Source organism: Vigna umbellata, chromosome 1 (assembly GCF_029865625.1).
Source record: "Vigna umbellata cultivar VRB3 chromosome 1, Vumbellata_1.0, whole genome shotgun sequence".
NCBI classification, from domain to species: Eukaryota; Viridiplantae; Streptophyta; class Magnoliopsida; order Fabales; family Fabaceae; genus Vigna; species Vigna umbellata.
The window spans coordinates 58998245-59142423 of NC_142165.1; the positions used below are offsets into that span (position 1 = coordinate 58998245).

At 33.4% G+C, this 144179-nt stretch overlaps 8 protein-coding genes, 3 non-coding genes and 3 pseudogenes across 15 annotated transcripts; 10 read left to right on the forward strand and 4 right to left on the reverse strand.

Moving 5' to 3' along the window:
* The first annotated feature begins 5115 nt into the window (after nucleotides 1-5115).
* LOC124826568 (DNA replication licensing factor MCM3 homolog 2-like) lies at nucleotides 5116-10385 on the forward strand. Its single transcript, XM_088103925.1, has 17 exons — nucleotides 5116-5279; nucleotides 5358-5467; nucleotides 5606-5814; nucleotides 6494-6624; nucleotides 6700-6938; nucleotides 7016-7252; nucleotides 7331-7485; nucleotides 7569-7777; nucleotides 7893-8058; nucleotides 8138-8340; nucleotides 8567-8626; nucleotides 8716-8805; nucleotides 9000-9175; nucleotides 9425-9502; nucleotides 9595-9736; nucleotides 9815-9915; nucleotides 10053-10385. Exons 1-16 carry the CDS (start codon nucleotides 5214-5216, stop codon nucleotides 9872-9874), a joined length of 2331 nt encoding a protein of 776 aa, XP_087960051.1. The 5' UTR covers nucleotides 5116-5213; the 3' UTR covers nucleotides 9875-9915; nucleotides 10053-10385.
* A 1580-nt stretch (nucleotides 10386-11965) lies between these two features.
* On the reverse strand, nucleotides 11966-13946 carry LOC124826567 (uncharacterized). Its single transcript, XM_047299407.2, has 3 exons — nucleotides 13787-13946; nucleotides 13127-13417; nucleotides 11966-12411 (listed from the first exon to the last, which is right to left on the reverse strand). The coding sequence occupies exons 2-3, from the start codon at nucleotides 13377-13379 to the stop codon at nucleotides 12377-12379; spliced, it is 288 nt and encodes a 95-aa protein (XP_047155363.1). The 5' UTR covers nucleotides 13380-13417; nucleotides 13787-13946; the 3' UTR covers nucleotides 11966-12376.
* Nucleotides 13947-21197: 7251 nt separating this feature from the next.
* LOC148205893 (WAT1-related protein At4g08290-like) lies at nucleotides 21198-23671 on the forward strand (annotated as a pseudogene).
* A 97-nt stretch (nucleotides 23672-23768) lies between these two features.
* Nucleotides 23769-26508, forward strand: LOC148205894 (WAT1-related protein At1g25270-like; annotated as a pseudogene).
* A 765-nt stretch (nucleotides 26509-27273) lies between these two features.
* LOC148205895 (uncharacterized protein At2g34460, chloroplastic-like) lies at nucleotides 27274-29552 on the forward strand. Its single transcript, XM_088103926.1, has 5 exons — nucleotides 27274-27434; nucleotides 27563-27763; nucleotides 28023-28142; nucleotides 28848-29120; nucleotides 29224-29552. Exons 1-5 carry the CDS (start codon nucleotides 27318-27320, stop codon nucleotides 29386-29388), a joined length of 876 nt encoding a protein of 291 aa, XP_087960052.1. The 5' UTR covers nucleotides 27274-27317; the 3' UTR covers nucleotides 29389-29552.
* A 2605-nt stretch (nucleotides 29553-32157) lies between these two features.
* On the forward strand, nucleotides 32158-32230 carry TRNAR-ACG (transfer RNA arginine (anticodon ACG)). The gene has a single exon. It is a non-coding gene; the product is annotated as a tRNA-Arg (tRNA).
* A 9721-nt stretch (nucleotides 32231-41951) lies between these two features.
* On the reverse strand, nucleotides 41952-44024 carry LOC148205897 (uncharacterized). Its single transcript, XM_088105619.1, has 8 exons — nucleotides 43947-44024; nucleotides 43212-43864; nucleotides 43057-43138; nucleotides 42695-42817; nucleotides 42488-42616; nucleotides 42293-42396; nucleotides 42111-42201; nucleotides 41952-42038 (listed from the first exon to the last, which is right to left on the reverse strand). Exons 1-8 carry the CDS (start codon nucleotides 44007-44009, stop codon nucleotides 41952-41954), a joined length of 1332 nt encoding a protein of 443 aa, XP_087961745.1. The 5' UTR covers nucleotides 44010-44024.
* Nucleotides 44025-57403: 13379 nt separating this feature from the next.
* On the forward strand, nucleotides 57404-59638 carry LOC148205898 (urease accessory protein G-like). The gene is made up of 6 exons (XM_088103927.1): nucleotides 57404-57763; nucleotides 57837-57897; nucleotides 57994-58195; nucleotides 58478-58599; nucleotides 58719-58823; nucleotides 59401-59638. The coding sequence occupies exons 1-6, from the start codon at nucleotides 57495-57497 to the stop codon at nucleotides 59482-59484; spliced, it is 843 nt and encodes a 280-aa protein (XP_087960053.1). The 5' UTR covers nucleotides 57404-57494; the 3' UTR covers nucleotides 59485-59638.
* Nucleotides 59639-77508: 17870 nt separating this feature from the next.
* Nucleotides 77509-79804, forward strand: LOC148205899 (cytochrome b561 domain-containing protein At4g18260-like). The gene is made up of 4 exons (XM_088112393.1): nucleotides 77509-77762; nucleotides 77917-78081; nucleotides 78876-79024; nucleotides 79137-79804. Exons 1-4 carry the CDS (start codon nucleotides 77637-77639, stop codon nucleotides 79483-79485), a joined length of 789 nt encoding a protein of 262 aa, XP_087968519.1. The 5' UTR covers nucleotides 77509-77636; the 3' UTR covers nucleotides 79486-79804.
* Nucleotides 79805-80125: 321 nt separating this feature from the next.
* Nucleotides 80126-80198, forward strand: TRNAF-GAA (transfer RNA phenylalanine (anticodon GAA)). Its single transcript has one exon. It is a non-coding gene; the product is annotated as a tRNA-Phe (tRNA).
* Nucleotides 80199-91655: 11457 nt separating this feature from the next.
* TRNAL-CAA (transfer RNA leucine (anticodon CAA)) lies at nucleotides 91656-91739 on the reverse strand. The gene has a single exon. It is a non-coding gene; the product is annotated as a tRNA-Leu (tRNA).
* Nucleotides 91740-91843: 104 nt separating this feature from the next.
* Nucleotides 91844-96913, forward strand: LOC124831021 (DNA-directed RNA polymerase II subunit RPB7). 2 transcript variants are annotated; one of them, XM_088103928.1, is made up of 7 exons: nucleotides 91844-92004; nucleotides 92084-92284; nucleotides 92523-92688; nucleotides 92784-92834; nucleotides 95510-95575; nucleotides 95702-95770; nucleotides 96634-96913. In XM_088103928.1, the coding sequence occupies exons 2-7, from the start codon at nucleotides 92169-92171 to the stop codon at nucleotides 96694-96696; spliced, it is 531 nt and encodes a 176-aa protein (XP_087960054.1). In that variant the 5' UTR covers nucleotides 91844-92004; nucleotides 92084-92168; the 3' UTR covers nucleotides 96697-96913. The 2 variants fall into 2 exon arrangements, with proteins under 2 accessions (XP_087960054.1, XP_087960055.1); XM_088103929.1 differs by having other exon boundaries at nucleotides 91853-92004; nucleotides 92119-92284.
* Nucleotides 96914-97918: 1005 nt separating this feature from the next.
* On the reverse strand, nucleotides 97919-101585 carry LOC124831022 (alkaline ceramidase TOD1-like; annotated as a pseudogene). The gene is made up of 4 exons (XR_015785844.1): nucleotides 101336-101585; nucleotides 101006-101215; nucleotides 99064-99624; nucleotides 97919-98444 (listed from the first exon to the last, which is right to left on the reverse strand). The product of XR_015785844.1 is annotated as an alkaline ceramidase TOD1-like (transcript).
* Nucleotides 101586-114385: 12800 nt separating this feature from the next.
* Nucleotides 114386-118744, forward strand: LOC148205901 (uncharacterized). 3 transcript variants are annotated; one of them, XM_088112421.1, is made up of 5 exons: nucleotides 114386-115176; nucleotides 115359-115508; nucleotides 117367-117465; nucleotides 118233-118316; nucleotides 118469-118744. In XM_088112421.1, exons 1-5 carry the CDS (start codon nucleotides 114589-114591, stop codon nucleotides 118562-118564), a joined length of 1017 nt encoding a protein of 338 aa, XP_087968547.1. In that variant the 5' UTR covers nucleotides 114386-114588; the 3' UTR covers nucleotides 118565-118744. The 3 variants fall into 3 exon arrangements, with proteins under 3 accessions (XP_087968547.1, XP_087968550.1, XP_087968545.1); XM_088112419.1 differs by having other exon boundaries at nucleotides 114406-115176; nucleotides 117367-117480; XM_088112424.1 differs by lacking the exon at nucleotides 118233-118316 and having other exon boundaries at nucleotides 117367-117480.
* The last annotated feature ends 25435 nt before the right edge of the window (nucleotides 118745-144179 follow it).

Consider the following 144179-nt stretch of genomic DNA (forward strand, 5'->3'; position numbering starts at 1 on the left):
GAAATATGATCTTAGAAACATCGAGGGGAATGAGACTTAAGCCACTAGTAAACAAACAAGTGATGGTAATCCAACCTTTGTGATTGGAGATCCCATGAATAAGGTTCATATGGGTAAAAACAAGTCACTTGTTAATTTTGATAAAATTAATTTGATTTTAAATCAAATATGTCCATTCCTATGGTGTGTGTGAAAGTGCTAGAGACTGCATTATTGATAGGTTAAACTTTGTAATTAAACAAAGTTTTTAATGATCTTCATATCCCTTATGGGTGGTGTATGATTTGCAGCATACACTTGATGAAATCACCTATATGAGTGTGGGCCGTTTGCATGAGATCTTGGCATGATCTCTAGAGCACTCATGAATATCGAATACGCAACATGACCTAGTAAGTGCATCACAACGATAACAACAAAGATTGTGGGGGTGTATTGTGATTGATAAACCTCTAACACACTCAAGTGTCTTTGGTTCATATAGCTTCCTATACCAACTACAATGTGTATTAAGTTTCTCGATTTAGGACTGGTTCATATAACTTGCTATACTAGCTCTGATGCATTACATCTTATGAAACCCATGATATTTCTTCTCTATCTCTTTCGTTTTGTTTCTTTTTCAATATGTGGGGGATTGTTATAAACTTATATGTTTATTATATTGCAAAATAAATGTTTGACCAAGTTTTTCTTCTGTTTCACTTTTCCGCTAGCAACACTAATGTTGCAGAACTTTGCTTCCACAAGTTTCGAGATTTCTACGCACTACAGCTCAACCACTCGCAAGGCTTAGGATATTTTTGTGTGCTTTGGACCTTGGGCCTTTTTCCCTTGGTTTTCTTCTCTATAAATAGAGCCATTAATTTCATTCTAGATACACAAAAAAAAAACCAACGAGTTCTCTTTCTCTCACATCGTTGAGCTTCCCCTCTCCCTTGCATAGATTTTTCCATAGCTTCTTTTCTAGTTTCTCTTTCTTCTCTTATCCTTGGTTTCACTCTTTCTCTTTTTAGAGATCCTTACTAGTTCTGAGATCCTCAAAAATTCTGAGAAGTTCTTGTTGTATCCGAGGGGGCTTGCGCAATACACCGCGGATAAGTCCTTAAGGACAATGATCTACACATCTCGAGAAATCCTTTGTTCGTGATCTTTATTCTTTTATTGTTAGGTTCTATAACAGGTTCGAGTACAAGCTATCATAAGAAAGTTTGAATGTTTGAAGATGGATGAAAAAGAGGGGGTTACCAAGTTCATAACTCGGGTGCAAAAGGTGGCTAAAAAGCTCAGAATGAACGGAGAAGAAGTGACACTTAACCAAGTTGCATAAAAGATCTCAAGATCTTTGATAAATGATTTTGAAAGTATTAGGGTCATTCTTGAAGAAACAAAGGATCTGATAATTATCACGATGGATGAATTGGTTGGGTCTCTAAAGGTCCACACACTGAGGAAGAAGAAGAAGAAACCCGATGATCAAACACTACATGTAGATTGCAATGTGAATGAAACACAGAATGCTCAGGATCGAGGTTCTAGAGGTAGAAACCGTTGAGGTAGAAGTCGAGGAGGTCGTGGTTGGGGTGTTGTTGAAGCTGGCACAAATCAGACTAGACAACAAAGTTGGCATGGCCGTGGTCGAGGAAGAGATTGTAGAGGTCAGTCTAAAGCAAGTGTGGAGTGCTTCAAATGTGGCAAACTTGGTCACTGTGCAAATGAATGCAAAATAGGAAGATGAGGAAGATATGGGAATTTTATTACTACAATTGTGGAAAGGTCGGTCACATAGAAAAATTTTGCCAAGTTGAAAGGAAAGGTGAAAAAAACCTTCTAATAGAGGAAGATGAGGAAGATATGCGAATTTATTACTTTCGAAAAGCCTATACATAGTTTTGACTAAGCTCTCAAAGGGGGTACATGAGCAAATTGAGTTGTTTGAGGAGATCGGGATGTTAGGTGAGAAGACTGGGCTATTAGGTGAAGAGACTAGGGTGGTTTATGCAGACACTAAAATGTGTGACATCGAGACCGAGTTTTCTAGAGCTCAGTAGATGAATTTAGTGTTGTTTTGAGCTGAGTTGAACAAAATCAAGGTGTGTGGAGGCAAGCTAAAGAAAACCAACTTGTCTAGAGCTTAACATGTGCATATCGTGGTGTCTGGAACCGAGCTGGCAAAAACCAAGTTGTTTGAAACCGAGTAGATGATGGTTGTGTGAAGAGAAGTTAAGCTGTCGTACATTAATTTGTTAGGGAACGATAAGACGAGTCCCAGGTGGATTGAATTCGAGCAGGTGGGGGTTAAGTTATTTGGTGTTGAGTTGACAAAGAGCCCATGAAGGAGAAGTAGAGCCTGCAGACAAAGGTGGAAAGCTCGACCAAAATATTACCGAGCTCTAAACACTTTAGGCCAAGTTCCGGTAAGTCTATACGAGGATAAGTCGAGCTATTCAAGAAACCTGTGATACAAAGTCCAAATTCAATGCAGAGAATTCTGACAAGATGCTTGAAGAGCTCAACAACACGTGCTAACAACTCGGCAACGCAAGAAAGTAACTTGAAAATGCAGGTGGACATCTCGGTAGAGAAGGAGAACAAATTCGATGTTTGCAGGAACAACTCATTAATGATAAAGAAGAACTTAGAAGAGGAGATGGTGAACTCGAATGTAGTATCGTGCTTGAAATCAAAGGGTGTGGGTAATTTACCAACTTAGTATGATACTTGGACACTGGAGCTAACAATCATATGTGTGGAATTGAGGAATTCTTCTATGAACTCACTAACATTGAGGTCAGATTCGTGTCATTTAGAGATAACTCTAGAGTTTTGTAAGAGGGCGTGGAACAATCTGAAACATACAGAAAGGTGAGTGAGTTGGAGAAATTAGGAATGTTTACTATGTTCCCTAACTAAAGAGCAATATTTTAAAAATGTTAGTTAGTTGAAAAAGGTAACTCAATTTTAATGAAGAATAATCGAATGTATAAATTGGAGTTGAAGATTTTGTAGGAGAGGTGCTTGAAGCTAGACATGAAAGATGAAACAATGATATGATCATGTCACATTTCCGATTTGGACATCTTAATTTTGGAAGTCTAACCGAGATGTCAAGGAGAGAACTAGTACTTGGACTACCCAATATAGAATTTGAGAAGAAATTTTTTGCAATGACAATAATAGAAGTAATAGTTATTGTTAACAACCATAGTGGTGGTGTTAATGTGACAATTGTTATTACAAATATTACCAGGATAATGGAAAAGTTGCATATGAAAAAGATGATAATAAGAACAAAGTGGTTGTGACAATAATAATGATAATAAAAGAGAATGAACTAAAACAATAAGATAAATTGTGAACATGACAACAATGGTGGTAAGAATGAAAGGAAAATTGATTATTTTATTTTTTTGTTGCTTTTTAATCTTATTCTTATAAACATTTTTGTATACAAGGTAAGAGTGAATATTTGTTGAAAAACATCCGTGTAAAATGTTAGGGAAATTGTAAGAGAATAAATGTGGACGAGCTTTTGAAAACAACAAAAGAGTACCCATCTAAATTAGAAGTCTCTTTACTACAACTTGAATATATTTTAAGGACTCAACGTAATTTCATGTTGAGAAAAGTTCATAAAAAAACTTGGTATTTTTTTCCTTTTATATTTTCTTGCTTTTTGTCTATTCATATGATCATTTGTCCATTAACAACTTGTCTAAACAAACCTTAAAGTTTGAAAAATTAAAAAATTATATAGAAATAAATAGGATTATAGTTTTGGAAAAAGCAGTACTTAAAGAGTGAAAAAGAGATAGTTCAGAGTAAAAAGAAAATAGATAAAAAAAATATGAAATTAAGAACAGGACAAATTAATAATCTAACACCTTTTGATGAATTTTGTTTGCACTGAATAAGAATGATACCAATGTACTAAATATGGCATTTCGTGGTGCTAAGTTGGAATTCGATCTCACAGAGCCCAATTATACTTAATTATGTTTCAAAATTTTACTCAAAAATTAGTCGAAATTCAAATTTTCCGGAATCAAATTTCGGGGTGCTGTTTTTTTTTAAAGAAAAAATTAATTTTACTAAAATAATTTTCATAATAAAATTTTGAATAAATTTATTTTAATTAATACTTGACCCGAATTTTAAATAAAAATACTTGACCCGAATTAATTCCAAAACACTGAATTTATGCTTGTTTTTTAGTAAAATTTAGAAAAGATAAAATAGCAGAAATTTTAATTAAACTAAAAATTAAAAAAAAAAAAAATTCTTATCACCAATTCTAGCTTAAGCAGGTGAACGTGCTTCTTTGTGTTCTGTGCATAAATTCCTCCTATCATTTCTCAAACTAACTAAACACTATTTTTATTATAACCACAATTCAAGATTTTACCTCTACTGCTTTCGTGCAATTGTTGGCTGCACCCTCAGAATTACTAACTACATCACAGTAATAAGAGAAAAAGTCTTGAACGTCCTTCACAACCATCACCATCATTTTCGTCGTCACTACTTTGATCATAGTCACTGACAAAAGAAAAGAAAGAAAAAAAATGCAGAAAAAAATCATTCTAGAAAATTCTTTTCGGAATATATTTTATATATTTCAAAAAACTCAATTCAAATCTTTCGGAACATATTTTATGTAGAGGTATTTCCGAAAAGTATTATATGCACTTCAGAAAATTTATTCTAGAAATCTTATTTCGGAAAATTAATTTTAAAATACATTTGATGTATTCTGAAAATTCAATTTCGAAAACCATATTTCAGAATTTCTTTTATAAAGTTCTGCCCCAAAAAAAAATCTTATTCTGGAAAATGTTATTTCGGAAATTTCAAAAAAGTTATTCTAAAATGTTTCCTGAATTTGAGTTTCAAAAGTTACTTTTACATACGGTAAAATGATTATTTTGAAAACTTGAGGAGGTGCCCGAAGAAATTGATGAGATATAAGAAGTAAAGGCCTCGCTTTCACTTTTGTTCCGATGTGTAGATAGATATTGGGCCTTGGAAGTAAGAAAAGCCCAAGAGCAGCGCCAAGTTATTGTTCCCGCCACAACGCCAGCACGAAGCTCCATGTTCCCGCCAAAAACAGAGCCCTCGCGCCAAAGGAAAAAGAAGCACCACCATCGTTTTCTCTCACTTTTCTGACTCCACCATTCTCTGACACTCTCTCGCTACTACCACAGCCTTCGAAAATGGACTTGAGCGAAGAAGTTAGGGCAGCGCATAAGCGAGAATTCGCCGATTTCTTGGATCAAGATGTATCTCCTGTGCATTTTCTCTTCTTATTTTTGTCTGTTACTCTGTCCTCGTTCTAACGATTTGTGTTGGATCATCAGGTGGGAAAGGGAATTTACATGGACGAAATCAAAGCCCTAATCAACCACAAGCGACACCGCCTCATCATCAACATCTCCGATCTCCACAACTTCCACGACTTGGGTAACAGGTTAGCACTTCTCGGCACTCATTTTTGAATTTTACTTTTATACTTACATTTCTTTTGAAATTGATTCTGCGTGTGAAGTTATTGCTTGCAGTTGGTGTTCTATTTTGTTTTTTTAAATAGAAATTGGAACCTTTGCAGGATAATCAGGACTCCAAGTGAGTACATTCAACCGCTCTGCGATGCGGTGACGGACGCTACTCGTGCTATTGATCCTAAGTATTTGAAGGAAGGGGAACAAGTGCTTGTGGGATTTGAAGGTCCCTTTGTTTCTCGCCGAGTCACGCCAAGGGATCTTCTTTCTGAATTCATAGGTTCTATGGTCTGTGTTGAGGGCATTGTCACCAAATGTAAAACTACCTTTGCTTCCTTTTATATTTTTTTGTCCCTTTTCATTTTTTGTCATAACTTGAATGATTGAGTCCAGCTGGTTTCCCATGAAATTAGGGCGTTAAATGACCAAACTTCGATTCCTAAATTGACTCTGAAACCCTATAAATGAAATCAAACTCGCCGTTGTCTTGATTCTTTAGTCCAATTGGTCCCTTATATGTTGTACTGGGTTTAATTAGTGGCTTTGGGAATAGTATTCTATTTTTGGTTATTTTGAGGATCAAAGGATTATCTTTTTTCATTGTCATTTGTTAGTATGGCCTGGGTATATTTTTGGCCCTTGTAACTCTTTTTAGTTTGACAAGTCTTCCACTTCATATTTTTATCTTACCTACGAAGCTGTTATTTTATTTGCAAGTTATTATCGTCTTTGCTATCAAGTTGCTTAGTATGTCTTGAACGGCATGTTATTATTTATTATGTTATGTGATAATGATGGAAATGTAATATCCTTTGCTGGTAAAAGTGTATAGTTTATTTCTCTTACAAGCAGCCGTTTGGTTTTATCTTTAGGTTGTTCATTTTCCGCGTTGATACTTTCTTTCTGTTTGATACGGAATACATTTATGAACAAGTTTGTGAACAAATACTCTGGTTTAAGCGTGCAGGCATCTCACCCTTTTTTTTAATATATAGGTTCTCTTGTGAGGCCGAAGGTTGTTAAAAGTGTTCATTTCTGCCCCACCACGGGAAACTTCACTTCTCGCGAATATCGTGATATTACCTCTAATTTGGGTTTACCCACAGGATCTGTTTACCCTACAAGGGTAATGTCAAGCTCGTTGATCTCCAACATTTTTTGTCTTCTCGTGATGATGAAATTTATTGACAAATTATTGTAGGATGAAAATGGCAACTTACTTGTGACTGAGTATGGATTGTGCAAATACAAAGATCATCAAACTTTGTCCATTCAAGAAGTTCCTGAGAATTCTGCTCCTGGTCAACTCCCAAGAACAGTGGATGTCATTGTAGAAGATGACCTTGTTGATTCTTGCAAGCCTGGAGATCGAGTGGCAATTGTGGGAGTATATAAGGCTCTTGCAGGGAAAAGTAAAGGCAGTGTGAATGGAGTATTCAGGTAGCTCTAGTATATACTGACAGTTCCTTTGCACTCCTGTGCTTTAATAAACAGAAAATTGATTGATGTTCGTGCAGGACTGTGCTCATAGCCAACAATGTTTCTCTTCTCAACAAAGAGGCTAATGCACCAATCTACAGCCCCGAAGATCTCAAAAACATTAAAAAGATAGCTGAAAGAGATGATGCATTTGACCTTCTAAGTAATTCGCTTGCACCTTCTATATATGGGCATTCTTGGATAAAAAAAGCAGTGATTTTGTTGATGCTTAGTGGAGTTGAGAAGAACTTAAAGAATGGCACTCACTTGCGAGGGTTCGTGTTTTTTGCTTGATCTCCCTTCTCTTTTAACTAAATATAAAATTATAACGCCGGTCTGTCTTGCTTCTTTAGTGACATTAACATGATGATGGTTGGTGACCCCTCCGTTGCCAAGTCTCAACTCTTGAGAGCAATTATGAACATTGCTCCCTTGGCCATATCAACTACAGGCAGGGGTTCTTCTGGGGTTGGTTTGACAGCCGCTGTTACTTCAGATCAAGAAACAGGTAAAAAGATCATTGTCATGGGCTCTATGCATAGTACTATTATTATACTTGTCATCTAAGGATGATTCTTACTTCTTTCTCAGGGGAAAGAAGGCTAGAAGCTGGGGCAATGGTTCTTGCCGACAGAGGTGTTGTCTGCATTGATGAATTTGACAAGATGAATGATGAAGATCGTGTTGCTATACATGAAGTTATGGAGCAGCAGACTGTGACTATTGCTAAAGCTGGTATCCATGCATCACTAAATGCCCGATGCAGTGTGGTTGCCGCTGCAAATCCCATATATGGAACTGTAAGTGGTGTTATGCGGTAATTGGCTGTGCAGTTTAAACTATCCAATTTCCTGATACTGTATTGAACCTTCAATTTCTTTTCTAACTTGTGACTTTTTATGTGCAATTATACAGTATGATCGTTCATTGACTCCAACTAAAAATATTGGACTTCCAGACTCCTTGCTTTCTCGATTTGATCTACTGTTTATTGTGTTAGATCAAATGGATCCTGACATTGATCGTCGAATTTCTGAGCATGTACTTCGTATGCATAGATTTCGTTCTGCTGTTGATGGAGGTAAATAAGCAGTTTTCCAATGCTTTGAGACGTTCTTATACTAGTTAGTTGTTTTATTGAAAGTAGATTAACAATATAGGCGAGGCAACACTTAATGGGAGCTCAGGATATGGAAGAGAAGATGAAGCTGATACGGACTCGTCGATCTTTGTCAAATATAACAGAATGTTACATGGGAAGAAAACTGAAAGAGGTCGCAAACGTGATACTCTTACAATTAAGTTTCTTAAGAAATATATCCACTACGCTAAGCATAGGATTCAACCTGAACTGACTGATGAGGTTACGTTCCTTTCTTATTTTCCTTTCTTATTAATATATCAATTTCATCTTTCTTGATGTATGATGAATTCTCTTAGAAGTTTATATTTATCCATGAATTCTCTTTACAATTGCCATACTTGAATGGTTCTGATTATTTTTTATGGTTGCTATGCTTCTGTTCGCGTCCATTATTGTATAGACATATGACTAGCTTTAATTTAACATCAATTGACATCGTCCACAGGCGTCTGAGAACATTGTCACAGCCTATGCTGAGCTCAGAAATGCAAGCTCAAATGCAAAGGTTAGCATTGAGAGTTGAAATAGGTGCTCTGCATTCGAGCCATTATACAACATAGTTTCTTTTATTGATATAATACTGACTTTATGCAGACAGGAGGAACACTTCCCATAACTGCCAGAACCTTAGAAACCGTCATACGTCTCTCAACAGCTCATGCCAAACTAAAATTGAGCAGAAAGGTACTAGACTGACATCTACTTTTTCAGTGTTCTCTTCTCCGTCAAACAAGCACTTGGCATTCTCCTTAGCTGCGCACTTTTCTCTTTCTCCTATTGCTATTTTACTTATATATTCTACCTGGTGGTACTTCAGCCTATATTTTCACTGTTTTGTTCTCTATACTTTGTGATTGAACCGGCACTTCTCTTTTCAGGTTTCAAAGTCTGATGTTGAAGCTGCTTTAAAGGTTTTAAATTTTGCAATATATCACAAAGAACTTACAGAAATGGAGGAGCGAGAGCAAGAGAGGGAGAAAGAGCAAGACAGGAAGCGCAAGGCTGATCATAATGAAAATGATGGTCCTGATCGTGGTTCTAAAGATAGAAGAGGGTGAGCAATAATTTAAACAAGTTGGAAAAAATGAATATATTGCAAGCAACTTTTCATTCTAATTGCTACTATAATTAGATGCACGAAAATTCATTTATTACCGCAGAAGCGTTTTTCTTTGTAACCCTCGTAATTTAGCATCCTTGCACATTTGTAAGCATTAAGACTTCTACGTTGCCATGCGAATGCTGAGGGGGTCTATATTTGTCCATTATGAACTAATAACACTAGTAATTTCTTTTTGGCTAGATCAACATTAGGAACAGATGCCATTGAAGTAGATGATACCCCAGCAGCTGAAGCTAATGTTGGACTCACCCCTGCAAGGTCAGTCAACTTCCGATTCCTGCCTTTTAATTGTTTTCTTATGTTTGTGCTCCTACTGTTTCTGACGTAAAATATCTTATATTGACATGCAGAATTGAAGCATTTAATTCTCTATTTGGTCAGCATATGCGAGCCAACCGCCTGGATCTCATAGCTATTGCAGACTTAGAGAATGTTATCAACAGAGGGGCAGATTCACCTTACACCGCTGCAGATATACTATTCCTATTAGAGGTATGATCTTCTGATGAATTTCTGCTGCCACCTTCCCAACTCGAACTTCGTTACTATTTTTGTTTTCTGAAATTTCAGAGGTTGCAAGATGACAATAGAGTGATGATAGTTGATGGAATGGTGCATATGATATCATAAAATCTAAGATTGTGGCACAATCTCAACGAAGATTCAAAAAGGTATTCGATTTTACAAACTAATACATTATCATGAGTTGTCATTACTAAATATGAGCGCATTGGTTTAATTTGACTTGGGTGTTTACACAATTTGCAATTGTAAAACAAATTTTTCATTAACTATGGATGAATATCAGGGCGCAGAATTTGCCGCTCGGGCAGGATGGATTTCACAACGGAGGGAGGCTTGAGAAGGATTTGGAAATTCCAGAGTTCATACCTTGCTATCTGGGAGTTCTTCGCTAACACATCGACAAGGAAATAGCTTATGCGATTGCAACTGCATGTTATTCTTCACAGAACATTTAAATTAAGATAAACTTTGTTTTATCCCCCTATTGAAAAAATTTTGCGTTTTGTTCATATAATTTGATAGTGGCCTTATCTTTATGTATTGCTACTCTGCTAACTGCAAAGTATTCGTGTAAAACAAGAATTTAGAAATGACTGGTTTCCATAGTTTTAAGTTCCTTCACTAGTGATACTTATTATTATTGGCACCAAATAGGACGTGGCTGGCAAAGTTTAATGTTCAGTAAAATTAACAGAAAATGAAAAAGAAAAGCTTGGAGCTTGTGACGCCAGTTGAATTCAATTATAAACTAGTGATTTTGAACATCAAAATGGCCACCCTTTCAAACCTTTGTGCTCTATAAATTGGGGGAGGATCCAAACATTATTTTATGCAGCACCTAATTAAACAAGCAAAACCTCTGGTGCGATCAAAGTCAAAGCAGTAGTAGCATTACGTATACGAGGTGATGTATAAGTAACAATCATTTTAGCGCACCTAATAATATTAATGTATAAATGTTGCATCACATGCTGAGTGTTTCTATGATCCAAAACACCTTTGAGATCACCTATTTCCGATATATGGTTGGAAGATAGTGTAGTAATTGAAGAGGATATTGGCCTCAGGACAATTACAATTATCTTGGTTACCTGGCTATACATAATTTAGCAATTATTTGGCTATGCCCAGATGAACACATGTCCCTAAATTCGTAACGAATACACGAACAATATGATTGTCAACAATCATGGCTGCAGAATGAATCATTCTCTGCTACGATCGGAAGAAATGCTGTTCATTAAGCATTTTTCAAGAGGTTCATGATCCACAATAAGTTGGGCTCATAAATCTTTATTTCATAACTAATTTTTAGCAAATTTTGATAGTTTTTTCTTTTTTTAAGTATTGGCAGTAAGCAGCCCAATGAATGATATAGTATTTTGAAACCCGAATTTCATTTTTCATTTTTGGTGCACCAAATTTCAAAATAGTGACCAATTTTAAATCAGAATTTTGAAATCTGATGAACTAAATAAAAATAAATAAAACTTGAAATCCAACAACTAACTGGATTTTAAATCCGATAAGCAATTCTGAAAACTGAATTTGAAAATCTGATAGGATAAAAATAAAACACAATTCATCAACTAACCAAATTCTAAAATCTGATTAACAAGATCTGGATACAAAACTAAATTTTAAAATGCATGAAAAATTTTAAAAATCAGATTTTAAAATCTAATAGGTTAAAAATAAAACATGAAATCCAACTAAGCGAATTCTGAAATCCAATTAACAAGATCCAGAAAAGGAATCAGATTTTAAAATCTGGTGAGCAATTTAAAAACCAAATTTCAAATCCAATGAACTAAAAATAAAACACGAAATCTATAGCATGACCTACATGCTGAAAAACTCCATACAATTTAAACTACTTTAAGATGAAAATCATGCATGTATTTCAAACGAAGATCTGCCCTTCTTCTACTACTCTCATCTCAAACAAGCTTGCTTGGGTAGAAATGGTCAAGGCACAAACTCTGGTGAAAAAGACAACTCCGTTTGGTGAAGAAGAAAGAAGTTACTTGAGGGCCCAGTGAAAGGAATAAATTTCGTTAGAGGGTGGCAAGTGTACTAAATAAAGCTATGCGGAGTGGGTAACAGTGAATATCTTTACCTAATTATTTAATATATAATATATAATGTATAAAGTTAAAATGGGGATGACATTAAAATTTTGGGATGCAAGAAATATGAACAACACAAACACTTACGTTATCCTTATAGGACTATTAACATGGCTCCTTCTTCCTTTCCTTTAAAAAATTGAAATTTCATTGCATCAATTGCAATATTTCGTCGCGTCAGGGTTGGCACTTAATACACTGATTGACTGAATCATTGTCGAGTGCGTGGTTAGGAACCACCGAAATGCTAATCTTAAAGAAAGTAATAAATTTGGTTGCCATACTTATTAGAAATGGAAGAGAAATATTTCCTAGTATTACCATCACACCTCATTCGCCTCAATCCTGCTGCTAACCATGGATCATCTTAATCCCTGAAACTGATAATTCTGGGAAGTGAGGGTTGCTGAAGAGAACATGTAAGGAGGAAACCATAGAGGCAGCGATGTCTGTAACATTATGTCCTAAGACCAATAGTTTATTTATCAAATTCCCATATAACCCCGCCATCTTCTGCAATACCAAAACAAAACCATTACAACAAAGTCTAATTCAAAAGTTTAACAAATATGAGTAATGCACCAATGTTCATACAAATACTTTGTCATTGACAACGATTGTTATCCTCTGACAGTATATATATATACATGACATAGTCAGAAACTCAAACCAAGCTTGCTGAAGATCCATTGAACTTCACAAAATACATAATTGTGTACATTGATAGCTTGGCAATCGAAAACTGTTTATACAACTTCTTTAGATAAATTCTTCTACAAACACTTATAGGAGAAAAAAAGTATAAAGAATTGAACTTTTCCAGTAAGTTTAAATTAACTTATAGACTTTAAATTTTTTAAAAGTACATTAATCTAGCTTCTCAAAAACTTGAGGGATAAGCTCAATTCATTTTATGTTCTGATTTTCTTCATTACTACTTTTATATCTAAATATGGTCAGTCTAAAAAAAAGGTAAGAGCACAGCCCTGTCTAACAGCAGTGGTGTTTCTAGGTGCTACATGCCATTCCATGGGTTCCAAAAAATCGATGATTGGGGACAAAAATTTAAGACGAAACTAGCTCCCATGAAAATAGTTCTCACTGAACAATGCCCTTTAGGAGAATCAGAAATGGTTTCCAAAAAAGAAAGGCTTTCAATTTGGCAATTCAAAGGACTAAAATAACACATTGGTTGATGAAAGGAAAGAGAGGGATGAGGTGAAAATACCTTTAACTTTCTTTTCAATCCAGGCCTCACCAACCATTCCAGCAGCCACACCAGCACCAATGCATGCACTGCAAAATAAAATGGCTTTGGGAAGTGGCCATCGAGGAAGGAAATAGAACTCAGGAATTTGCCTTAGTCTGTTGGGTAATCGTTTCTTCAAGGATGGTTGAACACTCGGATTTTTCTGCATTTCACCGCCAACAGCTTTCCAATCCACCCCTTTAAATGGATCTTTTGCATCTTTATTTTCCATAACGCCTCAATTCCAAAACTTTAAATCCAAAAATTATGCTGGTGATGAACAAAAAAAAACCTAGAATTAACAACATAATAAACCCAAGCAAAAATAAAATAAAATCCATCGGTTTTTGAAACAGAATAAAAGATGAAGAAATAATTACGAGTAGAGAATCAAAGGAGATAGAGTGAAATAGCAAAACTCTTGCAAGAAACAACAATGTTCCTGTGTAGTTTCATAATGCTATTGCCAACCACATAGTCACGCCATTAAAAGCTTTTCTCCAAGAATTTTGAAAATTATAAATTTAGCCAAACTGTCTTAGTATTTTATCGATTTCCTTTCTGAGGATTTAGATGCAGGTAATCAAAATCTTGAGTCAACTTGTAAACTCCTAGAATAGTTTGTAAAGCAGAACGCACCTGGGTAAAAAAATCCTGAGTTGTGCAGAACAGCCTTTGCTATCTCACTGTTCTCTCCCCTCTCTTTTTCTCTTCTTTTCTGTCTATTCACAAATTGGTTGTGCTGGTTAGATTTAGGGTTTTGGAGGGTTTTTTCTCCTCTTCTCCTATGTGGATAATTGGGTTTTCAGTGAAGTACAACAGCAATTTTTTTTTATGTAAAATATACTAAATAAATAAATAAAATATACTGAAAAATAATGATAAAAAATTCTAGGTTTAATATCTATTTTGATCCTCAATTGCTAGGGTATGTTCAAAGTTGTCATCCTTTTTTTTAAAGTTCATTAATATCTTACTTTTTCGTAAAAACAGTTTAAGTGGATCCTTTTTCCTTATTGCGTTAAAAAACTAATGACAAAGTTGTACTGCTGGCCAAAATTAGATGACATGTCCAATTAATCCAATTAGTTGGCAAGTTCAGCCAATAAGAGAGTGTCACGTGGTCGTCCTCTTTCCACTCAAAAGTTTTATCACACTTCTTCATCTTCATCATTAACCAATCATACTGTAATTCAGTTGCCAAGAAACAAAAAAATCAAAGTGAGGGAGAAAAACCTTCAGAGGGTGAAGACCAGCTTTGAGTTCATGAGATTGTTGTTCTTCGGTTTCTTTGCTGCTCGAATCAAGTGTCGACGTTAACTGAGAAGAAGAATCTAATGTTTGATGAACGTTTTCGGGATTATTGGCGCTGTTGTTCTCTGATTCCTTCTTCTCCACTGTGAAATCCATAATCGCGCGCTAAACCCTAATCCCCTTTTCCCCTCTTCCCAAACCCTAATCCCTAATTGCACATTGCTTCAGACGTACTTTTATTTATGTTTATATTCAATTTTGTTTTACTGGGATAAAAAACCTCACTATCTTCCAATCTTGGTGTTTCACCGTTGCCGTAAACCAAGATCGTCGTCGCCCCGTACGCCTCCGCTCTCTCCGCTACTACGCCGCGCCCCATCTCCCCGCCCTTCCCGCACTCAAAACAAACAAACAGTTTAGAAATACAGTGCAGGGAGGGGCGACAAATCCCTCCGGGGGCCCCGGTGGGTTGAAGTCAATGTCTTCTAATGGGTTGACGTTGTCGAAGAAGAAGGTGTCGATGTCATAGGAGGGTTTGCATTTGGCGTAGAGGATGGAGGGGTGGTGTTAGGGTTTGGCGAAGAGGAGGGAGAAGCGGCGAAGGGAGGAGAGAGAAGCGGAAAGAGGGAAAAACCGAGAATGCCACGTAATAATAAACTATACAGCTAATTCAGGTTTCGCCAGATAAGAAACTCTACCTTTAATCTTTCTAACGCCGTAAGCAAAAATGACTAACGTCCACCGTTTTTGCGAAAAGTAGGATGTTAGTGAACTTTTGAAAAAAAAGGAAGACAACTTTAAACAAACCCTACAAATCGAAGAACCAAATCAAAATTCTACTGTTGCTTTCAGTTTATTCATTTATATCATTATTTGTAGAAACAAATGTGCATAATCTATGGACAGTCTTTTTTTATAATAACAAAAATTAATAAATTAAAATTATAAAATAATATAAATAATTTTTACAATAAAAATAAATTTTAACTTTATTCACGTTTTAAGTAATATTTTTATTATAAATAGTTAACTTGGTTTAAAATGATGAGTAAGTTTTAAATAATGGGTCAAATAAAAAAAATCAATTAATTGATAAAATTAATAAATTAATTACTTTAATTTAAAACCAAGAATTCTAAACGGTAAAATTAGAAAAGAAAGAAAAGTAAAAAAGAGCATTCTGTTTATTTAATGGTAATATCACACACTGTATATACATATATATATATATATATATATATATATATATATATATATATATATATATATATATATATATATATTATTTAAACTTTTTAAAATTAAAAATTTTTAAAACTGAAATGATTATTTAAATAAAATATATCTATAGTAAAATTGTAAAAATTGTAAAAATTGTTTATATTTACTTTCATAATAATATTAAGGTTTAAATACTCGGATGGTCCTCTTATTTGTATGAGAATCTCAAGTGGATCCCCTTATTTCCAACTGTCTCAATTGGGTCCATATATTTGCAAAATATCTCAATTGGGTCCAAATATTTGTAAAATTGAGTCAATTTTGCCTTGACCGTTAAATTGTCACAAATGGCGTTAGTTGATGTTTACGTGTTGTATAATTAATACGCTGATGTCAAAATATTTTGTTACGTGGATTTTTTTTTATTTAAGAAATTATGACATGGCGATCGTTCTCTTCTTCTCCTTCGTTTTGGTCTTCTATCTTGCGCAAAGATTCTTCTCCTTCCTTTTGCTTTTTCTCTTGTGGGCGTTCCTTACCTTAAGAAAAATCACGATGCTGAGGACACTGCACCTTGCTCCTTGAGTTCTCTCCCTCGGTGTCCACGCCATTGGGAACAAGATCTTTGCCTCCAATCATGGCAGACGGAACCGCCAAACAGGAAAACAAAAGACAAAGACAAGGCAAAGACCCAAACAGAATGAGAGAGAAGACAAAAAAGCAAAACCAACACTGTGTTCGGGAAACAAACAGGGATAGTTCCGAAAAAACAACCGAGAATCAGGGGTACTTTATTTTTTTTTCTGAATCTCGGTTTTGATTCCTCAATCAAAACGAGACAGATAACTCAGCTCTACAACGCGTGAAGTTTCGGTTTTCAAATGATTAGGAATTTCAAAGACTTCTTTAAACTTTCTGAGCAACTTGATTTTTTTGTATATAGATCAGAAAAATTGTGCATACAGACCAGAATGAGAAAAGGTCAGCTTTAATTGCAGAAGCTAATTTACATTTTTAGAGCTTTGAGAAGGATGAAAATGGAATTGCAAGCTACCATGGCGGTGCTGGTTTTGACCATCTCTTTACTGTTTTGCTAATACCACTTGACCATGGCGATTCGGCTTTGCAGCGCGGCAATGGTAGCATCTTCGCGGCGGCTTTCCGAAGTTAGGGTTTTGCAAAAGAGATGAGGCAGTGGCGATTTGGGATTCGAAGGATTTTCTAAATTGGGTCTTTGTATTTTTTCTAAGTGCATGCCATTTTCCTCCCTTTTTTTCTGATTGCATAATTTTTTTATTTTTTTTAATTTATTAAATTTCGTGTCATCACTGACAACATATTTTTTTTAATAAAATATCCACGTTAGTATATCTACCTCAATACATTTTAACGCCGTTTGTCACAATTTAACGGTTAGGGCAAAATTGACTCAATTTTACAAATATTTGAACCCAATTGAGATATTTTACAAATATATGGACCCAATTGAGACAGTTGGAAATAAGAGGACCCACTTGAGATTCTCATACAAATAAGAGGACCATCCGAGGGTTTAAACCTTAATATTATTATGAAAGTAAATATAATGCAAAATTTATATGAAGGATGTGATAAATATTCGAAACTTTTCTTCTTGGTGAAGTTGTATCACATCAAATGTCTATGCAGCATAAGTGACAAAGCTATGTCCATGATACTAGAATTTCTAGCAGATGCATTTCAACATGCTAAAATTCCAAATTCATTATATGAAGCCAACAAAGTCATTAACAAGCTTGCTCTTCATTACACCAAAATTGATGCTTGCCCGAATGATTGTATGTTGTATGTTGGAGAAGATAAAGATAAAGATTCTTGTAAGAAATGTAAGACATCAAGATGGAAGCCAAAAAAGAGAAATACAATTGTGATGATGTTGTTGTTAATAAGCAAAAGAAGATTCCTGCAAAGGTGTTAAGGTATTTTCCTTTGAAGCCCCGATTATAGAGGATGTTTTTATCATCTAAAATAGCTGAGCATATGAGATGGCATGCATCAGAAAGTACGGATGAAGGCATGTTAAGACATCCAAGAGATTCTGAAGCATGGAAGAAATTTGACCTCATGCACCCTCAATTTGCCTTAGACCCTCGAAATGTGAGACTTGGTTTAGCTACTGATGGGTTCAATCCATATGGCAACTTGAGCACCAATCACAGTATTTGGCCAGTTGTTCTCATACCATGCAACCTTCCTCCTTGGATGTGTATGAAACAAAGTTCATTCATTCTCTCCATGATCATTCTTAGAAAACGAGCACCGGGCAACGATATTGATGTTTACTTACAACCATTAATAGAAGAGTTGAAGGAGTTGTGGAACACTGGCATCAAAACTTTTGATTCATATGGGAATGAAGTATTTGATATGCGTGCAACCATATTGTGGACTATTAGTGACTTTCCAGGACTTGGAACCTTATCTGGGTGGAACACACATACAGGATTGGCATGTCAGAGATGTAATGTTGACACTACTCCTAAGAAGCTTGTCAAAGGTGGGAAATTTTGTTTTATAAGTCATCGTCGATGGTTAGATGGAAGAGATAGGTTTAGATTGGCTCATATGAGGTTTGATGGAACTATTGAAAATAGAAGTCAACCAATGGCAATCTCAGGTCACGATATCTTACAATAACTTGGTAATGTTCATATGTTGAATTTAGGAAAGAACCTATAGTTGAAGAAAGGTCAAAAAGACAACGCACAATTGATCGTCCTAAGGTAGAGACTCTACAATGACAAAAGAAAAGTATATTTTTTTACCTTCCTTATTGGGTAGATAACTTATTGCACCACAATCTAGATGTTATGCACATTGAAAAAAAATGCCTCTCATACATGGGGTCATATAATTAACCATCCACCAGCTCCTGAAGTCTAATCCTCTCCATCTCTATCTATCCCTCAAAAAAGTAAGTTCCCTTTTCTGAATGTCTAATACTTGTTTTATTCATGTTGTTATCATTTTTTTACATTCATTTATTTGTAGGAACATACAAACTAAAGCTACCTTCGACAAGCCAAAGCCCATGCACTTTTGCACCTATTGAGTCCCAAATGCATTTGTTTTTCAATCAACATGCACTCTTGCACCTATTGAGTCCCCAAATGCATTTTTGTCTAAGTCAGCATGCACTCCCACACCTATTCAGTCCTCAAGTGCATTTGTTCAGTCATCAGTTCAAGTTAATGTACATGTTCTGTTTCCAGTCCTTTATTTTGTTTAATGAAGTGGTTTGTTTTGAGTTCTTCCTTCCAAGCAAGATTGTTGCTCTCTTATCGCAGTTTTATATTGTTTTGTGCTACCTATAAATTTATGTATGTTTTCGCAAAAATCTTACTGTTTAAAATTGTTTAAAGTTGATTTTACTTTTTCCTTAGCTGTCATATATTCTAAAATTTTAGTTTTAGAATTCTTCTGATATTAATCATTCATTTCTTATGGATTTTGTTTTCTCATTTGTAGTTAAATGCTGAAAAAAGCTCCTTCCAGAGAATGTGCTATGATGTTAAATACTTGATGGATGGACTTGGAGTGCTATTTTCTTTTGTTAATGTTAAAGATTTTGACACACTTTATATGTTATGTTCTAGTATTCCAGTTGTTCATATAGTTGTTGTGCATTCATATTGGTTGTTGATACATACATGCATACATATATCTGCCATGGGTAATGTGCTTAACTCTGTTAAACTGATTGGTTGTTCTATATTGCTATCAAGTGCAGTGAAATGGAGATGCTCTTCATTCACCATCTCAAGTTGGAGGAAATTCTCATTTACAAGATGAACATGAACAAGATGAAAATCAGGATACTTTGTTGGAAGTTGAACAAGAAAGGCCACCAACACACAAGGAAGCATGGTTTGTTGATGTCATTGGTAAGACACAAGTTCAACATATTAATGCTTGCATTATGTTACTTATATCTGCTAAAGTTGTTTGACAAAAGAGTATTTGACACAAATTTTATTTCTTCACATATGATCAAAGTAAGATTACTACCAAACACTTAAAAACAAATGATGTTTGGAATTTGCCTCAAAATGAAAGGATTATTGTACGTTGGAATGATGAGTATCAACCAAATGGAGACGCTGGCGCATTATTGAATAGATTCTTGGGGAGTATTGCTAGAAACTTACAAAGAACATGTAATTCAAAATACCATTCAAGTAAGTAATGTAAATTCATAATACCATTACAAAGGAGCATTCACAATTGATTTATTATGTAATTGTTGTTAATTTTGATTAAAATCTGTTTTGAAGACAAAGTTTGCAATCAATTCTGATATTCAAATCAACTACATCTTGAAAGCACTTAATCATAAATGAAGAGATTCTCGACAAGAATTATGGCAAGAAAGAGATGATGGCACACGTACTAGAGATGAATTGATTGCCATGGCTCCAGAAGGAATAGATAAAGATCATTGGGCTTCTTTTGTTGACTATCGACTTGATGAAAGAACAAAGGTAAAACCTAAATTTCTTTTTCTTAAAATTCTATTATAATTTAATAACTTTTTATATGACAATGTTAGGAGATTGTCCAAAAAATTAAGCATAATAGGACAAAGCAAACTCTTGCTCACACAGGGGGGTCGAATAAGAAAGAACAGACCAAAGTTGACATGGAGGGTGCTTGTGATGACATTTCTTTGTGGATTATTTGGGTATGGTGGATGCAAACTATTCAGCCTTCACCTCGTTGTCCTTATTATTAAATTTATTTGTACAATAACTTGATTTTAAATAGATATAAATGAACAGTGAGAGGGGATTTATAACAAAATCGTTTTCTCACCGCGATAGTGTTCGTATCACCAACATGTGCGAATGTTGTTTTCAATATGGTTCTTGTTGTCACTTTCATCCTCTTCTTTCTATGCGGGTACGTCGTCACCATTCACCAGTTTTCACACGCATGTACTATTTTGCATTTTGTGGAAAGAGAGTTCAAAATATATAATTGATTTATGATTTTTTTTAACTATGAAAAGTTCAATTTGCAAACCGCAGTAGGGAAAGCTGAGGTGATACGAACAATGATTGCAGTAAGCGGGTCAATGATGTTGTCATTCATCAATGGGATGAAAATAAAAATTTTGAAGAATATGCACAATAATCTTATGCATAAAAAGGATAACAATCATATAAGAGCATATGATGGAAAAAAGTGGATATGTGCTTTAAGTAGTATTGGATGTTGCTTCAGTTTTTCAGTATGGCTCATCATTCAGGTATATATAAAAAAGATTTAAAAAATAATTCTAATGTATTATTTGAAAGAGTAGGGTAACATATGTATACATACAAGGGTCTTATAATTCATCATCTACTAAAGCAATGACAACTGCATAAATTATAATAATGCCTAAATTATTGCCAACATATTATTTGATTACCTAATATTTACTAATAGAACATTTGACATACCTTAACATGAAGAACCTCCAGACACATATCTCTATCTTATTCATTTTATTTTATTCCTTCATCAAACAAACCAACACATTACAGCCAATACAATGAACCGTATAATGAAAGTGGTGCAAGACTTAAAGCCTCCTTTATTAATGATGCTTGTGCAGATTGCATATGCTTGAAATATTGTGATTGTTAGCCTCACCATAACTGAAGGAATAATCATTAGAGTATTCAGTGCCTACCGTCTAATTTTCGGAGCTGCTATCACTTTTATTCATGCTCTTATTTTCGAGAAGTGAATTAACACACCATAACTTATTTTATTTTTCCTAATCTTGACATTATAGTTTATGCATCTTTGACCCATGCTAGTACTTTTACACAATGGAGAAAATCAAATACCAGTTTCTTTTTTCTTCGCTTTTGTTGATCATATGGAAAAGAACAGACCAAAGTTGACATGGAGGATGCTCGTGATGACATTTCTTTAAGAATTATTTGGGTATGGTTGACGCAAACTATTCAACCTTCACCTCTTTGTCCTTATTATTAAATCAATTTGTACAATAACTTGATTTCAAATAATCTTTGTTGATGATATAAATGAACAGAGGGTGCGAGTTTATTCCAAAATCATTTTTTCACCGCGATAACGTTGTATCAGCAACATATGTTAACGTTATTTTCAACATGGTTACTATGGTCACTTTCATCCTCTCCTTCTTGCGTCGGTACGTAGGCACCATAAATCAGTTTTCATACTCATGTACTATTTTGCTTTCTGTGGGAAGAGAGTTCAGAAATATATCACTGATTTCTGATTTTTTTTAGGTACAAAAAATTCAATTTGCAAGCCGTAGCAAGGAAAACTAAGGTGATGGGAACAATAAATTTAATTAGCGAGTCAATGATGTTGTCATTCTTCAATGGGATAAAAATAATTTTTTTGAAGAATATGCACATTAATTTTATGTATAAAATGGGCAACAATCAGATAAGTGCATCTCACGGAAAAGAGTGGATAAGTGTTTTAAGTGGTATTGGATGTTGGTTTTAGTTTTTCAGTATGGCTCATCATTTAGGTATATATGAAAAAGATTTAAAGAATAATCCCGATGTATTATTTCAAAGGGTAGGGTATCATATATATTACATACAAGGGTCCTATAATTGATCATCTATTAAAGAAATGACAACTATACAAATATGCACAAATTATAATAATTCCTAAATTATTGCCAAATCAATATTTGATTATCTAATATTTACTAATAGAATATTTGACATATCGTAACATATAGAACCTCCACACACATATCCCTATCTTTTCCGTTTTCTTTGTTTCCTTCATCAAAAAAACCAACACATAAAAGCCAATACAATGAACTGTATAATGAAAGTGGTGAAGAACTTGAAGCCTCCCTAATTGATCATGCAGGTGCAAATTGCATATGTTAGAACTACTGTGATTCCTAGCCTCGCCATAACTAATGGAATCAGAATTAAATTATTCGGTGCCTACCGTCTCATTTTCGGAGTTGTTATCACTTTTATTCATGCTCTCATTTTCGAGAGGTGAATTAACACATCATAACTTATTTTATTTCCTAATCTTGACATCATAATTTATGCATCTTTGACCCATGCTAGTACTTTTACACAATGGAGAAAATTAAATACTGGTTTCTTTTTTCTTCGATTCTGTTGATCAAATAAAAAAGAACAGACCAAAGTTGACATGAAGCGTGCTTGTGATGACATTTCTTTAAGGATTCATGATGACATTTCTTTAAGGATTATGTGGGTATGGTTGATGCAAATTATTCATCCTTCACCTCTTTCTCCTTATTATTAAATTAATTTGTACAATAACTTGATTTCAAATAATGTTTGTTAATGATATTAATGAACAATGGGTGGGAGTTTATTCCAATTTTTTTTCACCGCGATAGCGTTGGTATATATGCTAATGTTGTTTTCAACATGGTTCTTGTGGTCAATTTCATCCTCCCCTTCTTGTGCGGGTACGTAGTCACTTCTCACCAGTTTTCACACGCATGTACTATTTTGCGTTTTGTGGAAAGAGAGTTCAGAAATATATCACTAACTTCTGATTTTTTTTGTACCTATGAAAAGTTAAATTTGTAAGCCTCAACAGGGAAAGCTAAGATGATGGGAACGAAAATTACAATTAGCGGGTCAATGATGTTGTCATTCTTCAAAGGGATAAAATAAAAATTTGGAAGAATATGCACATTAATCTTATGTACAAAAGGAAAACAATCAGATAAGAGCATGTGATGGAAAATAATGGATAGATGTTTTAAGTGGTATTGGATGTTGCTTCAATTTTTCAGTACAACTCATCATTCAGGTATATATATAAAGGGTTTAAAGAATAATTCTAATGGATTATTTCAAAGAGTAGGGTAGCCTATATATGCATACTAGGGTCCTATAATTTCTCATCTATTAAAGGAATGACAACTGCACAAATCTGAACAAATTATAATAATTCCTAAATTATTGTCATTACAATATTTGATTACCTAATATTTACTAATAGGATATTTGACATATCTTAAGATATAGAACCTCCACACACATATCCCTATTTTTTCCGTTTTCTTTGTTTCCTTCATCAAACAAACCAACACATAAACACCAATACAATGAACTATATAGTGAAAGTGGTGCAAGACTTGAAGCCTCCCTAATTGATGATGCGGGTGCAGATTGCATATGTTGGAAATATTGTGATTGTTAGCCTCGCCATAACTGATGGAATCAACATTAGAGTATTCAGTGCCTACTATCTTATTTTCAAAGCTACTATCACTCTTATTTTTGCTCTTATTTTCGAGATGTGAATTTAACATACCATAACTTATTTTATTTTATAATCTTGATATCATAGTTTATGCATCTTTGGCCCATGATAGTACTTTTACACAATGGAGAAAATCAAATACTGGTTTAATTTTTTCTTCTAATTTGTTGATCAAATAAGAAAGCACAGATCAAAGTTGACTTGGAGGGTGCTTGTCATGACATTTCTTTTCGGATTATTTGGGTATGGTTGATGCAACCTATTCGGCCTTCACCTATTTGTCCTTATTATTAAATTAATTTATACAACAACTTGATTTCAAATAATGTTTGTTAATGATATTAATGAACAATGGGTGGGAGTTTATTCCAATTTTTTTTACCGTGATAGCTTTGGTATATATGCTAACGTTGTTTTCAACATAGTTCCTGTGGTCACTTTCATCCTCTCCTTCTTGTGCGGGTACATAGTCACCACTCACCAGTTTTCACACTCATGTACTATTTTGCGTTTTGTGGAAAGATTCTTCAGAAATATATCACTAATTTCTGATTTTTTTTGTACCTATGAAAAGTTAAATTTGCAAACCTCAGCAGGGAAAGCTAAGATGATGGGAACAAAAATTACAGTTAGCGGGTCAATGATGTTGTCATTCTTCAAAGGGATAAAATAAAAATTTGGAAGAATATGCACATTAATCTTATGCATAAAAGGACAACAATCAGATAAGAGCATGTGATGGAAAATAATGGATAGATGTTTTAAGTGGTATTGGATGTTGCTTTAGTTTTTCAATACAGCTCATCATTCAGGTATATATATAAAAGGTTTAAAGAATAATTCTAATGGATTATTTGAAAGAGTAGGGTAGCCTATATACGCATACAAGGGTCCTATAATTCCTCATCTATTAAAGGAATGACAACTGCACAAATCTGAACAAATTATAATAATTCCTATATTATTGTCATTACAATATTTGATTACCTAATAATTACTAATAGAATATTTGACATATATTATCACCCGCACTCAAATTGGTTCATGGATTCACACATTCCCAATTTGAATAAAGACTCATTAATTAATCTGATTGACACCCTTTAGTGAGAACACCAGCCAACTGCAATTCTGATGTTACAAAAGGAAAGGAAATTATTCCAGCTCCAATGTTCTCTTTAATAAATTGTCTATCAATCTCTACATGCTTTGTTTTATCATGTTACATAGGATTTTGAGCATAAGGTTAGTCATTTTCTTGACCACAACGGTGGCCCCCATATATCCTAATGAAAGGTAGCTATTCCAAAATATAAGCTTGTTCATCTGGACCAAAGGCCTAAGAATTGAGTTAGTTGTTTGACTAGGTTAATTTGAGCGGTTAAGTTCATAAGACAATATAAATGTTATTAGTTTACTTTCAACATTGATTAATTAATGCATTTTAGGAGGTAGTAGTCAGTTTTGAAACATCCCAAGAGTCTAAAGATACTGCCCCATCCAAGAAATTATGGGTATTATCGTTGTCAATGAGTATATATAGGGATTTATTCTTAAAGTAATCAGTTACCCTCATAGTTTTGAAGGTTGCTATATCAATTAATGCATTAACTGATATTTGAGGGTTCAAAGAAGGACTACCACCTTCCTATGTGTTATCAAGCTAATCGATATTTTCCTCCTCATTGTCACTCACCTCCAGAACGTGAATCTCCAATTTCTTATGTGCTAATGCATGTGCAAGGCTGTAGGGTTCATCACAAAAATACCAAAGGCCCTTAGATCTCCTCTCGGTCATAAAAGTAGGAGTGAATTTCTTATTAGGTTGTCTCTAGTTTGTGTGTAGGGTAGTTTGTGAGTCATTTAGCTTGGTCATAAGTTTAGGTGTAGGTAAAATGCCTTTTGTACCAGTATATGGATTCGGGGATTTAAGAGAAAATTTGGTAGTAATGTTTGAACTAGAAGTTGACTCATAATTTAGCTAAATGGAATGCCTTCCTTAATCCAGGGGTTGAAACATTTTTATTGTTATTTGAATATCCTTTTTAAGCCTCCTAAGAAACAACTTAACAAATGTATATCACTGAGGTTCAACCGAGAAGTTATTGCATCAAACTGATCATGATATTCCACCAAAGAACCTTTTTCCCTCCATTTCTTAAGGTCCAACATCGGATCATCATCGATTTCACTAAAGTGATCGATCAATATACTTGTAAATTCAATCCAATTAGGAAGATTACCTCTTGGAAGAGTCTTAACAAAAGAGGTATGTCACTGCAGTGTCTTCCCTTCAAAATGGATTATCGTCAATTTCACCTGAAAATCCTCAGGAGTGCCATTAATAGCAAAGTACGTTTCACATTGATAGATCCATTATTGGATTCCATCACCGCCAAAGCGCGGGAAATTGATTCTTGTCAAACGTGTGGCATAAGAATAATTGGAATTCGAGTTGTGTTCACTTCTAGAATTAGGTTTGTGCCCTGAAATATCATTCTCTGATTCAGAGTTCTTGTTTAAGGTCTCCAAGATGCGCTGATCCACCAATGCGACTGTTGCTTGACGAATTGAAGTTGTAATCTCCATTAAATGCTCGTCGAGTTTCAAAATGATTTTGTTTTCTAAGCGTTCCTCCTGTTCATGCAATGTTGCTTGAAGACGAGTTGCTTCTGCCGTAACTATCGATGGAAGGTCCAAGCTGATACCACTAATAAAGGAAGTTCTAGGATTAGAGAATTATTTGAAGAACTTCAAACCTTAGGGATTCAAGGATGAATCCAAAATGATGCCATAGAGTTGAGAGAAACAAAAGATTGTTATTCAACCAGAAGAATCATACCCCCTTCCTGTGTATTTATTATTTGAAATAACTAATAATCATAAAAATGCAACAACCTTCTAACAAAATTGCAACAGAATATGGAAATTAAGCTATTGGTTGCCACGTGGCTTCCTTATTGACTTCTTATATCAAAAATCACCTCTAAAAACTACAACTTTGCCACCAAAAATTGTGTTAGATTTCTTTTGTCCTCGTTATGTCACTCAAATTTTGTGTAATGCTTCAAAATAATATTTATATGTTAGGTTAAATACTTTTAAGAGGACCTTGATTGAGATTTACTTGTATGCCTATTATTATTATTATTATTTATTATTATTTATTATTATTATTTTTATTATTATTATTTTTATTATTATTATTATTATTATTATTATTATTATTATTATTATTATTATTATTATTATTATTGTTAAAACTTTAGTAATAACGTGGAACAAAAGCTAAGGTATGTATCCCACGGTTGGAGCACGTGGCGAGATTATAGCGTCTCGTTTGGCAGTGTGGAAATTAGAAGAAATCTGTGTTTTTTACAGTGTCAGAATCATGCCAATGGCTTCGACTCTCACAATTGTAAGAAATCCCATTTTCCTTACTCACCATTACCAATTCAACAAGCAGTTAACAACACCTTCTTCCTTACGCCTCCTCAGTTTCGCAAAGGTAGCAACACATCACATTTCACAACATATTGTATTGTTTTTTTCAGCATCATGTGCATGTCGCAAGCGTAGCGTGTGTTGTTGTATCAGGACACCCTTTTGCTTACTTCTTGTTGGATTGCGTGTTAGATGGAAGGAAGTGAGATTAGTGAGGAAGTGGGGGAGGATTCGAGAGCGAAGAGGAAAATTTTTGTTGCTGGAGCCACTGGTAGCACTGGGAAAAGAATCGTTGAGCAGTTATTGGCAAAGGGTTTTTCTGTTAAGGCTGGGGTTAGGGATTTGGACAAGGCCAAGTCCACCCTTTCCTCTGCCAACCCATCTCTTCAAATTGTAAGCTTTTCCTCTATCTTATTGCTACATTAAGCCAATCTAGTCCCACTTTTTTGGTGTAGAGAAATGCTAGGAACACTCTATTCTAGTCACACGTTTTAATTGGTTGAAATTTATTGGAAATAAAAAAATTTGATGGATCTCACAATTTATTTAACTACCAACTTTCTTGATTTTGTAGTTTTCAATAAATTTTGACCAATAAGAAAGATTTTACCATTTCCTTTTAAGTGTATGTGAGTATGTGTATGTGATGCAGATAAAAGCTGATGTCACAGAGGGGTCTGATAAGCTAGCTGAAGCCATTGGTGATGATTCAGAAGCAGTGGTATGTGCCACGGGCTTTCGGCCGGGCTGGGATTTGCTTGCTCCGTGGAAGGTTTGTCAAATTTTTTTTGATGTATTGTAGTATACTAGAATGTTTACATGTACAATTATAACCTTTTTGTTTAGTTAGTACGACTCACTTTTTCATATCAGTCCTTAGTTTGGTTAGAAGAAATATAGGTTGCAGTAATTCAGGTTGACTGTTGTGCTCAACATATTCAGTGATCCAGAATCTACCATGGTAGAAGTCATTTAAATGCTTTTGAAATTAGGACAGTTTGTGTATGTTTTTGTAGAGTGTGTCATCTTTTACTTAAAACTTTAAGCAGTTAATTCCCCTGCCTTTTGGATATGAAACTTTGGAAGTAATCTAACCTGGATCTTTGTTTCTTCCATGTCTTTATTCTGCCCTTTGGTTCATGTTGTAACTCTTGTTTAGTAACTGACCTCATTAAGGATGTTAGTAGGAATGGATGATGTTGATGGAGAGCTATTAGAATCTTTTTCATCTGCTTAAATTTTCAAACTTCTGTGTCGCCATGTGCTTTCATTTGTGGAATTTTTAAGACTTTCACCTGGGAAGGGATAGCATGGTTATATCCCTAATTTGAAATGTTATTCGTTTTCCAAAGAAGACATCGGAAACTAATTACATTATGAAGAAAATCACTAATAATGCAAAACATTATTGCAGGGTGAGTGGATTATTCAGTCTCTTGGTATCATTCAGTGTCATAATAAATTTTTATTCGTGCAGGTTGACAATTTTGGTACTGTAAACCTTGTTGAAGCATGCAGGAAACGTAATGTCAAGAGATTCATTCTTATCAGTTCCATCTTAGTTAATGGAGCATCTATGGGACAGCTACTCAATCCGGCTTACATCTTTCTTAATGTTTTTGGACTCACCTTAGTAGCAAAACTACAGGCAGAGAATTATATCAGGAAATCTGGCATAAACTACACAATTATAAGACCGGGCGGGTTGAGAAATGATCCTCCAACTGGAAATGTTGTTATGGAGCCAGAGGTTGCTGCTACATTTCTGACTTTCTGTTACATTTCCTCAATAGAATCTTAAGTTCATATTTTCTGGAGCGATTGCTGAATTATTTAAAATCCTTGTGTACCAGGACACCCTTTATGAAGGTTCCATATCCAGAGATCAAGTTGCGGAAGTAGCTGTGGAGGCATTGGCTTATCCTGAGGCATCTTATAAAGTCGTGGAAATTGTGTCTCGCCCAGATGCTGCTAAGCGTTCATACCATGACCTTTTTGGTTCCATAAGGCAGCGATGATTCCCGAGTTTATGATTTGCTTGCAGATTAACGAATTTGTTTCTCTGTTATTTTACTTTGTGGTGGTCAATGTGTATCTTAACTGTGTTCCATTTGTGTTACTTCATTCAATTGGTATGCTAGAGTAATATTGTAAATATTTCAGTGCATCTTTTATTTGTTCATCTCCCACTCTCCCCCATTAAAGGTGAGTTGATAATGCACCGTGAGCACAATAGAACATAATACTTAATTTAATTAATACAAGTTTGGAGCATGCACTTAATAAGCTCTTACAAAACACGAGTCACAGTTACTAATAAGCTTAACTGAAAGCTTATTGAAATAAGTTCGTTCGAAAGAGCTTATTTTGATAAGTTTTCATAAAGTTTAATAAAATCAGAGATTATAAGTCAAATATTCATGAGTCCTTACATTTCGGATGAAGCCTCCGTTACAAACATTCAAGTTAGCAGAAAATACTCTCCGGAAAATCCAAGTACAGGAAACATTACATAGATGGTTGATAACTGTTGCGAAAACAACAATTTCTCTGAGCATTAGATTACATTACATTGATGAATTCCAGAAACAAACATCAACTCACAGAAAATAAAGAATTAAATGATGTAATTGTATATTCTCTCAGCTCAGCAAATGAACATCATATTACTCTTCTCAGGTGAACCTGGCAACCACAAAAGCAAAGGCTACGAAAACAGCTTGCGCACAAAGATGCACTCCTGCACTTTCCATCGGTGCGGGTGGAATTGCAGCAACATCTTCTACCACATTCTCAGCCACACAACAGTGACCAAAAACTAACATAGCAATAATGCAGAAAGGAAGAACTATAGCAGTTCTGCAGCTCTCCATTTTTGTACCATCCATCACTTGATGAATAACTACTAGTTGGGCAGTGGTTGTAAATAGTTGTGAATGATGAAAATAGTGGAACAGCACAAGTCATTTTATAGTTAGGATTTGAGACAAGTGAGGAATTTTGATGTGTAATATGTAGCTGAAACAGTAAACACAATGATCTGAGAGTGTGTGGGTTAATGATAATGTTCTGTCTCCCTCACCTTAAACAATTAGGGTGCTAGCACTGTATAACGGTGCTGAGTTAGAAGTATGTAATCAGCTTTTGAAGCGTAAACATTAAGCATGCAAAGAATTATAATTAAACCTGAGGATTATCAATGGCTAAACGAAAAGAAAGATAAAAAGTATGATAAAGCAGAGCTACTACTACACATAGCTTTAGTGACAGTGTCCGTGTTGTGAGGGCCACTTTAGCTGGCATAGCATAACGTTGTTAAATTGTTAACTGATCAAAATGTGGCAGAGCTTCTTGTCTTTCTCAATCAATACCTAAGCATAAATGCTTTTTATATCTCAAAATTGTTTATTTCGATTCATATATTAAAATACAAATTGTATCTAAGCCTTAAAATTTTTTTCACAGCATTATTTGTTTGGATTGGGGGTGAGGACAGGAAGGGAAATAAAAGGGGGAAAATAGAGAAGATAAGATTGTTTAGATGGAAAAAAATGAAAAAGTTATGGTAAATTTGATTCATGTGATGAGAAAAAAAATTAATTAAAACATATCCTTGATTTAATTTTAATGAAAATAGGTATTAATTAAGATCTAACGTTGATTAAACAAATTATTTAATTTATAAAGTTGAAAATAATATTTAAATCTCTTTTGTTGATAATATTTTATAAAAATACATAAATTTGAAGAAAAAAAATTAATATAATTTATATTTATATTTAATTTTAATTTATTTTTTAATATTTATTTTATATGGAAACAGAGTTACTACTACCAATTTAAGTAGAATAATTAAAAATTTTAGAGTCAGTTTAAATCAGCAATGAAACACAATACTTTTCTACTGTATTAACTTATGTATGGTGTTGTGACATACTATTAATTTGCAATTTGCATATAGAATGTAATTAATTTCTAATGATAAACATAAGTTACAATATTTAGATATTTGGATTTGTGTGATGAACAATTTAATTTCAACTTTAATGAATTTTTAAAATTCTCATAATTAAAATTTAATTACATTAAATAATAAAGTGGTGCATGTCATAAATGTAGACTGCATAATTAGTTATGCATTTTATATTGGTAACATATATAAGGTCAAAAGCGTAAAGTGCATCAAGAAGCTATATTGCTTCTCTTTTCTTCACACATTAGAGAGGGCACCCTTGCATACATTTTTTTTGGGTTAGTTTTAGTTGACTTTTTACTAATAATTTAATATGAAATTATCAAATTTAGTACAAATTTAAAAAAATTACAACTTAAAAGTAAATAAGGCAAATGTGATATGATTCGAATAAAAAAATGATACGACTTTAATATTAAAAAATTATATCAATGTAACAATTTTAATTTAATTATGATAAATTATATCACATTGATGTGACTTTTATAATGACTGTTGTAATTTTTTAGGGGAAAAAACCAATTTAAGTTACCATAAACTAATACTAAAAATAAAAAACAAAATTGACTAAATATTAAAAATATAACTTGGAATAATTTAGTTAAAGAACCTATTAAAAAGATTCAAAACACTCCATTTACTAATAAACCTACAAAAAAACTCCTACTAATTAGTTCCTCAAACTTTAATACTTTTGAAAGTCCGATGTCAAACTTAAACATTTCGATTCCAAATTATTTCAGGGCAATTTCTTCTATTGAAAAGTTATCAATTACGTTTAAATAACATAATTTATGGCCATGTAAACAACAATGACTCCGTGGCCCAATGGATAAGGCGCTGGTCTACGGAACCAGAGATTCTGGGTTCGATCCCCAGCGGAGTCGTTTCTTTACAAGACATTTTGATAATTCATATTTTGCATTTTAATAAAAGCTTTTACATTGTGTTAAATAAACCATTAAGCTGTATATATATTTTTAAACATCAAAGTCAGGATGGCCGAGTGGTCTAAGGCGACCCACATGACAAAGTTTGTGAAAATTATAATACCTTAGAGTCCCCCTAAAGATGATTTTTAAACAAAAATATTATTGTAAAATGGAAGCGACTAAAATTAAAGACACAGTTGGGAGATTATGACCAATAAAATAAAAAATTGGTGAAAAGGTTAGAGATGTTGAAGGACTATAAATGATTTGTTTTATTCTTTAGGGTCGCGATATTCTAACAACGATTTTTTAAGACTTTTTTTACAACGTCACGTGTCGCATGTTTATAGGTTTAATTTAAAATTAATTTGTTTTAAAAACCGTGGAAATGGAAGTACGTACGTTTTGTTTTAAGTGAGAATCCCAAAATACCCATGTCTGTTTCATTGGAAATGAAGGTCTCGTGTCCCTGCCTCTTCATTTTGTTTTCTCTGTGATGGTTCTCTGTGCGTCGTGTTGTCTCCCTCCATTTTCGTAAAGGCGGTGTTTTTCGTAGATGTTATCGTGCGCAATGGCAAGGTCCGGTGAGCATTGTCCGACGACGAAGGTAAGTGGTTTGTCGTTCCATTTCGTTCCATGGTTTTTTGGTTTGGGTTTAGGTTTGGGGTTCGTATCGTTTTGTTTTGGTTATTGGGTTTAGTAGTTTTGCTTATTTTATTTTGGTTGATGCAGTTGACCGTTCGTCACTCTTTTTCGACAAAGTATATATGTACGTTGAACGAACGCTTGACAGACGAGCATCGGTCATTGATTGCGAAGACTCCATTTGCGTGGTTTTTAGATGTGAATGTAAATGTTAAACTAGGTAGAAATATATTGAGTGAGTTATTGGGTAAGTGGGACGACTCGAGTAGTGGTTTTTTAGTTGGAAATAAAGTTTTGAATATAAATGAAAATGATTTTTATTTAGGGTTGGGATTGAGTACAGATGGTGAAAATATTAACTTAAAGGAGGAAATGGGAAATATTCAATGTGTGAAATACATAGGTAAAGGAACAAAGGATTTGAATTCGATATACAAAATTCTAATGCGAAAACACAAGAAAAAGATCCCTTGTTATCATTTTTGTAGCCTTTACCTATTGGTAGGGATATGTGAGATTTTATTTCCAAAACTTAGCGGAAAAGTGTTTCCTGTAATGTTTAATATTGTTGACAACTTAAGTGGTTTGGGTAGTTATTGTTGGGGTAGTCTAGTTTATCGTTTTTTGTTACGTAGTTTGTGCAAAGCTTCAGAAGGCTTGAAGAAAGGCAAAGGTACAACAAACGTTTACGTGGATGGTTGTGTTTACATGTTGCAGGTAATTATTACTTGTTGATGTAAAATGTAAATTGTTTGTTTATTGTTTTGTGATTTTAGTTTTTTACTAGAAGTTAAGATGATTTATTTTTCTTAGGTATGGTTTTTTGAGCTTTTTGTTCCACCTGAAGGTCCAATTGATAAATTTCCACGAATATTGCATTGGATGAATAGAAGTGTTGGAGACAAGTTCGTAAAACGGTGTATGGAGATAGGTTTGGTATGTGGTTTGTTATCCGAAGTTTTGTTATGTTTTGATATATTGACAAAACTTATGTAGTCTGAAATATGTGGTTAAATTTCAGGTTGTTGATGATGTTTATGTTGGTGCTTCAACAAAGGATAAGAAGGAATACAGACCAACACCAACAAGAAAGGATGCCCAACCAAGACCAAATAAGATTCAAAAAAGAAATCGAAGAGAAACTTTTATGCGTGCCTTAGAGGACCAAGAATTTCTAATTGAAGAACTTAAAAGGAGGGTTGTAGGTTTGGAGGCACAATTGGCTGAAGAGAAGACAAGACGACAAAATAAAGATAACGGTGGAGAAAGTGTGCCTCGTAACCATCCATGAACACTGGTTTTGTATCCCCTACTGACATTGACACAAATCAACAACCTTTGAAGACGTATGTTAGGGTTGGATCACGAAGGCGTTACAAGGGAAGAGCACTTAAGACTCCATACACCGGAACCGTAGTGCTTAGAATAAAAAATGAGTGATATGTGTATTGAGTTGATTAATGGAAAGTAAATGATCATTGTAAATAGATTAAGAAAACAAAGTGTAATGTATCGGATTTAGTTGAATAATATAAAATTTGAGTTTTCGGTTTGGTCACATATTTTATTTTTTCAATAGCATTGTTATTATGATTTGTGGGTTTGTGGATTTGAGTATCTGCTGAAGTTTTGTGTTCGATATGTTGCAGCTGTGTTTGTAAGATGTTGGTGTTTGAGTGGTCTTACAGGGTAGTAGGTGATGTGATGTCACCCCAAGCAGTGGGGAAGAACCCATTCTGAGTGGGGGAACAAAGTTGGGCAAGGTCTAAGTTAGTCGTGTGAAAAAACTATGCGGTAATCGTTTACAGTTTCCCGGTAAAGGATTATGCGTTGTAATTCCAGGTTTTGTACAAAAACTTCACCTGAAGTAGTCAGTCAGGGTAACATGGGTGACCATTGTCAAAAACAGTATGTTTCAGTCACATCTGCACGTGTGTTTGGAAGATGTTGGTGTTTGACTGTTTGTAGATGGTGCTTGGTTATGTGATGTGACCCCAAGTAGTGGGGAAGAACCCATTTTGAGTTGGGGGACCAAGTTGTGGAAGGGCTAAATCAGACTGCTCCAAAAACCCTGCTGTAATCGTTTACACAGTCCTGATAAACGATTACGGGAGAGAAAATCATGTTTTGTACAGAAACTTCACTTCACGTAGTCAGTCAGGGTAACATGGGTGACCATTGTCAAAACCAATATGTTTCAATCACATTTCCACTTGTCTTTGGAAGATGTTGGTTTTTGACTGTTGCTAGATGGTGCTTGGTGATGTGATGTGACCCCAAGTAGTGGGGAATGACCCATTTTAAGTGGGGGGACCAAGTTCTGCAAGGGATGAATCAGACTAGTTAAAAAACCCTGTGGTAATCGTTTACAGTGTCTTCGTAAACGATTACCCGAGCGAAATCCATATTTTGTACAAAAACTTCACCTGAAGTAGTCAGTGAGGGTAACATGGGTGACCATTGTAAAAAATAATATGTTTCAGTCACATTTCCACTTGTCTTTGGAAGATGTTGGTGTTTGACTGTTGGTAGATGGTGCTTGGTGATGTGATGTGACCCCAAGGAGTGGGGAATGACCCATTTTGATTGGGGGGAACAAGTTGTGGAAGGGCTGACTCAAACTGGTCAAAAAACCCTGTGGTAATCGTTTACAGTGTCTTCGTAAACTATTACGCGAGAGAAAATCATGTTTTGTACAGAAACTTCACCTGAAGTAGTCAGTCAGGGTAACACGGGTGACTATTGTCAAAACCAGTATGTTTCAGTCACATTTGCACTTGTCTTTGGAAGATGTTGGTGTTTGACTGGTTGTAGATGGTGCTTGGTGATTTGATGTGACCCCAAGTAGTGGGGAATGACCCATTTTGAGTGGGGGGACCAAGTTGTGGAAGGGCTGACTCAAACTGGTCAAAAAACCCTGTGGTAATCGCTTACAGTGTTTTCGTAAACGATTACCCAAGAGAAATCCATATTTTGTACAAAAACTTCACCTGAAGTAGTCAGTCAGGGTAACATGGGTGACCATTGTAAAAAACAGTATGTTTCAGTCACATCTGCACTTGTATTTGGAAGATGTTGGTGTTTGACTGTTTGTAGATGGTGCTTGGTTATGTGATGTGACCCCAAGTAGTGGGGAATGACCATTTTGAGTGGGGGGACCAAGTTGTGCAAGGGATGAATCAGGCTGGTCAAAAAACCCTGTGGTAATCGTTTATAATGTCTTCGTAAACGATTACCTGAGAGAAATCCATATTTTGAACAAAAACTTCACCTAAAGTAGTCAGTCAGGGTAACATGGGTGACCATTGTCAAAAACAGTATGTCTCAGTCACATTTGCACTTGTGTTTGGAATATGTTGGTGTTTGACTGTTGGTAGATGGTGCTTGGTGATGTGATGTGACCCCAAGTAGTGGGGAATGACCCATTTTGAGTGGGGGGACCAAGTTGTGGAAGGGCTTACTCAAACTGGTCAAAAAACCTGTGGTAATCGTTTACAGTGTCTTCGTAAACGATTACCCGAGAGAAATCCATATTTTGTACAAAAGCTTCACCTGAATTAGTTAGTCAGGGTAACATGGGTGACCATTGTCAAAAACAGTATGTTTCAGTCACATCTGCACTTGTGTTTGGAAGATGTTGGTGTTTGACTGTTTGTAGATGGTGCTTGGTTATGTGATGTGACCCGAAGTAGTGGGGAAGAACCCATTTTGATTTGGGGGACCAAGTTGTGGGAGGGCTGAATCAGACTGCTCCAAAAACCCTGCTGTAATTGTTTACACAGTCTTGGTAAACGATTACGCGAGAGAAAATAAGGTTTTGTACAGAAAGTTCAACTGAAGTAGTCAGTCAGGGTAACACGGGTGACCATTGTCAAAACCAGTATGTTTGACTCACATTTGCACTTGTCTTTGGAAGATGTTGGTGTTTGACTATTGGTAGATGGTGCTTGGTGATGTGATGTGACCCCAAGTAGTGGGGAATGACCCATTTTGAGTGGGGGGACCAAGTTGTGCAAGGGATGAATGAGACTGGTCAAAAAGCCCTGCTGTAATCGTTTACCCAGTCCTGGTAAATGATTACGCGAGAGAAAATCATGTTTTGTACAGAAACTTCAACTGAAGTAGTCAGTCAGGGTAACATGGGTGACCATTGTCAAAACCAATATGTTTGACTCACATTTGCACTTGTCTTTGGACGTATGGACAAAACAATTTAATTTTAGCCACAGATCCAGTGCTATGGGGTTCATGTTGGTATTACAGTTGTGGTAGAGGGTGGGAATTGATAGCAAAGCATGCCAACAATTAACTTCAAAACATTTGTATAACAAAATCAAATTCATCATAACACAACATTAATAGAAATTAAGGTACACACCATACACAACAATAATACATTGTAGGTTTGAAATGTTACAGTTATCCATTACATACTTATAATGGTCTTAATATAAAATTACAGTTATCCAAAACCCACTACTGGTTGTCTGGTTGTTTGGACGTTGATGGTTGGTCAGATGGAGGTACAAATTTCCGGAGGATGTCATCCACATTGAGTTTCTTCTCTGCCCACATAGGGAGTCGAACGACAGGTTTTGGGGTCTCCTTAACGAGGTCAATTGTTGGAGGACAAACATGAGCTAGAAAAACCTTGACTATAGAGCGATGCGTAATATTGAGGTAGTAGTTTTGCCGAAATGTAGTGAAGGGGTGGACCTAAATGTACAAACCAAATTAGTGAGAAGAAGAACATTGAAAGACCAAGAAAATAATTATGCTAGTTAAGTACAAAATGGATGGGTTACAAGATTGAGTAGCATAACGGAACCAACTCCGATATTGTCTGCAATTTGAGGATCTTCAAGAACTTTCTTGTGCAAGGAAGCCTTCATCATGGCAGTTGGGTCCTTCAAACATATAATAAGTTATTAATCTACCATAACATGTACTGTTGTTGAATAAAGGAAATAATACCTTAACAGTCAACTGCATATCTCCCAACCCATTTGGCTTGCACTCTTTCAATATGCAAGCAACAAATGGAAGGACCTCTGCTGATTTTGCCTCTTGGAGGGAGTTGACGTTTTCGAATTTTCCATCCGTTACGAGACCTCCAATGACAAAAAATATATGAAAAGAGATTACAACTCGTGAACGTAATAATGTTGTTTGAACCGTGTATGAGATTGAGTGTACCGTGGTGTTCAATAAACATTTGTGCCCATTTCCAAGCATTGGAGTTGAAATCTCGTTCATAAGTTTCGTCGGCAACATCACGAGCAAATTCTTGTGTCCATTTGTGCCCATTGGAGTTGAAATCTCGTTCAATAAACATTTGTGCCTATTTGTGCCCATTTCCAAGCATTTGTGCCATATCCACATTTGATAATCATCTTCATGGAACACTTTCAAGTGCCTACTGACACTGATCCCATTTCAGAAGTGAAGTTCAAGCAAAAAATGGGTAGTGAAGTTGTAGCATCACTTGGTTATGTGCAAAATGATGATGGAGAATGGGTTCCCAAAGGCAACGCCCCCCACCCCCCTTACAAGAAGGTCAAGATCAACAAGGAGAAGATGATGAACAAGGCAGTTCATCTACAACACTAAATAATGTCATGAACCGCATAGAACAACTTCAGACCTTCGTTGGTACAAGATTTGATGCCTTTGAAACTCGATTTGATGACCTTGAAACTTGATTTGGAAACATGGACATGGTCATCACTACAAGGTTTGATACGTTGCAATCGCGCGTTGGGAACATTGAAGAACAACTGCAACACTTGCAAAGTGGTTCTGAAAAAAATCCTCAGACTTAGAATTGCTTGTTTAGGCTTTATTTTCTGCACTATAAAAAAACTATGTATCACAGTTCCTATTTTCATAATTTGAAGTCTTTAATTTAATGAAGTTCTTTACTGTCAAACTACTTCCTCAATTTTCGTCATTTAATATGTAATGTTTAATTTATGATACACTTAATAGAATTGCAGTTGTAAGTAAAACACAAACACCACTTACCAAATAGTACCTCCCCATCCACTTAGAGGTGGACTTCTGCCTGAAATGAACTGGTTTTGACAATGGTCACCCATGTTACCCTGACTAACTACTTTAGTTGAAGTTTCTGTACAAAACATGATTTTCCCTCGCGTAATCGTTTACCAGGACTGTGTAAACGATTACAGCAGGGTTTTTGTAGCAGTCTGATTCAGGCCTTGCAGAACTTGGTCCCCCCACTCAAAATGGGTCATTCCCAACTCCTTGGGGTCACATGACATCACCAAGCACAAGCTACCAACAGTCAAACACCAACATGTTCCAAAGACAAGTGCAAATGTGAGTCAAACATACTGGTTTTGACAATGGTCACCCGTGTTACTCTGACTGACTAGTTCAGTTGAAGTTTCTGTACAAAACCTTATTTTCTCTCGCGTAATCGTTTACCAGGACTGTGTTAACGATTACAGCAGGGTTTTTGGACCAGTCTGATTCATCCCTTGCACAACTTGGTCGCCCCACTCAAAATGGGTCACTCTCCACTACTTGGGGTCACATCACATCACCAATCACCATCTACCAACAGTCAAAAACCAACATGTTCCAAAGACAAGTGCAAATGTGAGTCAAACATACTGGTTTTGACAATGGTCACCCGTGTTACCCTGAATGACTACTTCAGTTGGAGTTTCTGTACAAAACCTTATTTTCTCTCGCGTAATCGTTTACCAGAACTGTGTAATCGATTACAACAGGGGTTTTTGACCAGTCTCATTCATCCCTTGCACAACTTGGTCCCCCCACTCAAAATGGGTCATTCCCCACTCCTTGGGGTCACATGACATCACCAAGCACAAGCTACCAACAGTCAAACACCAACATGTTCCAAAGACAAGTGCAAATGTGAGTCAAACATACTGGTTTTGACAATGGTCACTTGTGTTACCCTGACTGACTAGTTCAGTTGAAGTTTATGTACAAAACCTTATTTTCTCCCGCGCAATCGTTTACCAGGACTGTGTAAACGATTACAGTAAGGTTTTTGGATTAGTCTGATTCATCCCTTGCACAACTTGGTCCCCCCACTCAAAATGGGTCACTCCCCACTACTTGGGGTCACATCACATCACCAAGCACCATCTACCAACAGTCAAAGACCAACACGTTCCAAAGACAAGTGCAAATGTGAGTCAAACATATTGGTTTTGACAATGGTCATCCATGTTACCCTAACTGACTACTTCAGTTGGAGTTTCTGTACAAAACCTTATTTTCTCTCGTGTAATTGTTTACCAGAACTGTGTAAACGATTACAACAGGGGTTTTTGACCAGTCTCATTCATCCCTTGCACAACTTGGTCCCCCCACTCAAAATGGGTCATTCCCCACTCCTTGGGGTCACATGACATCACCAAGCACAAGCTACCAACAGTCAAACACCAACATGTTCCAAAGACAAGTGTAAATGTGAGTCAAACATACTGGTTTTGACAATGGTCACCCGTATTACTCTGAATTACTAGTTCAGTTGAAGTTTTTGTACAAAACCTTATTTTCTCTCACGTAATCGTTTACCAGGACTGTGTAAACGATTACAGCAGGGTTTTTGGACCAATCTGATTCATCCCTTGCACAACTTGGTCCCCTCACTCAAAATGGGTCACTCCCCACTACTTGGGGTCACATCACATCACCAAGCACCGTCTACCAACAGTCAAACACCAACATCTTCCAAACACAAGTGCAAATGTGACTGAAACATACTGTTTTTGACAATGGTCACCCATGTTACCTTGACTGACTACTTCAGGTGAAGTTTTTGTACAAAATATGGATTTCTCTCGGGTAATCGTTTACGAAGACACTGTAAACGATTACCACAGCGTTTTTTGACCAATTTGAGTCAACCCTTCTACAACTTGGTCCCCCCACTCAAAATAGGTCACTCCCCACTCTTTGGTGTCACATCACATCACCAAGCACCATCTACAAACAGTCAAAGACTAACAACTTCCAAACACAAGTGCACGTCTGAGTCAAACATAATGTTTTGACAATGGTCACTTATGTTGCCCTGACTGACTACTTCAGTTGGGGTTTCTGTACAAAGTCTAGATTTCTCTCTCGTAATCGTTTACCAAGACATTGTAAACGATTACGACAGGGTGTTTTGAGCAGACTCACTCAGCCCTTCCACAACTTGGTACCTCTACTCACATTAGCTCATTCCCCACTCCTTGGGGTCACATCACATCACCAACCACCATCTACCAACAGTCAATGACTAACATCTTCCAAATACAAGTCCACATGTGACTCCAGCAAACTGTTTTTGACAATGGTCACCCATGTTACCCTGATTGACTAATGCAGTTGAAGTTTCTGTACAATGCATGGAATATTCTCGCGTAATCGTTTACCAGGACTATGTAAACGATTACGAATGTGTGTTTTTCAGCAGACTAGCTCAGGCCTTGCCCAAGTTGTTTCCCCCACTGAAAATGGGTTCTTCCCCACTACTTGGGGTCACCTCACATCACCTACTACCCTCTAAGACCATTAAAACACCAACATCTTCCAAACACAAGTGCAACTCTGAGTCAAACTAACAGTTTTTTCCAATGGTCACCAAAGTCACCCTGGTTCACTATTTCAATTAAATTTCTATACAAAACACACATTATTGTCGCATAATCGTTTACTAACCCACTGTAAATGATTACCATTTAGTTTTTTCACCAGCCCAACTCAGAACTTGTTCAACTCCCTCGCAGTAATGACCCTTAATTTCACTTATGAAACCCTCCCTTACTTTAGAAATACTTGTTATAATGGTGCGTTATTTTTTCAATAAAAGATTTATTCATTATAACAAACACAACGTCAAAACAATTAAATTGAAAATCCAACCAATAATCTTATTACAAAAACAATGTCTACATTGTCAACTAACATTATGTACATATATAAACATGCTGTGTTACAAGACAAATTTGTTCATGTGTAAGCAATCCTAAAGAATGCCATATCACTCTAGGGCGTCCATTCGTCTTATGTTCTCGTTGTCCAGGATCCATTCACATACATATTTCTTTCTAATCCCAAGCAGCTCCTCCTGAAACCAACATTTTCCCCGTTAGAAACCAACACATAAAATAATTTTAACAAACACACAATTGCTACTTACAGTTGTATATTGAGGCATGCTTTTTTCGTTGTATTTGTCGTCTCCATCCCAAATTTCCATTGCTTTCAACATTATGACTCCACAATCATGTCTGAAATAATATACCCACCACATAAAATTACTTTTCACCATATATTCATCACAACACAATATAATACAGCAGTACAATTCAAAAAACTTACAAGTTTGGTTGGGATGGCATATTTGCTTGTTTAACAGTCAAAGGACCAATACTACCTTCCGGTCTATTCATCAAGAGGCAAAAAAAACGTGCCATATTTTCAGCCTACCAGTTAACAAATACAAAAAAATGTTAAACAATACAGGGTTATTTGACAATCACAGGGTCATCAACAATGAAATATGTGGAATCTTACAACAGCTGTGTCTATCCTTTTCCTGTCTCTGATCCCCTTACCCAATGAGTCAATCACAAATATCTCTAATGAACTCAATTTCATTGAATAACACCACCAATGATCATCGTGGACAAATGGCATAAACAACTACAAACAATAAAAACAATATCAATAACACATTTCCGACCAAAACTGGACAAATATTGCACATTAAAGGTTACTCACAAAGTCAGCTGTGGCAATGTCTCCAAGTCCAAACTGATCGCAACGCAGATAACTGTTATAGTTATGAAGCGTCCAAACATGACGATTCTGTGGACGTTTCCTATAATCTGTAAGAATATGGTGCTGTGGACAATTTCAAAATCATCAATCAAAAATCATTTATCAATGAAATATATGATACAATATCAAATTTTATTTATCGAGTATAATGGACTAAAATGAATCCTCTTAACAACACTGCACAACCTTTTCTCAAAGTACATAAACATCGTACAAGCAAATAACACCACCTACACAATAAAAAATTTTCACATTACTAACATAAACTACAACATGAAACACAGAAATGTCACAATACTAACCATGTTATCGACGTATTTTATCGGGGCCAAAGTGTAAAATGAAGTCGTGCTCAAGGTTTGCCCAATTATCTCGCATACAACCCTAAACATATAAATATTAGTCCATCACAAACAATAGAGATTCGCCAACCACAACTACAATTCAAAGCAAATACCTGTATACAGTGATCTCTCTGACGCTGACTGCTCTGTACAATTGGTCTACATCAATAGTGGTGCTTGGATCCCCAACAAAACTGCGCAATGGGGGGATAACCAATGGTACGGCCTCCCATTCTTCTTCATCACCATCATCATGGATTTCAATACAAACAATGTTATCATGACTTCTTGAAACTATCTCATTTTCATATGCGGTTTTATCCTCCCCTCTTACTTCCGTATATGCACCTAGGGGGTCATCAACTGCATTACCATCACCTTGTTGTTCAAATCCACAATCATGACCAACTTCAGGCTCTTCGTCACCTCCAACTTCAGGTGCTTCATCAACTCCACCAGCAACTTCTTCATCAGTACCACATGCATCTTCTTCAGTAAAGATTGGAGTTTGACAAATTTCAAATAACTCCCTAGTAAGAACTTCAATCTTGGCATTCAATGCTCTAAGATCTTCATTGTTTTTCCTCAATCTCTCCTCGGCACCTACTTCCCATGTGCCGTCATCAGAGCTTTCGTCATCATCTTTCTCAACCTTGGATCCTTCAGCCAAGGATCCTTCACTCATCCCTCCGTCATCCATGTGGAAAGCTACACAGATTTTCGGGCGATGACGATCTTCCTTTCTTACATACCACTCCAGATTTAACTGCACCATTATCACACAACAAATTTTGACAAATAAGACAATCAATTTTTACATCAAAAATAACAAATATCAAAACACTTACATCTCCGGTCTTAAATATATGTTCAATTTTTTCGGTCCTTGATTTATACGGGAACCATCGCATTATGCGCGTGAAAAAGCTGTGTGAAGCATGACCATGCAAAGAAAGTCTTTCAACCGCCCAAGCCTACAATATCATAATATTATTTCATCAAACCTAATTGGCAATGTTCTACAGTACATCAAAATAATAAACTATAAATCATGTTACCTGCAACAGTGCCACATTGCCACTAAGAGTGAGTGACTGCGCGGTACCTCCTCTCATAATTTTCTTCTTACATTTATTTAAATTCTGTACAATATTTTTATGTACACCGGTGCACCAATCGTATAGACACAAACTGTCTAAGTCATCTGACACTGCAAAAGGCATGTTACAAACATGCCTTGATTTCCTAGGAAAATAAAAAACAACCAAACAAACTAATATATATAACCTACATACTACATCAACATCAATGTTATTATCATGCACAATGACATTAAACATGTCCGTCAACTCCTTTAAAGTGATAGTTTTTTATTTGAACATTTCACCAACCAATCCAACAACTACTTCATCAAACGGAATCTCTAAACCACCTATTTCTAAACCTATGCTCATGAACACATCAATAACTGAAAAGGGCACCAACTGTTGACTTACTCTAAAACTATTATCATGCCCGACCCACCTGCAAACCATAACCTTCAATAATTTCAAATTCACCTCCACAGAGCTATGAATATTCAAACACCACATAAATGGAGTCATCCTAATGCGCTCCACATGACACTTTCCTAGTAAACGATTCATTTCAATAATGATCGATGAGTCCATCGAGATAAGAAGCCGCCACTACACAAAAATGATCATAACTTTATTAATAACTACAATTTTTATAATAGTAAATTATCTATAAAAAGAAAATTATAATTTATCTTACACTTCGTTTTTGCCCTTCCATTGCACCTATACTAACAAAATAACAATCCACACTGGTTAAATAATTACGGTTACTGAAACACCAAAAAGACAATGTAAAAGATAGAGTTAGGGTTCGACCTTTATGACTTACAACAAAAACACCACCACACCAACAACGAAAGAAAACAATGCTCCACAGCCTCGTCGAAGAGACGGAAGTCCACAACAATGTGACCACACCGAAAATGGCACCGACCTTCCAACCACAGAAAAGATAGAAGACAACAACAACTACCACATGAAAGAAGTGAAAAACCAAATCCCACAACACGCAAAAACGCAACTAGTTTTTGAAAGAGAACATACAGGATAGAACGAGAGAGAAGATGGAAGGGATGATAGAACTCCAGAGGTTACAACAAAAATAAGAAAACGAAAACCGCGAAACCAATTTCGTAAAGTTTTAAACTTTTCTTCCAATTTTGCCCTCAGCTTGATAACTTCTCCCCATTTTCTTTTATTTTATTTTGGCCAATGCAAAGACGCCACCTGGCGTTGTCAAATTGTTGGCAAAAATTGGTTGTCAACATAACATTTTCCTATTCTTTAACAAAGGAGATTCGAAGAATGAAACTTTTAGAAGATAAGAAACTAAACATATAACAGTAATATTAAATGGCAGGACATCAATTTGTTATTTTGAAAATTACAAGTACAATTTGGAAAAAAATTAAATAACAAAAACATATTTAACCAAAATTAAAATACACGATCGTGATAACATGCTAATTATTTTTGTATCTATAGTATCTCTACTTTAAATCTTTTATAAGATTTTATATGATATTTTATTTTACTTTAGCTTAATTATAATATTCTATTACATTATCGTAAACAGAATATTTTTATTAATTTTGTATAAATGTTTGAGGTTTTTTAGTCAAATTGTATCTTAAATTTATCAAAATTTGTTTAGAATTTATAAAAAAATCTCTCTTTTTCTTTTCTTTCATGTATGCTTAAAGTTATAGTAGAAATTGAAAGCAAATTTGTGCCTTAATTCATAAAAGTTGTTGGAAGAAGTTTCAAGAGATATTTTTTTAAATGTTAGACTGATGACTATTATAAAATTATAAATTGTAACGTATACACCGATAAGTACATGTCACCTGGTCAGTCAAATACATATAAAGTTAACTTTTGCAATCTTCGTGTAATATTAACTGAATAGTCAATAACGATCTTGCAACCGTTTGGTCCATAATACATTAAAGATCTCGTAATTCGATTAATAAAGTAGAAAACATGCTTAGAACACTTTAGGCCGTGATTGGATCAACTTAATCAAATTCCATTTCGAAATATATAAATACAGAGATAAGGTAAAGAGGTAGATGGTTACATTTATTCGACATTTAAAACTTAACTGTGATAACCTATCGGTAATTGAAAACTAACTTGAACCTCGAAGTGTCTTTAGCAAATACTTATTGCTTAGACTTGGATTTTGCAAAGAAAGATCGAAAAAAAAAAGTGAAATAAAGTAAATAGAAGTAACTGGTTTAAAATGTCAAAAGTGTAAATCTAGATCTTACTATAAATCAAAAATAATAGTTGATTTTAGACTAATCAGACGAAGGCCATATCCGTCTTCAGTGTTAATTATGTCATATGCTTCATGCATTTGTAGTTGTAGCATTGATGTAGATTATTTTCTTATTTATACTATATATTTTCTTTAGTCCTTTGTTCCATTTCCCTGAAGTTAAAATCACTTTTAAACTGCGATAAAGAAAATGAAAATTTGTCCGCATGAAAATAAAAATCACATTGTCGAAGCCCAAGATTCATCCTAAAAGCTAACAAATTGCTAAGTTCTGATACTTACTTTGAGGACTGCCAATATCATGCAATTGCTATGTTCCACACGTCAGGTCGCAAACTTGTAACAGTGTATTGACATATTAAATTCCAAGTCATTTCAAAAGCTCATTCATTACATCCCCACCTAAACAAACACAAGAAATCAAGTTATTCAAAGTTTGTTCTCAAGTAATAGACTGACAGAGATTGGTTCTGAAATATGTAACATGTTTTTATCATGCTTACCCTTTTCTTTTACATCATTACTTGTTTTAACTTAGATACATGAAAAATATATTCTAATCTAATATTATTTAGCTATGAATTTATAAAATATTTTATGTTTCAAATGTTATACAGATATAATGTTTGAAAATGTGTATAAATACAAGATATATTTTTATTTCTGAAAAATTACTATTAGTGACCGAATTTGTAATTATATATCAGTTACTAAAACGTTTAAAATTCAATCACTGTTAGTCACAAAATCAATCACATAATTTGTTACTAAATTAGTCATTGAATCGGTCACAAAATCAATCGTAAAATCGATTAATTAATGATTGACTTTTGTCAATTTTCAATCACTATTTTTTTATTTTTGTGTAATTTAAACTTTTCAACAACATATCAAATGAAATACTATTAATAGCTCTAGAGTTTAGTTTCTTCTCTTAATGTTTTATTTCTTCATTTTGTTACACCATTATAATTTAGAGAATCAGATGAGGTGCTTGTCCATATTAAATGTATGTACCATAGTATCTTCATCTTGATTTGATCTTACATTATTGACTTGTTTTCCATATTGTAGCTTACTTTAATGTTAAAAACTTTAAAGTCATCCAAAGTATATCATTGGAACTAAAGATACATATATTGGTGGAGGACAATTTGAGAGCATCACATTGGACCCTAACAAGGTTCATGGCTAGAAGAATTGAAGAAGAAATCTCAAAGAAGATTCCTCTACTTTATAGTGTATGCTGTTAGGAACTTTCTTCTTTCTTCTCAGTATTGTACAAATTGTATATATGTATATTTAGTTTGTATTTTTGTTGAATTATGTGAAAAGTCGTATGGGTTTGGGAATCAATTGGGCTTTGTTTGGACGTTCAAGACCATGGAAAAATTGAGGCAAATACAACCAAGTCATGAAAAAGAAGACTTGAAGTACAAAAGTTTCACATCACTTGAGAGAAACCAACAATAAGTTTAATTAAAGCATTGGTTTATTACTTTGGGACATCCACTTTAAGCTTATGTACCACATTTTTTTTTTTTGTATAATTAGGTGCAAGGAGTCAAGACATCTATAAATAAGACCTCTTGCCTCTTGTAAGACTTATCTTTTGATGGATGATAATTTGAATTGCTTATATGCTTTTCTTCTTCTTAAGTACATAAATGAGAGTAATATTCCCCTTATTCTTCTCCAAGCAACCTTATTTATTTGAGAAGCAAGTTTCAAGTTTCTTTTAAGAAAGTTGAAAAAGTATTAAGAATTGTCATTGTCTTTTGCTACGTGAGAGAATGTGTTTTTCATGGTCAAAATCACAACAAACAAAAATAAATGCAAATTCTTACATTTTTGACAATTTTTCGGTGTGTTATTTCTTTTTACTAAAGAAAAACTTTGACTCATTCTTTATGAATGGTTGAGCAATAATTTTTCTTTTGTGATTTACTTGATTCTTCTTACTTTTAACTTACCTAGTCAAGTTCGCTTTCTCTCCTTCTTTCATTAGTTATATTTCCTCTTATTGAAGACACATAATTAATAATTCATAATTAACCATTTATCTACAGGAGAATTTAAAATGGAACATAAAGACAAGGCAAAATATACATAATATAGTGCACCGAGAAAGAGTCAAACATTGTAATCTCCAACGCTTTCAATTGAATCACGATATCTCTTATGTGCATGATATGATCACATACTACTATAATCCCAATGAACTTTATGGATGAAAATTACATTACAAGTGTTAGTAAGAGATTTATTAGAGGTGACAAATTGCTCCTTTATGGTCTTTAATAAATCCTTGACATTATCAGTTTGTCAATAGAATCTCAGATTTTAACAAAAATGTTGGTCTTTAAGAACATTACAGAGTGACAGTTTGACCTTTTTCATTTTCATACTACTTTTGGAGTGTTGGTCTTAGTAATAATTGATGATTTCTCTTTTACTATAGTCAGTGACCACACAACCCACATGAAGAAGAATTCACTTCTGATAGTTGTCACCACTTGAAAATATCACCCATGTTATATTGTCTATTATACTATAAGAAAATAAGATACTCAAAAGTTTACTTTATTATATATGTCTATTTGGTTGACAAGGTCCAAAAAGTTAATTTTTTAATGCACAAAATTATTTTACTCTCTTATCCATTTATTTCATTTTAAAATAATTTACCCTAAAATTAAAAATATATTTCTATACTATTTTTTAATTCTTAATTTTATACGTTTATAATTAATTGATCATTTAATAAATTATTAAAGAATAACTTATACTCAAATTATTAAATCTTTTATATGTCATTTTTTTCATTCTTAATTTTATCCTTTTATTAAAGAATAAATTATATTTAAAGTATTAATTATTGTTTTATACTATCTTTTTTTATTTTTCATTTATTCTTTTATGATTTTTAAGTACTTGGTCGTTTGATAAAATTAAATTTAGAAAAATATATTTTACTTTTATATCTTAATATAATATTATTTTTAAAAAATAAAATATATTTATTAATAATGAAAATGGTTAAATATATTTGTGATCCCTTAACCTTAAGTGAAAATTGGAGTTAGTCTCTCTTTGAAACATTGCACTAATTTAGTCCGTAATCTTTAGAACATCATAAATTTATTCATTTTAACCAAATTTTAGTAAGTTTATTTAAAGTTTCAAATGCGTTTCTCAACTAAAATTGAAAAAAATATGTGTTCAATAATATAACAACTCAAATGTTATAATAAAAGGATATTAATGTCAAATATACTTAACATAACTTGGTTAAAATGACTAAATCCACACATTTTTAAAGTTAAGGGATTAAATTGGGTCAAAGTTTTAAACATGGACTAATTCCAATATTCACATAAAGTTATAGGACAAAAACATATTTAACTCTAATAAAAATTGTTTACAATGTCATATAAAAAAATTGTTATGTGATAATTTTATCTCACACAAAAATTTATATTTAAAATATTATTTTTTTATGCTATTTTTTTTTTCATTTTTAATTCTATCCTTTTTTTTATTTCTAATTACTTAGTTATTTTATTAAAATAAAAGTTAGAAAAATATATTTTACTTTTTTAAATAATATCATTTAAAATCTAATATATATTTATTTATAAGACAAAATGATTATAATATCATATAAAAAAATGTCATGCAATAATTTTGTCTTACAACATATTACATTCGTGATTTTTATATTAAATTATAATATATTGGTTTAAACCTCCGGATCGTCCTCATATTTGTTGGGGAATCTCAAATGAGTCCTCGTATTTGTAATAGTCTCAATTAGGTCCAAATATTTGTAAAATTGAGCCAATTTTGTCCTGTCCGTTAAGTTTTCACAAACAGCGTTAAAAGGAGCTGACGTGTTTATGCTGACGTGCATTACTTGATTATGTGGAATTTTTATTTAAATTCAAGGATTATGATATGACAAAGTTGAATTGGTTTATGTTAAAATAATAGATTAGGGGATTGAAAATGGTAAGGGAAAGAGTGAATTGAAAAGGGAATTAGGGATTTAGAATTGAAAGACCATTAACCACCGTGCCTTCTTCATCCAGTCAGGCCATGGGCCTCGCCGCGGGTCACCGGTTGCGGTTGGAACTTCGCTTGTGATGATTCTTCTGCTGGATTTATTTTGTACATTAGTTTTTAAGTAAAAATTGAAGATATATATGATTTGAGATAACCAATCGGGAGAACGTAGCTAAAATGAATGACGACAACCACCAAAACCCCAAACTACAACTACTTCGACTTCCTCAAACTCTTGGACTCACAGACTCTATTGTTTTGTTGATGTACTTTCTGTATTGAAGTCCAAAAGGAAGAAGATAGTGACGGTGGTGACACTGAGGACGAAAATCAACCCTTGGAATTTGATTCTGCCAAGAGCTCTTTTATTCTAGCTCTCAAAGGTACCAAACCTACTAGAATTTCAACTTTCCAATTCAAGCATTTTGGTTTATTTTATTCTGTTATTTTTACTTTTTTATTTTTTGCTTAAAGAGTGTCAGGATCGAAGATCAAGATCTGAGGCGTTATTGAAGAAGCACGATCGGCGAAGGCCTGCTTCGTTAGATCTGAACAATGCCGTTTGAAATGGCAATGTTTCTTCGCCTCGTTTGGGATTAGGGGCCATGAAGAAGAGCATTGTTTGTTCTCGAAGGTTTGGTTCTTGCTCTGCCAATTTTTCGAGTCTTGGAACGCCTAATTATCTTCACGCAGGTGCTGCTATGCAAAAGGGTCGGTGTTCGGAGTGAGTTCCTTTGCATACGAGTGCTGCCTGCAAGTAGGTTGGTTCTGCTCTATTTCCTTTCAATAACGGGCGGACTTTGCCATCCAAATGGGATGACGCGGTGACCAACGATGAGCTTGGCAACGATCGGTGGCGTTGGTGGCGCCCTGGCTCGCGGCGGCCGGGCTCGCTTAAGAGGCAATTGAAGGAGGAATGCGAGAGCTTCTTTCTCACGCACAAAGAGAATAAGGAGAAGGAAGGACCCGGCGCCATGGCCGGCGATGCCTCCAACGGTGAACGACGGCAACAACCGATTGGGTGGAGGCTGAGGCGGACGCGCATGAGCGGAGGAGATGAGGCTTCTGGGGTTCCTCTGGTTCTCTTTGGATTCAAGTAGAGCATGCAGAGACCAATTGGTCTGGTGGGAGAGGAGAAAAACCCTAATGGGTTTGGGATTGATAGAATGCAGTTGATTGTCTTGTCTTCTCTAGGATTCCAATTCCTCTTCTCGTAGTGACCAAATCCCTCATTATCTTTCTCTAATCTTATTTCAATAAAAATGTCTAAACAAATATCTAAATAAACAATTACATTTGGTTGTCACGTCAAACACTCTTTATTTAAATAACAAATTCCACGTAATATATAATACTTACACATCAACATAATATCTGTGTACCATGTCAGCACCAATTAACGTCGTTTGTGACAACTTAATGGATAGGGCAAAATTGACTCAATTTTTCAAATATTATGACCCAATTGAGACAGTTGCAAATACGAGGACCCACTTGAGATTCCCATACAAATATCAGGACCATCCGAGGGTTTAAACCTAATATATTTATTACACTTATTAATTATACGAGTCTTGTAATACACATTACACAAGTTTAAATATACATTTATTAGATGAGTCTAGTAATATATGTTATACGAGTATATCCATATACTGATTATACAAGTTTATCAACATATATTAAATGAGTTTGTCGATACAATACACACTATACAAGTCTTTCCATACACTGATTAGAAGAATATAGCAAAACAATTATACGAGTCTAACAATACATATTCGATGAGAATGTCCACATAGTTATTAGACGAATATAACAAAAAAATATTAGACAAGTCATTTAATATGTTAATTAGATAAATATAACAAAAATTACAGACAAGTCTATGAATGCATTGATTAGATGAGTAAAGAAAAAAATTAGACAAGTATGTCAATGTATTGATTAGATGAGTCTTGTAATATACATTAAATGAGTCATTCATATATTGATTAGACAACTTTAACAATATACATTAGGCAAGTTTATTTATACACATATTAGAAGAGTCTATTAATACACATTAGATTATTGTGCTCATTCACTGATTAGTTGAATTTTGCAATACTCATCAGACAAGTCTATTCAAACAATAATTAGATAAGTATAGTGAAATAATTAGACGGATCTAAAAATATAGATGAGTTTGTCCACTCATTGATTATACAAGTATAATAAAAAACATTACATGAGTTTAATAATACATATTAGACGAGAATGTTCATACATTAATTAAATGAGTATAACAAAAAGTATTAGAAAAATTAGTCCATATGTTGATTAGACGAGTATAACAAAAGTTATTATATGAGTCTAGGAATTAATTGATTAGATTAGTATAGCAAAAAACTTTCAATGAATCTTTTGATGCATTGATTAGACTAGTTTATTAGTACATATTACATGAGTCATTCATATATTGATTAGATGAGTCTAACAATGCACATTAGAAAAGACTATCCATACATAAATTAGACGAGTCTATTAATACACATTAGATTATTGTGTCCATTAATTGATTAAATGACTCATTCCATACACAGATTAAATGAATTTAACAAAAAACATTAGACAAATCTGTCTATAAACTTGTTAGATAAGTCTAACAATATACATTAGACAAGTTTATTCATACACAAATTAAATGAGTCTATTAACATTTGAGAAGTTTGCCCAGTCATTGATTAAACGAGTCTTGTAATACATATTAGACGAGCCTAAACATACATTGATTATACGAATCTAGAGATATATATTTGACGAGTCTATCAATGGATGAATTAAATGACTCTAACATTACATATTAGATCAATATGTCCATGCATTGATTTGCATGTTTAACGAGTCTACCCTACATATTTTTCATAGTTTTTCTTTTGTATTTTTAGAAAGCCTACTCTATATTTTTGCACATACTCTATCCTTTGTATTTTTTAAAAAATCTACTATTTAAATTTTTTCATACATATTGACTTTCTAAACCTATAAATTATTTTCCACATTAATTCTATTTAGAATTGAACCATAAATTTAAAACCATTATTATTTATTTTCTCAATCCCTAAATATCTTTTAATATAATATATATTTTACTAACATAAAATCAATATAAAAAGTATCACAAAAGTTTAAATTATATGCTTATATCATAATTTGATACTTTGTCAATGCAAAGTACATTAGCATTAGGGGTAGTGTATCTGTTATTTTTAGGCGCATTGTAGGAAGAGCATAGGAGAGAGAAAAAAGTGCAGACTTCTTTGTCACATTATCAAACATTAAATTATGTTTCTATCAATTTAACAGATTCTATTTTTTTGGTGCAAGTGGTGACGAAATTGAGCCTTTTTTAAAAGGAGCATGAAACTGATACTAACCACTGAATTTGGGTACCAAATAAGCAATTAAACCTAAAAATAATGAGGAATTTTTCTTCTAATTTAAAAATAATGAAAAAATTTCCTTCCCATTTTAAAAATAATGAAGAATTTTCCTTCTAATTATAAAAATAATGAAAACTTTGCTTTTAATTTTAAAAATAAGGCTTAATAGTTTATTTTGTCCCCAATTATGGTGAATTGTGTCAATTAGGTCCCTCCTTTTAAAAAAGTGTCAATTGCATCCATACTTGATAAAATTTGCCTCAATCAAGTTCCTTCCGTTAAATACTCACAAACGGTGTTAAATTTTGTTTTTCTCTCTTCTGCTTTTATGTGCAAAGCAGCTTGTCAGTGCTTTTTCCTCTAGGTAAAGTGATACAAAATATAATATATTATATATAGGTTGGTGAATTATTCCATTACTTCACCCTTTAGAAAGTATCAATTCATTTCCGTAAAAAAATTATTTTTTCTTTATCATTTAACATCTGAATATTTAAAAATAAAATTAATCATCAAATGATTGCTTTGTACACAAGGTCTTTAGTGCTTTTATTTTTCATTTATTATCAATTTTTATCTATTTCACTCTATTATATTACTTATTTTATTGTATATTTTTATTTTTATCTCTCTTGTGTCGGAAAGAAAGTGTTTAATTGATGTTTTTAATCTGAGAAATTTGGAATGAATTTGATTTTGATCTCTATTTAAAAAATATTTTAGTTTCTTTAACGCTAATATTTTTAATCAGAGAAGAATGATCAGAGAGAAGGTAATTGCAGAGAGAGAAACCATATCACAAGTTACTCATTCCAGAATGAAATCACGTAATTTTATATTCTCCCTCCTCTCACATGCAACGGTCCTCTACCATTCGGTGCAAAATTCCCCTTCCTTCCTTTTGGCTTGACACTCTGTCGTTCGGTCCTTCCTCTCGGCATGACACTCTGTCGTTCGGTGCAACATCAGAGACACTCGGCCACTATGTGCAACCGATTCACCCACTTCATTACTGTCATGCCTTGCGCGTGTTATAGTGTACATATGCTTTGGGAGCCTTTGTCATTTCCCGGATAAACAACTTTAAGAGATTGCATGCGGGATTGAAGCGTCGGGCCATGGGTTCATATGGGTGGTGCCGGAGAAGAAAGGGAAGGAGGAGAGTGAGGAAGAGAAGGAGAAGTGGATGCCCGAGGGGTTTGAAGAGAGGAATGCAGAGAAAGGGATGGTTATCAGGGGGTGGGCTCCATAGTTGGTTATCCTGAACCACCATGCCATTGGAGCATTCTTGAGCCATTGCAGGTGGAATTCCACCGTGGATACTAAGTTGTGGCGTCCCCATGATTACTTGGTCGGTGCACGGAGAACAATTCTGCAACGAGAAGCTGATAAGCGAGGTGCGGGGAATTGGGTTGGAGGTGGGCACAACAAAGTGGAACTGCATAGGGCTTGGTGAGAGACAAATGTTGGTGTGTAGAGACAATAGAGTGGAACTTATGTATCACTTTATCTAGAGCTGCAGAGGAAAAAGTAGTGACAAACTGCTTTGCAAAAAAAAGCAGAAGAGAGAGAAAAAAATTTAACACCGTTTCTGAGTATTTAACCGTAGAGACTTGATTGAAACAAATTTTACCAAGTAGAGATGCAATTGAAACTTTTTTGAAAGGATGAGCCTAATTGACACAACTCACCGTAACTGGGGACAAAATAAGCTATTAAGCCTAAAAATAATGAAGAAGTTTTCATTTACAAATAGTGAAGATTTTTCCTTCCAAAATTTAAAATTAGGAATGAATCGAACAACATTAATAAAATTTGAGACTAAATTGAACAAAATTAATAAAAATTGGGACGAAATTGAATATATGACACTCATACGTAATATTGATATTGACTTAACATATGATACTTACATTACCACGTCACATAATATTGACTTCATACACACAATTTTTTTAAATTAATTTTTTCTTTAATAATTTAGATGATGTTTAAAAAAATTAAAAAAAAAAACTAAATTGAACCAAATTTATCAAAAATTAGAACTACACTAAATAAAACCGACCAAAATAAAATAAAAAAATTAAAACTAGCATTAAAAGTTTGTATTAACAAAGTTTAGCATCAACTTGAAGTATTTTATCAAACAAAAGTACATTGGAGATAGTTTTTATGATATTTATATGTATGGTTTAAGTTTGATTTCCATGACAAACAAAACTGTGGCATTGGGTGTGTTAATATGAATTAAAGAAGAAAAGAAAAACAAAGTTTAGATTTGTATTCTTCTTCATTCAAGCTATGTCAGTGTTCACGTTTGAGCATTGGACTTTGAGCTTTGAAACCGACCACGAGCAATCACCGATCACTTTCCATCAATAGTACAAAAAATAACAATTAAATTTCCACTCTATAATAATTAATTATTTTTTTCATCTGATTTTGTGATTGTGAATTTCCATAACCAATCTAATAATATATAAGATAAGACTAAAGAAATATAATGTATTTATATAAGATTGTATGGTTAATATTATTTGCGTGTAGTTAAATTATACAATTATAGTAAGATAAGGCAGAGTCAATCTACCTACCTAATTGACATGTTAATTTAATATCAATTAAGTATAGTTAAATTATAAAATTGTAAGAATATAAAGTTTCACAATACATATTTTAAATCTGCTTTGCGTTTTTAATTAATATTTTTTTTATATGACATGATATTATCTATCTCCAAATATCTGTCAGATAGAAAATAAAAATCTATTAAATAATAAAAAAATTCAATATATAAACAAATAAGTTAAATGTGAAAAAAAATGTATTTTATTCTTTCACCTTAGGAAGTAATGTTTTACAACAGTTAACTATGCAAATTAATGAGAACTAATTGTTAAAATTTTTATAGGATAAACCATACTTTTTATTAAATTTTTATTTTGGTCCAATAAATTTTTCACCTTTTCTATTTTTCTAGTTTGAAATGCATTATTTTAATGTTTGTTTTAAAATTATAAAATATAAATATGATATAGAAAGAGTGAAATATTGTCATATTTTAATTTTTCAAATTTAGAAAAATACAATTTCAATTTCTAAACACTAATTTCAAAGATTAAAAAAGAATTCTCTAAAAGCTATTTTAGTTCTTTAAATTTAGTTGTTCTTTTGAAGTGTAAGTTGTATATTCATTTAAGAAAATTGAAACTAATATTGCTGGTGGTAAGATAACAGTCGCAAATCCAATTAATCTTTTTAAATCTTATCAAACAAATCACTGGAATTACTTCATAGATACGGTGACATGGTAAAAGAATATTAAATTCAAAATTTAAAAACCGGTTTTTAAAAATAATTTTGATCTAAAATCTAATATTAGAAATCTTAAAATTTAAAGGAAAATTGCAGCCATAAAAAACACAAGAAAAAAAAATCTATATTTGACTAGACCTTAGTGTTTGGATTGGAGGCGGTTTGTGCTTTGGTTTTCTTTCTATTTCCAGAGTCCATCACAGTGACAGTTAGCATCAGACACATTCAATGGCTTCTCACGGCGAACATCACCACCACCACCATCATGATCATGGTCATGATCACGATCACGAACATGATCATGACGGTCAAAAGGGAGACGGGGAGTCATGGGTAGGCAAGGATGGTAGGGTGTACCACAGCCATGATGGTCTGGCGCCGCATTCTCACGAACCCATCTACTCTCCTGGCTTCTTCAGCAGAAGAGCCCCTCCTCTTAACAGGAATTTCAACGAAAGAGCCTTCACTGTCGGAATTGGTGGACCTGTCGGCACTGGGTGGGTTTCTCTTTCTCTGTCTATGCAGAACCCTTCAAAAGTTAAACCCTTTTTCATTTTCATGGCAATGCAGGAAAACAGCTCTCATGTTGGCCCTTTGTGAATTCCTTCGGGATAACTACAGTCTCGCTGCTGTGAGTTTTTCCACCTTCTCTCTGTCTTCCAATTTTACTCTTAATTTGACTAAAGCAAAACCTAAAAAATGTGCTTTGCTTTCTTGTTTGTTTCAGGTGACTAATGATATATTCACCAAAGAGGATGGTGAGTTCTTGGTGAAGCACAAAGCTCTTCCAGAAGAAAGGATACGCGCTGTGGAAACTGGGGGCTGCCCACATGCTGCCATTCGGGAAGACATTAGTATTAATCTTGGACCTCTGGAGGAGCTTTCTAACCTCTTCAAAGCAGATATACTTCTTTGTGAATCTGGGGGAGGTATTTTTCTTTATCTAATTTTTAATCAATTACTACAATTTAATTAAGTTTACTCACATGTTATTAAGTTTATTCACTCTTATAAATACATGATCTTTGGTTGCTATATTTAGAATCTAGTTAACATGTTTTGGATGATTTTTACATTAAACCAGATGTTGAACAAGCTAAACGATTGTTTGTATGAATTAGTTATGTGTGTTCTTAGATATGTGATTGATTTTTAAATTTAGTTAGATCCCAAGAGATTTGGATATTCACTTGAGTTTCGTTCTTCCGCAGATAACCTGGCTGCCAATTTCAGCAGGGAATTGGCTGACTACATAATTTACATAATAGATGTATCTGGTGGTGACAAAATTCCTAGGAAAGGTGGTCCTGGAATCACACAAGCCGATCTCCTTGTAGGTGCTATTTGCAAAGATCTTGCACTTTTCTTGTCACAGATCCATCAATACTTGTATACAATCCTTGTTGCAAGATTTTAGAATATGATTGTGGAACTGGTTGGACTTTATTCCAGGTGATAAACAAGACTGACCTTGCTCCGGCAATTGGGGCTGATTTAGCAGTCATGCAGCGGGATGCTTTGCGGATGAGAGACGGAGGACCATTTGTCTTTGCACAGGTTAGTTAAGAACATCATTTATTGAAACAATGGTGTTATAAATCTTAATTGTGGTGTAATACACTTAAACCCCATGGTATATCCAAGTTTCAGCTTTTCACTTAGGCCTGCTGTGTCCAGTTTTTGCATGCTTTGTGACAATAAATATACAGCAGTGAACATTCTATTGGCAATTCTGTGCTTTCTCTTACATGTTCTTTTTAAGGTTAGAATGTTTACAAGACTTACCTTTTTGACTTTGGTTTTTTATTGCATTTTTCCCTTGCTTAAACAAACTGAGACCTGTTGTCTTACACCAATAATTAGTTCTCCACATCATGCACGTGTTCTAATGCAAATTTGTATACAGGTCCCAATTATCATTCACTTCCTTTTAGCATTGAAGTAATAGCAAAACTGGTTGTGAGCTGCACCTTAATCAACCCTCACTAGACTCTTTTTTTCAGCTTTCCAATTTCTAGCATCCTAATCAAACTGTTTTTTATCAACTGCATCTTTATCATGATCTTGAACTACAAACAATCCTTTAATTTTTCACCTCTTTTCTTCTCAACTTGATTTACAAATGTACGTGCAGGTGAAGCATAAGGTTGGAGTAGAAGAAATTGTGAATCATGTCTTACAGGCGTGGGAAGCAACGACAGGGAATAAACTTCATTAACGTGTCTTTCTAAAATTGTTTTCTTTTTGTCGCATATTCTGATAGCATGTTGAGAAACAACTTCCCGAACATTCTTGTTCCTGCATGTTACCATAATAACTTCATCGACATGTTACTGCTTGGACCTATTAATCTTTGTTACTGTCTTGTGAAATGGATTGTTGTTGTTTAAGAGTTACACAAATGTCAAACAATATGGAAGTTGAACATCAAGATAAGATATATGTACAAACTTATTATGAAAAAGAAATATACCCACATAGGTTGTGGCCATAAACCAAGAAATGAACAAGAAGATATATTCAACAATTTGAAGGAAGACCACGATAATATACTAAAACAATATCAATGTGTAGGATAAGTTGTCGAAAATAATTTTTGATTTATTAATCATATTGTGCATTTCTTTGTAATATCTTGCAATTTAAATTTACCAAAATTTATTCAATAATTTTTAACATTTAAAAAATTTGTTACCGAAACTTAAAAACTAGTCACAATTTTAAAATTAAAAATAGGAGAATCACCTGATCGTAGATACAACTTCATCCAACTAAAAAACCGATCAATCTAAATTTGAAAAGGTAGCTGAAAATGGAGAGAACTTTGAAGGAGTTGGCTAATCCAGATATTGGATGCAAACCTTTGTACGTAGCAGGAAGGCGCAATCAGTTATGAACTAACATCAGGCCTAATACATTTGTTACCTAAATTTTATGGACTGGCTGGAAAAGATCCTCACAAACTTTGTTACCTAAATTTTATGGACTGGCTGGAAAAGATCCTCACAAACACCTGATGGAATTGTGGTGTGTTCAATCATGAAGCCAGCTGAAGTGCCTGAAGAACTGATCAAGATGAAGGCCTTCCCATTTTCTCTCTCTGACATTGCAAAGGATTGGCTTACCTTCAACTTACGCCAAATTACCATTTGGAATGAGATGAAAAGGAGGTTTCTGGATAAAATTTTCCTGCTTCAAGAACTGTCTCAATCAGGAATGACATTAGTGGTATAAGACAGCTTCAAAGAGAAAGTTTGTATGATTACTAGGAGAGGTTCAATAAGTTGTGTTCCACATGCTCTATCTATCATATTAGTTAATAGCTACTGATACAATATTTTTATGAGGGTCTGCTGCCAATAGAGAGGAGTATGATAGATGCAGCTAGTGGAGGCACACTCATGGATAAAACCCCTGCTGCCAGGTATTTGATATCCAAAATGGCTGAAAACTCACAGCAATTCGATTCTAGAAATACAAGCAAAAATGTGCATGACGTAAAGACCAGTTCTACAACAGAATTTGATGGCCAAAGGCTGGAAAATAAAATAACCGAACTAACTTTGTTGGTCAGACAGTTAGCTATAAAAGAGCAAGTATGCTCAGTGCAGAAGACATGTTGAATATGTAGTTTAAATGACCATTACCCTGACGCTTGCCCTCAGCCAACTGTGGAAAGTGTAGCCGGAATTTCTAGTTTCTGTCCAGGTCTCCACTTTCCAGTTTCTGCCCGAAAAACAAATCAGCTTAGCCACTCCATTTTAGCTTTAGCCCATATCACTTTTGACTACTTGAACTGACTTTGCAAAATTCATTAAAAATTGTGCTAACTTCTATTAGTGTATATTTGTTTGTAGAGTCTTTACATTGCATGTATTAGTAGTAGATTCTGCTTTGCCGAAAGTTGGTGGTGAAAAAACTTGAAATGATCATTACTTTTGCTATGGATCTTGGTGAATTGCAAAGTTGTTAGAAATTGTGTTTTCATTCCGCTGGCCAACTTCCAAAGGAGGCTGGGGTTCCAAATTTTCAAAATTCCACCATTTATTATCTCTTTGCTATTTTCTTAGTATTCTTTTTCCATTTTTCTAGATTTTAGAGATGTATTTCACTTACCTGTAGTATTCAGAACATTCTAAGACTTTTTGTGGTATTGTCTAGTAGTTAGTAGAGATTTTCCGTGATTTTAAATTTTAGATTCTTTTTATACGTAGAACATTCCAGGCATTGCATATAGCTAGTCATTTCTCATAGTTCATTGTTTCACTATTTTTCTGTTTTCTCTGCTGTCTCAATCTTTCTTCGTTCACTGCTGCAGTTTTCAGTATGACGCTGTTCTCAGCCAAATGTTACTCCTCATGGTGCTATGGAAATTAAAGATGAAGTTTCCAGAACAAAGCCTCCGAGTAAACTGCATTTTTTGGATTAAGATGAAATAACACTCATGGAATTTGTGATTGGAAGAGAACAAGAGTAGAAATTTCAAAGTTAATGAACATTAATTGAAGATTTTTCAAGAAAGGCAACCTGCAGTAGATGAAGAAATAAACCTGGAGTTGACAGAACCTGTGATACAGAAATGATTTGCAGAACAATTTTCAAGTTTTAGCTTTTAGGGTTTTGTTTTGAAGAATGGATCTGCGGCGTCAAAATTAGGGTTAATGATAAAACTTTTGATTTCATACATACGTCCATGGATCGGGCCAGGTAACTATTGCAGTAGAATTACTAACAAAATCATGAATAATATTTTTTAAGGTACAGAGTTTCACTGTCTTTTAGCTTGTGTTTGCATGAACGGATAACACTGTTTATGCGAAAATGCGGGCGATGATTTACTAACCTTGTGTTGTTTGTTTGAGAAGAAAAGGATGGATCAGCGACGATGGATTTGCAGGATTTAGTCGATTTTGGTTACTCGCAACATCGAAGAGATTTGCGAAGATTGTTATGGAAAAGTCATGTGTGCCCTCCACTTATTAGTTAAATTCCATCCGTGTATTTCTATTAACCATGTATAAGTGATTCGTAACACAGTGCACTAACCCAGAACCGATTCCAAACAGTGTATTAAAAAAAGAAATGTATGGTGGTCAGGCTTTTACTTTTAATACTGTTCATACACGAGAGTGTATGGCTTGTGGCGTGGTTACAAAAATATTCATGTGCTTTCCTCAGTTGATGTTACCTTGCTTCATAAAGCCATTGAACAACAAAGATTCCTGCACATAGACAGAGTGAAAGTGCGGTATGGCTATGAAAGCACCATTGACCAGAACACGAACTTCATATGCGGTTGCTAGTGGGTAGGTGGTTCTATTTATTGAGGGATGACAAGCACAATAAATTGGTTGCTAGTGTTGAAAGCTATCTGCAAAGGGAGAGTGGTTGCTAGTGTTGAAAGCTATCTGCGAAGGGAGAGTGCTTGGTTGTTTTCCTGAGACGAGGAAGACAAAGTGGTGAGGTTAGTAGAACCTATTATGATGTATGTGCTACCAGTGTTGATTTTCATTTGCAGGTTTGTAGACTGGGAGGAAGAATGATAAAACTTTTGATTTCATACATGCATCCATGGATCGGGCCAGGTAACTATTGCAATAGAATTACTAACAAAATCACGAATAATATTTTTTAAGGTACATAGTTTCGTTGTCTTTTAAGGATTTATCCACGATGTGTTACGTAAGTTCTTCAAGATATAATGAAAACTTCTCAAAAAATTTATATCCAAGATATAAAAGTTAAAAATAAGAAAGAAGAGAACAAATAAATTAAGAAGAGCTAAAAATTGGAAGGTGTTTTGTGCTTCTTTTTGGAATGAAGGAGGAGCTCTATTTACAGTTAGGAAGAATGCAAAATGACCGTTGCTAACAAAAATTGGATGTTGCATTGCACTTATGAACTTTAATGAGAAAAAAAAATGGTTAGCCACCATTCAAAACCAACGTATCTTTTGTAATAAATATTATTTTACAACGATCTCCCACATATTGCAAAAGAAAGAAAATAGAAAACTTGGAAAATGATTGTATATAAAGCAATAGTACAAATCTTTATTATAATGGTTAAATAAAGATTAAAAGGAAGATAAGAAACTTTTATTGTGGGTTTCATAGGTTGTAATGCATCAGAGCTGGTATAGCAAGCTATATAAACTAGTCTTAGATTAAGAAACTTAACACACAATGTAGTTAGTATAACAAGCTATATGAACCAAAGATACTTGACGTGTGTTTGAGGTTATTAGGTCATGTGCGTGCCCAGTATTCATGAGTGCTCTAGAGATCATATCAAGACCCCATGCAAGGGCCCCACTCGACACTCATATAGGTGATTTCATCAAGTGCCTGTAAATCATACACCACCCACAAAGGATATGAAAGTTATTAAAAACTTTGTTTAAGCTAAAATTCTTTCATACATAAAATTTTAATGACAAAGTTTAACCTCTCACTCTAGCACTTTCACACACACACACACACTATAGGAATGGACAAAATTGATTAAAATCAATTTAGTGCTATCAGAACTAATGAGTGACTTGTTTTTACCCATATGAACCTTATTCATAGGATCTCCAATCACAAAGATTGGGTTACCATCACTTGTTTGTTTGCAAATGGCTTAAGTCTCATTCCCCTTGATGTTTCTAATATCATTTGTCTTCTTAAGGGTTTTGTCAGAGGGTGTGCTAGATTTCATTCTGACTTAACATAGTCAATCGAAATAGTTCCATTCTTTAGCAACTGCTTCACCAAATTGTGTCTCAATTGTATATGTCTATTTTTTCCATTGTAATTCTTGATTTTAGTTATAGTCATTCCAATTGGCAATCATAGTGTATTGACACCGATGAGGTTGGTTTCATTCCTAGTGGAATGTTTGCTAAGAATTTTTTCAACCACTCAGTCTCATTATACTAGCGATCTCAAGAGCGACAAACTTAGATTAAATTGTTCATCTAGAAATAATTGTTTGTCTGGCTGATCTCCATGTAGTTATACCTCCTAAGTGTGATACATAACCACTAGTGAATTTTGTCTCATCTGAATCAGAGATCCAGTTAGTATCACTATACCCTTCTAGTGTAGCGGGAAATCCATTATATTCAATGACATAATCCATTTTGTAAGTGCATCCCAATGTTCCTAATTTGGACACTAAGTGTATCTACTCAGTCTACCTACTGCGTATGCAATATTAGGTCTAGAAAAATTCATCAAATGTAGTAAGCTCCCAATTATCTAGGCATACCGAGGCTAAAAAATAGACTATCCTTTATTTTTCATTAATTTAAAATTAACATCATAAGGGGTATTCACTAGTTTATAGTCATAAAACTCAAACTTCTTAAGCAGTTTCTCAATGTATTATTCTTGGGATAGTAATATACTATCTCCCTTCCTTATGATTCTAATATCTAAAATCACATTGGCTTCACTCATGTCTTTCATTTCAAAATTTGATCTTAGAAATAATTCATTTCTAACGACAATCTCATTGCATGTACCAAAAATTAACATGTCATCCACATACAAACATATAATGACACAATCACCATTTTTAGATTTTGAGTACACACATTTATCAACATCATTAAGTGAAAATCCATCGCATAGCAATACATTATCAAGTTTTTCACGCCATTGTTTTAGTGCTTGTTTCAACCCATACAAAAATTTAAAAGTTTGCATACTTATTCTCTTGACCAGGTACAACACACCCTTCAGGTTGAGGCATATAAATTTCTTCCTCCAAATCACCATTCAGAAATGTTGTTTTAACATCTATCTGGTGTATCACTAGTTTATGGATAATTGTTACAGCTAACAACATTCGAATGGAGGAAATCTTAGTCACAGGGACAAAGGTATCAAAGTAATCTATGTTGGGTTTTTGAGTAAAACCTTTTGCTACTAATCTTGCCTTATACTTCTCTATGGATCCATCAGGGTGATATTTTTTGTTAAATATCCACTTATAACCAATGAGTTTTTCTCCTTTACGAAAGTCTACTAAAGTCCAAGTATTATTTTTCTTGATTCAAATTCAATCCTAATGGCCTTTTCTCTCTATTTCGCATCAGGAGCACTAGTAGCCTCTACAAAGGTAGTTAAATCATTATCAATGAGATAGGTATAAAAGTCATCTCCAAAGGAAGTTTCTTTTCTTTGTCTTTTACTTCTTCTCAAATCATCATTCAAGGTATCATTATTATTATCAATAGGATTAGATGTCTCACTAACTTTTAAGGGAAAAATATGTTAAAAAAACTCAACATTTTTTGTCTCCATTATAGTGTTTTGCTCAATCATATCACTTTTAAGAACTAGAAATCTATAGGCAACACTATGTTCTGCATAGCCTAAGAACATGTAATAAGAGGTTTTAGAGCCTATTTTCCTTTTCCTTCAGGTAACATCATCTTAGATAGGCACATCCACACTCTTAGATATTTAAGGTTAGGTTGATAACCTCTGCGCAACTCATAAGGAGTTTTACCAGTTTTCTTATGAGGTCTGTTTTGTAAAAAATATGCAATAAGTAAGGCTTCTCACCAAAGGTTATCAGGTGCACCAGAATTAATAAGCATAACATTTATCATTTTCTTAAGAGTTATATTGTTTCTCTTAACTACTCCATTTGGGGCTCTGGTGAATATGGTGTGGTCACTTCATGGATAATATGTTCTTTTAACACAAAATTCATTAAATAATACATATTCACCACCTCTATCTAATCTAATTTTAATTTTCTTATTTAATTGATTTTTTACTTCTATTTTATATGTTAAAAACACATCAAAGGTTTTATCTTTATGTTGTATTAAGTACAATGTATAGAATAATCATCTGTTACAAAATAATTTTTACCTTTTTTAGACATGATTTGTTTCAAATTAACTAGATTAATATGAATTAATTCTAACAATTTAGTCTTCTACGGGAAGAACCCGACCTCTTCGAAACCAAACAAAAAATTATTCCTCGCATTTCCGATAAGCCATTTTGAAACCACACAGAAAGTGATTCTACACATCTTCTCCAACAAGCCTTCGTTCATGAGTTGTTGGAAATGCAGAGAAAGTAGGATTTTCTTCTGAAGAATGGAAGTGTGGCGAAAAAATTATGATTAATAAGAAAATATTTGATTTTATATTTAAATCATGGACAAGGTCGGGTTGTCGCGGTTTTTTTATTTAAACTTTTTATTCTATTATTTGAACCTACTTTAAGTCGAATATTTTTATCCAATATAAGATAAATATGTATAAACTAACTTATCCATTACCTTTTCTTTTAAAATAAAAACAAATTCCAACTTCATATTTAAATTTAAAAACTAAAAATATGTTTAATTCTTTAATAAACATATAAAATATCCATATGTATACACAAATTTAAAACTAGTACAATAATATAAATTAACAAGTGGTTAAGTAGGATAACCAACATTGTATTAGGAGCATATTTTATATATATATATATATATATATATATATATATATATATATATATATATATATATATATATATATATATAAAAGCTGTCAAAATGGATAATTCAATTCCATCCCGTCTCGCTCACCAGGGTTGGTCACTTAGTGAACCAACCCAACTCGATTCACTTATTAGCATGTTGAAAATATTCGAACCTAGTCTGACCCACCACAGGTTGGTGGGTTAATCGGGTTGGCTCACTAGTTCACTTTATTATAAGTTTTTTTTAAATGAAAAAATTATAATTTTTTTTAATTCAAATATAAATAAGTTTCACTCTAAAATGATATTAAACTCCAAAGACAATTCAAAATAAATAAAAAAAAATAGGGTTAAATATGTTTTTAGTCCCTAAACTATTGGCCGTTTCTCGTTTTCGTCCCTCTTTCAAAGTAAGGTACAATTCGGTCCTCATTCTTTTTGAAACGTTCGTTTTAGTCCTCGGAATTTTGGTTTTAGTCCTCATTTGTTGCTAAATGAGGACCAAATAAAACGAACGTTTCAAAAAGAATGAGGACCGAATTGTACCTTACTTTGAAAGAGGGACGAAAACCAGAAACGACCAATATTTTAGGGACTAAAAACATATTTAACCCAAAAAAATATCATACAATCCCAGCGTAATCCAAAAACAAGCACAAAAGGCGAACAAATAAGTTTTTAATATTGATAATTTTTGTATCACTTGCCCATTTGTAATATTAGATTCTTGAATAGATAAATGTATAATATTTTTCTCTTAAAACATTCTTTTTATCACCATCTATAACATAATAAAAAAATGTTAACTAATAATATTGAAACAAAAAAAATAAATAATTAAATTAAATTAGGTGGATTGATGAGTCATCCCAGTTCACTACAGGTTCAACATGGGTGAGTTGGGTTCTAAGTGAGCCGAATTCTAAGTGAATCAGGTTGAAAATTAACCTGCATAAAAAAATTACATTTTTTCAAATCCAACTTGACTCAAACCTTGGTGGGCCAACCCAATTTGACAACATTCTCTCTCTCTCTCTCTCTATATATATATATATATATATATATATATATATATATATATATATATATATATAATTGAATATCAAACAATTATGTAAATAATTTAAATTTTAACTATTATATAATTTTTATCCTAGCTGTCAAAAATATTTTTAATGAAAAATAATAATAAAACAACATATATAAAAAATAATTTTTGCAATATCCATGACATCGAAATTGTCCTCTTGCATAATTTGGTTCTTGACGTACTGAAATAACAGAAAAGTTGGAGTAAGTTGAGTGTACATGAACAATATTTTATAAAAGAAAAATAATAAATTTACTATTTTAAGGTGTATTTGTTTCTGGACGAAGATGGTATATGGAGAGAAATGCACTAAAGTGTTAAAATCGAGCATTAAAAGAATTGTTAAAACAAGGAAAATAATAAAATTTTAATGATTTAAACTTTTCTTCATAATGTTATGATAATTTGGCCGGAAGTAATATTCTAAAAAATTAAGTATAATTATTTTAATTTTAAATTAATTTTGTTATTTATTTTTAAATTAAAATTTAATATATAATAATTAAGTATTTATAAATATATTTTGTTGTTATAATAAAATAAATAATAAATTAATAAATTTAAAAATGTATTTATTTAAATTAATAATTTGTTTTGATATATTTTTATTATCGAATATGATTTTTATTTATTAAAGTTTAAAAATAATTTTATATTTTAATTTTAATTTTCAATTTTGAAAATTTATTTTTTATATTAAATTATTTTAAGGATTGTAAAATATAATAAAATATGTATTTCAAATTTATAATATAATAAATAATTAAAATAATTAATATTATAATCATTAATAAATGATTTGAGTTTTAATATCTTATAAAATGAACTAGTTTTATATTTAATAATTAATATTTAAAATATAATTAATTATTTAATTTATTACATATTGTTAAATTAATCTGTAATATATTTAATATTAAAAATATATTTTATTTACTAAAATAGTTTTTATTTATCGTGTCAATTAAATTTTTGACAAATTTTCTCTTCATTTTAACATTTCTTTTTCTTTAATATAAACAACATCACCTTTTTTTTGTTTGTGCTCAAATTCATCTTTTTTAACTCGGGTTTGATGGTTGTGGAATCTCTCCACAGACCATGAATGGATTTAGGTGTGGCTGTTGGTGAGTTTAAATGAGAAGAGCATATCCTTCATATACGAATCAGTTTCACTTGTCATGAACGTCTATGTTCAATTGGCATTGTCGGACCAGGTCAGAATCATTCAATTTGATTTTTCTCTAAGGCCGTATTTCAGTTCAAAGGAAGTGTTTGGAATTCCTATATAAGTTCAATTTAAAATTATAAACGTGGATAAATCTTATTTAATAAGCTAATTTTATAAGGTTAAATTAAATTTAATGTTTATTTTTTAAGATGATATAATATTGTTATAGTTTATTCTAACGAGATTTGAGATTTGTTAGGTATATTGATCTATTCGCTATTGGATCGGACCATTTATTAGTATGTAGTCTCACATACAAGATGTATATACCTCATTTTAGGAGATGTATTATATGTCTCACATCGATTAGAGATAATATCAATTTAAAATATATAAATGGACGAAAATATCACCTTAGAAGTCGATTTTGTGATATTGAACTCCCTTACTATATGGAGAATAGACACATGAGAGTCATTTGAAGAGAAAAAAAATCAAGTGAGAGAGAAAAGAAGAGAGAAAGTTTTTCCTATGTATAACACAAAGTTTGCACCGGTGTTCATCGGGGATCATGTTGATTTTTGGACAGTGAGTTGCAGACATATGGTTCTTCATTGTGACCATTCAGATAGTTAATTGGAAATCTAGTTTAAGAGAAAACAGGTTCACATCAGCAACTCTGTTTTGGAGAATTTTCATCTTTTTTGTTCTCATTTGTAAGCATTCATGTTTTTTTAGTTTGACTGATTGAAAACATTATTTGGTGTTTTTATTGGACTCTTTTGTATTTTATTATTGATCATAGTTTATTTTTCTTTAATATGGACGACTTGTGGTTTTTACTCTTATTGAAGAAGTTTTTACGTTAAAAATTATTGTTATCTCTTTAAGTTATGTATTTGCTCTACTTGTTTTTGGTGTTCATCACAAATTCTTTGAATATGACTCTTTGTTGAATTATTATTGTTTTTGCCCCTTTTTCCATCATTTCTTAGTAAGAGACTACTGTAAATACTATAAAACAATATTACATTTGATATATGTTACAAATTTATCAATGTTACAAATTTGTAGTTGTGGAATCAAAGACGAATGATGCATTCATTAGGACAACACGGCAAATGGTGCATCTAAGCATCTTTTAAAAAAAGTGTCATAATGAGAAATAATAAAAGAAAATTGAAGCACCTCATACATTATTTTCAATCGTTCATTAACCCAACTCAAATTGCTTCCATTGTGTTTGGTTTGGCTAAGGTGAATATGTCTATCTTAATTAAAAGTTTAATAAAATACTTTGATGATTAAGTTATTTATAAATTAATTATAATATTTATAAATCTTTATCTGGATGGACATGGGCTTAAGTCTAATAATCCGTTTATTTTATTAAAATAAGAGTTTGATTATATCTTAATAATAGTAATTGATACGCTGTTAGTTTTGATAAACTCATAGATAAGTTGGTTAAGTCACCTTTTATATATATATATATATATATATATATATATATATATATATATATATATATATATATATATATATATATATATATATATATATATATATATATATATATATTTAAATGCATACATTAAAATGTATTCAGTTATAATCTGTACAGTTGTTTAACGATGATCTGATTGTAAAAAAGTACTCGACCGTATAGCGTACAGTTATGAAATCCAAATTCCTTCCAACCGAGTAAAATATATATTAATTATTTGAAGTTGAGCATGATTTTTTGTTTTTGGAAGAAGTTATGAATTTTAAGAGAAAAAAATATTTTTCCCTAAAAGTTAAAGTTAGTTTAAATATAGGAGAAAAAAAATAAAATTTAGAAAACTTAAATATTTTTTTTACAATTTAGTTTGTCATTAATCTATTTAAATACTATAATTTTTTTTCTTATTCTTTTGAAAATTCATATAAAGAAATTCGTCTAAATATAATATGTACTGAAATATTTTTTGTGAAAAAAATGCATTATTTCCACTTCCTTTTAGTCCCAATCTTCCATACTTTATACGTTATTAAAGGAAAAGAAAGTGTAGGGAATTTTTATGAATTATAATTAACGTTCATGGTGATATTGACTTTATGCCAAATCTTGAAAACTATGGCACTGTAATGATTGCAATTATTATTCAACATTTGTCCTACTCGAATTATTGATTGAATATATGGTCTGCCACAAACAATACGACTTAGTTTTAAAATAGACCAAAAAAGTTAACTTTATTCATAATTTTGGGTCTTTCTGTATATATCACCCTTATTAAAATATAATTAATTGATGCATACATAACAATAAAACTTTGACATTAACTGCATTTTGATGACTATGATTAATTTAATCGACAACATTCAATCATTTTATATCTTTCTTTCTCGACGAGGTTTTTAGATTACATAGTAACAAAATCCCTTTTTATCTCTTTCATACAAATATTTATTCATTGGTTTAATCACTTCACACTTCTTTTTTCCTTAAAATATTAAATAAGTCATCTACTTTTTTTTTCTCAATTAGGTTTTAGTTTTTGCAAATTGGTAGCATTAAAGTCTTATTGTAGAGTAATGCCATTAGATTGACATATACGTAGCATAGTACTCTTTTAATGACGGGACATGTAAATTAGAAAATTTGTAATTAAACCCAGCTCATTTCTTTCAATTAAAAAGTTGAGAAAACAAAAAACTAAGTGCATCTTTCGAGTTAGGTTTCCTTGACAACTTAGGAGTTTAAAGAAATTAGAAATAACCCATCAACATACCCCAAACCTTCTTCTTAAGTACAAACCTATTACTTTATAATCTCCCTATTCAAAACATCTAAAATGAACTAAAAATCATACAAAACACACTCTATTAACTACCACATAGTTCTACACCATATTTCTACTATCTCAAAGCTCAAACAAGTTTAACATGATCATACAACATACTCAAAAACTCAGTTCCTCTCATTCGACCCTTACTTCAAAATATCGCCTATCAAAACCCCCTCTTAAGCTCCAAAATCAACCTACAACTCAGCCTACTCTTCATTTCTAAATACAACATCAATTTTATACCATATATACATCATAACAACAACATCCACAAGCTCATTCAATTCTCAAACCAGAATCATCAATGTCATTATACATAAATTAACTAAGCACACTCATCAAAACATGATTAACACTAAACGATCATTTTAACTATAAGAAACTCAACATACATTAACTTTTAAATACTATTATCACAATTTCAAGCTTCATAATTTAGATTAAAAATGGTAACTAGCTTCCTTTCCTGATTAGGAAAACTTCCAAGGCTTTAAACAACGTACTACCCCTACCTTAACTCTAGAAACTCTAAAAACTCCTACAAACCACAACATTGTGATCAAAGTAAGTCTTTAGGACCATTGATCTACAAGGAGCTAGAAAGAGAGATTAGATGACACATGCGAGAAATTCCAATTGCATGTGTCTTAAACTAAGAATTAAAGAAAAAGAAGTAGAAACTTACTTTCTCTATAAGGAAAATTGATCGATAGAGGATGAAGAACTCACTGTTGTGATCTCCTAGACACTTCTTGATTGTCGAATAGATATCTCAGGAGTAAAAAATCTTAGAGAGAATGGAGAGGGAACTCAGAGAACGAGTTTTAGAGAAATGGTGAGTGTTTTAGATAATAAACATTTATGAAATTATATTTATATTATTGAATTATTTTACATTAAAATACTATGTCTCATTATTTTAAAACACATATCTATTCTAATATTCTATTTTCTAGGTTCTTACAAATAACTCAAAGATGACCCAAGTATAATAATAACACCATAATTATAGTTTCGATGCCTTGAACTCCAAAATTCACAGTAATTGCAAAAATGGTTAAATCCCCACATGAAGTAAAATAAACTAATATTATTCAATATTATTTTTCACAAGCCCAAAATTAAGAAAACATGTTTATAATGCCTATTGCCAAAACAAAACCAATATAGATATGGACTAGTCTATGTTCGAACACATCACACATAAGTTCTAAACAATTACACCAAACCAGACCCACCATCACAATTATCTTTACTACAATCATGCACAACAAATCATACATATATATATATATATATATATATATATATATATATATATGCCACACAAACATTTAATATAATAATAAAATAATTAAAACACATTTTATGCACACACCAAGAATTAAACCCATGAACACCAACCTATAACAAGGTATTCTAATCATCTATGATATACTTCACTTCAATAATACTTATCTTCTATTATTTTAATTCATGGTACTCATGCCCATCACCTTTCTAGATAACTATTTTTTCTGGGTCCTACAGTGATTTCCTTTCTTTTGCCTTATGTTGACTAACGTTATGGATGTGCAATAGTGAGATCTATTGTAGAAAATTGAGTACTAAAGTGTGTCACCAAGGTGTTGAAGAAATTAATAGATAAAGGAGGAAGTCGAGTGAACTAGTTCAAGGTCGTTCCTTTAAGGGAGGTAGGAAAAAGTGTACACATAACAAAATCACTGTACAAACTAACTTGTGTGACATAAATTTCAATGCGTTCATTTGAGAGTAAATCGCAATCATTTATGGTCAGGGACTTCCAATTACTTGATAGAGTTTTCATTATCTCTTAAATGAAAGGATGCTTATGGCTCCTTCTAGGGGTTGTGAAAGTGTTTATGGTGCCATCTGTTTGCTGATTCGTGGCATAACCACTTTTCTCCGCCATTTTAGGTGTTGGTCGAGGACAAGATACTTTGTTTGTTGTTGGGGTGGTGACGTGTTTGCTTTTTTCATGTTTCACCTCTTCCACCTTTCTCTTCATTCTTGCATTCTCTTCTGTCAACGCATCCATCTCTTCGGCACTCCTCTTCTTGAACTCTGGAAACTCCTTCTTCATCTCTAATAATAGGGCCATTTTTTCTTCACAGAGCGTATCTCGATCCCATGATGGGCGTTAAATGTTCTTATCAAACCGAAATCACACTGCAAAGACTCCACAAAAGGTTATTTACACTATTAGGCTTCTATTCGAGATACCCCTTTTCAGCTTCTAGGTATTATGAGATGTTCATAGATACAAATATAATTCTCATTCAAAAAGGAGTGTGCATGTAAAAAACACTCTGAAACCTAAATCAAGTAAATATATCAAGTAATAACAAAAGTTATAATAATAAATCAGGTAAATATATCAAGTAATAACAAAAGTTATAATAAATATATAATTAATTATCTCAATAACAATGATATTTATATTGACTTTACGTACTTTTGTCTAGTTAGGTCTAGACTGCCGAGATGATTACCTTCCGTAATTTATTTAAAATTTTGCTAATTCATTTTATTTGTTAATTTTTTGTTAATTATGGTTAGTCCTTTTTTGTCCTAATCTCTACTAATGGTTCATCGTTGGTACCGGTCGAGATACTCTTACCAACATATATTACTTTGTCGAGTCCGTGATCCCGATCACATATATAATACAGTAACACCAAAATAGACCTGATTGCCCTGTATTATTTCTGGGAAAAAGAATATGGTTTAATGATTACTTATTTATATTGGTGATGAGCGTTTTGTATTGAAACTGAGTGATGTTAAATGATAATTAGACTTTGTTAAATAGGTGTTGGTGTCATGTCATTCTACTGCGTTAGCACGATTCCAGCAATTTGAGATTTAATGCGAACTAGGAAGAAAAGACTAATTATTAGAATAGACATTGACTAAGAAAACGTAATTTAAAATTATAAAAAAAGGACAAAACATATTATTTAGATATAAAATTTTACAACATTATGAGATTAATTTAATTATTTAAAATAATTAATTTTAAATTTCATTTAAAAATGTTAAAAGTTTTAAATTATTTATATTTTTTTCTTTTAAATCCATATCTCTTATATTGATATGACTGCTCAAAAGAAGTCCAGATTTATAGACTTAACCAAAGTTAAGGGCATGATCAATTATATTATTATTTTTTATTAATGTTAATAATATATATTTTTTAAATTAAAGTCGTTCAAAATCAGTACAATTTTTTTGTAGATATAATCAAGCTCAAGACGTCATCAATTTAATATTATTTTTTATTAATGTTTATAAATATTTTTTTAAAATTAAAGTTGATCGTAGGTATTTTTTAATTATTTTATTATTAAACTTTCTTTTTTAATATAAGTTAATTATCAATTCATAAAATTTTTTATTCAATATCAATATTTTTATTTCCTGATCTCAAACATCTTTTGTTAACATTAACAATTATTACTTTTAGATGGTGTCACTTAGGATTTAACATTTAGGAAGTTATGTTGAAGTCTGTAGTGATTTTTTAATCAATGTATGTAAAGTTGAAATATAAACTTTTGTATTTGATAATAATTAAAATTAAAATGTCATAAATTTGAATTATATTATTCAAATAAAATATTAGAAAAGTATATAATTCTGAAATGAAAATAATTTAAATTTAATATAGTTAAATTTCTAAAACAAACGACAAAATTGTCTATTGAAACAGAAGGTAAAAGTGAAATAATTTATAATTGAACTAATTTTTTGTGCAAATTAATGACTTTTGAAACAAACCATTTCTTGCACATGTAAACATTGAACACATTCATCGACGCATCATAAAATATTTACTACTATTGTTATTTATATAATAAAAATATCTAACTTTTAAGCTATGAACACTTTTCAGAAGACAAATATAAGTAAAATGAAAAAAAAAAAAAAACATGGTGGGTGTCGTAAATGTTTTTAACTTTTTCTTAATTCTTCTCTAAACATTCATAGAAAATACTCAAAATCCCCCATCGATAGACACCATCCAGTTCTGTAAATTGTATTCCTTTTACCCTATTTTTGTAATTTACGTTTTGCATCTCATTATACAAAAAGCGGACAAATTCAAAGGAAGTTATTTTAATACTTTTACACTAAAAGATAATGCGCAAAGAAATGAAAATGTGGACAAGTCTTTGTATGCATTATGGCATTATGAGTTCATTACAATGGAAGAAGAATATTTCTATACTCTAAAGCTACTGAGATTATAACCAATTGTTTTGTTGTATCATACTCTCCCATATTTGAAATTGACTCTCTTGTACATCGTCCTTTTCCTTTAACAAAATTATTCTTTTTGACACTTATTTCTTGAATTATCTGTGATGTTTTTCTTTGTGACATTATCTCTCCATTAAAATCATTGGTATACTTAGTTGTTGACAAATGAGGTACTATTTAACAAAATTAGCAATGTCTATGCATACCATGAAATTGAGCAGCAATTTTAAATGTTTTAAATGAGATTATCACGTTAGACTATATACCTATATATCATAATAAAAAAACCAAAGACATTTTTTCAACATCTCCTGAAAAACTTCAATCATTAAGAATTGGAATGTGATTGGAGCATTCTTCAAACCAAATGTCATTAGAAGTCATTCATAGTTTTCATTATGGGTACCGAATGATGTTTTATGTCCATCTTCATTTTTTTAATAAGATCTGATGACAATTGGACTTCAGATCAATCTCTTCCCACACCCATGCTTGACATTCTTCTTAACCGAATTATTATATATGACGCTTTATTTCTTGAATTGCTTTGTATTGTTTTTCTTTGTGACAACTTTTATATATATATATATATATATATATATATATATATATATATTCTTAGTTCTAAATTGGACTTTGATAATTTACCTCTTGGTGGCCAAAGTTTGGAAACGAGAAATAAAATATATGTAAAATCACTACAATTTAGTATCCTCAACAATGTTACGAAACTAAGGATAAATAATAAACACATAGTCAACACTATGACACAATATTACAAAACGTTTTAGATGGACTAAGAGCATTATATTGTATTCAGAAAGAAGTTGGATTCTTGCCATTAATAAAGGGTGGTATTTTGAAAATATCGTTTCCATAAACAACCATCTTATAACAATACAATTCGTAATGAAATTTAAAAAATTATATTATTATAATAAAATTATAAATAATTATGCATATAATAAGGATTTTCAAAATAATGGAAGAAAGCAATAATTGAAAGCAAGAATACAATGGGTATGGAGTGGTGATGCCGGTTTATGTTGTCCACTTTATGTTACCTTTACAAAATGTTGGTGTCAGTTTCTCAAGTCAAGTGCATTCCTGTATGTTTTTGACCTCTTCGTTTCACAATTCAACTCGTCCATGACAATGTAAGCAAATCTCAACCAACCCCACCTTCAAATGAACAAACTTTAACCTTTTTTAGATTTTACTCACTTCTTAATACTTCCAACGTTTACACTCAACTAACCCTTGTTGGATTTAGGTCAATTAAAGCACCATTGCACTTTAATTAGTATATTCATATTACATACTTTTGTAAAGCTTCTTATACAAAAAGTAGAGGTATGAAGTCCTTCACCACACTTTAAAAGCTCCCTTAGCCATCCCAAAAAACAATCATATCCTAAACCATCATCAAAACTCAAAGAGAGAGAGAGAGAGAGCTCTTAAGGGTAGCCATTTGTAGGCTCAGTTTTTCCCTCTTGTTGGGTTGTGAGAATGCATACCCTTTGGAAACCATTGGCTTCATTTTATGTTTCTGCTCTTCTATTCAGTGACTGCATGGCCTATGAGGAGGGCAATCACTCTAGTAGTCACAATAACACAAATAACAAAGTTTACAAGGTAGTACCTCTTTCTTTGTAGTTTCATTTATAACTTTTCATCATCTTCATCTGCTTCTTCTTCACCAAACCAATGCCCCTTGATTACATACATGATTATCACAAACTAGTAAACTTCATTTGTTTGGCTAACACCCCACCTTTTACTATATCAGATGAATCAACAGAAGACATCTGATATTGCAGTACATGGACTGCTACTGTGGGCTTCAACTGGTTTTTTAATGCCACTGGGAATACTTCTCATCAGAGGGTCCATTAAGGCAGAACCCGGATCTAGAAGGAGTAAAGTCCTCTTCTATCTCCATGTTGGTTTTCAGGTCATTTCTCTTCTATTTCTTCTCGTAAAAGCTATTCATACTTTAGCATGCACGTCACATACATGTAGGGAAAGTATAGTACCATCAGTGGAGCTAATTGATCTTCACCCTTCTACCATTTTTATATCAAAATTGGTTTTACTCATGCCAAATCTTGACCATAAGATTGATTTGATGTTACTTCTCTAACCTCTCACGTTATTATGCTGAAGTGTTGATTATGCTGTAGAAAGTTCAAAAAATAGGAGTAGTGGCAATATAGTAAGTAGACTTAGAGTATGAGATGTTTCTTGAAAGTTACATCATGCCATCATTAAGTTTTTGATCTTTGTTTTACAACATAATCATAACTTGCTTTAACTTTAGTAGTGGGGTGTACAGAGCTTTTTTCGATGATCTATTTTCCTTTCGACCACACCTTCATATTGCTTTTTTTATTTCTTTTAGTTAACCACTATGTCATGATTATCATTTGAATTGAGCTAATTAGGAGTTGTTATACATGTAAAGTCGCAGAGAATTTTCTGTTCTTTTATACCTATGTGCCTTTCTACCTTAGTGCACAAAGTGCTTTTTCTTATTCTCTCTTTCCCTTTCAGACCACAGGCTTTATATTACTTTGGCTCCTTTAAGTTAACAAGTTTGATCATCAACAAACTTAACTATTCAAGAATTAACATACATTAATATTATCTGTGGGCTTCTGTTCTAATTTTGATGCATTGTATATACAAACATACAGTTTTTTTTCCTTGAATTCTTCATTGTTCACAGTCTAACATTTCATCGAACAGATGCTTTCAGTACTTCTTGCCACAGTTGGAGCTGCAATGTCCCTGAAAAAGTTTGAAAATTCATTTGATAACAACCATCAGAAGTTAGGCCTGGCACTTTATGGTGCTATATTGGTGCAAGGCTTGATTGGATTTTTCAGACCACACAGGTTCATTCATCAAAATTTTCACTTGGTTTTACAAACCTGCTAAGCTCATTATTCCAAACAGCAAACTTTGCCTAGTATAGTAATGTTATATAATTTGTAACTGAGTTTGCAGGGGAAAAAAAGAGAGGAGTTATTGGTACTTACTACATTGGATACTGGGAACAATAGTTTCTCTTGCGGGGGTCATCAACATTTACACTGGTTTGAAAGCCTACCATAAGAGAACCTTAAAAAGCACCACACTTTGGACTATCCTTTTCACTGTGGAAGTCACTATCATTGGATTGGTTTACCTCTTCCAAGACAAAGTGGAATATATGAAAAAGCAAGGAGTGATTATAGGAAGTGAGTCGTCAATTCTGTCATCTATCCAAGACATTCCTCAAAGCCAAACTCAAAAGGAGTTGTTACCGGTTGCATGTGGAAGAAAGAGAAATGCACTTGAGAATTTGTTTGACTAATGACACTTCTTTCTCTCTCTTTAGATTACATTTTTTAGAGGGTATTGGTTTGTTTTCACTTTGGTTTTTGGTGCCTGCACTTTATGCAAGTGGGAGCTGATTTTATGAAGATAGAGTGCATTCATCAAAAGGTGAAGTTTGATTGGTGTATGTTATCTCTTTTCTTGTATTTTTTCTATGCACATACTTTCACATGTATTACGAATATTATAAGTGTGCGTGTGGACACTGACCACAGAATGTATAGACAGTTGTGGAAGCAGTCTTTGAATATTTGAATATGATTTTGGAATACATGATTAGAAGCAAATCTTTATGACATATTTTTCTTTTCTTTAGATTTTGCAACATAAATAAGGGTCACAGAATCACAGTATTTCAAACGAAAGCCTTTGTTCCTTCGCTTATTCACCAGTTAGCAATCATGAATACTTTCAACTCAAGCACTCTATAGAATTATAACTATGCTTAAATTGATGACATAACTCATAGAGGCTATCTTCTTTTATTAAATTATTAGGCAAGTTTCTCATAAACATTCTTCATATAGAAAAAATAAATAAGATTAATTTAAAAGTAAAATAATAAATACATATATATGTATATACATAAAATAAAGTTTAGGTTATATAATTAACGAGCGGGGATAGCTCAGTTGGGAGAGCGTCAGACTGAAGATCTGAAGGTCGCGTGTTCGATCCACGCTCACCGCATTACCTTTTAATCCTTTCTCACTTAATTCAACAATTTAAATATTTTATATAATATTTCAATTACATTCTGTTATTTACACAAAAGTTAGAACCAGTATAAATGTTTTAAACGTACCAAAATGTTTACATTTACAATACGTAAATATTAAACTCTTATCTTTCTTTCTTTTTTCTAATAATAGCATTTTATTAATTTTTTAATCCTCTGCGGATTAATTTATAAAAGCAGAATAAAAGGAAATTTTAGAATTTCAAATAATGATTATTAATGCTATACTAATATATTATCGATTATTTCATTTTATTGCTTTGGTTTACCCCCTCCATAAACTCGTATTTTAAAATTATCGTTTATAATATACCTCCTAAGGGAGTTCAACCAGCTTCAATAGGTTTCATTATAAGTAGTATATTATAGAACAAATAGTTAATTTAATATGATAAAAATACAATTTCTTTTTAATATAAAAATTTTCATTTTGTTTCAATTTTCTGTGAAGTAATATATATATATATATATATATAAAATAATAATAACAATAGTAATTTGATTATTTTTTATTAGAATTAAAAAAATAAATACACATAGCACATGTTTTTTCACTAATTTTAATATGCAATTATATAAAATTTTAAAATTTTAAGTTAAACCCATTTAGTTATCTCTATTTATGTAGGTTTTTTATCCTATTTTTTTAAAATTTTCAATTAAGTTCAAAATAGTGCTAATTTAAGTTTTTGTTGAGGTAGGAGATTGACGCGTCAATTTTTATAAACGTGGCATGCTGAGAGGAATGTGCTTGTGCCGCCGTCAGCACCATGGGCAACCCTAGGCCACCGTCAGACACCCTGCCGCCTTGCCGCAACCACACCATCACCCAACACCAGCATAGCTGCCGCAAGACCACCTTGCGTCGCCTTCACGCAATATCAATTTACAACATTCCAACAACCATCTTCACCTTCTCTAGTAGAACCCTCGAACGCGAATCTCAACGTTGTCCCGAGTTCGATTTCTCCACCAGTTTGCGAACATCTTCATCAACCTCCCTCACCGTCATTCAAACACCATCCAACACTGCAAGCCGTCGCGATTGTCGCCATCCAAAGCTTCCTTTTTGCTCCGCAACAGCGCCGTTTAAACTACCACCGCAAGGGCAAGACGTCAACCATGGAAGCATCTTCATTCTCGGGTTCATCATCAAACGTAGAGAGCCAGAAATCGCAAAGAAGCAGAAACTTCTCCATTGCAGAAGCTTCGAATCGCGAATTGCATCAGCCACAGTTCTCCCTCCTCCTGCGCGAGCCATCACCGTCTTCCTCAACTTGCAAAGGAAAACCCAATCACAGAAAAACCCTAATGAAGATTGGGCGAAATCAGACCACCAGCCACAATCATCTTCATTGTGCTGCACCTCATAACCATCAAGCGAAAATCCAAATCGCAAGATCTCCTTTCTCCATCACTATCCACCTTCGTGCATCGCAAGGAAGAAGAACAACATCACCTAGTCTCGCGCAAGGTTCACAAGACTCTCACAAGCACATTCCTCTCAGAGTTTTTAGTCACCAAATTACACGTATTCAACTCTCAATTGAGAATTTTGTTAAATTATTTAGACTAAAATATGTTATTATTTGTTAGTAGTTTAAATACTTTATGTAACCAAACAAAATAAAATTTAATATAAAATTTAGGTTAAACCTGCAAAGGAAAACCCAATCACAGAAAAACCCTAATGAAGATTGGGCAAAATCAGACCACCAGCCACAATCATCTTCATTGTGCTGCACCTCATAACCATCAAGCGAAAATCCAAATCGCAAGATCTCCTTTCTCCATCACTATCCACCTTCGTGCACCGCAAGGAAGAAGAACAACATCACCTAGTCTCGCGCAAGGTTCACAAGACTCTCACAAGCACATTCCTCTCAGAGTTTTTAGTCACCAAATTACACGTATTCAACTCTCAATTGAGAATTTTATTAAATTATTTAGACTAAAATATGCTATTATTTGTTAGTAGTTGAAATCCTTTATGTAACCAAACAAAATAAAATTTAATATAAAATTTAGGTTAAACCTGCAAAGGAAAACCCAATCACAGAAAAACCCTAATGAAGATTGGGCGAAATCAGACCACCAGCCACAATCATCTTCATTGTGCTGCACCTCATAACCATCAAGCGAAAATCCAAATCGCAAGATCTCCTTTCTCCATCACTATCCACCTTCGTGCACCGCAAGGAAGAAGAACAACATCACCTAGTCTCGCGCAAGGTTCACAAGACTCTCACAAGCACATTCCTCTCAGAGTTTTTAGTCACCAAATTACACGTATTCAACTCTCAATTGAGAATTTTATTAAATTATTTAGACTAAAATATGTTATTATTTGTTAGTAGTTTAAATACTTTATGTAACCAAACAAAATAAAATTTAATATAAAATTTAGGTTAAACCTGCAAAGGAAAACCCAATCACAGAAAAACCCTAATGAAGATTGGGCGAAATCAGACCACCAGCCACAATCATCTTCATTGTGCTGCACCTCATAACCATCAAGCGAAAATCCAAATCGCAAGATCTCCTTTCTCCATCACTATCCACCTTCGTGCATCGCAAGGAAGAAGAACAACATCACCTAGTCTCGCGCAAGGTTCACAAGACTCTCACAAGCACATTCCTCTCAGAGTTTTTAGTCACCAAATTACACGTATTCAACTCTCAATTGAGAATTTTGTTAAATTATTTAGACTAAAATATGTTATTATTTGTTAGTAGTTTAAATACTTTATGTAACCAAACAAAATAAAATTTAATATAAAATTTAGGTTAAACCTGCAAAGGAAAACCCAATCACAGAAAAACCCTAATGAAGATTGGGCAAAATCAGACCACCAGCCACAATCATCTTCATTGTGCTGCACCTCATAACCATCAAGCGAAAATCCAAATCGCAAGATCTCCTTTCTCCATCACTATCCACCTTCGTGCACCGCAAGGAAGAAGAACAACATCACCTAGTCTCGCGCAAGGTTCACAAGACTCTCACAAGCACATTCCTCTCAGAGTTTTTAGTCACCAAATTACACGTATTCAACTCTCAATTGAGAATTTTATTAAATTATTTAGACTAAAATATGCTATTATTTGTTAGTAGTTGAAATCCTTTATGTAACCAAACAAAATAAAATTTAATATAAAATTTAGGTTAAACCTGCAAAGGAAAACCCAATCACAGAAAAACCCTAATGAAGATTGGGCGAAATCAGACCACCAGCCACAATCATCTTCATTGTGCTGCACCTCATAACCATCAAGCGAAAATCCAAATCGCAAGATCTCCTTTCTCCATCACTATCCACCTTCGTGCACCGCAAGGAAGAAGAACAACATCACCTAGTCTCGCGCAAGGTTCACAAGACTCTCACAAGCACATTCCTCTCAGAGTTTTTAGTCACCAAATTACACGTATTCAACTCTCAATTGAGAATTTTATTAAATTATTTAGACTAAAATATGTTATTATTTGTTAGTAGTTTAAATACTTTATGTAACCAAACAAAATAAAATTTAATATAAAATTTAGGTTAAACCTGCAAAGGAAAACCCAATCACAGAAAAACCCTAATGAAGATTGGGCGAAATCAGACCACCAGCCACAATCATCTTCATTGTGCTGCACCTCATAACCATCAAGCGAAAATCCAAATCGCAAGATCTCCTTTCTCCATCACTATCCACCTTCGTGCATCGCAAGGAAGAAGAACAACATCACCTAGTCTCGCGCAAGGTTCACAAGACTCTCACAAGCACATTCCTCTCAGAGTTTTTAGTCACCAAATTACACGTATTCAACTCTCAATTGAGAATTTTATTAAATTATTTAGACTAAAATATGTTATTATTTGTTAGTAGTTTAAATACTTTATGTAACCAAACAAAATAAAATTTAATATAAAATTTAGGTTAAACCTGCAAAGGAAAACCCAATCACAGAAAAACCCTAATGAAGATTGGGCGAAATCAGACCACCAGCCACAATCATCTTCATTGTGCTGCACCTCATAACCATCAAGCGAAAATCCAAATCGCAAGATCTCCTTTCTTCATCACTATCCACCTTCGTGCACCGCAAGGAAGAAGAACAACATCACCTAGTCTCGCGCAAGGTTCACAAGACTCTCACAAGCACATTCCTCTCAGAGTTTTTAGTCACCAAATTACACGTATTCAACTCTCAATTGAGAATTTTATTAAATTATTTAGACTAAAATATGTTATTATTTGTTAGTAGTTGAAATCCTTTATGTAACCAAACAAAATAAAATTTAATATAAAATTTAGGTTAAACCTGCAAAGGAAAACCCAATCACAGAAAAACCCTAAGTGAAGATTGGGCGAAATCAGACCACCTAGCCACAATCATCTTCATTGTGCTGCACCTCATAACCATCAAGCGAAAATCCAAATCGCAAGATCTCCTTTCTCCATCACTATCCACCTTCGTGCACCGCAAGGAAGAAGAACAACATCACCTAGTCTCGCGCAAGGTTCACAAGACTCTCACAAGCACATTCCTCTCAGAGTTTTTAGTCACCAAATTACACGTATTCAACTCTCAATTGAGAATTTTATTAAATTATTTAGACTAAAATATGTTATTATTTGTTAGTAGTTGAAATACTTTATGTAACCAAACAAAATAAAATTTAATATAAAATTTAGGTTAAACCTGCAAAGGAAAACCCAATCACAGAAAAACCCTAATGAAGATTGGGCGAAATCAGACCACCAGCCACAATCATCTTCATTGTGCTGCACCTCATAACCATCAAGCGAAAATCCAAATCGCAAGATCTCCTTTCTCCATCACTATCCACCTTCGTGCACCGCAAGGAAGAAGAACAACATCACCTAGTCTCGCGCAAGGTTCACAAGACTCTCACAAGCACATTCCTCTCAGAGTTTTTAGTCACCAAATTACACGTATTCAACTCTCAATTGAGAATTTTATTAAATTATTTAGACTAAAATATGTTATTATTTGTTAGTAGTTTAAATACTTTATGTAACCAAACAAAATAAAATTTAATATAAAATTTAGGTTAAACCTGCAAAGGAAAACCCAATCACAGAAAAACCCTAATGAAGATTGGGCGAAATCAGACCACCAGCCACAATCATCTTCATTGTGCTGCACCTCATAACCATCAAGCGAAAATCCAAATCGCAAGATCTCCTTTCTCCATCACTATCCACCTTCGTGCATCGCAAGGAAGAAGAACAACATCACCTAGTCTCGCGCAAGGTTCACAAGACTCTCACAAGCACATTCCTCTCAGAGTTTTTAGTCACCAAATTACACGTATTCAACTCTCAATTGAGAATTTTATTAAATTATTTAGACTAAAATATGTTATTATTTGTTAGTAGTTTAAATACTTTATGTAACCAAACAAAATAAAATTTAATATAAAATTTAGGTTAAACCTGCAAAGGAAAACCCAATCACAGAAAAACCCTAATGAAGATTGGGCGAAATCAGACCACCAGCCACAATCATCTTCATTGTGCTGCACCTCATAACCATCAAGCGAAAATCCAAATCGCAAGATCTCCTTTCTCCATCACTATCCACCTTCGTGCACCGCAAGGAAGAAGAACAACATCACCTAGTCTCGCGCAAGGTTCACAAGACTCTCACAAGCACATTCCTCTCAGAGTTTTTAGTCACCAAATTACACGTATTCAACTCTCAATTGAGAATTTTATTAAATTATTTAGACTAAAATATGTTATTATTTGTTAGTAGTTGAAATACTTTATGTAACCAAACAAAATAAAATTTAATATAAAATTTAGGTTAAACCTGCAAAGGAAAACCCAATCACAGAAAAACCCTAATGAAGATTGGGCGAAATCAGACCACCAGCCACAATCATCTTCATTGTGCTGCACCTCATAACCATCAAGCGAAAATCCAAATCGCAAGATCTCCTTTCTCCATCACTATCCACCTTCGTGCACCGCAAGGAAGAAGAACAACATCACCTAGTCTCGCGCAAGGTTCACAAGACTCTCACAAGCACATTCCTCTCAGAGTTTTTAGTCACCAAATTACACGTATTCAACTCTCAATTGAGAATTTTATTAAATTATTTAGACTAAAATATGTTATTATTTGTTAGTAGTTTAAATACTTTATGTAACCAAACAAAATAAAATTTAATATAAAATTTAGGTTAAACCTGCAAAGGAAAACCCAATCACAGAAAAACCCTAATGAAGATTGGGCGAAATCAGACCACCAGCCACAATCATCTTCATTGTGCTGCACCTCATAACCATCAAGCGAAAATCCAAATCGCAAGATCTCCTTTCTCCATCACTATCCACCTTCGTGCACCGCAAGGAAGAAGAACAACATCACCTAGTCTCGCGCAAGGTTCACAAGACTCTCACAAGCACATTCCTCTCAGAGTTTTTAGTCACCAAATTACACGTATTCAACTCTCAATTGAGAATTTTATTAAATTATTTAGACTAAAATATGTTATTATTTGTTAGTAGTTGAAATACTTTATGTAACCAAACAAAATAAAATTTAATATAAAATTTAGGTTAAACCTGCAAAGGAAAACCCAATCACAGAAAAACCCTAATGAAGATTGGGCGAAATCAGACCACCAGCCACAATCATCTTCATTGTGCTGCACCTCATAACCATCAAGCGAAAATCCAAATCGCAAGATCTCCTTTCTCCATCACTATCCACCTTCGTGCACCGCAAGGAAGAAGAACAACATCACCTAGTCTCGCGCAAGGTTCACAAGACTCTCACAAGCACATTCCTCTCAGAGTTTTTAGTCACCAAATTACACGTATTCAACTCTCAATTGAGAATTTTATTAAATTATTTAGACTAAAATATGTTATTATTTGTTAGTAGTTGAAATACTTTATGTAACCAAACAAAATAAAATTTAATATAAAATTTAGGTTAAACCTGCAAAGGAAAACCCAATCACAGAAAAACCCTAATGAAGATTGGGCGAAATCAGACCACCAGCCACAATCATCTTCATTGTGCTGCACCTCATAACCATCAAGCGAAAATCCAAATCGCAAGATCTCCTTTCTCCATCACTATCCACCTTCGTGCACCGCAAGGAAGAAGAACAACATCACCTAGTCTCGCGCAAGGTTCACAAGACTCTCACAAGCACATTCCTCTCAGAGTTTTTAGTCACCAAATTACACGTATTCAACTCTCAATTGAGAATTTTATTAAATTATTTAGACTAAAATATGTTATTATTTGTTAGTAGTTTAAATACTTTATGTAACCAAACAAAATAAAATTTAATATAAAATTTAGGTTAAACCTGCAAAGGAAAACCCAATCACAGAAAAACCCTAATGAAGATTGGGCGAAATCAGACCACCAGCCACAATCATCTTCATTGTGCTGCACCTCATAACCATCAAGCGAAAATCCAAATCGCAAGATCTCCTTTCTCCATCACTATCCACCTTCGTGCACCGCAAGGAAGAAGAACAACATCACCTAGTCTCGCGCAAGGTTCACAAGACTCTCACAAGCACATTCCTCTCAGAGTTTTTAGTCACCAAATTACACGTATTCAACTCTCAATTGAGAATTTTATTAAATTATTTAGACTAAAATATGTTATTATTTGTTAGTAGTTGAAATACTTTATGTAACCAAACAAAATAAAATTTAATATAAAATTTAGGTTAAACCTGCAAAGGAAAACCCAATCACAGAAAAACCCTAATGAAGATTGGGCGAAATCAGACCACCAGCCACAATCATCTTCATTGTGCTGCACCTCATAACCATCAAGCGAAAATCCAAATCGCAAGATCTCCTTTCTCCATCACTATCCACCTTCGTGCACCGCAAGGAAGAAGAACAACATCACCTAGTCTCGCGCAAGGTTCACAAGACTCTCACAAGCACATTCCTCTCAGAGTTTTTAGTCACCAAATTACACGTATTCAACTCTCAATTGAGAATTTTATTAAATTATTTAGACTAAAATATGTTATTATTTGTTAGTAGTTGAAATACTTTATGTAACCAAACAAAATAAAATTTAATATAAAATTTAGGTTAAACCTGCAAAGGAAAACCCAATCACAGAAAAACCCTAATGAAGATTGGGCGAAATCAGACCACCAGCCACAATCATCTTCATTGTGCTGCACCTCATAACCATCAAGCGAAAATCCAAATCGCAAGATCTCCTTTCTCCATCACTATCCACCTTCGTGCACCGCAAGGAAGAAGAACAACATCACCTAGTCTCGCGCAAGGTTCACAAGACTCTCACAAGCACATTCCTCTCAGAGTTTTTAGTCACCAAATTACACGTATTCAACTCTCAATTGAGAATTTTATTAAATTATTTAGACTAAAATATGTTATTATTTGTTAGTAGTTTAAATACTTTATGTAACCAAACAAAATAAAATTTAATATAAAATTTAGGTTAAACCTGCAAAGGAAAACCCAATCACAGAAAAACCCTAATGAAGATTGGGCGAAATCAGACCACCAGCCACAATCATCTTCATTGTGCTGCACCTCATAACCATCAAGCGAAAATCCAAATCGCAAGATCTCCTTTCTCCATCACTATCCACCTTCGTGCACCGCAAGGAAGAAGAACAACATCACCTAGTCTCGCGCAAGGTTCACAAGACTCTCACAAGCACATTCCTCTCAGAGTTTTTAGTCACCAAATTACACGTATTCAACTCTCAATTGAGAATTTTACTTAAATTATTTAGACTAAAATATGTTATTATTTGTTAGTAGTTGAAATCCTTTATGTAACCAAACAAAATAAAATTTAATATAAAATTTAGGTTAAACCTGCAAAGGAAAACCCAATCACAGAAAAACCCTAATGAAGATTGGGCGAAATCAGACCACCAGCCACAATCATCTTCATTGTGCTGCACCTCATAACCATCAAGCGAAAATCCAAATCGCAAGATCTCCTTTCTCCATCACTATCCACCTTCGTGCACCGCAAGGAAGAAGAACAACATCACCTAGTCTCGCGCAAGGTTCACAAGACTCTCACAAGCACATTCCTCTCAGAGTTTTTAGTCACCAAATTACACGTATTCAACTCTCAATTGAGAATTTTATTAAATTATTTAGACTAAAATATGTTATTATTTGTTAGTAGTTTAAATACTTTATGTAACCAAACAAAATAAAATTTAATATAAAATTTAGGTTAAACCTGCAAAGGAAAACCCAATCACAGAAAAACCCTAATGAAGATTGGGCGAAATCAGACCACCAGCCACAATCATCTTCATTGTGCTGCACCTCATAACCATCAAGCGAAAATCCAAATCGCAAGATCTCCTTTCTCCATCACTATCCACCTTCGTGCATCGCAAGGAAGAAGAACAACATCACCTAGTCTCGCGCAAGGTTCACAAGACTCTCACAAGCACATTCCTCTCAGAGTTTTTAGTCACCAAATTACACGTATTCAACTCTCAATTGAGAATTTTGTTAAATTATTTAGACTAAAATATGTTATTATTTGTTAGTAGTTTAAATACTTTATGTAACCAAACAAAATAAAATTTAATATAAAATTTAGGTTAAACCTGCAAAGGAAAACCCAATCACAGAAAAACCCTAATGAAGATTGGGCAAAATCAGACCACCAGCCACAATCATCTTCATTGTGCTGCACCTCATAACCATCAAGCGAAAATCCAAATCGCAAGATCTCCTTTCTCCATCACTATCCACCTTCGTGCACCGCAAGGAAGAAGAACAACATCACCTAGTCTCGCGCAAGGTTCACAAGACTCTCACAAGCACATTCCTCTCAGAGTTTTTAGTCACCAAATTACACGTATTCAACTCTCAATTGAGAATTTTATTAAATTATTTAGACTAAAATATGTTATTATTTGTTAGTAGTTGAAATCCTTTATGTAACCAAACAAAATAAAATTTAATATAAAATTTAGGTTAAACCTGCAAAGGAAAACCCAATCACAGAAAAACCCTAATGAAGATTGGGCGAAATCAGACCACCAGCCACAATCATCTTCATTGTGCTGCACCTCATAACCATCAAGCGAAAATCCAAATCGCAAGATCTCCTTTCTCCATCACTATCCACCTTCGTGCATCGCAAGGAAGAAGAACAACATCACCTAGTCTCGCGCAAGGTTCACAAGACTCTCACAAGCACATTCCTCTCAGAGTTTTTAGTCACCAAATTACACGTATTCAACTCTCAATTGAGAATTTTATTAAATTATTTAGACTAAAATATGTTATTATTTGTTAGTAGTTGAAATACTTTATGTAACCAAACAAAATAAAATTTAATATAAAATTTAGGTTAAACCTTCAAAGGAAAACCCAATCACAGAAAAACCCTAATGAAGATTGGGCGAAATCATACCACCAGCCACAATCATCTTCATTGTGCTGCACCTCATAACCATCAAGCGAAAATCCAAATCGCAAGATCTCGTTTCTCCATCACTATCCACCTTCGTGCACCGCAAGGAAGAAGAACAACATCACCTAGTCTCGCGCAAGGTTCACAAGACTCTCACAAGCACATTCCTCTCAGAGTTTTTAGTCACCAAATTACACGTATTCAACTCTCAATTGAGAATTTTATTAAATTATTTAGACTAAAATATGTTATTATTTGTTAGTAGTTTAAATACTTTATGTATCCAAACAAAATAAAATTTAATATAAAATTTAGGTTAAACCTGCAAAGGAAAACCCAATCACAGAAAAACCCTAATGAAGATTGGGCGAAATCAGACCACCAGCCACAATCATATTCATTGTGATGCACCTCATAACCATCAAGCGAAAATCCAAATCGCAAGATCTCCTTTCTCCATCACTATCCACCTTCGTGCATCGCAAGGAAGAAGAACAACATCACCTAGTCTCGCGCAAGGTTCACAAGACTCTCACAAGCACATTCCTCTCAGAGTTTTTAGTCACCAAATTACACGTATTCAACTCTCAATTGAGAATTTTATTAAATTATTTAGACTAAAATATGTTATTATTTGTTAGTAGTTTAAATACTTTATGTAACCAAACAAAATAAAATTTAATATAAAATTTAGGTTAAACCTGCAAAGGAAAACCCAATCACAGAAAAACCCTAATGAAGATTGGGCGAAAATCCAAATCGCAAGATCTCCTTTCTCCATCACTATCCACCTTCGTGCACCGCAAGGAAGAAGAACAACATCACCTAGTCTCGCGCAAGGTTCACAAGACTCTCACAAGCACATTCCTCTCAGAGTTTTTAGTCACCAAATTACACTTCAACTCTCAATTGAGAATTTTAAAAAAAAAAATTATTTTTCAACAAAAAAATGATCAAAATTTTTTTTATTTTATTTGTCAGAAGTGGGATTTGAACCCACGCCCTCTTTCGAAGACCAGAACTTGAGTCTGGCGCCTTAGACCACTCGGCCATCCTGACTTTGTTGTACAAATAACGTGTAGTTAATTCTTGTCACTTTTTAATTTTAATTATGGTCTGTTACATCATCAAACTCTTCAATTGAAAACCCTAATATTAGGAATCACAATCACACTGATTACCTAGTTGAGATACGTTCTATGTTTGTTTTTTCGTTTATCACTGAGGCTAATATATGACGTTGTTTCTCTCTAAATTTCAGCATATCCTACTTCACTTTGACCATTGAAGTTCGCATACTCAGTGTTATTGCTCTTCTACTTCTGTATGCTCCTGCTTCTCGCATTTAGTATAACAATCGAAGTTAAGAACTTTGTTAATTTGGTATTTTGTTTTTTTTATAGTTGGAGTCTATTCTTGTTCTGCTTTTTGTGGCCAGAAGTAACTGTCAAGGTTGGGTAAGAAGGGAGGAAAAGGAGAAACGCGAAAATGTTCTTCCACATAGTGCTGGAGCGAAATATGCAGCTCCATCCACGCTACTTTGGTCGTAACCTTCGTGATAACCTTGTTTCCAAGCTAATGAAAGATGTGGAAGGCACTTGCAGGTGTTTTGTTCTTCATTGATATTTTTTCTTCATCGTGATTAAATGAAAAAGGAAAAAGGAAAAGTATGTATTTTTAATTATTGGATGATAATTGGGAATGTTAGTTGTAACTGTATTTTGTGATTAAATTTCATGCCAAGTATGTAATTCAGATAGTGGAACAACAAAGCATTTCTCTCTAACTGACTGTTTTGGACCTTGGATGGATTTAACATTTGGATTTTCAACTATTCTGCAGTGGTCGACATGGATTTGTGGTGGCAGTTACAGGGATAGAAAACATAGGGAAAGGGCTAATTCGTGATGGAACAGGGTTTGTGACATTTCCAGTTAAGTACCAATGTGTTGTCTTCAGACCATTTAAGGGGGAGATCTTGGAAGCTGTCGTCACCATGGTGAACAAGGTTTGGACAGTTCCTTTCTCTTTAGAGTAATTACGCTGTGTAACTCGAATTTGTGGAGATTGTGGTTTATGGCGGTTGAGTTCTGTTTTGTGCAGATGGGATTTTTTGCTGAAGCTGGACCTGTACAAATCTTTGTTTCTAACCACGTATGTATTTGTGCTTTATAATGTGATATTATATATAGATCTTCATGTCAAACACTAAAATTGTGTGTCCTTTATTATTCCTGTCTTTGGAATTTGTCTTTTATAATGTGTTATATCTAAAAGATTCTTGCTATTGTTCTTCATGCTAAACACTAAAAATTATATGTCCGTTATTATTGTTGTCATTGGAATGCCATGGAAGTTTTAGAATTTGAATGCTAAAATTATGTTTTTCATTTATTGATATTTCAAAATATTGCAAATGAGGTTTTTGGATATCCACCCCCTCCAAAGTACTTTGTAACCCCAAAATTATCCAATAGTGACTTCTAATTGGGAGAATGATGGGTACCCAGACTTTATTATTTCCTCAAAGAACTCCAAGACAGGGTCTTGGATGATCTTGCAAAGAGTCTAGACAGTTTGATCTGCCCAGAAAGTAGAATACGCACACACAACACCAGGTCTTTTGAGAAGACCTGTCTCTCCCTTCCCTTTGTCTAAAACAACACTGAAAAACTGAAGAAAACAACCTTGTCCAGACTATATATAATAGTCTATTTACAACAGCTTAACCCCCAAACAGTTATAACTGTCTATCCCCTTATTTCTTCTTACATTGACCTTCCCCCTAAACCTATCAATACCCCCTCCATGAAGTTTCACCTTGTCCTCAAGTTGAAAAGCAGGAAATTCTGTATTGATGGTTGTAGCATCTTCCCAACTGTTTTCAATGGATGGGGAGTGTTGCCATTTAAGTAAAACTTCCAAATCTCCATTGGAGAAGTGCAAACGTCTAGCAGCTCCTCTGGATAGACCTCTAACATCAAATCTTCTGTAAGCATAGGTGGAAGAGGTTGAACTGGAGTGGTTGGTTGGACAGCGCGCTTGAGGAGGGAGACAGGAAAGACTGGATGAATTCTGCTGTGAGTAGGGAGATCCAGTTTATAAGCTACAACCCCTAAGCATTCCTTGACTGTATAAAGACCGTAAAGTCTGGGCCTGGGCTTCTCATTAGGTCTGTGAGCCAACAATTTCAGACGATTGGTTGCAACTTAAGGTACAACCCAATCACCTATTTGGAATTCCACCTCCCTCCGATGTTTATTTGCCTGCACCTTATTCTGTTCCTGCACCTTATTTGCCTGCACCTTATTTGATTCACACTACCTTGGATGGGATAGTAGTACCTTTTAGCAGCAGAGGAGGGTCACAGCCATAGAGGGCCTTAAAAGGGGACATCTTTGTAGAAGCACTGTAGTTAGTATTAAACCAGAATTCTGCCCAAGACAACCACACTGGCCACTTCCTAGGATGTGTACTGGTCATGCAACGAAAATAAGTCTCTAGGCAGCGATTAACCACCTTTGTTTGGCCATTGATTGGGGATGATAGGCAGTGCTGAACTTGAGTTTTGTGGAGGCCTGTTTAAACAACTCTTTCCAAAAATTGCTTAAGAAAATATTGTCTCTATCAGAGACACTCCACTGTCAGCCCCTTAATCATCTCCTCCAATCTTCGGAACCTTCTCTGATTTTCATGTTTCTGTTCTTTCACTATTCGCTCCAACCTATCCAATCTTGCCTCCATTCTCATATTTACCATGCCTCACAACCACCACAACACCAGGAAAGAGGCTATGAATACCAATGATAGGTACCCATACTTTATTATTTCCTCAAAGAACTCCAAGACAGGTTCTTGGATGATCTTGCAAAGGGACCAGATAGTTTGGTCTGCCCAGAAAGTAGAACATCCGCACACAACACCAGGTCTTTTGAGAGGGACCTGTCTCTTCCTCCCTTTGTCTAAAACAACACTGAAAAACTGAAGAAAACAACCCTGTCCTGACTATATATAATAGTCTGTTTACAACAGCTTAACCCCCATACAGTTATAACTGTCTATCCCCTTATTTCTTCTTACTTAATCTTCCCCCTAAACCTATCAGAGAATGCCTGAATTATTTTGGGCTAGGACAGGATGACTATAGATAACTTCATTTCTAATCTATATTTTATTTAATATGTATTCTCTAGCTATTTCCTAATTCCTCTTTATGTAAAGGTGCAGAAGTGCAGGAGTGAAAAATAAAAGTGATATAACCATCTGATGTTTCTTTTATATATGAATGGTATCTCTTAGAAATTGGGCTTTAGGACATAACGCAACCCCACAAAATTGGTTTGTAAAGTGAGAACTGCCCAATCCTTATAGTATGCATATTTAGGTCATGTCCCTAGGTTGTGTTACTAAGCGCATCCCCTCACACCCAACACATTGGAAGTGCTGGAGGCTGTTCAGCAGGCTACCTAAAGAGGGTGCAATTAAGGAGGGTCAGGAGGACTGATTATAATTCAGGCGATTTTGCCAACTTTAAGTTGTAATCAAAGCTTAAATTCCCCTACATATTTTTTGCCTTCCTTCTTTTACATTCTGTTTGCTTATACTAACTAACATCAGTTTATAATGGGATCGCTGGTGGCATCTATAATTTTAAATCATAATGGGTATGCTTTAGTTTTACCATACATCTCAACCCATTAAAACTTTCCCTGTTTTTCATCAAATTAAAATAAATTACGGCATTACTTTGAAACTGAAAAGTTACAAAATGTAATTGTAGTTTTTTATACATAGATCTGTTTTTTGAGACCGTTTTTTCCCCTTTTTAGTTGATTCCGGATGATATGGAGTTCCAGTCTGGAGACATGCCAAATTACACTACTTCAGATGGATCTGTATGTATCATTTATTGCTTCCCCAATGGAAAAGAAGAGAGCAAATTATTTATATTCTGTTTGTTGTCATGCCTTATTTGATGATTATGGGTTATGTATTTATTTTAGTAAATTGGTCTTTTGCAGGTTAAGATTCAAAAAGATAGTGAAGTTAGACTAAAGATAATTGGGACTCGAGTGGATGCTACTGAAATTGTATGTACATATATTATGCATTATACTTTATTTTGTTGATTGCTGTTAATTTAAGCTCCATCAGTTTTATACTAAATTCTGTTTTGAGAAATTTAAAATAATAGAAAGATTTTTAGCTCTGTAAAGGATATAGCTTTTGTTTTTCCCACATAATTTTTCACAATCACAAATGCCTTTGAGAAGAGCCTTTCAGTTTTTGCTAATTTTAATGCATAGTTCATCTCATGACCACTATCTTTGCATTAGTCTGTCAATATCATGAAACTGGTGATTTTTTACGTCTCTGGAATGCTAATTTATGCTCTGGTTGCTGGTAAACTTAACCCTTGTCCAAAGTAATCAAACGAGGAATTTTATTACTAAGCAATGTTTCTAGCTACCAGGATGGTCTTATAAATTTACGCCCATATTTGTGGTATGCAAATAAGCATTGGCACTCCACGCTGCAAAGTAAACTCTTGAATGTCGGGAGAAAATTATGAGTAGAGATATTTTCCAGTTACTGAATGCAATCAGAATGATATTATTTTAACCACCTTGATGTCACTTGTTGCCTGTATTGTTCCCGCCATGTTTATTTGTACGCCTTGTGTGAAAGAACTCATGATGCTGATAGCCTTGTAAAACTAATATCATTTTAGAAAGCGTATGATACTAGGTTGAACGCTGTTAAGTTTTATTACTCCTGCACGTGTTGGTCTATGTTTTCCTTCCCTTCAATTGTAGTGCTATAGATATGAACTTTGCAACTGTTCAGACACAAATCAGTTTTTTCTTCGCATATTGAATATTGATGTGGTTTTAAATTTGAATGTGTTTTTTTTCAACTCACTTATCTGATATAATGCGTCTTCTTTTGGCAGTTCTGCATAGGTACCATAAAAGATGATTTCTTGGGTGTGATCAACGACCCTGCAACAGTTTAAATACCCCTTTCTGTACTCTTTTATCGTATATAGTTTACATGACTTGGGTTTTCCCACCTTGAATCCTCCAACAATATTGTGTTGTATTAGTCGACTGTTAAAAGTACCAAGTCGCTAAATTTTGGTTCCAGAATTAATATTCAACTCCACAAGTAATTTTAGGTGTGTGTAATAGCTTCAAATATAGAGGAAATTGCATTTTTATTTTTATTTCAAATTTTGCTCGATTTTTGTTTCTGTGATTTACAGAAAACTTTGTTAATTATTTTAGCATTGTATTGACGCTTTTTCATATATCGTACCAAACATTAATTTTTTGAATAATACTCTTACTTATATCCTTACAAAAACATTGTTGTAAGTTAATAAAATAGAATTATCATAGGGAATTCGATTTTTTTTTCTCTAAAATATAGAGAATTTTATTTTAATTTACGTTAAATTTTAATTAATGGTTTGAGTTTCTGTTGATTGCGGTTGAGTATTTATAGGGGATCAAATGACTTAATTTTAGTTTCTATTTGATCCAAAATCCTTATGATGTTATTTATTGAAATTTATTGACTACTTATGTATGAATTTTAATATTAAGAGAAATTAAACTATCTTGTATATTTTAAACAGATAAGATGACAAACTATTTTAAAAAATAAATCATAAGTAGAACTAAGCTTGAAAGCTTCAATAATAACTGAAATTATCATATAGAACCAAAATGTGGATCTTAGTGATTATTTTGTTATTTTATGCCATTGAGGAAGATAATTTCAGGTTTCAAATAACAATTTTGAAGCTTCCTGCTGATCTTCTACACAGAGTAATTTAAATCACATTTAAAAACAGTTAAAGTTCAAACCACTTGAGTTCAGTTTTATATTAGATCTTATGATATCATCAGCAATGACTCGATTAGACCTTTTTCATCCACATTGTTCATATGAGAACGTATAAACTTACTAGGAATAGGATCAAAATTGTCCCCAACTCATTAATTTTTCTCGATAAATCCGTATTCCAAAAAAAAGTTCCCGATTAATTATATTGTTGCTAAGTGCTAGAATCTTTTTCTTCCCTTCCTTCTTAGCTAGTTTTGGATTTTTTAAAAATATCACCACTGTTCTTAAGTTTCACAAATTTTCAAACAATAACATCATTAAGTAAAAGGCATTAATCAAATGGATTTATTTCCGGAAGCAGAAGGAGCACAATGGTCCTCGTTAAACTGTAACAAATTATCAGTTTTTCTTTCTTAATTGAAGAATTTTTCTTTTCCTTTCTTTTTTGTCGACAACATTGTGTTAGAAAACAAATCAAATTATGAAGTTCTATTTTTTCTTTGATTTGTTGCTTGAACCTCCTTTATCAAATAATTATTCATTATTTGCTTTTGGGACATTATTGGTGAGACCCCCACATGGTGGCAAGATACTGCTGGCACTTACTGCTACAGCTTCCATTTTGATGCAACAAATGTGGTTGTGCCCTTATAGTTTTTGTTGTCATAGATGATTTTTTGGCAAAGGACACATCACTTGGCTTGAGATTGTGCCTGTACTCCACAGTCACTTGTTCAAGAACTTCAACCTGAAACATGTTCAGCTTCAACTTGGGGTTCATGTGATCTCTAACAAATGCAAAAGCTAATTGATCTCTTGGGTTGAAAGCCTCCAACTCATTGAATATAAGACATGAGAATAGATTACTTCTTAGTCCATGCTTCCTCAGGATCAGTGCACTGTCTGGTACATCTGCCAATTATATTCATTCCTTAATAATTATTTTTATGAAGGTTCCAAACATAAATGAAAAAGTACATTCTTTTCTAAAGTTCATGACACTGTGGGTCATACAATTAGCTTAATTCTCCTAACAAATAGTTTAATGAGTAAATAAGTGCATTTTTACGTGTTGATATAAATTTTATCTTACGATTTTATAAAATTGGGATAGATTTAAAGTTCAATTTGTAAAATAATATCAAAATTATCCGAAATTTATTATAGTAAAATTCATTGTTTGTGTTAAGATCATTACAAGATCAATTAATGTCTAATCCTGTAGTCTATAAAATTATGGTTTGATAAGAGAAATGTATTAAAAATCCATAATAACTAAAAATAGAATGAATTTAATATATATATATATATATATATATATATATATATATATATATATATATATAAATTTTCATGTATAAGTCAATTTTATACAGTTGAGTTATACTTAAAATGTATTTCTTAATATATATGAAATTATCAATTTTTTTTATAAGTTTGGAGATTTATAATGTTTTTTTACATGTTGAACATGTCAATAATAGTTGTTAAACAAAAGAATAAAGATATTTAAAAATAAGATGCAATCAACCTGAGGAATATGGCATTTTGGTGGGACTCCATGGCTGCAATCTATTTTCACAGTAGGTCTCCATCTGCATCTTCAAGGCATTCAGATCCCACCATTTCTTCCATCTGGCAGTGGCCATTGCTTCTTCCATGGTATGAACAAAATGTGGGTGTTTTGATATAGCCATGTCTGCATTCTCAGATATAACGAGTGAATGAATGAGCAGCAATGGATCAACCATCAGTTGCAGTTTTGCATCTATCCAAACACTGAATTGGGAATTTGGAAAAAGCCTATGAACTAAATATTTTGGTATAACACCATTCATCGCTGGGTTATAATACAAATCCTCTTTCGTAACCTTCACAATTCTCCACACACCTATCTTGTATCCACTGGAATATGTTGAGATTAAGCCATGATATTGAAGCCCTTTCAGGGTAACATCATCTATGAACATGAAGAAGCAGACATTTTCTAGTGTTTGGGACCCAAGACCCCTAGGTTGTCGGATCTTGTCGTGGTCATTGAATATTGCTGAAACTACAACTACACTTTCACACTTTTCCATGGCTATTTTATCTGCATCCAGAGAAAGAAAAAAAGGATACAACATGAATTATGATACACCTTTTGAGAAGATTCACATAAACACAATACTAATAACATATAAATACCTAACATAATAATTTAACGAAAACATTTTTAAGTTTGACATAATCATATTCATATAATTGATAATGTTTATTTATATAATTGATAATGTTTATTTATATAATTGGAATTGATACATTTATTTATCATATACATCCTTAAACTTAGTTAAAAACATAGTTCTCATGAAATTATTTACTAGACCATCTCTTTTAGTTAAACTTAAATCAAAATTTTTTTCTCTTTCTTCTCCCCAAGTGTCACATTAATATGTTCTGGTGGATAATTCTTTCATATTTGTTATCTTTATTATGAATTCATCTTATCATACTCATTTATATAAATAATTCTTACTTTCTTTTTTCAAGTTTAAATATTTCTTTTAAACTTCAATATTCACCACCTAAAAATATGTTTAATTGGATAGTAATAAAAGTTTAAATACTTTATAACAACAAATTACTCTCTGTTATTTCCTTCGTTTTAATTATCATGCATTTTTTTATTATTAATTTTCTCGTTACTTTATAATTTTGGTCATATATACTTATATTGTAAACATATGTTTAGCCATCTTCTCTAATTTATACTTTCAAGTCATTCGTATATATTTGGCTTCCCTTATATATTGTTAAAATTCGAATGCGCGCATTTTTGTTTCATTTCTAAGAGAACAAAGTCCTTCATTTCAAATGCTTTTTTATCCATTATATTTTCAAATTCAAAGCTCACTTTGTTTTTCGGTTTATTGGTCAGAAATTAATCTTTGTTTAATACTAGTTTCTTATTTTTTGTTCATTAAAAAAATATTTCATAAAAATAATATTTATTATATCTTTAATAAACTAATTCAAGATATTATTAAAAAGGACACAAGACTATGTACACCTAGTCTTAAAAGATTTTTTTTTTCTTTTACTTTTGTTAGAATTTCTCATTTAATCATTATTGTATCATACATATTCCATATAACTTCAGCATAAGTTGCATAAATACTTTATTTTTTCTTCAATCTATCTCATAACATTTTTCTTAATACTTTACTAATGCTTAAGAGCCTTCACCATTTTTCATTCATTTTTTTCCAGTAAAAACAAATAAATTAAATGAGGATAATGAAATTGTCTTGATCCATATCCAAAATAAAATTTACATAAAGAAAAGTTAAAAGTAAATATTTTGAACTTAAGATTTCCTCCTACTAAAGAACATAAATCCAAACCAAGTCTTAATATTTGCCAGCTCAATTGCATACACTTATCTTTCACTCAACTCATGCATACATGAAAAGGGAGGGAGAGGAACTGACCAGAATCACTTATTGGAAATTTCTTCAAGAATCCACAAGGCACTTCACTGCTATCGTTTTGGTGATCAAAAAAAGAAAACCTTAAATGGCTACTCAGATTCCCACCGAAACTATCACCACCACCCTGCATCTGCATGTACCTCACATTTCTTGTGGAACATTCAGCGTTCCTGCTCAAATTCTGAATCTCCTTCAATACATCCCAGTAATCTGAACACAGAAACCAACACCCTTTAGCAAAAAGATGCTATCTTCATCCTAAAACAAAAAAATAGTCGCCAAAATTTTGTAGGGTCATTACAAGCCTTGGCATTGGTCCATATATAGTACCTGAAAAATTGAGAGGAGAAGAGCAGGTAGAACGTGAGGTTGAAATGGCATACTTGTGCTGTCCATAGGAAGAAGGGTAGGAGAAGAGAGAAGAAGATTTAATCAGATGAAAAGGTTCTGATCTGAAAAGGCATTTGGATTGAGAGGAAATGACGTAAAGAGCAAGGAAAAGATAGGTGAAGAAGAGATAGAACAAAGAGAAACAAAGGAAGAGATGTTTGGTAGTTGTTAATGTTATTAGGTTTTCCATGGATTGCTTTGAGTTTTTGCTTTGATTTATGGAACTTGATCAAGGAGTGATGTGATGATAAGATATTCATTGTTCCATTAACTTAAGACCCACACACATTCATTCATGGGCTATGGGACCTTCTTTGTAAGGTAGTTGTACTTCATCACCAACTTTTATCACCCAAGAATGTTCTCAATTGCAATAATGATGTAAATTAGTAAAAGCACATATGCACTTTATTAATTTAATTGAAATGTAATTTATATGTTTGACTTAAAAGTGCTTAATTTTGTTTTCTTTTTCTAGTTTATAAAAACCATGTTTTAGATAATAGAGTTGAAAAAAAAAGTGCAACTAAAAGGAAGGAAATAAAAATTATTTAGAGATGTTGTACTTTTTATTCTTTAAATTATAAAAAGGTTTAAAATTACTTTTGATCACACAGTCTTGTCAATTTGTAATTTTGGTGCCTATAATTTTTTTTTTTAAAAATAGTAAAAGTTTTCAAAATTAAGCAATTTTAGTGTAGTGTAATATATAATCTAATTACAAAAAATACTAACACATTTTTCATGATCACGATATTAAAACTTATCAATAAGCATTATTGCTAATATTTTATTTGAATAACTAGTATTGTTATAATTTATAGATATGTTAACATTTTTGTTGTTAGAAATTTAGAAAAAATGTGGACTTAAGTTCACTTGATCTTCTAGGTTCGCAAAATTAATTTTTTTTTGGTGCAGCATAATATATGATTTAATGCTACCATAACATACTTTTGTAATAACAATATTAAAGCTTGTCATTAAAATTTGACATAAATATTTTATGTAAATAAGTAATTAAAATTGTCATCAAATTGAAAAATATTAATAATGGACTTAAATTGCTTAATTTAATAAAAACTAATAATTAAATTTTAGACACAGAAGAAAAATCATGTATTTATAAAATTACAAAAACCAAAAAGTGGATTTAAGCAAAAAAAAGAAAAGAAGAAGAGTATTATAGTATAACAAAATTACTTACTGTAAAAAAAGAAGTCATATGTAAAATTAACTTTTTTTTTTATAGCAACCAAAATTATACATTCACCATACTATACAAGAAGATAAAACCTTTTAAAAACTAAAAGAAGTGACATAGCTTAAAGTTTTAAATGTAGAATTAAAAATTAGTTTACTTACCAGTTTGAACAGGTTTTTAGAACTGCTATCTGATTGCTGAAAGGAACTAGCTTTTACTGAGAATCAAGTTTGCTGATTTCAATTCCATGATTGTTCATTCGCTAGCCCTCAATCATACGTAGCCAAGCCAGTTATGCGGATTATGGTCGGGTGAGTGTTCCTTGGTGCTTTTGAATAACTTTATATCTGTCAATATCAACCAGATTCCATTCATAACAAACCCATATACACTCTTATAGTCTAATCAAACACTCCATTTTTATCATTTCTATACACAATTTTATCATAATTTAAAGGACCTTCCAATCATCAAATATTGGTTAATAATTAACTTTAAAGTAATGTGACTTGAACTAAACTAAACTGTATTTATGTTGTCACTCAGTTTATTGTGTTTGGTCGAGAAAATTTGATAGAGTAATTAATTTATTCAGAGAATTTGATTTTTTTTTTGGAATAAAATGATTTGTTTGGATGAGAAAATTAGAAAAAATTGAAATTGAGAAATTTTAGAAAATTATTTTAAATAATTAAAATAGAATTTGAAATTGACTAAAAAAAAGAAAATTGAAATTCCATAAATTATGAAATTTTTTATTGGTCAAAATGAAAAAAGTTCAATAAAGTTGATTCATATTGACCTTTCATTTAGGCTAATTTAGCTTGTGTTGAGTTGGCTTGAGCTGAAGGTCATATTAAGTCAGCTCAAACTTGTTACTAATGAGGAGCATTGATATCTTGAAGATAATGATTTTGATGATGTTACAAAGTGAAGAATAAGAAGACTTCTCTTGTATGAGAGTTTAAAAGCATTTATGCATAAGAGAAGACATCAAGATCGAACGATAGACTTCATGACCGAGCGGTAAAGTTATGATCAAGACCAAGCAGTGGAAGGCATGACCGTGAATGAACGGTCGTATCAAATTAAGGTTGAACGGTCACTAAGCAGTTGAAGGCCGAACGACATATAATAGATAAAGGTCGAACACTTTTCATGGCTGAATACAGCTAGAAGACCGAATGGTCGATAAAGACCGAATATTGTTCATTGCCGAACACAGTTAGAAGACCGAACGATACCTATATGTCAACAACTGAACGGTCACTATCAGTCAAAGACCGAACGATATGTAGTAGTTGAAGGCTTGGCAGTGTATAGCAGTTAAAGACCGAACACACTTCAGGACCGAACGAAGTTGAACATTGGTGAAACTGAGTAATACCGAACGATCACTAACACTGGCCAAACACAAGTTGAAGACCGAATGACAGAAGGCAATCAGGGCTCAAACCGAGGTAGAAGGAGGTGAAGAACTGGAACCGATCAGTTGAATAATAAATATTCTAAATTATTTCAAGTCTCGCAGATAATCGATTATCACTTATAATAATCGATTATCACTGGCAGTTGTAATGCATTTCTTCAGTTTCGGACTAGTAAGCTATATATACCTTTGTTAAACACTTTAGAAAGGTATCTAAGTCATTTGAGAATATAGTGTGATCTGAGGAAGTTCTCAAGTGTTAGTTCATTGCTCTTGTCAAGTCTTGTGAATAGGTGATAACAGTTGAAAAACTGTTATTTTTATGCTTAAAATTGATACCAAAAGCAACCTTTAAGACTTAGAAACTAGCTTAGAATCATGCTTCTGCTTATATTTTTGGAAATAAGAGAGTTGGACAGATTTATGCTTGATTTCCTTGTTTTATGCAGGTTTTAGGATGATTTTGATGAAAGAAGTGAAGTAGGACAGAGATGGAATCAGAAAAGAACTCAAAAAGTACAAAAGAAGAGAAGCCGCGAGTATCGCTCAACGCCAATTACCGCTAAGCGACACTTCTGAAGACTCGTTGGCACCGCTGAGGGGTAAAAATGCAGCTGAGGGGAAGAATTGATGACGCGCTGGTGCCGCTGAGCACCATTATTTTGGGCCTGGGCCTACTTTTCTGTAATTTTTAGAACTCTATATAAGGTTTTAGGTGACATAGGGTTAGTAATTTTGGTAGAGAACGAAGCAAACACACACCTCTTCACCCCTTGGAGGAAGATTTTGAATGCTAAGGCTACCTACTCAACTTTCTAGGGTTTTATCCTTCACTCTTTCATTATTTTTCATCTAGTTTCACCATGAATATGGTGAACTAAACTTGTATTGTTGTTGGGGAATCAATGTAATCTTTTGAAGCTCTCATATATGGAATTTGTGTTTAAACATCTTATTTGAGATACATGCTTTCTTTCATTAATAGTTAGGGTTTTTCCTCTTTACTTAAAGCATTCATTGTTTAACTCATTCAATGTCATGATTATTGGTTTTGTCGATATGGACAAATACGGGGATATCTAGATCCGGGGAAACTCTCCCAACAGTAGTATAAACCTAGACATAGGAGTATGATGGTTGGTTGCCTTTAAGCTTCTGTTCATTATAATGCATGATTAAATGCTAAGGAGACAAGACATTGGAAACTAGTGATTATGATTAGCCTTTCTTCACCGAGACATCGGGTTTAAGGTAATTTAGAGAGTTGCATTAACATTGATGAAAAAAATGATGAATTCCTAAATATATGAGAGTGGATAAGATGAAATTGATAAACCCCAACAACATACTCATCCATATAATTCGTTCCAAGTGTTTTGTTCTTCTTTTCCATTGATCAAATTCATGCATACATGTTTACTTTTTGTATTTTGCATTAGAAACCCCAAAGTAATTGTTTTACAAGTCTTAAATAATCAAACAATCATATAACTAACTAGGCCGTGAGTCCTTTGGTCTTACCAAGTTTATTACTTGATACGATTCGGTCACACTTGTCGAGGTTTAACAAGTTTTTGGCATCGTTTTCGGTGTTAAAAATATTATCACTGGCAGTTGTAATGCATCTCTTCAATTTCGGACCAGTAGGCTATATATACCTTTGCCAAATACTTTAGAAAGGTATCTAAGTCATTTGAGTATACAGTGTGATCTGAGGAAGTTCTCAAGTGTTAGTTCATTGCTCTTGTCAAGTCTTGTGAATAGGAGAAGCTCGCGCTTTGTGTGTCAAAGGTCGGAGCGGTTCTCTTCAAGTTGACAGAACTGTTTTCTTCTGGTTCGTTGGTCGAAGGAAGATATTTGCTGCATTGTTCCTGTTCGTCTATCGAAGGAAAGTGTTCGGTGCTTGCTTCTAGTTCATTTGTCGAAAGAAGTTTCCTTCTGGTTCGTTCGTCGAAGGAAGGTTTTATCATTCTTATTTCATTCACTATATTGTAATCTGTAAAATTGTTTTTAGTGAAAAAGTTAATCACTATTCATAGTGATTAACGACTGGACGTAGAATCTTTTGATTCGAACCAGGATAAAAATCATTTTGTGTGATTTTTTCGACTCCCTACACTCTTTACATTTTCTGCACTTCAATTGTTTGATAAAACGTTTAAGAGAAAATTAAAGGAACCATTTTTAAAATTGATCGAACAAGCTCTTTCCTTTTAACAATCTGTATCGTACTCTATTTTTGATATTTCTGCTGCGCAAACATCGGTACCAGTTGTTCCAACAATTGGTATGAGAGCTTGATTTGATATTATTTCAATTTTTTCGAAAATGACCGGTCATCAAAATCAAGTATATGTTGAGGGTGCTTCCATCAACATACCACCTCTTTTTACTAGTGATAACTATGCCTTCTAGAAAGTCAGAATGGAAATTATTATGGGGTCTGTTGACAGAGGCATCTGGGAAGCTGTACTAAATGGTCCTTATATTCCTAAAAATTCAGTTGATAGTGTGGAAGTAGAAAAACCATATTTTTTGTGGACTGTGGATGAAAACAAAATGGTACAATATGATGTTAAGGCCAAAAATATAATCTTATCTACACTAACCCTTGAGGAATTCTTTAAGGTTTCTATTTATAAAAGTGCTCAGAAAATATGGGAATTTTTAGAAGTCACTCATGATGAAGTGTCAAATGTGGCTAAGTTGACCTGTTCAAATTCAAGCTCTACATCAAACTCCTCAAGCTCAAGCAATTCTAATGAGCACAAAAATTTGTGCTTGATGGCCAACGATGAATCATCTAGAAGCAAATTCTTGAAGAAAAAGAAGGACAATCAAGGCTCCCCATCAAGCTTTAAATGTTATTGATGTGGTGAAAGAGGCCATGTGAAAGTTGATTGTCCAAACATCAAGAAAAGTGAAGAAAGAGAGAAAAAGAAAACTCACAAAGAGAAGAAGGCTTACATTGCTTGGAATGATAATGACTCATTTAGCTCAAGTGTTTCAGATGAAGAAGCAAACTTGTGTTTGACGGTTATTACTGATGACACTTGTTAACACTTCGGCAAGTGTACCGAATCGTATCAAGTAATAATAATTGGTAAGACCAAGTACCGTTTCCCTAGAGACTCACGACCTAAACATTCATATGGTTTCTTGATTAATTAGGACTTGTAACCGAAGTCATTGTGTTTATAGTAAGGAAAATAAATATGAATGCAAGTGTTGATCAATTGGATTGAAAGATGAAAAAATGATTGATATAAAATATGGAATGATTATGTTGTTGGGGTTTCCAACTTATCCTATCCACTCTCATGTATTAACGAATTCATCTTCTTCATTAATGTTAATGCCTCTTTCTAATTTACCTTAAACCTGATGTCTTGGTGAAGAAAGCCTACTCCTAATTACTAGTTCATAATGTCTTGTATCCCTAGCAATTAATCATGCATTACATTCGCACAGAAGCTTAAAGGCAACCAACACTCCTATCCCTATGTCTAGGTAATATTGCTTTTGAAAGAATTTCCCCAATTCTAGATTTTCTCGTATGTGTCCATAGCGACAAAATGAATAATCATGCAATTGAATGAGTTAAACAAAGTATGCATAAAGTAAAGAGGAAAAACCTAACAATTAATGAAGTAAAGCATTTTATAATAAGAATCAATTCAATACATAAAAGTTTCAAAAGATTACATTGTTTCCCCAACAACAATGGAGGTTTAGTTCACCATAGACATGGTAAACTAGATGAAAATAATGGAATATAAAACCCTAAAAGTTGAAGATGGGAGCTTCCGCATCCAAAATCCGCCTCCAAGGGGTGAAAGGAGTGTATTTTTGCCTCTTTTTGTCCAAAGATATGAACCCTAGAACATCCAAAACCTTAAATAGTTCATTACAAATACAAAAAATAAGCCTAAGCCCACGTCGTCAGCGCCCCAAAAGGGCACTTAGAGGTAGTTGCGACACTCTTTTGAGCCTCAATGATGGCTCCCAAGCGTGAAACAGTGCTTTCAAAACCAAACTAGCGCTCAGCGGTGGAGCCCAAGTGTGAAACAGTGCTTTCAGAACTAAGTTGGCGCTCAGCGGTGGCGCCCAGGCGTGAAACAGTGGTTGCACTTCCAGACTGGCGCTAGCGCTGGCGCCTAGGCATGAAACAATGGTTCTTCTATCTGCCATTTTTCCAACCTTTCATGACTCCAGCTCCTTGCTACTTCAACTTCTTCATCCAATTCATTTTAATTTCTGTCAGAATAAGGAAAAATAAGTATAAAACCCATTCAACTCTCTTATTATCATAACTTAATCAAAAACATGATTTCAAGCTAGTTTCTAAGTCATAAAAAGGGTGTTTTTAATATCAAAATTAAGTATAAAAATAACAGTTTTTCAATCGTTATCAACACTGCAAGCCAAGTAAGTTCCTCTAGCTTTGAAACTAGTGAGTTTGATTTGCAAAAAGCTTTTCTTGAATTGCTAAATGAATCTGAAAAATTGGATGCTGCTCATAAAAATTTGAAAAATGAGTTTAAGGAATTAAAAATTAAATATGAAAAGCATTAGATGAAGAAGTCATACTAAGAAATAAAGTTATTAATCTTGAAATTAAATTGTTTGAGTCTATTGCAAATGAACAACCTGTTGAATGTTTATCTTGTAAGACTTATATGTTTGACATTGACATACTTAAGAACTTACTTGCTAAAGCAACCAAGTCTAACTCATATGCTCCAACTAGCTTTAAAAGAAATAATTTTAGAAACAAAAGCATGCATCAACATAAGAAACCACAAAATAGGAGAACACATAGAGTTTGGGTTAAAAAAGGAACAATTGTAAAAACCAAACTGCATGGTGTTTGTTGCTTCTATTGTATGAAAAAGGGACATACTTCAAACAAATGTAGAATAAAACATTATGGAATTTCAAATGAAAAATATGCATGGGTTAAAGTTGTCAAATGATGTTTGCTTGCATGTACTAACCCCAAGGACCCAAATGAGATTGTGGGGACCAAACCTCTCTTGGTTGGTTTTGCAGGTTAAGTTCTCAAAAGGAGAGGAGAGCTCCATGGTATTTTGCTTTTGGAATTGATGCTCTAGGCCAGAAAGTGACTCCATCAAATGGCCTTCAAAGCCTTGGTTCGAGCTCCATGTGTTTGAGCTAAGTGTTGTTTGAACTGTGTTGTTGCACTTTGTTCGGCTTATCTTTTTGATCTTCCATTACTTGATTACTGTTATATTCATTTCTATTTGGGCAAATGATATGTCCATCACTGGTTCATTCATCCTGTTGTGTGTTCTTGTCTGTTTACACATTTTAACCAGTGAAGTTCTTTTATTTGAGACATTCATGTACTGAATTTCATTTTTGTTATGTCATGTGCATTGTTATTTTAGTGCTTTGTTTTTAATTATAAAATTGAATATGTGTTTAACTGGTTTAGTATTCAATTTCACGAGAACTTTGAAGTTAGCCTTGGTGTAATATCTGTCAAGCTTCAAAAGTAATGAAAGATTCATTTGGATGAGCTGGCTGACAGATTTCCATTGGCATTTTTGAATGATTAAGTCATTTGACGATTGAATTGGCATTTTTGTTTCTTATTTATCAATTTGTGGTTGTCCTGTTTTGTATCTAATGTTTGATTGCTTAGACATGCCAATCTTGTTTAAGAAGCTGCTTCATTCTGGTTTCTGAAATCTGAAAGAAAGGTTTATGTGCTTGGTAGCATTGGAGGTGGTGGTGGTTTGAAAGATTCTTCAGCCTTAAACTGCCAAGAAGAATTTCCATTCAAAACTTTTCATTAGTGTATCCTCAGTTTCTCAAGAAAAGCTTGAGTGTAGTTGATTAAGATGGGGGATAAAATCCTTTAAACCAAGATAAATAATTTTATTGAATTAAATCTGATTACTGCATATTGTTGTTTTAATTTTCGTATATGATGTTTTGATTTGCAGAGCTGAATTCATGAGGTTGAACAAATTGGGATATGAGAGTGCATGAATCATATTTGTTATTTGGGAAGTTGTAAATTGTGATGTCAAAGCTAGTTTTGAACTAATTGTGCTAGCTGTAATGCTTCATGTTAAACTTGAAGGAGCTGTGATGTGATCATATTCATTTGAGCTACTATTGCGTTCATTGTAGTTTATAAATTGGTTGCTGAATCATTAATATCTTAATTGTTTGAAAAGTGATTGTCGATTTCATGGGTTAACTGAGTAAGCTGAAAACTGAATTTTAATTGCATATTTAAGGGGGTGTCTTTACTTTATGACTTTTGAAGAGAATTGGGAGAAATAACTGTCTTAGAAGTAAAAACAAATTCATAAGAGTTTTAATTTTTCGTAAGTCTAGCGTATTTAATCGATTATTACATCGAATAATCGATTATCCTCGAGTTCAATCAAAACTGATTTTTTTTAAAATATAGAGGATAGGCTAGATGAGGTCTAGAATAGTGACTGAACGACAACCTAGGCAGCCGAACGGTTCATATGGTACACAGGGAGAAGTACGTTAGTTACCGAACGATTTTTATGAATTACACAATAATTGGTTTTTCTTTCTTTTAATTAAACCGGACGGTTCATTTGGTAGATTTAGTTTCTCTTGTTATATTTTCTTGCATAAATTGATTTTTTAAGGGGGAGAACATTTTGAAGGGGAGTACTTCTACTTGCTTTTTGCTTATGATAAAAAAGGGGGAGAAGAACAAACCGAACAAACTCCTAGGACAATTACTACTAACCTGTTTGTAAGTTTGTATTCTATGTAGATACACAAAGATGCTTTTATACAAGGAATTTTTTATCATCATAAAAAAGGGGGAGATTGTTACAATGAGGAGCATTGGTATCTTGAAGATAATGATTTTGATGATGTTACAAAGTGAAGAATAAGAAGACTTCTATTGTATGAGATTTTAAAAGCATTTCTGCATAAGAGAAGACATCAAGACCGAACGGTAGACTTCATGACCAAAACCAAGCAGTGGAAGGCATGACCGTGACCTAACGGTCATATCAAATTAAGGTTAAACGGTCACTACGCAGTTGAAGACCGAACACTGTTCATGGTCGAATACAGCTAGAAGACCGAATTGTCGATAAAGACCGAATATTGTTCATGGCCGAACACAGTTAGAAGATCGAACGGTACCTATATGTCAACAGCCGAACGATCACTATCAATCAAAGACCGAACGGTATGTAGTAGTTGAAGGCTTGACAATGTATAACAGTTCAAGACCGAACACAGGGTGAACACTGGCCGAACACAGTTCAGGACCGAACGAAGTTGAACATTGGTGAAACTGAGTAATACCGAACGGTCACTAACACTGGCCGAACACAAGTTGAAGACCGAACGATAGAAGGTAATCAGGGCTCAAACCGAACGATAGAAGGAGGTGAAGAACTGGAACCGATCGGTTGAATAATAAATATTCTAAATTATTTCAAGTCTCACAGATAATCGATTATCACTTATAATAATCGTTTATCACTAGTAGTTGTAATGCTCTTCAGTTTCGGACCAGTAGGCTATATATACCTTTGCCAAACACTTTAGAAAGGTATCTAAGTCATTTGAGAATACAGTATGATCTGAGGAAGTTCTCAAGTGTTAGTTCATTGCTCTTGTCAAGTCTTGTGAATAGGAGAAACTCACGTTTTGTGTGTCAAAGGTCGGAGCAGTTCTCTTCAAGTTGGCAGAGTTGTTTTCTTCTGGTTCGTTGGTCGAAGGAAGATATTTGCTGCACTGTTCCGGTTCGTTTGTCGAAGGAAAATGTTTGCTGCTTGCTTCCAGTTCGTTTGTCAAAGGAAGTTTCCTTCCGGTTCGTCTGTCAAAGGAATGTTTTATCATTCTTATTTCATTTACTATATTGTAATCTGTAAAATTGTTTTTAGTGAAAAAGTTAATCACTATTCATAGTGATTAACAACTAAACGTAGAATCTTTTGATTCGAACCAGGATAAAAATCATTTGTGTGATTTTTTCTACTCCCTGCACTCTTTATATTTTCTGTACATCAACTGTTTGATAAAACTTTTAAGAGAAAATTAAAGGAACCATTTTTAAAATTGACCGAACAAGCTCTTATTTTATAACAATTAGTATCGTACTCTGTTTTTGATATTTTCGCTGCACAAAAATCGGTACCGATTGTTCCTACAAGATTGAAGGTTGAGCTAAGTCGGATCTGAACCAGATGTCAAGTCAAGTAAGGCCCGGGTTGAAGGTAAACCAAGTTGAGTCTGGGGGAAGGTTGAGTCAAGTTAGAATCTAATCGAAGGTCGTACCGAGTGGTCCGGATCGAAGATCGAGCCGAGTAAACTCGGGTTGAAGCTCGTATCGAGTGGCCCATATTGAATATGGAGTCAAGTGGACTCAGCCGAAAGTAAAGCCAAGTTGTCTCGAGCTAAAGGTTGAGCTTGAGTTGGACTAAGAAAAAGGTTAAGTCGAGTCGGCCAAGACCAAAGGTTAAGCCAAGTTAAGCATGTAGCAAGATAAGGATTTCAAGTTCAAGTCGAAAGTCAAGTCGAGTCGAACTTGGACCAAAGTTTGAGAAAATTTTTCTTACAACAAAAATTGGGACGAGTGGATTGGATTGAAGATTGAAATGAATCCGCGCATGTTAAAGGTCAAGATAAATTAACATAGGTTGAAGGTTAAATTGAACTAAGTCAACTTAAACCAAAAAATAAGATAAGTTATTAAAATTTCTTTAAAATAGAGTTTTTTTTAAAAAAGAAAATAAATTATTTTATCTAAAAAATTAAAATCTAAAATATTTTGAATTACTCATCTACATCAACTATTTAAAAAAATGAAGAAAATTTAATTTTAAATAATTTATAGATACTGTATATTTTAGTTTTGGTTGAATCCATCTTCCAAACCCAGAGTTAATGTAAATATTGCTTGTAAAAAGTTTTGTGATAACCCAATTGTCCCATTATTTAGTATAGTTTTTCTTGTTGATAAAGGCAAATGTTTCGGTGCTCGTTAAAAAAAAAAACCATAATAATCGTAAAGTCTCTAACTTTATTACCATTGTTGCAATCTATAATGGTTTCTCTATTTAGGTCTTCTGATTCCTCGTCACGGTCGAGGCTCCGGCTACTCAGCCACCATCTTTAGTTTCTCAGACTCCAAAAATTTCACAGGATTCGGCTGGTGTAAATCAAGCTCAAATGCGGTTTCAATGATTTTCGGTGGTGTGACACTTTAGGTGACTTTGAATTTGATATAAAGCTGAGATGGGAACATTTGAAATTATTATATGATTAGCTATTAGTAGATCCACATGGAGAGACACCAAAACATTTACAAAAAAAAAAAAAAACCACAAACATTTAAGAAGTAGCCATGATAATTTGTTCGTCACCAATATCTACATTCAAAGACCTCTACTATAGGTATATGAAATACACTAGAGCCATTTGCAATTGATAAGCTAATGTGGTAAGAAAATGAGATATCAACGTGTTAAGAACTAGCATTTAATACTGCTAAATGGCTACTAACGTTTTGTATAACAACATAGTTAGCACAATAGGAATTCTATTGTAGAGGTAGGACTTGTAGGTGATTTAGACCAGAAGGTAGTATTGCACTGGTCAATATTTTGATGAAATACGTTATGTTCTTACGAGTGTGTATAAGAGTTGAGTCACCTTTAAGATATTTTAACTGATAAGAAAAATATAAAATAAGTAATCTTCTACCAAAGAGTCAAAGGCCAAAATTAAAAAAACTTGTACAATCCCAACTTTTTCCCTACCAAGGTTCTGACGTGATTTTTTTGTTAGGTATATGTTGCTTTAGCTAGTGTTGCTAATATTTCTTTACTCTTTTGCAAAGAAGGGGGTGGGGGCTTCTAATTTAAAGTTGTCTCTGGGTATCAATGAATCTCTCAGCATTGTGATGAAAGCCTTAGATCAATATAATCCTAATCAAGTAAATCCTACAAGAATCTCAACATCTATAACGTTGTTTGATTTCGTTTATCTTTGCAGTAAACCTAGGAAAAGCTCCATATATATAATATATATATAGTAGTAACCCTATTTGAGCTTGAAGCTTCACTTTGATCCATATTCCTGCAATTCTTTCACCAAATTTTCCACATACAGAAGCTAGCTTTTCTGCGAGTTGGTCCATGACAAAGAACAAGGTTAATTTAAATGAGTATTCCTCACGAGTTAAGAGCATAAACAAAAAACTAAAAGATATAAAAAGGTTTCTGAAGTGTCACACAAACATACTCATGATTCTATTCTAGTCCTGGTAGATAGGCAAAGAAATTCAATTTTTTGTGTCCAACCATTCCCTTGTTTTAAGCAAAGATTTATTCCAACACGTGATTAGCAAGGTGAGGCTATAGTGAAGTTAACGAAAGGCTAATGTGTAAAAAAGAAGCAAAGAAATTATGCCCACCTTCTTTTTTTCAGCTTTCTTTCAAAGCACAAAATAGATACCTCCCTTCAAACTTTCCTTCAAAGATGTACAAATTTCATTCCGAAGCATTTTAGATTTGCATGATAAATAGTAGTAGTAATACACTGCTTCTGCTTACACATTATTTGACCTTGAATAATTTCCATCAGATGGAATCTGCTATCTCCCTACGTTACTGTCCCTTTCCCTACAGCTCCAAAGGATTTCAAAGTGCAAGTTCTATCAGATTTCATCTCAGGTTAAACCATGCCACACCTCTTTGTGCTCCTCAATTTTCTGCCACCAGACACCCAGTTACACGTTCAGTTTGGCATGCGAATTGCACGTTTGAAAGATTCTCCCAGCCCACCCAGAAGGAGGGAAGAGGCAGCAAAATTCTGAGAGGGGTTACAGGAGCTTCTCTTTTGCTGGCATGTGTTCTTGGATTGTTTAACTTTAAGATGAATCCAAAACTCACCACTGCTCATGCTTCTCGGTATGAAGATTATTTTAATTCATCCATGTCTGAGAATGACGTTGATCCATCTCACCTTGAGGGCAAAGGAAGAGATGCTCTTAAGTCATTGTTGAAAATAATGAAAGATGCACAAGTTCAAAATGAGAATGAGATAATCCCTTCCCAGTTTAGCAAGCTTGGACCTAGCCAACAAGAAGTTAACACCCTTAAGGTTTTCTTCTTTTGCTGTAATATAGTACTGCTTCTAGATTTTGTTGTGAATGAAGTGAAACACTGAAGCTTGATGCTGCTTTATTTAAAACAATGAAGAGCAATAACGTCAAAACTAATTTGTTAATTATTACCTGATAATCTCTTTTTGTTCAATGTGTCTTGCTTCTTTCTGATTTTCAGTGTATTGCTATTCGTGAAAGCAAATCTCAGAAGGGACGTGAAGCACTGAAGAAACTGCAAGAACAATACGAAAAGTGCAAGGATAACAAGATTCCAGAGGCACAAGAGTACCTTGGAGCGGCTTTGGTAGAAGTTTTCCTCCTTCTCCAGGTATGAACAGAAAACATAATTTACCTTATATTTTTGATATTATACAAATTAGTTATAAAGTTTTTAATTTCATTAATTTTGCCTTTTTAAGTAATTATTTCTACTCGATCCGATAGACCCCATGTTAAAGAGTGCAGTGGTCTAAATAAGACTATTTTAAATTTCTTTATTAAGAAATAACTTATATATATTTGGACTATATTATAACTATATTTTGGTAGTTTAATATTTTTTTATTATTGTTTATTATTTATTATTTATTATATATTATATTGTTATTATATTTTTATGTAAATATTATTGTAATAGGTACGTAAACTCATTATTTATGTTGATTTTATAAACGCTAGTATTTTTCAAGAAATATTTATTTTATAAATACTCATATATATTATGATAAATCTTGATATAAATAAAGAATAAATTTTTTAATTTCATTAATTTTTTTAATGATTTAGGTAATTATTTCTATTTGATCTAGACATATTAAAAAGTGCGGTCCAATCCCGGAATATGAGTGTCTGATCTTGTGGTCTAATAAGACTATTTTAAGTCTCTTTTAAGAAATAACTTATATCTATTTGGGCTGTATTATTATATTATAACTATATTTCAATCGTTTAATATTTTTTATTATTGTTTATTATTTATTATTTATTATATTTTTTAGGTAAATATTATAATAGGAACACATACTCATGATTTATTTTGATTTTATAAACATAACTAATATTTTTTAAGAAATATTTATTTTCTAAATACTCACATACATATGATAAATCTAATATACATAAATATTTTAACTTTTTTATTGACTTGATTATCGAATAATCTTTTATAAATGTATCTTCCTTTCTCGGAGTAGCTCAAATTCCATGTAAGAACCATGCTTAAAGTAATTCAACACTTCTTTGATTTACTAATTGTTTTTATTAATATTTTTTAAATTAAAATTTTAAATGATTAGATGTTAATTGTATATTAACATTATTTATTTTAATAAATCGATATGATTATTACTAAACACCAAAAACATCAAACACATCTTGTATTAACCAATTCAAACAAAATTAATAAAATTAAATTTTGACTATATTTTTTTTCCTATTGTACTAATCACAAAATATGTTACGAATTGTTATAGTAAACCAATTATTTACTCATTTTGTTTATAATTAAATGAAAAGTATATTAAAATAAAAGCCACCTTTATGAAATATTATACTCCCTCAATTTTTTTATTTATATATTTATAAATATTTGTTAGTGTTAGTTTTATATTCCAATTATATTTTACATTTACTTTTTTTTAAAATATTTTATAGATAGACAAAAATAAAAGTAACAAGTATCTTAAGAAAGAATATTAAGTATCTCTCATAAATTTATGTATTTTTAATTGACTATTAAAATGTTTTATATTCTTTAATGAATTTTCATTATAATTAATCAACATTGAATCTCTTAATTTATTATTATTCCTATTATTTTGTATTAATAACATGTGGATATAAGAAAATATGATGAAAAGGTCAATTAACAAAAACATTAAAAAGATAAAAATTCAATTAAAAAATATAAAATTTTTGAATAGTCAAATGAAATAAAAAAAATAAATTAGTAAGATAAAGAATTTGACTGATTAAGAGAAAAAGGATAAAATAAAATAATTTTTTAATTAATTAAAATTAATTTATACATAAATTTACTTAAGTTTACCGTTATAGTTTATATGTTTATCTTTTATTATATATGTTATACGATACATAAAATAAAAATATTTGGATAGAAAAGCAAATATTAAGAAGAAAAAAAGAGTGTGCAGTGATAAAATAGTTGGGATCGTACTTGATTGTAGGAAAATTTGGAGGAGGCCCGTGAAATACTTGACCACCAAATCTTCCGACTGCTAAAATCCGAGCCTAAAATGATTAGCGGTAAGAACGCTAATAATAAGGTAACCCCAAAAGAGGTTAGTGAATTTTATCCCTAATTTATTTATTTATATATATATAAGCAAATAAAATGAAAAATATATAAGAAAAGAATATACTCTTAAGATTTATTTTACTAAAGATAGTGTTGATGGTTTATATGATTTTTCTTTTATAATTTATTCATGAAGAATCTCTTAATATTGAAAAAAACTAATCAATTAATTTTAGTAAAATACTCTTTTTTATTTGTAAGATTCAAAATTGAGATTTTATAATAGGACATTCAAAATACTCCCTCTGCCATTTTATTGCTGATGTTAAATTGTATCCTATTAATTAAGTAATTAATTATATTAGCTAAAGAATTAATAAATACTTTTATTAGAAATGCATAAAGTATATTGCAGTTAAAATCATTATGAATTGATAAAGAAAATGCTAACTTGTAATTAGTATGGTTTTTCTTAGCATATGTTCACATGTCGGAGTGAAGACTTAAATCTTGATATGCATGATATTCGTAAAAGAAAGAGATATATCAAATTATGCATAAATAATTAAAATTAAAATATTTATTATTTTAACATATCAAATAGTCTCATATTACTTAAAAATTAAATTAATGATAGTTTAAATGTATTTTTTTAATAAACTTAAGTTTACAATTTTATAATTTAATTTTACCTAATCTATAGTTATTTTTCTGACTCTATATAAAGACAAAATAGAAGAAAATAAATACATAAGGAAAAATAGTAATTAAGATTTATTTTTGTGTAAATCTCAGAAATGGGATGAACTATTAAACCTTTACAATAATTCTGGATCTGGGTTAAGGAGAGTGGTGATAGCTAAATGGATTCTTTACAAGGTTAGTCATGAATTTTGAATTTTGAATTTTAAATTTTAAATTTTGAATCAGAAAAAAAAGTTGAGAAGATAAACAAAGTCATTGAAAGTTAGTAGAAGTGTTGTTTAAGATGAATTTGATGAAGATTAAAGTGTAAAGTGAATGATGTGCAGGCCATTGTACACACAATGTTGGAAGACAACGGAGCACGGAAATGGGGTAATAAGGAAGCACTTGAATGGAGAAAAACATTCATCAAAACATTTTAATCAATCGTACCTTTATTTTCATTCCTCTTTCTTTCACTTCACAACATCAATAATTTATCTTTGATTTATTATTTTAATCTATTTCATTTTATGTAATAGTTGATATTTAATTATAGGTTTAAACTCTCGGACCATCATCGTATTTATATGAGAATCTCAAATGAGTCATCATATTTTCAACTCTCTCAATTAGGTCCATATATCTGTAAAATATCTCAATTGGGTCCAAATATTTGTAAAATTGAGCCAATTTTGCCATAACCGTTAAATTGTCACAAACAGTGTTAAAATGTATTGAGATGGATATAGTGAGGTGGATATTTTATTAAAAAAAATATGCTGACAGTGATGACGTGGAATTTAATGAATTAAAAAAAAGTAGAAAAATTATACAAACAGAAAAAAAGGGGGAAAATAGCTTGCATTCAGAAAAATCACATAGACCCAATTTGAAAAACCCTTTGAACCCTCGCCACTGCCCTTATCATGCTTGTCGTCATCTCCTTTGCAAAACTCTAGTCCCGGAAAGCCGCCGCAAAGACGCTACCATGGTCGAATCGCGCCACTAAAAAATCCTAAGTCGTGCTTCCATGACCACAACCAGAACGCTCCGCACCTCCATCAAAGCACATAAACCTAATCACGTTTCTCCTTATCAAGACGCCATGCCTTCGCCATTAAACACCACCGTGAGACACTGCACGGAGGCAACACTAAACTTATCTCATCCAATGACCTCCACAATTTCTCCATCTTTTAGCTACTATAAATGTTACAATAGTTTTTTTTATTTCTATCATTTAATCAATTTTAGCAGAGAATTGTCTTTGAATTGGAAAACCTGCAGTGGAGTCAAACGAAAATTTTAGCAGAGAATTCCTCAATTTTATCATTTAATCAATTTTAGCAGAGAGCCTAATTACATTTAGAGAGAGCAGCAGCAGACTTGGTATCAAAACCCACAATAAGAATGAGCATGGGAACGAAAATGCCACCCCCACCTACCCCTCCAACGGTCCCAAAAGCTGATCCAAGAAACCCAATAACCGTGGCCAACGCAACTCTCCACCCCACCTTCAATTCCTGCACCCCCAACAAAGAAAGCATTAGTCTTTTTCCCCAAAACGATATCGTGACAGAGAAGAGATGAAGGTGTGACATACAGGCCATTATTGTCGCTACATTAGGCTTGTGATTCTCGCTTCGAACAAGCTTGAGAAAGAGTTTAAACGCCTTCTCAGTCCAACCTTTCTTGCACAGGCCATTAATCAAAGTCGTGTGCGTGTACACATTTGGCTTCCAACCCTACCCAACCATCCCCTCCAACATCTCAAACCCCTGTTTCACGCTACCCCTATTGAAATCTTTTTGCAGTCGAGGTCGGCGGGTATCAGCGGCTGGTCGCCGCGGCCGGTGGGGCAATTATGGGAAGGTTTCTGGTGGCCGTAGAAGAAGTAGGAGAAGAAGCCGCTGCATCGAATTGTTGATTGTACAACAGATCACCCATTCAATTTAATATAGAATGCCACTTCATGTAAAAAAAAATACACCTCAGCACAGTTAAACGGCGTCAGTGAAAAGTTAACGGAGATGACTTAATCGACTCAAATTTACAAGTCTATGGACCCAATTGAGACCGAAAAAAAAAACGATGACCCATTTGAGATTCTCATATAAATACGAGGACCATCCGAGAGTTTAAACCTTAATTATATAATTCTATATATAATTAAAGAGTGTACACTTTTGTGGGCTTTTAGCCTTGGAGAATCATATGGGCTTAGGGAAAACGTGAATGGGAAATTAGGGTTAGGATTTTGACTAATGACTGACGGATAAAATTGGTCTTTGATAATTTATTGAGTGCAGAATGAACTGACATTAATGTTGTCGAAAATATTTTTGAATTTATGAATTAACCTGATCAGTTTGAGTAGAGTTGGGTTGAATTTTTTTTTTGAAATTTTAATATAAGATAATTTTGAATCTAATTCATCTGGATTGACTTACCAATCCACCTAATTTTTTTAATAACTATTTTTTGTTGAGTTAGTTATTTTACAAAAATATTAAAATAAGACTCTGACTGAAATTACTTTTGTATGAAATAATTAGGTAACATGAAAAATCTATAAATCTATATGAAGTCATTAAAATTTTTGTTAAGGAGATTTTGTGATATCTTTGTGTGAATAAAATCTTATGTTTGATTGATTATAAATCTAATTTAAGATATTTTTCCTTTACTTAGATTTGAATTAAAAAAAATTTGTTATTTTTTTTAATAAAAAAAGAAAAATTCATAATTAAGTGAATGACAACCCGTTTAACGTACCAACTCATAATGAGCTGGATTAGATTGACTAACTAAGTAGTCAATCCAAAATGAGTCAAGTTGGATCAGGTTAAGTGACCCGTTTTACCAACTCAAATTGGCATACATTGTTTTACATTTTTTCTCTTTAAGATTAGATAGTTTTTTTTTCAAAAATAGTTTTCTCATTCACATTTTTTTCCAGTTTAAATAAATTTTTAAGTTATTTATATTTTTAATAAACTTATACTTAAAAATTAAAAGTTATTTATATTTTTAAAGTTATTTATTTTGTTTTGGGTCAGGACTGTCTCACATATCCAACGCTACGCTATTCACTTTTGCAACCCTACTTTTTTGTTTTACATCGTTCTGGTTGCACCCTGATGATCTTCTGACTATACCCCTTATTTGTTTATTTTATTTTTGCACTTTTTCTGTATGCAGCCACGCGTTTATTCCTGCACCGCTGCCCCTTGTATCCTATTTTTTGGCCTTTTGTTGATTACGCACCATGTTTTACCCATACACTCATATTTTCTATTGTCTCACATTTTAAGGTTTTGGGCTTCTATTTTACTTCTTAAAATTCTTGTTTCACCTTTCATACCTTATACATCTTTACTATTTGACACACAACATTTCCATATATACTCATTTAAAGAAAAAAAAAAAAATAAAAACAAACAAAAGTCATAAAAATATAAAAAATGAAAATGATTAAAAATAGTTTTTTGGCATTGTTATTTTTGGTGTTTGCACGTTGTTTGCATAGTTTGATACCTTTTTCAAACAATTAAAAAATAAAAAAATATAAAACTTTCAAAAACAAAAAAATTAACTCTCAAACAAATTTATTCTTTGTAAGAACTACATTATCCATGATTTTTAACTGTGCATGAAAATATGCACGAACAGGCTAATCTTTTATCCAAAAAGATTTCTCAAGTAGTTTTCAAGAACTACGTATCCCCTAATTTTTTTTTTATTGTGAATGGAAATATAAGAGCAAGATTAGTCTTTAGAGGGTCAGTTCAAAATTTTCAATACAATTTTTATTTTTTTAGGTAAATAAATATTTAGAAAAATCACTTTTGTTTTGTGTATTTAATTAAATATATTATCATGGGAGGTTGTAGGATGCTGACATCTATCTTACACATAATTGACTTCTGAAACCTGAATTCGGTTTTCATAAATTATACTCTTAGCTTTGATTTTTTTTTCATAGTTTTTTTTAGAATAAATTATGGTAATGATTTCAAACCTTTTTGAGTTTTATTTTTTCATTGTGATTTTGAGTGAAACACATAGTTAAAATGTTAGCTTTAGAGATAAGAATTTTAATAAAGCTAAAAAGATGACAGAGAATAATTTGACAAGTAATTTATTTAAACATTTAAATGAAGTCGTTTAACGATTTTATAAAAATGTTTATAAAGGTTTTCTAAAAGATTTTATAGACAATTAAGAGAAGAACCATTTGAGTAATAAAAAGAGATAATGAACGTTTTAGTTTTATAATGATTCATCTTTAACTTGTGTTACATGTAGTTCTCTAATGTAAACTACAAAGAATTTTACTAACCATTAAATGTTTTGACTTACACGGGTATATAAAGTTTGTAGGTTATGTTAGAAAAATGAGCTAAGTTCAAGAAAGGGTGAGTTGAACTTTCAAAACTTTTAATCAATCTTTAAAAAAAAAATTCAAATTTTCTTTGAATCAATTAACTCAAGAAGAAACTCTTGATCAAGGTTATAAGATGTATTACCAATTTCTTTATGTTCTTAATAAACAAGCAATATGACCAAGTACTGAAATATGAGAGATATAAAGAGTTCAAGAAGAAAAAAAAAAGAATTATATTGGTTCATTTCTAATTATGATTATGTCCAATAACCTAACCACACTGATAAAGTCAATCTACAAAATTCAAGATTTTACATGCACTCTACGAGAAAAATAAAACAAGCACTAGGTCTTGAACCCTACAAGATCTTTACACAATTGTGAAACACTTCCACAAGCCAACCTTTATCAATATAGTAAATAAACAAAAGTAAAGATTAGAATAAAACCTTTTAGGTTCAATATGCCTAGGAATCAACTCTCAGTAAAAAATAGTTCAAGGTGAGCTTCACCAAATAGATGAGTAGGACACTTCTTGAATCTTGATTTAGAAAAGAATTTTACAAAAGTAGTTCTAAGAAGTATATTCGATTTAGAAGTAGGATTTTTTTTTGCCATTTAACAAATGTAAGTTAATCATATTGTGCTTTTGTATTTATATAAAAACATGTAAACTTAGAGAAGTTGAACTAATATAATCGACTTATTGAAATATAATTTAGCAAGTCGAACTATAAAATATTAAAATTTCAAAAGACTATTTTAATTGGTTGAAATTATTTACAACAGTCTTTTTAGTATTTTCAATAGATTGATTCTTGTTTCAATTGGTTGCAAAGATTAAAATGGATTTCCCATGAAGATTTTTATCTTGAAATATTTAAGTTTGGATTTTCACAAGGTTACGAACTAATTAAAATGAAGTTATAATTGATTGAAATTAGTTGAAATTAATTTAAATAAATTCAATCAATTTGAAAAAAAATAAAATAAGACATACTGAAACATTATTTAATCACTTGAAAAGTGTAATAATTATAACTTAATAAAAACAATAAGGATAAACCCTAAAGTCTTTATCATGACATTTATCTAAAGAGGTGGAAGTCATCAAATCAATTATTCATGTTCAACAAGTTATCTAGAAATAATGAGTACATATCATCTCTCCTAAATACACAAAGTCTCCACATTACACAACATTAAAGTTATTTTTACAAAATTTCACATTCAACACTTCAAATAGTGGATATGAAATGCAATCAATCCACGTCTAGATCTAACTTTACAAATATGTGAATGATAGATAATGAAAAATCATTCAATTACAAGCCATTTAACAAACAATATTTCTCAAACACTAGAAGTTTCAAAGAACAAAAGAGTGATAACTTATTTATGTAGAATGAGTTTGGTGTGAATATCTAGTTAAGTCTTTGTTGATAAAAAATGAAAAGATCCATTGTGGCCCATTGTGCATTGTTGTTATTAAAGATATTTAGAATATATGCTAAACATTTGGCTCAAATTCACCATTATACTTCAATTGTTGTGTAAAATAATGTTTTGTTTGAACAGCTATGATGATTGCATAGGAATGAGCGTATATTATTTAACAGTTAGGTTGTCGGTGTGTCAAGATCTTCTTTGGAGTTTGTGACTTTAATTTTTTAAAACCTATAAACAATCTTTTTGAGCATCCAATATGCTACGAGAGTCAATCGTAGATATCTTTATTGTTCAAAGCTTCAATCTTATTATGCTTATGGATGAATCGTCTTATTTTTTTTTATGGTACATTTAAACTAGTATCGTCTAATGGTAACTTAGAAGAAAAATTATGTTTTTGTTTGCTTGTCTAATTATAAACCAATAGTACTAGATGTTTAAGTAGAAAAAGGAAATACGCTATGATTTTTGTGTGTGTTCTCTTATATTAATAAATGAGGGGAGTGATTGTTGTAGGTGACGTCAATTGTAAAGAGCAAATGAGTCAAGTCATAGTTGTATTATGGTATGATGTGGAGCTTAAGAGGTTGATAGGATCTTGATCAAATCAAGAGGTGTTTTGGAGAAGTATTACCAACGAGCAGTATTGGTATCTTAAAGCTACTGTTGAAGTTTTTAATGATGTTAATGCTGGAAGACTCTTGTTGTATCAATGTTAAAAGCATTTTATAGAAACAATTGTATAAGATTAATTTTGCATTTGTAAAAGTACTTAAAAGTTTTCCTATATAGTGATTCATTGCGCAAATAATCGATTATCACAGAGAATAATCGATTATCACAGAGAATAATCTATTATCACAGGCTAAATTAGAAAAGAGTTGCTCGCGGAAATAATCGATTATAATAGGAGATAATCGATTATCACTGCTTGGTTTAATATTGTTCAGGGCGCACAAATAATCGATTATCACTTTTTTTTAAACCCCCATAACGGTCGTAAATAATTGATTATCACTAGCAGTTGGGACACTACTGGAAAAGCGCGATTTACCGACGGCATATTACCGAAGGCTTTGAAGCCCTCGGTATTGAGATGATTACCAAAGGCTTTTAAGCCGTCGACAACGTTCTCGCGCTAATTTAAGTCTGGGTTTTGGTTCCCCAATTTCATTTTCTTCACGCTTCGTCGCTTTCCCAAAATTTTCCAATTTCCCTCCCCCTTTGTTCTCTTCTCTGAAGTTTCCCCCTTCCCTTCCCTATTCTGCTGGTGCCCTCCATTGTGCCCTCCAATATTGAGCGATTCTGGGATAAGTGAGGGTTGGTTGATTGACAATGGGTTGGGGATTCTTTGGCTGGGATTGAAGACGACGGTTTAGGGGTTCTACGCCTAGGTTCGCTGAGGCTGGTTTGGTGGTTCTGTGGTTGGGTTGGTTGACGCCGATTTGGGGGTTTTGCGGCTGGGTTCGTTGATGCAGGTTTCGGGGTTCGTGGGAGATGTCCGGAATGCGGCGGCAACGAGAGTCTCACTGTCTAGTGAAGGCTGGTAGATTTGGAGCGAATAGCATTGCGATGGTGATGGAGGTAGCGAGACGCGCTATGGCTTCTTTCGTGGTGGCTCTGTCGGTCTGCGAAGGGGATAAGATCGCGATTAGATGACTCTCGCGGGGGTGTGCTTTCTGTGTGTTTCGTGTTTCTGCTTTTGCGAAATTGGTGGCGCGGGGAAGATGGCGGCTCTGGAGCGACGGCGGCGAGGGAGATTCAGGGTGGAGGGGAGGCACGATGGTGATCCGAGATGCATCGGCAACGTCTGAAGCGTGACAGTATCAACGACGGGTTCATCGGATGGAGGTCGATGAAAGGTATAGTTGTTGTTGATCTTCGATTCGGATGGTAGGATGAAAACGGATTTGGAAATTGGGGATGTGTTCTTGGGTTGAATGCACTAAATTTGATGGATTTTTGGGTTCGCTATGGAGCCTTGATGCTTTATTCTGTTTGTTTTGTGCAGATGGATGATCTTGATATCAGATGGGCTTGTTTGATGGAGCTGTGAAACCTTGGAAGACTGGGTTCAGATCACTCTCGGTGCTGAAGAGATTTTAGCACAAGCTGGGTTGGCTAGGAGGGGACTTAGTGGATGCTGCAAAAATGGCCAATGTTGGTTTGAAATCTGTTACTGCACTTTATTGTCAAAATTGTTACTGGTTTAAGCTTCTAGTGGTTGGCTTTAAACTTCAAAGTCTGCATCATAACAGCAATGATTACAAAGAACTGAAAGAACCAACAAAAGTGAGATTTATGAGTGAACAATGCAGTGACAATTTTATTTGGTGTTGCTCTTGATGTATTCAATTTTTAAACGTGGATTGGACTTGTTACTGCACTAGAATTTGTTGTTTGAATACATTTTCGATGGAGCTTCTTAAACTGTACAACTTATTTTCTTCTTGGACAACTATTTTTTGTTTGATGTCGGTCTGCTATTGGTCGTTACTAATTAGGAACAAGTAAAGTTATAACAATCTTTTTCAGGACTTTAAAATAATTAGTAATTAAATGCAAATATCATAGATACTGTATAATGATTAAATTGGTCATAAAAAGAGAAAAAATGAGTTATAAAGACTTGTTTTTGTTTACATTAAGATAAATTAAAACATAAAATATGTTGAATTTGATAAAAATGGTGGGCTGAGAGCTAGTATTGTTGGATGCCACCATCTTCAACAGTGGTTTGCTCATAAAGTCAACCAATTGGTTATACATGATTTTGTTTTCTTTGCCATTTTGCAGGTTTTGGTGGGTATTATTATCTCTTGGAGCCACTCTGGTGGGTGGGAATGATCACAAGTAAGCTTTCAGTGTTGTTTTAATTTTGTTTTTATGCTTAAAACTTTGTTTTTTAACATGGCAGGACGGGGCTGCTAGATTCTAGATTTTCTTTTACCTTTTGTCTTGTATTAATAATTAGTTTTGATTTTATCAATTAATTGTCTGGAGTTAATTGGATTTTATTTTTAATAAATTTTTTGAATCTGGTAAGTTAGGATCAACTGACTCGTTTTACATTGTGTAGTGGAACCCGGATTTCATGTTTTACATGCTTTATTATTAGCTAGATGCAAATATTTGTTTGTCATGGTCATTTTTTCTTCATCTGATTTCTTGCAGAACCTGTTTCTGTATGGTTTAATGTACAGTGATTGCAGGAGAGGTTGCAAATTTTGTTGCATATGCGTTTGCCCCAGCGGTTCTAGTTAAAAGTGAAAAAGGTACACCAACCAAGTAGCTTTTGTATTGGATGCTACACATATCAATCACCCAGAATATATAAATATATATGCATCACATTCTGCAGCAGCCCAACGCCTTGTTTTTTTTTTCGCCCTTCGGAAATTACCGTAGGCTTTTGGCCCTCGGTAATTACCGAAGGCTTTTGGCCCTCGGTAATTACCGAAGGGCAAAAGCCCTCGGTAAATGTTAGCGACAAGGGATTTACCGAGGGCTCTTTGACCGTCGATAAGCCTTCGGTAATTACGTTTTACCGACGGTTTTGGGCTGTTTCCGAGGGCTTCTGGCCTTCGGTAATGCCCTTCTTTTTTGTAGTGGGAGTAGGTTTTTCAATTTCTGACCCTTGGGCTATATGATCGGGGCCGTACCCGAATCAAATTAATATGCAATTAAAGTGCAGTATAAACTAGGAAGTGACTCCTAAGTCGTCTCTCAAGGACTCACATTTGGTTCAATCATTAGATCAAACACGTGGTAGGGATGGTTTTTGGACATTTTTGTGTAGTAAAATTAAACAACTAAAACACGAAATCAAACACTAATTGAAAATGATTGTTCACTAGCTCAATTGCATTATTCCAATAACAGATTAGCAACAAATACCCACTCCTCTAACCCCTAATCCAACACAAGTTAACTAACTAAGCGAAAACTAACCATGTTTTCATAAAAGTGAATTAAGCAAATGCAATGCTCACATTCAATCATATGCACGCTACCACAAATTAAGAAAATGCGGTTTAATCGACTAAGTAAAGATTAAATGCAATTAGGCAACTAAGTGTGTACCCAATTGCAAGCACAAAACATAATTAAACATTGAGCAAGGTCAGAGTAGCACAATGACAATTCATAGTCCGCAATTCTCATGGAAACAACGCAATTTCACTAATGACCAACCAAGCACACTTAACCTACCATTAGAACAAAATTAAAGGAGTAAAAAAAATGCAAAGCTGGAATCAACAATAAAGCACAAAACAGAGAACAAAACTAAGCTCAGAAAACACAACTTGACCCAAAAATGAAATTGGAAAATGCAATGCATCGAGAAATGAAAAATCAAAATGTGAAAATAAAACGCAATTAAGAAAGGAAAATGGAATTAAAGCAGCAAAGCAAAACGAAATTGGAATTAAACGAAAATTATTCAATACATAAGAAAGAGAACAAAACCTAAAACCTCCAAAGGGGGGGGGGGGGGGGGGCTGGAATGAAAATGAGGAGAGGAGAGGGTTGCCCAAATATGATTTTTTGGGTATTAATAACCTCAAAAGACGAAAATGCCCTCCAAATGGCTTCTCTTAAATTTGACCAAAAATAGGCCAAAAAGTCAAATCTAGTCCAAAATGGAAATAATTAAAATTACAAACGAAATTAAATGATGTGGTAGCCCTCTTAAAGTCCTAATTATAATTCCAAAATTGTCCTGTAATTAATAATGAGAATAGTTAGATTCAAATAATTCAAATTAATTAAAAATATGAGTTATGATCAAATTAAGCCCAATGACCAAAACTGAGAAAATAATAGACAATTAAGCATAATTGACTAGTTAAATTCGGTGCGGAAAGCTAAGTGAATAGTACAAAATAATGATTCATCAAAATAAACCATACTTAGTCTTTTGCACTCATAGGCAAAATCAAGACGCAGAACAAGGAACAATTCAAAAGACACCAAGAGAATGACACAACATCCGAACACAGAAACAAAAAGACACACAAGCAAACAAACAGATTTACACAGTCCTCAATGAATTTTGGAAAAATAAAAGGAGTAGACAACATTCAACACGCAAATATTCAAAGGAAGCAAATACTTATGGAAATCATAAATCATTCAAGCAATTCAAAACATGACAAAATAATCAATCAGCTCAAGAGGTGAATCAAAAGCAACAGAACCTCACAGATGGACTATCATTGTATCTCTCAAGTGTCTAGGGTAAAAAAAATTCAAATCAATGCACTCAAGAAAGCAAACAACAAACAAACTTGACAAGTTTCTAATATCAACACTCAAAACATAGGCATGTTCAAATCAAAAGGTCTTCTTATGGTTGTAATGAGGCCAAGGACAAGGGAGGATAAGATATGGATGAGAAGCTACAAACCAAAAAGAATAGAGGAGTAATGGGGAACAAGTGAAAGTTCAATAAAAGCACACCCAAAACCTCTAATTCAATCCTCTTCTTGACTCCACTATTCACAATAAAAAAATTATTTTTCTAATGTTTTCTATTTTATTTTTCTTTCTTTTCTTGTCTTGTCTCTCTTCTTTTCTCTATTTTTTTTTATAGAACACTACTTTAAGAGACAAGATACAAAACATATTTACACAACAAGCACTAACAGAGCCAAGAAAACTGACTAGCCAATTTATAAGAATCCTAGGAAGACCACACTTATTCCCAAAACAATTCCAAAGCTCCGAAATTCCCAAGGTTAAGGTAATCATGGTTTTTCAGTTAAGGCTAATGTATGAGCTTCAAAACAAAGAAAAGGGAAAAGCATAGGCTCAAAGGGGTTATCAAAGGATTAACACAAGGTAGGCTCATTTCGCTAAAGAGGCTAAAGAAGAAAATTTGCTTTTATCACTTTCGAACATGCATATCAATCAAGAATTATCAACAAGAGTCAAGCCAAGGTATATGTCCAAGCAATCAAGAGATATATCACATACAAGAAAGAACATCAAGCGAATCAAATCCTCACACATGGTATTTCTGTCACAATCAATCAACCTTTGAAATATCATAATCATCTTTCCAATTAGAGAAAAGCAAGGATTTAAAACCATAAGTATTAATCAAGTGAAGGAAGAGGCTACGACCTAAAGAAAATCCAAAAAACAAGAGAAACATGGAAAATTGTACACAAGACTCAAGCTTGAAACAACAATGTTAGAAATGATGAACTTTGTTTCTCAACACCAAGGAGGGGGGGGGGGGGTGAATTGGTGTTTTATAAAAATATTCGCTTTCCAAATCTTTTTCGCAAATAGGATGAATCTTTAAACCTTTCTTGAACAACAAGCAATGTGTATGCAATATAACAATATGCGTATTTGAATGATGACAGTATGTAATCGATTAATGCAGAGAGAGATAGAGAGAAGAAAAATCAAACTCTGAGTTTTATACTGGTTTGGCCTCAATGCCTACATCTAGTGTCCTTTCAATCAACCTGAGATTGAAAGCCAATTTGCACTATAAAGATCTGAGTTTTTACAACAAGGGCTTTACAACGACCACACTATCAAAATGTAAATCACCTCTCTAACTCACTAATCTAATATAGCCAAATACAAAAGCCCTACAGCAAGAACAATCCTCTCCTGCAGTCACCCCTTTGAGAACCCTCTCAAAGTATAAGAATTCCTCGTTCTTCTTCCTAGCAACACGCACAGGGAACAACAACACACAAATTGTGAAACTTCTCCTAATCACGCAGCAAGCACCTTAGTTGTGCAGAAAGATCAGATTCTTCAAATCAGTCAAGCTTGTCTCTCAAGAAATCTTCAAGAATAGTCCACCACTTCAATTTCTTATTTCTTGGAGCGTTTGATCACCTTTGTAAAACTTTTTAGCACAATCTAAATCAGATATGAAAATGTTAATCTCAATTGTCTTACAGAAATCCAATCAATGTGTCTATATATAGTTTTAGTCAATTCAGACGGAGTTTAATCAATTACTCTTTTAATCTAATCGGTTACATTAAATACTTTAATAGATTTATAACTAATTAAGCCCCTTAACTGAATACGCAATTAATGCAATCGATTTCCATTTAATGCTTAGTCAACACATTTAAAAATATGACCGTTGAAATAATTATGACAAGCATGAAACAATTTTCAAATCAATAACAGACTTAATTGAATACATAATCCATGTAATCGATTAAGTTTCAACACTTAGCACATTTTTGAAAAATTTTTCTTTCTAATTCAGAACACTGCACGTTTGAAAAAGATATGTGCAAACACACATGTTTTAATTGATTCACCAATTAATGTAATCGATTCAAAACAAGTTGTTTTGCCTTAGTTTAAAAACACAAGCTGTCTGATGACCTGAATTGATTATCACACCTCTGTAATCGATTTAGTCATTCAGATATGCTTTTGTGCATATGATTACCTTATCACCAAAACATACAGTATGCATACACAAATGATAACAGTTGAAAAACTGTTATTTTCATGCTTAAAATTGATACTAAAAGCAACCTTTATACTTAGAAACTAGCTTGAAATCATGCTTTTCTTCATATTTTCAGAAATAAGAGAGCTGGACAGGTTTATGCTTGATTTCAGTGTTTTTGTGCAGGTTTTAAGGTGAATTTGGTGAAAGAAGTGAAGAAGGAGAGAGATGAAATCAGAAAAGACATCAAAAAGTGCAAAAGGAGAAGCCGAAGTCACCGCTCAGCGGCAGTTTACCGCTGAGCGGCACTTAGAAGCTCACGGGGGATCCGTTGAGGGGCAAAATGGCCGCTGAGGGGAAGAAACCAACTCATGCACTTACCGCTGAGCGGTACTTTACCGCTGAGCGACACTTTTATGGGCTTGGACCTAATTTTCTGTAATTTACGAATAATATATAAGCTTTAGGGTTTCCTAGGGTTAGGCATCTTTGGCAGAAACGAAGCAAACACTCTCTCTTCCACCCCTTTGAAGGAGGACCTTGGATGCTTAGGCTTCCTCTTCACCTTTCTAGGGTTTTATCTTTCATTCTTTCATTGTTATTCATCTAGGTTCACCATGAATATGGTGAACTAAACTTTGTATGCTTGTTGGGGAATCAATGTAATCTTTTGAAGCTCTCATATATGGAAATTGTTTTTTTTACATCTTATATTTAAGACCTATGCTTTCTTTCATCATTAGTTAGGGTTTTTCCTCTTTGCTTAATGCTTGCATTGTTTAACTCATTCGATGCATGATTATTGGTTTTGTCGATACGGACATGTACGGGGAAGTCTAGATCCGGGGAATTTCTCCCAATAAGTATATTGGTTGCCTTAAGCTCCTGCACTTGATGAACTAATTATTAGGAATGCTAGGAATTGTATGAACTCGTAATTAGGGAGAAGCCTTCTTGAAAGGTACTTTAGAGAGTGGCATTAACAATGATGATTTGAATGTTGAATTCCTAAAATATATGAGAGTGGATAAGATGAAATTGAACCCCAACAACATATTCATACATATATTTCATTGAAAATGTTTATCTTTTGCTTTTGCCATTGATCTAAACCTCATGCATACATGTTTATTTTCGTCTTTTGCAAATAAAAATCCAAATATTTCGTCCTTAAGTCTTAGCTAATCAACGAACCACACAACTAAACTAGGCCGTGAGTCCTTTGGGAAGAACAATACTTGGTCTTACCAAGTTTATTACTTGAACGATTCGGTCATACTTGCCGATTGTAAAACAGGTTTGTGACATCATATTTTGGTGATCATAAATTTGTCCATCAAGTTTTTGGCGCCGTTGCCGGGGACTCGTGGTTTAACTGGTTAATTTGTGTGATTATTGATTATCTTTGACTTTAATTTTGAATTTTCTATTTTTATTTGTATTTTTCTGTTTTATGTTTTTATCTTCTCCTATATCTTTTTGTGCTAACCAAATATTCTAGGATTTTGTGTTCTTGTGTATGCAGGAGGCAATTCGAACTAGGAGCAAGAAAACAAAAGAACCTCTGCTTGAAGGTTTAGACGAGAGTAGACGAAGGAGAAGAATCCGAACATCTAGAGAACTTTTCCCACCTCCGGAAGCTCTGTTGCAACCATCACCACAAGGTTCTGACAATAGCACCGAAAATATGGAGAACAACAATGTTAGAAGAACTCTTGCTGATTACACCAATATAGCTGGACCTCAGCACTTTAACAGTATAGCTAGACCTAGAGTCAATGCAGCTAACATGGAGGTCAAACCAGCACTGATCCAATTGGTAAAAAGCAACCAATTTAATGGGTTATCTCATGAAAGCCCATATGAGCACCTCACTACATTCAATGAGATTTGCAATACAGTGAAGATTAATGGAGTGCCAGATGAAGCGATCAAACTTAGTGTGTTTCCTTTCTCATTGGGAGGCAATGCTAAACTTTGGTTGAATTCTTTCCCAGAAGAAAGTTTCACAGAGTGGGAAGTACTGGTCACAAAATTTTTAAACAAGTACTTTCCACAATCTAAGAGGATAAAACGCAAGCAAGAGATTTCTTCATTTAAGCAGGGCATGGAAGAATCACTAGGGCATGCATGGGACAGATATAAAAGCCTGTTACGAAAAACGCCCATGCATGGTTTTAAAGTAGAAGAAGTAGTCCTAACCTTCCTTGGAGGTCTTGGTTCACAAACTAAGATGATGCTTCATGCCTCAGCAGGAGGAAACATTAAATGGAAAACTCCAGAGGAAGCAACTGAAATTATTGAAAATATGGCTACTAGTGACAACGAACTCAACATTGAAAGAGGATATCTTAGTCAGAAAGAGTTGTTACAATCAAATGATGCTTTGCTTATTCAAAATAGAATTATATCTCAACAGCTTGAAGAGGTAATTATGAAGCTTTCTCAAATAACACAGGAAATACAACAGGTCTCAATGGTTCAATTGCAACAACAAAAATGGCAAATGCAATCTACTCCAGTTGAGAAAACAACAAAACTTGAAGAGACTTTCCAAAGATTCTTGAAGACAAATGCGTCTTATTGTCAGAATATGGATGATGCATTTAAAAATATGGAGGTTTATGTTAAGAGAATAGTTGACAAGATGAAACATGATAATCTCAGAAAGGAGTGTAAAACTGTTGTGACCAGAAGTGGTAGAGTGTTAGAAGAGAGAAAAAAAGAAAGAGAAGAGAAAGAAAATGAGAGTGAGAGTGAAAAAGAAACATGTGAGTGGAAAGAAAGAGTTGAGAGAGAGAAAAAGAAAAAAGAAGAAGAGAGAGAGGAGAGACAAAAAGAAAAAGAGTATGAAAAGCCACTTCCTTATCCAAAGAGTTATTCGAGGAAGGAGAAAGAAAAGCAGTTGGAAAGATTCATGGAGTTGTTTAAGAAGTTGGAGATCACTATACCATTCTCTGAAGCATTGCAACAGATGCCAGCATATGCAAAGTTTTTGAAGGAACTCCTCACAAAGAAACACAAGTACATTGAAAAGGAAACTATCAATGTACAGGGTAACTGTAGTGCAATCATACAGAAACTACCTCCTAAACTTAAAGATCCAGGAAGCTTCACTATTCCATGCGTCATAGGAGATGTGAAAGTTGGAAGAGCATTGATTGATTTGGGAGCTAGCATTAATTTAATGCCGTTATCCATGTGCAGAACAATTCAGGGGTTGGAAATTAAACCAACCAGAATGGCTCTTCAATTGGCGGACAGGTCTCTTAAATATCCATATGGAGTGGTTGAAGATGTTCTAGTGAAGGTTGACAAATTTGTATTTCCAGTGGATTTTATTGTGATGGAGATGGAAGGGAATAGTGATGTTCCTCTTATTCTTGGAAGACCTTTTATGAAGACTGCTAGAGTTTTGATTGATGTAGAGAATGGTAAGCTTAAATTGAGAGTTGATGATGAAGAAGTCACTTTTGATGTATCCAAGGCCATGACATATCCAAATGATGACAAAGCATGTTTTCAATTTGATGAACTTGATGAAGTTTGTATGGTGCAAGAAAGGATGGTGCGAAATATTTCTCCATTAGAAAAAACTCTCATTGATGCATGTGAAGATTTAGATGAAGAAGAAGAAAAATTGATTGATGAATGTCTGATGGATTTGGAAAGATTGAAAAAGAGTCCGGAGGAAGATCCAATATTCGAAATAATTGATAAGGAAGAAGCAATCAAAGCACAGACACCAGAATTAAAAAGATTGCCATCACATCTGAAATATGTTTTTCTAGAAAAAGATGGAACAAAGCCAGTCATCATCAATAATTCGTTATCTATACAAGAAGAGGAGCAGTTGATAGAAATTCTGAAAGCCAACAAAGAAGCAATTGGGTGGTCAATATCAGATCTCAAAGGTATTAGCCCAACTTATTGCATGCATAAGATTTTTATGGAAGAAGATTATAAACCAAGTGCTCAACCACAGAGAAGGTTAAATCCTGTTATGAAGGAGGTGGTCAGAAAAGAAGTGTTGAAACTGCTAGAAGCTGGTATCATCTATCCAATCTCTGACAGTGAATGGGTGAGTCCAGTACAGGTGGTTCCAAAGAAAGGTGGGATGACAGTAATTCATAATGATAAGAATGAACTTATTCCTACTCGGACAGTTACTGGCTGGCGTATGTGCATTGATTACAGGAAGCTGAATAAAGCTACTAGGAAAGATCATTTTCCTCTTCCTTTCATGGATCAGATGTTAGAAAGGTTATCAGGACAGGCTTTCTATTGTTTTCTAGATGGATATTCTGGATACAATCAAATTGTGGTAGATCCAAAAGACCAGGAGAAGACGACTTTTACTTGTCCTTTTGGTATCTTTGCATATAGAAAGATGCCTTTTGGATTATGTAATGCTCCAGCTACGTTTCAGAGGTGTATGCAGGCAATTTTTGCAGATCTCTTAGAAAAAGGCATTGAAGTATTCATGGATGATTTCTCAGTTTTTGGAAATTCTTTCCAAAGATGTTTGGCTAATTTGAACACTGTCCTCAAAAGATGTGTTCAGACAAATCTTGTTCTTAATTGGGAGAAATGTCATTTCATGGTAACTGAAGGAATTGTATTGGGGCATAAAATTTCTGCTAAAGGAATTGAGGTAGACAAAGCTAAAGTAGAAGTCATTGAGAAACTACCTCCACCAAAAAATGTAAAGGGGATTAGAAGTTTTCTTGGTCATGCTGGGTTTTATAGAAGATTCATCAAAGATTTCTCGAAAATTGCTAAATCATTGAGTAATCTTTTGATGAAGGATGCGTCCTTTGTGATGAATGAAGATTGTCTGAAAGCTTTTGACACATTGAAGAAGAAGTTAGTGTCAACTCCAGTAATTGTAGCGCCAGATTGGAATAAAAATTTTGAATTAATGTGTGATGCAAGTGATTATGCAATAGGAGTTGTCCTTGGCCAGCGGAAAGAACAAAAGTTTCATCCAATTTATTATGCTAGCAAGGTTCTGAATGATGCTCAATTGAATTATGGTACCACAGAGAAAAAATTTCTTGCCATTGTGTATGCTCTAGAGAAATTTAGACCTTATCTTATTGGGTCTAAGGTGACTGTTTATACAGATCACGCAGCTATCAAATATTTGTTGACAGAACCAGATTCTAAGCCACGTCTGATCAGATGGGTACTATTATTGCAAGAATTTGATGTAGAAATCCATGATAAGAAAGGAAGTGAGAACTTGATTGCTGATCATTTGTCACGGTTAGTCAACAATGAGGTCACTAGCAAGGAGTCTGAAATCTGGGAATCTTTTTCAGATGAATCACTGATGTATATTCAGTAGAGGCCTTGGTTTGCTGATATGGCTAATTTCAAAGCTGCAAGGGTCATGCCGGAAGACTTAACTTGGCAACATTTTTGCATGATGCCAAGCAGTTTATTTGGGATGATCCTTATTTGTTTAAAATTGGAGCAGATAATCTTCTGAGGAGATGTGTTACAAATGAAGAAGTAGAAGGAATTCTCTGGCATTGTCATGATTCACCTTATGGAGGACATTTTAATGGAGAAAGAACAGCAGCAAAAGTCCTTCAATCAAGGTTTTATTGGCCAACTTTATTTAAAGATGCTCATAATCATGCTAGAAATTGTGATAAATGTCAAAGAGCAGGGACAATCACTAAACGTCATGAGATGCCTTTACAAGGTATTTTAGAGGTTGAGGTTTTTGATTGTTGGGGTATTGACTTTGTTGGACCTTTCCCTCCATCTTTCAATAATGAATATATTCTGGTAGTAGTAGATTATGTGAGTAAATGGGTGGAAGCATTAGCTTGTCCTAAAAATGATGCTAGCACGGTAATTAAATTCTTGAAGAGGCAGATATTCTCACGTTTCGGCACTCCAAGAGTGTTGATCAGTGATGGAGGATCTCATTTTTGCAATTATCAGCTAGAGAAAGTACTCAAACACTATGGAGTAAAACATAAGGTAGTTGCACCTTATCATCCAAAAACCAATGGACAAGCTGAGGTGTCTAACAGGGAGATAAAAAGGATCCTGGAAAAAACAGTGACTTCATCAAGAAAGGATTGGTCTCTCAAATTGGATGATGCTCTTTGGGCTTATAGGACAGCAATGAAGACGTCTATGGGATTATCACCATTTCAATTAGTCTATGGGAAAGCATGCCATTTGCCAGTAGAATTAGAGCATAGAGCATTATGGGCTTTGAAATTTTTGAATTTTGATCCTTATGAAACTCAATGCACACGCAGATGGCAAATTTTGGAGCTTGAAGAAATGCGATTACATGCATATGATTCATCCAAGGCTTACAAAGACAAAATTAAATTTTATCATGACAGGAAGTTGGTGAATAGAGTTTTCAATCCAGGACAACAGGTACTATTGTTCAATTCAAGATTGAAGATATTTCCTGGGAAGCTAAAGTCAAAATGGTCAGGACCATTTGTGATAAAAGAAGTGCATCCGCATGGAGCAATTGAAATATTTGATCCAGCTACTGATGATCCACAGAGAAGTTGGGTGGTGAATGGTCAACGTCTCAAACCCTATCTAGGGGGAGAGGTGCAACAATTTTCCACAATGATGTTGTTGGTTGATCCTTGAAAGTTTGGGTCAGGCTCGTGACGTTAAACAAGCGCTTACTGGGAGGCAACCCAGTATTCTGTAAGTATTTTATGTTTTTAGATTAGGGTTTGATGTACTCTATTGAACATCTGGTTTGTTATGATGGTTTGCTATTAACTGTGATTGTTTGATAAGTAATGCTTGATGATGATTAGTGATTGATTGATGTTGAGATAGATGTGCACATTAAAATGCTTATACAGGTGATTCACAAGCTTTGTGAACAAATGCAGGATATTATGATTGTAATTGTGAAATTAAGAAGGATGTGTATGATGTGAGGTTTAGCTCCAGAGTTGTTATTGTTGAATGCTATTACTTTGAAAGCATGAATGATTTTGCCCAGGTTTTCTATGATTGAATCAATTTCTTGTATTGCATCATATGATCAAGGCCATTTGTTGGAACCCTTTTTATTGGCCAGATTCATAAAGTTAGCCCACTAAAAGAGAACACTTTGTGTTCTATCCTTTGAACCCTTAGCCTTGAACATACACTAAAACCCTTGATTGAAAATCTTTACCTTGAGTTAAGTAGAAGATCTTGTGTGGTATTGTTAAATGTTCAAGTTTGGGGTTGTTGGGAAAACATGAAAAAGGAAAAGCATTGAGTTAAGAGCTAAAAAAAATAAGAATATGCAAAGAAAAAGAAAAGCAAAGAAAAAGAAGCAAAGCTCAATGCAAATGCAAAGGCAAGTTGGGAAGAGTAAGAATAATTGTGTTGTTATGATTCTCTTAACTCAAGGATTTTGTGATCCAGAAAAACCAATTTTCTTGTTAGCCCAGCCACATTATAAGCCATTGAAAAGTCCTTGTGATGATGCATGCTTGTGAATGTTTTTGATTGTGGTAAAATGAAAGGCAAAGTTGATTCATGTGACATTGTGATAGTAGAGTGAATGAGTAATTACCTCTTGTACCTTTGTGTGTGAGTGAAATACTTTACCTAGTGAGGAAATATTCCATGAACACATGAACATCCATGCTTAATTGATTGATCATTCATGAAACAAATAGCATTTGTTGGAATTTAAATGACTTTGTGAACACCAAAGCATGTGCACATCTTGATTGAACTCTTGGTCATAAGTTTGAGTGAAGTTGTTACTTATCTTGAAAAAGAGGATTTTTGAATGAGTGAAATTGAACCCCAACAACATATTCATACATATATTTCATTGAAAGTGTTTATCTTTTGCTTTTGCCATTGATCTAAACCTCATGCATACATGTTTATTTTCGTCTTTTGCATATAAAAATCCAAATATTTCGTCCTTAAGTCTTAGCTAATCAACAAACCACACAACTAAACTAGGTCGTGAGTCCTTTGGGAAGAACGATACTTGGTCTTACCAAGTTTATTACTTGAACGATTCGGTCATACTTGCCGATTGTAAAACAGGTTTGTGACATCATATTTTGGTGATCATAAATTTGTCCATCAACAAACATGATCACTTTAGTAACACAGTATGCAATGATCACTTTACTAAAACAATAGGCCACAATCAACATATTATATGTTCAACACATGTGACAATCACAATATGTGCATATTTCACAATAATCATAAACACATACAACATATGACATATACCACAGTACATATTCATGTGTTTTTATTATCAATGTGTTGTCATCATCAAAAACCACTATCACAGGGATTGGGTTCAGCTATCACAGTGCTCCCCCTATCAAGAAACAAAAACAACAAAAAAAACCTAGAACTTGAAAAGCCTAAACCAAGAAAAAGTTAAACAAAGAAAAATGAAAATCTTCCCCAATAGACCACACTTAAACTACATAGTGTCCTCAATGTGTCACAAACATAAGATCAATAATCAGAACAATCAAAAGATGTGGACAAAGTGCAATAAAAGTGAGAAAAGAAGGAGAAAAGAAAACTCCCCTGAGTTAGGGTGGAAGATGCCAAACTTGATTTAACAGAGAAGTGTCTTCCACAACTGGATCAAGAAAGGAAGTTCTGAGGAACTGGTTCATTCGCCAAATTTGATCAAGAAGAGAAATGTCTTCCACAACTGGATCAAGGAAGGAAGGACTGTTGATGAGCGGGTTCAACTAGTGTTTATTGATCTTCAAACTTTCGTGTATGCATGCACCTTTTTTTTCAACTGTGGGTGTTTGTTGGTCAAATTTATACGTACCTCCTACAATAGGGTTAGTGCATTGTGGCTCCAAAGAATTTATATGCAGAGGTGCAACACCCAATTCCAATGTATCAAACTAAACCTTAGATATACTCTCAGAGCATGAATGAGGTTCAAATTTAGAAGCAATATCAACAACAAACTTAGATTCATGTTCAGGGCATGGAAAAGAAGCATTCAAATGTGATAGGAAAAAGTAGTTCTTATCATGCAAAGAATGGAAATTAGAAACATGTTCATCAACAACATAATCAATTTGAGGTATGTTTACCTCCACTTCCCTGAAGGTTTCTAGAGTCTCCTTATCTGATTCTTCCATCTTCTTGCTTTGAATAAGAGATTGTAGCAAATCCGAACTAGTGGTGCAAGACGAAGATGGTCCACCTAGCTCAAAATTCCTGCTTATTACTGCCTGGTCCTCACGCTTAGGAAGTTTCGTCTCGGAAGTATCAAGATCAGAATCCTCAGGTGGAAGAGTAGGGACATATGAAGATGGGAAAGTAGGTGGCATAATGAGCACATGACTATGCTTCCCATATCTTATGTTGATGGCACTGACATCTTCTGGAATCTGAACAGTCTGAAATGGTAATTGCTCTGAATCTTGAGATTGTTCCGGAGTCAACTGAGTGGCCATCTGCTCCATCTGATTAGTCAAGCTTTGAATTGATGCTTTGGTCTCTTGCTGGAACTGAATGTTCTACATGGTCATAAATAGTCTCAAATAATTCAAATTAATTACAATAAGAATTATTGGTCAAAATAAAGCCCAAATATCAAAATTGAGGAAATATTGGACAATTAAGCACAATTCCCTAATCAAATATAGTACAAAAAGCTAAGTGAATAGTAGAAAATATTGATTCATAAATCTCATAGAATCTCAAGCTAAGTGAATCTTCCTTGGAATCTCCCTTAGAATTTTATTCTTTATCTCCTTTTATTTTTCCCATGCTTCTTGTATTTATTACTGAATATAATTTTCTAATTCTTGATTAAATTATTCTCCCAAACCTATTTATATCATGACACTTGTGCTATTACGCTTTCAAGTAGAAATAATGTGTTCATGTCAATAATATACTATGATGTTTTTCATGTTTTACTAGATTATTATAGGAAAAAATTTTCTTTTAAAATATAATCAACCATTCTCTTAAACATACCAAAAAGAATGGAATTTCTAGAAATGTTTCCTATATGATAAAACACATTCTCAAAGCCAAACATGCCTTTTATTACCACAATTTTAAAATTGTTCTTAAAACTAATTAGAACAATTTGTTTAGAACAATTTGTTTAGAATTGGCAACACCCATTGCCATAGTAATATGACTAAATCTTGTAATGACAACTAGCAACAAAGATGGATGAACATAGAAGAAAAATAACTCACTAGGAAAGAAGTCAAAGAACCCCTCCCATGGAATAAGAAATTAACTACTATGGAGAAAACCTTTCTACCTCTATATATGAGGAAAACAAGGAATAAGATACATCTGTTACCAATGAGGAGCATTGGTATCTTGAAGCTACTATGAAGTTTTGATAATTTTAAAAGCTAAAGAATTGAAGACTCTTGGTGCATCTATGTTAAAAGCATTTTGTAGAAACAATTGTATAGGATTAATTGTAATGATGTAAACTTAAAAATATTTGTATTTGGTGAATCTTTGCGCAAATAATCGATTATCAAGGGTGATAATCGATTATCACGAGCCAAAGTAGAAATAGATTGCTCGCGCAAATAATCGATTATCACTCAGGATAATCGATTATCACTACTTTCACTAGTGCAAAAACAACGTATTATGTATGTTATTTTTGGCTTTTAACGACGAATTCGCGACCAACGTCATAGCAGGTGATGTAAATTTGACGTCGAATATTACGAGGCAACGTTAATAGGACAATTTGACGTCGAGTCGATCGAGAATTGACGTAAACCTATAACGTTGATATTGTGCAACAACGTGAGGTTACATCAGTTAATAAAGAGAATGACGTTCAATATTTGAATAAATATTTATATTTATAGTAAGATTTGTCGTCTTATGTACGAGGGAAGTGACGTAAAGTTAACGTCCTTATTGAAGATAACAGACGTAATGTTCACGTCGAAGTTCAAAGAGGACGTCAATTTTTGAGTAATATTTTAATAAATATTTATATTTAAAGGAATATTTGACGTTAAGTATAAGGGGACGGACCTAAGGTTAACGTCGAACTTGTCGATATTGGACGTTACTGTCGATGTTTAAATGTCGAATGATGTATACTTCGACGTTACCTTCAGTGTTTTTTTTAAGATTTGATTCGGTTTAGCTCATTCAACCAAACCTGAAATACAGAAACCAGTTTTCCAATTCATATATATTCACAGAATTAATTAATTTAAACCATGTTATCATCAATTCATCAATTCCAATTAAATAGTAAAACTAAAAGACGCTAATGCTATCATCAAAACTTTAAACAACCCAGTTTTCCATTCATGTATTCACAGTATTCATCTATTCACAATAATCTATTAACAGTTTAAAAGCTGCACAACTAAGCAAATGCTACTATCATGAAAGGAAAAACTAAAGCTATAGCTATTTAAAATGTTTATTCAAATATCGTGCCCAATCCTCTCTTATCGTCTTTATTACTAAAGTGGACAATGGAGAGGTAGTGTTGAACCGCTGCATAATCAAGGAAACTTTACTATTATATTCATTTTAATGTCAAAAGTTTATTGATATTTGTAAGATTTTCAAATGTAAATTTTTACCTCAGTCCATTCCCCTCTGATTTTTGCTCAGATGATTGCCTTCATCCATGACATGATGTAGTAGCCACATGCCCAAGAATCATTCTACTTATTACACTAAACATGTGAAAGAACTTAGTCAAATGTAATGGTTTAAATTTGACTACAAAAATTAAAGGTTAAATATCAACGAATTCCAACCTTAGGATATATAATTTCAAGTTGTTGTCCTCTGGTCCTAGTCACAACTCTAAACAAATTTGAAACATTTAAAACATAAGTTAATATATTAATATCATAATGAATTAATAAGAATGAATGTAATACTTACATTTGTATCAAGGACTTCAACTCCGCTTTAATCTTCCTATGAAGAGAACAAAACCATACAACTTGTGCTTTTTTTGGAATGATCACCATGAGTTGACAATGGCCCCTGTCATGTACCAACAACTAGTGAGTTAGTTTATTGATTAAAATTTGATAAAAGTTGACAATATTGGGAAACACATACGCATCAATGTATGACGCAATATAGATCTCTTTATTAGACTCAGTCATCCATGTTTGAATATATGGTTTTCTGAAATCTAATGTGTTTCCAGATGGTTGAATGGTCTGAGGTTCAAGAAAGCCATAAACTGACGCCCGACCTNATGTCCCAAATGGCACCGCTACACAACCCCTCTATTTCTAAGCTACGCTCAAACCTGGGTATAGGGCCCCACTCATGATGTGTATAATGTATGTGTGTGAAGGGAGAATGCAATTGTACACCCCAAACCCTCACCTGCAAAACAACCAGAAGATTCCCAGGCAGATATAACACGTTTTCTACCCTAGGGTTCAATATCCAACAAGCAAAATTATTCACATGCGATTATTCAAATATCAAAGATAGATAAAGAAAAAGGGAAGAAAAACATAAAGAAAAACCACATTGAATTCGCGCATATAGTTAAATGGCTTGACTCTCTAAAAAAAGGTCCCCAGTGGAGTCGCCATCTGTCGCAACCGGAATCGCGACGGGATGACGATCCAAAAAGAGCAACGGGTTTTGAAAAGAGATTTTGGAGTCGCCACCATAGTTTATTCTGGAAAACTACGAAAAAACCATAAAATGATAAGACACGGTCCGCGAAAACCAGATTCTGGGTTCGGGAGTCGGTTACGCGTAGGGAAGGTGTCAGCAC

Coding starts and splice junctions, on each gene's coding strand:
- LOC124826568 (XM_088103925.1), top strand. CDS start 5,214: ATGGACTTGAGCGAAGAAGTTAGGGCAGCGCATAAGCGAGAATTCGCC. Junction 6,939..7,015: donor AGTGTGAATGGAGTATTCAG/GTAGCTCTAGTA, acceptor ATGTTCGTGCAG/GACTGTGCTCATAGCCAACA. Junction 9,176..9,424: donor GGTTCTAAAGATAGAAGAGG/GTGAGCAATAAT, acceptor CTTTTTGGCTAG/ATCAACATTAGGAACAGATG.
- LOC124826567 (XM_047299407.2), bottom strand. CDS start 13,379: ATGGAAAATAAAGATGCAAAAGATCCATTTAAAGGGGTGGATTGGAAA. Junction 12,412..13,126: donor GATTGAAAAGAAAGTTAAAG/GTATTTTCACCT, acceptor TTGGTATTGCAG/AAGATGGCGGGGTTATATGG.
- LOC148205895 (XM_088103926.1), top strand. CDS start 27,318: ATGCCAATGGCTTCGACTCTCACAATTGTAAGAAATCCCATTTTCCTT. Junction 27,764..28,022: donor CCAACCCATCTCTTCAAATT/GTAAGCTTTTCC, acceptor TATGTGATGCAG/ATAAAAGCTGATGTCACAGA. Junction 28,143..28,847: donor ATTTGCTTGCTCCGTGGAAG/GTTTGTCAAATT, acceptor TTATTCGTGCAG/GTTGACAATTTTGGTACTGT.
- LOC148205897 (XM_088105619.1), bottom strand. CDS start 44,009: ATGCGATGGTTCCCGTATAAATCAAGGACCGAAAAAATTGAACATATA. Junction 42,818..43,056: donor TAAAATACGTCGATAACATG/GTTAGTATTGTG, acceptor AATTGTCCACAG/CACCATATTCTTACAGATTA. Junction 42,397..42,487: donor AAAGGATAGACACAGCTGTT/GTAAGATTCCAC, acceptor GTTAACTGGTAG/GCTGAAAATATGGCACGTTT.
- LOC148205898 (XM_088103927.1), top strand. CDS start 57,495: ATGGCTTCTCACGGCGAACATCACCACCACCACCATCATGATCATGGT. Junction 57,764..57,836: donor GGTGGACCTGTCGGCACTGG/GTGGGTTTCTCT, acceptor ATGGCAATGCAG/GAAAACAGCTCTCATGTTGG. Junction 58,824..59,400: donor GACCATTTGTCTTTGCACAG/GTTAGTTAAGAA, acceptor ATGTACGTGCAG/GTGAAGCATAAGGTTGGAGT.
- LOC148205899 (XM_088112393.1), top strand. CDS start 77,637: ATGCATACCCTTTGGAAACCATTGGCTTCATTTTATGTTTCTGCTCTT. Junction 77,763..77,916: donor CAAATAACAAAGTTTACAAG/GTAGTACCTCTT, acceptor TTACTATATCAG/ATGAATCAACAGAAGACATC. Junction 78,082..78,875: donor ATCTCCATGTTGGTTTTCAG/GTCATTTCTCTT, acceptor TTCATCGAACAG/ATGCTTTCAGTACTTCTTGC.
- LOC124831021 (XM_088103928.1), top strand. CDS start 92,169: ATGTTCTTCCACATAGTGCTGGAGCGAAATATGCAGCTCCATCCACGC. Junction 95,576..95,701: donor ACACTACTTCAGATGGATCT/GTATGTATCATT, acceptor GGTCTTTTGCAG/GTTAAGATTCAAAAAGATAG. Junction 95,771..96,633: donor GAGTGGATGCTACTGAAATT/GTATGTACATAT, acceptor TTCTTTTGGCAG/TTCTGCATAGGTACCATAAA.
- LOC148205901 (XM_088112419.1), top strand. CDS start 114,589: ATGATAAATAGTAGTAGTAATACACTGCTTCTGCTTACACATTATTTG. Junction 117,481..118,232: donor ATAAGGTAACCCCAAAAGAG/GTTAGTGAATTT, acceptor TGTAAATCTCAG/AAATGGGATGAACTATTAAA. Junction 118,317..118,468: donor CTAAATGGATTCTTTACAAG/GTTAGTCATGAA, acceptor AATGATGTGCAG/GCCATTGTACACACAATGTT.